Source organism: Rosa chinensis, chromosome 1 (genome assembly GCF_002994745.2).
Source record: "Rosa chinensis cultivar Old Blush chromosome 1, RchiOBHm-V2, whole genome shotgun sequence".
Taxonomy (NCBI): Eukaryota; Viridiplantae; Streptophyta; class Magnoliopsida; order Rosales; family Rosaceae; genus Rosa; species Rosa chinensis.
In genome coordinates this window covers 173,624-317,802 of record NC_037088.1, presented here as the reverse complement: position 1 = coordinate 317,802, position 144,179 = coordinate 173,624, and the positions used below count along the sequence as shown (strand labels likewise).

The following is a 144,179-nucleotide window of genomic DNA, read 5'->3' as shown; positions in this document are numbered from 1 at the left end:
GGTAGTTGGCAGTACCCTCTAACTATCATCTCCTCATATTCCGGTCGGCAGTACCCTCAGATGCGCCCCTGATCGGTAGTACCCTCTAGGTGCAATGAGATGACTAGTCGGTAGTTACCACTAGTCATCACCTATTTTACGATATGAGTAATTTTAATGAGATTTCTGAGATTTCTAAAGTGATTTGAGATATTTCTTTATGAGAGGTTTTGAAACGATTTCGAGATGATTTACAGAGGATTTAAATTCATTTTGAGATATCAGTACTAGAGAATAATTGAGAATATTATATCGATTTTGCACTGCATACTTGGTTTTTAAGAGAATAATTTGGGAAATCATTAAATTTTATTTTTATTTTCCTTCGAAATTATTTATTTTTTGTTCACTCACTCTAACAGTTTTTAAATGCTTTTCCATAGGCTTTTCGGTTTTACGTGCCCAGTCTGCATATAGGTTGAAGTCGAGCGTGCGTAGGCGCTGAGGCATAGTGCCCACCACTTCCGACTTCCTATAGGTTAAACATTTAACCCTTTTTTTTTCTTTCTTTTTTTAAAGAGGATCAAATGATTTCACTCCTACCCCCATGGTGACAGGTTAAACATTTAACCTACTTGTACTTTATTTCAGCTTATTATCTAGATTGCTTTGATGACTAGCTTTCAATTGTATCAGTAGAAATAATGAAATATGAGATTGTGATTAAACTTTCTAGTATTTCACCTGGTGGAAGTTGAATATTTGAGGAGAGCATGTAGGCTCACTAGAGATGGAGTTTTGGTTGGCAATTGTAGAAGTGTTTTATTGTTCACAGGTTTGGGTAATCCACTTCTAGGGGAAGTTCCGCCAATTTTTTATAGAATTTTTTCTAAGGTGGGCTCTGCAGGACTACTTCGGGTTTTAGGGTGAAATCTGAGGCAGGTCCTGTCACTATCCGTATTTACTTTCAACCAATGCTCAAGCGGGGGCCACCAAGTAACTGGCTTGAAGCAATGGGTAGTGCATTGGAGTAGCGACAATTCCAACATTTTAAAAATAGGAATGGTGTGGTCTGATGAAGGATAAGACTTAAAGACTAGCTGAGCAGACTCCTTAACCATGAGAAGAGGGCACAGCTTGAATCTCTCACCTTTCACTTCAGATGTGCCAAATTAAGGTGCAAACAACCACTTTCCAAAGCAACTTGGAGGCTGGGGTTAGACCACATAGCACCTCCATAGAGAAAATAGAGCGCAACTCTGTTATTTGCACAAGCATGATACGAAACGAAGCAAACACCTCCATAGTGCAAGAGAAAAACATATAAAAAAGATAGTCGCGGAAGGAGACTCAAAGTTGGTGATTGATTGCATCAATGGCGCTTGTAATACGCCTTGGAGGCTCAAGACAATTATACAAGATGTTAAGCAAATCTATGGATGCTTTGATACCTGCTCTTTTCAACATGTGTTCAGAGAAGCGAACTTTCTGGCAGATGCTCTTGCAAACCTTAACCGCACAAGAGGCATGAATGCTGACTTGATGGATCTTATCCCCCTCAAATTAAGAGTGCAGTTTTTTTTTTTTTTACTGATTAGGGTCGGGTTGTATTAGAGGTTTTAATTTGTAACTTTTCTTTTCAAAAAAAATAAAGGCCTACACCAAGCTACACGATCTGACAAGATTGAGAGTTCTTGGGAGTCATATGAATCCAATCAACATACACCTAAACTTCATTAGTCCAAATATACAACAAGGAATAACAAATTGCATCACCTCCGCATCGAAGAACTTCCTCCACCGCCAAATGAATCAAAAAAACTTGAAGAAAAGAAAAAGGAAGAAGATTTACAGAGGGATTAAAGTGGCAGTCACCCTGTTGAGAATATATATATCCCACATGGGAAAAATGGGACCTTGCCTATGAGTTTATAAGGGTTTGGGCCACTCCATCCATTGCCAATTGGTTTTGGATGTGAACCCCAGATTACTTTATCATGGTATCAGAGCGGGTAACCCACGTGTGCATGCCTAACGGCCACACGGGCTCCACGTCACCCAAAAATTGTCCACGTGTATGGCTTGAAAATTCGCCACACGTGCGGGGGCGTGTTGAGAATATATATATCCCACATGGGAAAAATGGGACCTTGCCTATGAGTTTATAAGGGTTTGGGCCACTCCATCCATTGCCAATTGGTTTTGGATGTGAACCCCAGATTACTTTATCAAAAGCACGATCAGTCCCTTGTTGCACGATCAGGTGATTATCCATGTGTAAGGCCGTAAGGGCGAGGAAACCCGCTTAACACGAAGCTTGAAGGAGCCCATTTACAAACGACGTCTGAAGACATAGGATAAGGATCACTGTAAACAGAGATGCCCAATGATATACACGGATCCAAAAAAGAAATGAGTGATCGAAATGAAGTCTGGAATCGAGAGGATCGCAAAGACACACATATCAAACGAAAAGAAAAACTAAAAGGGAAAAAGGAAGCAAGAAGGTCCTGATCTAGGTCGAAATCTAGGCAAAGTGCCCATAAGGTCGTCACCGACTCCCAACCCAAGACGAGCGGTTCTTAAATCGAGCATGCATTTTTGTTCACCCCCACTTGACTTTGATGAATGTCGAGTTTGCTGGGTTTGTATTATTGCTGATAGGGCAAAATTGAAAACTCAATTACTCAGGTAAATTGAAGTGTTGGGTACCCTGAGATATTTGTTGTGTTCAAATAAGAAGACCCAATAATAAGGCTCCGGTAGTAAGGGCAAACTTTACCGAAAGTATTCAAAAAAATAATACAAAAATTGACGTGGAATATCACGTATGTTGAACTATTCTGCTTGGAGAAAAGGAAAAGGATAAGTAAAGAAACAAAAATGTAAAACCAGAAGAATAACTTAATTGAATCTAAATATAATGATCAATCCTTTTCTTTTTTCTTCTTTTGAATGAGAATTTCCTTAGCAAAAAAAGTACAGCAAGAAGGTACAGTTGATAATATACCAGCAGAAGAGAGTGAGAAGCCAATGAAAATCGGTAAGAAAAACAAAGTTACTTTCTTTTTTTTTCAAGCAACCTCAGCGGTAATGAGGTATCATTGAGGCCCCTGTTAATGCTTCATGGAGTTTTTGAATTCCATGAACTTCCTCATACAAAGAATTGCAAATTATGTCAGAGAAAGCATTGCTATTCAATCCAGAACTCCACCCACTTGCAGCTCAACAGGTTGGACCAAGAAGCAACATTATTTGGATGTTGTATCAGCAAATGTTTCAGAAGGTGCGATTAGAAGATTGTTTGAGAAGAGGCATTATGGCATCCTTATTTATAGCTAGGAACATAATCCTTGTCCATCTGCACAAAAGAAGAATTCTATTAGAGCTCCTAAATGGTATCTTTTTCAAGAGCAAAATCCAGCCTAATACTTACAGATACAGAAAGCTCTTTTGCTTTCTCATCATCAAAACCAAGGGACACCAAGATCTTGTGACCTGCTGACTCTTTTTCAGACCAAATCCCGAGAAGCAGATGAGTTACTGTTATTTCCCCACTGTCTCCTGCATTAGACAAGAGAATCTAAATAACAAGTCACATAAAAATCACACTACAAGTAAATTATGCATGCAGAGCATAAATGTCTGGAGGAAAAAGTTGGAGCATATCCCTAAACATATGGAGTAAAATAATGGAGATATTACCAAGATTAGAGGTCTATTTCCATTAAATTTAACTAGCAACAAAAAATTATGACAGTTCTTGATAAAAATAAACCACAAAACCACCATCACTAGAGTTTCTGATATAAATTTGCACAACCTGACTTCAGTTTTTGATCCACAGCCCAGTCAAGGGCCCTCTGAGCTGGCTCGGTCAATGGAGGATGCTCGGGGCTGAAAAAGTACATGTCTGACTTTCCAAGTAACTTTACAGTTTCTTCTCGAACCTTGAAAAGCGTGATTCCATTAGCTCTGAGAAACTTCGCAGCTATACTTGTTCCTGAACAGAGAAATAATAAAAAGATTATCCTTGTTTTTGTTTATGTCATGGGTTGGAACAAATACTACAATCCATCTCATAATCAAGTAACATGAACACTGCAAAAGCAAATGGAAGCCATTGCCAGATGAGTTCCTAGCATGAAATAACTCTCGAAGTAAACAATTTATAAATTATAATCCTGTCATCCCAATTAAGTTCTAAAAAGCAACGACATCACAGTAGACATAAGACTTTAAACAGTGTGGAAAAAAAAGAAGACAATTCTCAGTCTATGATTCATGAAATGGGTAAGCAAGTATTCCTGTTTTAGGTTCTACGAAGATAACAAAATCAGAATAAAGATTTACACACATACCGCCTTGCTCTGTGATTTTTACACTATTAATCCAAGTTATGAGATCATCAACTCAGAAACATCAATTAGAAATTCAAAACCAAACATTAGTCAGAATATATACATGCTGTATACAAGAAATAGCATTTCTCGAGTCCTTAAATATATAGTCCCAATCAGCAATTAAAGCAAATTGTTAAGGACGCTTTTGCAGGATAGAAAAATTATGAGGTAGACTTTCTGGTCTCAAATACGAACTAAAACTCTAATCCACTAAAAAAATAAACCTTGAAAGCAGAAATACAAGTGAGAAGCAGGCGGAAATACCCTCGACTAAAATTCCCATTAGAAGGGCTTCCGTGCCAGTATTGGGATACTTGAGCTTCCTTGCTTCCAATTCACCCATAGCAAACGACTTAATCGCTCTGGCCGACCATCTAAAGAAACGGGGAATTCAATCCACAGTATAGCTCTCATAAAACAAGATGAAATGAAAACAAACTGAAAACTCACTGTGAGCTTTTCCCAGAAGAAATCCTCTCTGGTTTCCTGGAAAAAGGAGACAAACAAATTCATTCATTCATTTATATATATGTATAGAAAAGGAACAAATTGGAGGATTTGGAAACCTTACCCTGTTGGGAGGCTGAAGAGAACGGTGGCGACAGCTGTTGGATGTTTTAAAGCCAACTTGTTTGAATGTGGAACTCCAACGGAGAGCTTTCTGCCGAGGAATGAGGTAGATAGGCTGCAGGGTGTTGAATTGCTAGGGTTTCCAAGGGAAGGTGGTTCGGTGGTAGAGAGTGAGACTGAGAGAGCTGACAGTGTTATGGAAACGGAGGTCATGCTTAATTAACACAAACCCGACTGAGATTGAGATTTTGGTGGCGGGGCAGAATTCTTCCGCCGTCTCTGCTTCAGCTTGGAGGGGAAACACCGAACAACAGATTGTGTATTCGATGAGCTCAACACGGCTCCTTTGGACAGCGGCATGTCGTCGCTTGTATAATCACAACGACGCAATTTTATCTTTTTAATATTTTTTATCAGAAAACCACAAAATCAATTCCAAAAAAAAAAAATCAGAAAACCACAAAAATTACAGCTTTTTCATAGCACAATAAATAGAAAATTACATGCAAATATCATTTTAAAACTTTAATTAGTCATAAGAGTAATTCTAACAGCTTCCCTATATTTTAGTTTTTCTCTATTTTAGGGAAAAACGAGCCTCTTTTGCTCCAACAGATTCCCTATAACTTTCTCTATTTTGGGGAAAATGAGGAGAGAGAAAACAAAATTCCCTAAATTTACAGCAATCTCTAAAATTTTAAGGGGAATTTGGATATTTTAGAGATTGCTGTAAACTAGGGAATTTGTTGGATTTGAAGAAGAAAAATTGCTTAAAGGTTTGACTTTTGCTTCCCTATAATACAAAAATTATAGAGAAGCTGTTGGAGTTGCTCTAAGGCCAACAAGTTTTTCTGTACACATAAGGCCACTTATATCTTCAAATTATTTCCTCTATGACGATTTTGTCCTTTAACCGAACAAAACCAATTGCATCTGGCTTTACAATTAAATTGCAGATCTCTCTCCTCTCTCTCTCTCTCTCTTCACTTCTTTCTCTCTCATCGATGATTCAAGAGCCGATGCCTTGGACTCTCACAGGAGCCGGAGCCGGAGCCAGAGCTGGAGCCTTAGCCCGATCTCTCATGTTATCCTCCAGTGGCGGCGGCGAGGCCCCGACTACTCCCACGGTGGTCCGACTAACTTTCCTTCGTCGAAGGCCTTCTTTCAAAACCCTAGGGTCGTTGTGCTCGGCACCAACATGGCTAAGGTCATCAAGAGGCTCAAGGCCAGGTACAACATCGAGATCAAGAACGTGGTGGATCTGAACCAACTCAGTATCTTTCGATTTGCTACTAGTATCTTCTGATTTGGCCAAGCCATTACCAGTATCTTCCGATTTGCCCAAATCTCTGACCTCCACCTCTCAGAACCTTCCAGCAAAGGTACTTCAGAAATGGATTATCCTACTTTTTTTTTTGTTCTGTAATTTGAAATTGGAGCATGAATTGGATAGTTGAGTTTCAAAATTGTTTGATTTGCAAAGTGAGATGATCGATCTGATGAAATTTGTATAGATTGTGGCAATAATCAGGGCATCTATTTCTTTGTTTTCTGAAAACAGAGAAAATTTCAAAGCTGGTAGCTACTTCTTTGACTTTCATTTATATTTTCTTATATTTATCTTATTGAATCATTTGTGTTTGCTTGGTATCTAAAACGTTAAATATTTGTGATTCTCATCAAGCTGTAACATTTTGTCCAAGTAGTTACTGTAATTATATGATTGTTTTGCTCAAAATTTGAGATTGACATTCATGAGTTTCATTTGTATATTGATTTTGAGATACTAACTCTCTGAAAATAGTTTTGAAAGGCTACTATTGTAAAACAAACCTCTAGTTAGTTTTTCTGTTTTTTCTAAATAACTGATATACTGCAAAAGAAAGAAGCTACTAATACTGTTTCCAAATGCTATTAGCATGCTTTTGAAAAACTACTATTAATGCGAAACAAACATACTGTGCATTTTTGTCAGTTACTCTGTGTTTTCATTCATGTCAAAACTAGAAGCTAATAATCTAGTTGATCGAGTTTTAGATTCATATGTTTTCATTCATGCCTGTTTGTTGATCTTTGTCATGTCTCTGTTCTTCCAAAAATTGTTTCATTTTTTGTTGCAGTTGTTATATAACGTCCCGAACCTGAATTTACCGATTTACTAGTCATTTGGACTGTAAACTATTTTTACTTTTACTGTCGTTTCGGTACTTTTGGGGGGCCCTAAAATATGATTTTTTATTCGGGTCAAAATTTGAGAAAATTTCCTTCATGAAAGTTGTAGAGGACATTAAACCGAGTGCGTGCATATGTGATAAGTAAAAATCGGAGTTCATATACGAAAGTTATGGCTAAAATACCAAAGTTACTGTTTATGGTAATTTGTCTATAAATAGCCGAGTTACTATGGTAAGTTTCTATTTTTCTAGAAACTTACCGAGCTCTCTCTCTTCTCTCTCCCCGATTCTCTCTTCCTCTCCGACCTCTTCACCTTCTTCCGGCCATAACTTCTTCATCCGGCGACGGATTTTGACGCATAAGCTATCATTGGAAAGCTCTCTTCCTTCTCTTCATTTCTGGGTTCGTTTGGTAGCTTAATTTGAACTGTGGAAGGTGCAGCAATGAGAAGAAGAGGACAGTCACTGTAGCAGTTTTGAGTCAACGCCGATATCTCCCGATTCCGGCCACCTATGGCGGTAAACCTTAGTCCATTGGAAGTGCCTTGAGACTTAGATGATGCTCCATGAACCTTTTACAGCGATTTGAAGTGAGAGGGAAGAATCGAGGGTTTGAAATTCTGGGTCACTATTCACAAATCTCAAACTTCTCCTTAATTGTTGAGGTACTTCTACTCATTTTCTGACTTTGACACAGTTGAGAAAGTTTTTGGGTTTGTTGAGTAGGTGCTGCTGCCAAAATTTGGTGGCCATTGGAGACGGTGGCGGCGTGTAGGGCAGTTTTCTGGCTTTGATTTTTTTAGCCTATTAAATCCTATATTTGATATAGAGCTCGTAAATGTGAATTTGGTTAGAATTGAAGAAAAATTGTGTTGATTATGAAATTTCCAAAATTTAGAATTCCATTATCGATTTACGAGAATCCGACCGTCGGATATCTCTTGGTTCTGCCTCAAAACCTTTAAATTATCAAATTGGTATTAGTAGTATAATTTGGGTTGAATTAGAGAAGAAGTGGAGATGTGATTATGAGGATTTGATTTTAGGAATCGTATTAAATTGTTGAATAGTTATTCACGGAATATAATTGTGTACAGGGCGATGTACATAGCTCGACAAAGGAACTCGTATGCGTGATCGCCTGTATAGTACTGTGAGTGGACGTTTGATTTTGAATATTGATGCATGCATTTATTTCTCTAAAGTAATGCTTTATTTAATTATCATCTTTTATATTTTAAGCATATGATGATTTGCTATCGGTAGTGATTTCGATTCATCTCGTGGATTTACCTTCAATGATGATTTTCATGAAGTGATTATGAATTATTCCAGTTGTGATTTTTGGATATTAATTTTGTTATGCTCGGATTCGAATTTATAATTTATGTTGATTTTTCGACGAATATATTTCCGGAATTGCATATTATATTTTCATTCATCGATTTGAGATTTTTAAAGGATTTTCGAAATGGGATTTCGATGGAGTTATATTTCTTATTTATTTATCGACTTTCGGTTTTGGCATTGAGAATGCCTTGATGATGATCTTGGAATTGGTTTTGTTTTCGGATTTCTTTTGCCATACTTTGGGTGATTATTTATCATGCTAGCATTAATGTCCGCCTTTGTGGCGAGGTGATGGGATCACCGAAGCCCGTCCGCCTTTGTGGCGCTGGTTACTGTTTTTGTGACAGTAATGCTGAAGCCCAGTATCCTAATCGCTACATTTAGTGGCGTGTGGGTATATAATGGGAGTATATGGGAGTACTTTAGCCGGGGAGGCTATCACCCGAGCCTGGGAGGCTCATTCGTATGGCTATCTTCTTCCCCTACTTTTATGTTATTTTGACTAGCGGGGCTAGTCCGATTTTCCCTTAACCAGCGGGTCTGGCTTGTCTTTACGAGGTTCTCGTTTTTAAAGTCAAATGTTTTACAATTGTTGCATGCATCGAGTTTTTAAAGGAATAAATGTGGGAAAGTATAAAATCCTTTATCTTTTCAATTAATTATTTTTGTTCACTCACGCTAACGTTTTTTATTTACTTTCCCCTAGGCCCTTCGGTTTCACATGCCCAATGTGCAAGCGAAATTAGTTGAGGTCGGGCGTACATGGAGTTGAGGCATAGTCAACAGCATGGCTTCCACGTTTTCCTTTGAATTAAGTTTTCCTTGTTTACCTTTTTTATTAGAATTGCTCTGATTACCTGTGGAATTAATGTTATTAAGTTGAGATTTGTGTAATGTGAATTGGAAGATGTTCTGATTTGGGGAGCAGCGTGGCTCCAGGAGAATAAGGATAGGTGATTTAGAAGTGTAAATTTCATTTCTCCAAGTTTTGGGTAATCCATTTTAAGGGAGGTTCTGCAAAATTTTTGGAATAATATCTTCTAAGGTGGACCCCGCAGGGCCACTTCGGATTTTAGGGTGAAATCCGGGGGCGGGTCCTGTCAGGGTAGCTTTCTATAAAGGGTTTTTGTCCATTTACCCCATTTCTAGATATTTTTTTCCCACTTACCCCATTAAATTTTTTTAATTCCCTCTTACCCCAAACACTCTAAGGGAGTCTTCCCTAATACCCCATAAAGTTTTTTTTTTAATACCATTTTACCCTCACCCATGTGTTACTTAGAGAGAGAGAGAGAGAGAAACTATAGGAGACTTCGCCAGAGCCCCGTCACCGGTCGCTGGATTCCGGCCAACTTTCGCAGGATTCCGGTCGCCAGTCGCCTGATTCAGGCCACCAGTTGCTGGATTCCGGTCATCTGCCGCCGCCCACCGGATTTTTAGAAAAACCTCAATTGCCCCCAATAGACGTCTATTGCCCCCAATAGAAGGGCAGTAGTCGTCTATTGCCCCCCCAATAGACGTTTTGATTACCGAAATGAGAACTAATCTCCCTAAATTTAGACAAATAAATTTTGATTAAAGAAAAAAATGAGAAGATTACGTCAATTTAAAACGTCTATTGCCCCCCAATAGACGTTTCGATCACCGAAATAAGAATTAATCTCCCTAAATTTAGACAAATAAACTTTGATTAAAGAAAAAAAGAGAAAATTACGTCAATTTAAAAAGTCTATTGCCCCCTAATAGACGTCTATTCCCCCCCCCCCCAATAGACCTTTATTCTCTCCCCTATAAAACTTTTTGCTTGCATAATTTATCGAGTACCAATAGTAACATATTACCAAGTCTAAGGATGATGATCAAGTTAATATTTCCATATATTTTTTTTTAATGCATACTTCCAAAAATAGTTGCAGACCATCAATAATAGTATAATTAAAACCTTGAAGACATTCATTTACAAACCATATCAAGAATTTGGTCGATCTGAAAGCAAAGGACACATTTGGGCCCACCACTAGTTTATTAGAAAACTGGTATGTTATCCCGTTCAAACTTACAGTCAGATGCTTCCAAAGTCGGAAACTCCATACCCCACTCCTCTGGACCTCTTCCAAGTTCAGGAGAAGCCATGTGGGACTCCGTTGAGTAGCTCAATCTGGTACGAGCTGGCATACGTAGCTCGATCTGGTAGGAGCCATGGCAGAGAGAGTAGCTCGATCTGGTACGAGCTGGCATACTGGGAGGTGAAGGGCCGGGTCGGGCGAGACGAGGAGAGGCGATCAAATTCGTCTTCCGGTTTTGGAGCTTCCATGGCGGGGAGAGAGAGAGAGAGAGAGAGAGAGAGAGAGAGAGAGAGATTGCAGATCGGAGAATTGGAGAATGAAAGAGAGAGAGCAACTTGGAGGGATGAGTGAGAGAGAAAATGGCAGGATAGTAGTTATTTAATTAGGTTGAGGGCAGAATAGTCATTTTACTGTAACTTGGGTTAGTGGGAATAATTATCTATTACTGGGGTAAGTGGGAAAATTTTTTGTTATTTTGGTGCTTTGGGTCAAGGACCCTTCTATAAATGTTGTAGTGACTTTTCAACACAGTATTAGTAGCTTTCTATCCCTATGTTAGTATTTTTTTCAACTAGATGTCAGTAGCTTTTCTGTTTTCATTTTGATTCATTTCAAGTGGTTTTTGGTCACTAGCTTATTAAATTGTATAAGCATGATTCTGAATGAAATTCAATTTTCTTCTTGTAATGATTTCGTATCTCTATCATTTCTTGGTTGGAGTTTGTATTACACTATCAACATGTATAATCAGTTGGTTTTGTGCAATCAGTATCTATGTCAGTAGCTTTTTATTACTAGTCCAGTAGCTTTGTACATGTGTTGTAGTAGTTTTCTATACCTATGTCAGTATCTTTTTATCACTGGTGCAGTAGCTTTGTAAATGTTTTATAGTAGTTGATAAAGACTGTCAAGTTTGGGGTGCAGCGGTACATCGCTGTTTTTAGTTTTTATTTCAAATATTAATATTTTGTTGTATCTTTATTCTTGCAGTATTCTTTCCCTTTGCATTTGTAGTAGTAAATTTCGAAAATCATGTGAATTTGGATTTTGAAGCCTCCATTGACCAAGAGATGATTCAGCCAACCAAGAAGTGTTGAAATGAAGTCTCGTGTTGAAGGTGGCAGAATTATGTCTATGAGTTTAGAGCGTCACCATTGAAAAATGACAGTAGCATTACAACAATGACAGTAGCTTTATGTAACTATTGTACGAGATTTTCACAGCTATGGTAGTGGCTTTTTACAATTATGGAAGTAGTTTTTTACATAGTTATATCATTGTTGAATCCTGCGTATTTTGTGTATCATTGAATATGTTTTATGTCCTCTATTACAACAACATTTTTCAATCCGCAAGACATGCGGTAAAGAGATCGCCTAGCAAGGGCATTAAGTGGCAGACGATTGTTGGAATCTCAAATCCAACGTAGTTGCCCATTCATCTGTAAGGACCAGTCATACTACGCTGTGCAGAGCAATTGGCACATAAATGGCACACTCAAATTTCCGTAAGTATGAGATGGTACCCAGTCACTAGCTGTAACGCAAACGTAGATTGAGTGGCGGTGGGTCGTAGATAAATTAGCATAGTTGCATGCGATATTACATCACCCCAAGCGGATATAAGGAGATTGATGCGCATTACCAATATCTGGGCTACCATCGTAGTTGTTTTCGCGAGAGTATTTGGGTGTGTACATGAGAATATGATGTCCAACATCAGTCCCAATGATATGCAATAACCATCGAAAGTCTTCGATATAAACTCTCTAGCAATGTTAAATCCAATTGACTAAATAGGATGATCCGGGGAGTGAGCCCGTTGTCATATGATATTTGCTAGAAGTGTAGCATAAGCAGCATTTACGGCTGGACAATGGCATAACACATGACTAGCGTGTTTGCGTATCAACCAACATCATGAAATATTTAAGCGTCCACAAGTTGATTGAATCAGTCCACAGAATCCTATGGATTCTATGTAAGAACAGAATGAGTATTTTCATATCCTTTGCATAGGACGGTCTCAGTCCTAATTTCCCTAAGGAACAGGCACTGTAAAACAAACGAGAGGCTTTAGAAGCAACCAATGAGGATTTTGGTTGGGCCTGAGCGTTTGAAACACTATTTGAAGCAAAATTGGTGATTGCAGCATCACCTAGGGCGCCATCACCATGATGGATGCCATCCATGGTGTCATTGATATGTACTGTGTCAGCCCTAGGCTAGTGGTGGACAGAGGCTACACCAGAGGCAGCGGCAATGGTCACACATAGTCCAGGAATCAACTTTTGATTCATGCTTCGTTTTGCTCGAGAGAATGGATATCAGTGTGAAGTCTTTAGTAGACGGATCATCATATCATGACCAGGATAACCTATCATGTCGTGACAAATCCAATATGTATCTAAATCCAAGAGATATTCTCTCATAACTTTATCGGATTTAATAGCTCAAATGGTGACATAGAGTCCACTAGATAGACACATAAACTTCTCTAAGACGCGCCTTTGTTCGCAATCATTAGAGGCATTGAAAAGGAACTCATTTCAGTTATCTACATGCGTTTTCGCATGGAATCCGTTGGCTTGAATAGCTCAATAGGGTGTGTTTGGCCGTAGGAGCGTAGAGAGCTTTTGCGACATTAATCAAGGTGCCATTTGACAAAGGGAACTTGGGCTATTCCATGTCCTTGAACTAATACTGATGGCTCAGCCATCATAGTCACAAAGTAATATGCTCAGAATCAAAATGGAGTCATAAAAAGAACTCAAAATTTTATTCATAAGCCAATGGAGTATATCATTGTTTATTAACTATTAAGAGAATCTAATCCAAATGCTAGCTAATACAAAACAAAGGTAGTTGTTTGACTTCTTTCGGTAACTCTAAAATAAATATGACCAGGTGAGTAAAGAGATGTCGGTGGAGCAAGGCTCGCTTAAGTACCACTTATCTCAAAACCTTCCTAAACATCACTCTCATTTTGGATGAGCGTATGTGAAGAAAACTAAACCAATGACATTTACTACAAAGTATATAGCAATTACCTATTACATCTCTTGAAAAAATAAAGACTTAAACAGAATTAGCGATTTATTGATCCTAGCCAGATTTGTAGTCTTCAACCCTTCACTCTAGATCATCTTCTTGATCTTCTTGTTCCACATAGTGAGCTTCTCTTGCTTCACAATATGCTTTGTAGGCGGTGACAATTTCTTCACGAGCTCTACAAATGTGTGCCTAATGATCGGATACTCCACATCGAGAACAAACATCTATTTGCTCAGACTCCATTGATTGAGGCGCTTTGAAAGCGTCATTTAGATGGCTCTTAGTGTTGGTAGCGCCACCAACATGGCCAGAGGCGTTGCCGCCCTCTCTCTTTCCACGTTGACCTCTTCGATTCTGTGTTCCCCTATTTTGGCGGTTACCTTCCTTAGTAGAGCGATTATATGGACCGGAATGTCCAGAAGTATCCCTAAGATTAGGGTTTCGCTCTTGGCGCCCTCTCTTAGGGGCGCGACTATAATTGAACTCCGGAATATGCTTTGTTTCCACTGATCTCGAATTATAGTTCTTCACAAGGATGTTGTCATGTTTTTCAGCGACATTCATAGCTCCAATAAGCTTATGAAACCTTGTGAACCATCCTGCAGTAACATCGATTCCATAGTTCTTAGCAACCATCAATGCAGAGACAGGGAAGGTAGAGAGAGTCTTCTCAATCAACATCCTATCTGTGATCTCTTTACCACAGAATTCCATTAAGGATTTAATGCGAAGTGCTTCCGAGTTGTAGTCAAGAACTGAATTGAAATCATCAAAGCGGAGGCTATGCCATCTCACTTCTAGTTAGGAAGCAGGGAGTCACGAACGTTGCCAGGTCTTTCGTCGAGTGAGACCCACAGCCTTCTGGGGTCTTCTTCATTCATACTGTAACTTCTCGACCCGAATTAATAGATGAGAAAAAATAATAATAATAAGACAACACCATCTACCAGATCGATACTTGGATCAATATTGATTGTATCCATTATAATCTAGAAAATCGAAACCTTTGATTCACCGATCATGGTCACAACATGACCAATCTCTTTTCTGATGTTCAAACCATTCCCGCCGATGGCGACTTGGGAGGAAGGAAAGTAAAGAGATAGAAGCAAAGGTGGTTCGAGAGAGAGAGAGAGAGCGAGTCTTTCTCTGTCAAAGGGAGTATTCCCCCGGGTTCTAGAGAGATCCCCTCTTTCTTTCTTTTCCCCCTGGTTTTTCCTACCTTCTTGATCCTTCCTCATCCACTTTATTTATTTCTTTGTTTCTGTAATTTACTAATGTCGGCAAACAATGTCAGCAAACAAACCAATGGCTCGTAATTTACCACATATATTTCTTTAACACCATGTTTGGATGGACAATCACATGATAAAATCCTTATTTGCTAAGGAAATGATGGATGGCAAGGAAAAAGAAAACTTTTAGATTATTTCAACCTCAAAATGACTTTCAAAATCCATTGAGATATTGAGAAAATATTAATTACGTTTTCTCATGGTTTCATGATCTTTCTTTTGCAAGGACTTGTCACTAATAATTTACGAGCATTTTAATATATATATATATATATATAATTCATTTTTAAAATGTCTCGGATATTACAAACCCACCCGCTTAAAAAAAATTTCGTCCTCGAAATTCAGAACAGTATAGCATAATCCGAACTCTATAGTAGATAGCTCTTGATCTGTCAGTCTGTTCATTGGACTACTCATCCAACACTACAATTTTACTTGCATAAACTCACATTCTGGTTTCCAATTACTACTATTATTGAAAACACTCGGGCAAATCTTACCTGTCCAATAATTTAGGGAATCTATGTTTCCAATGATAACACAGTCTTATGATGCCATACATATTGCATCACCTATATTACTTCAAGTGGTTTTAGTCTAAAGTAAACTGGATTCTCTCTATTGCCTCTGTATACATTAGTGTGATAGGAAAGCATGTAAAGCGTGTTCCGGTAATTCTTCTCTATGTGATCAGTCTTGCAGGCTTGCATTTGAATGTAAATATCATGCTTTCTAATCCCTCCTTGGTTCTTAGGACGCTAAATCTATTTCATTGTATGCTATATCGTATTCTCTGTAGTTCATGTGGTACAGAGCATGTGCCACAATAATATCACCTAAGCATAGCTTCTATTGCAATTTATTCACACTAGTGGCGAAAGGAGCAAACTCTGAATCATAATGCAAAGAGCAATTGGATTTTGTTCGTTTGAAACCAAGGAACTCCAGGTTGCAATAAGCAACCCTTTTTTTTTTCTTTTTCTCACAGTTCAATTGACTGCCAAATATATTCACCAATATATATATTCACCCAGAATTACTAAGAATTATGGATCATCTTCAGCTACTTCAGCCAAAGCCTTAGAACACAGTCAGAAGCTATAGAACTGCTCAAGGAGCCAACTCAAATGATTAACATCTTGAATCATACTTATTCTTGTGATACTAACCATATCTGGCCTTGCAATATTCATTAAACTATATATATATATATATATATATATATATATATATAATCATACTGGTCTTTTCTGTAACTGTAGCAAACCTTTACATACCACGCAAATTTGTCTAACCGAACAAGATCATGTTAAATAACCTTGTCATTCCTTTCCAAAGTTTTATTTTATTTTATTTTATTTTCTTTTTGTTTTCTCTTTGTCACCGGTTAGGCCCAATACCTCTCAAATTAAGGTCATCGATAACACCCTGAACAAGCGGACAACCTCGGATTAAGGCCACCGAGGACACCCCGTACTAAGCGGAATTCCCGATTAGGTTTTGGGTCTTTCACCCTAGGGAGGCACAATCCCTACTTAATTATCCGCTCGAATCCACGAGGCCCAATCGGGATTAGGGTCTTTCACCTAAGGGAACTCGATCCCTCCTTAATTATATCCCGGGCCTAACCGGATTATATCATTCAACAATTTAATTTTCTCCTCACTTTCATATCATCATAATAATTTGAAATTTTTAAACTCATTTGAGACAATGATCACATTGCATGTACAAATTAGAAAATATGGTAAGAAATGATAATATAATCTGTCTCAGCAAGAGTAACATACCTGAGCTTACCGTAGCAGTTTAGCAGTTATTGTGTCCCTCACCTGAGTTGGCTTATGGCAAATCTGGATCCTCTCCAACTATTCCTCCCAATGCCACACCTCAATTTAATGTGGCTTAACTCATAACTCATTACATCATACATATTCACTCATTAAATAATACATATACACCCAGAGATGCAGGAAGACTAAAGACAATAAATAACTTGAATACAAAAGTAATAGGAAATGCTTTGCACACCCAGAAGCAACTAACCAAGGCTTCATTGCGGCACCAAAACCAAAATAGCAGCAAAATGACTCGATAACAGACCTCATATAATCTCTGTTCACAATGCTTCTAGATTGTAGGCATAACAGTCCGACACCAATATTGTACAAAAAAGAGAGAGTTCACAAACCGCCAAATTAAATTTAATCCACACATTTTTTTTCCCTTCAAAACTGAGTTACTCCTGCACAACATCTCAATAAAAGAGTCAGTGATCAAACTAAGTTCAGGAACATTCATACAATTTATTGCATTCATTTACAAGTCCTTCTATCAAACTGAGTTGATCAGACAGCAATCTGCATATCCATCGAACTTTTCACTATTCATGATGCCTCATATATGTATACTACCAGAAAGCACCAAATTGTCCTTTCACTAAGACCATGTGTTAATTAAGGATCTCAAACTCTTCTTGGCCATAGTTAGGATACTTGTACAATGTGTAGTCATAGGAAACAGGTTGTTGCATACAACCAACTTATACAGACACAAACAATGAAGCCCCAACACAGCAACTATGAATGCAAACAGAAAAACATCAACTAAATTATTTGTAACAGCAACTAAATTGATTGACTAAGAAGAATAGTTTACCTGGAATAATACCAGTCAGCAAACTAGATGTTGTTGTGCCAAATAGACACCAAGAAGACAAACCAGTAGCAGAAAATTCACAAAATAACACCAACAAATAGATACAGAACAACCCAACCACAATCCAATGTAGTATCAGATAAACTAAAATGCAAGAATGGAGAAAATAAGACAGCAAAGTGTTTACCCAGTTCAGCAATTTGCCTACATCTGGGGAGCAGATGGAACCACTCAATTTCACTATCAAAGAGAAGGATTTTTGTACAATTTCTCTCACACAATTTCAACAGAGAAGAACACACGTTTTTCTCTCAACTCTCTCTATTTTCTCACACACTAAACTGCTGCAGTTTTGCAGTTTTTTATTCTATTACAGATGGTAGTTTTTACCCAAATCAAATAACCTCTACATACAGTTATCTCATATCTATCCATTTAAAGACAGCAACCAACTACTTTGACTCAGACATACGTTGAGCCAAAAACAACAGATGTTACCACCCCTCTATGGCTCTCAGTGACCACAATATAATTAAATGTATTCATGAGTAAAATGCAAAAGGATAGTAAGTGATACCAGATTGAATATCACCTTACATTTACCAACTCACACCAAAATTATAGAACTTGAATTTTCTTCACATCCAGCTAAGGAACCGAATTCACCTGAAGCCCATACGTTATTACGTCCCTCACAACATTTCGATATCAAAGTACACAAATAAATACCCAAAAATGAAAAACAACACACATATATACATAATAGGTAGACATAAACTTTTTATGTCAGAAGTCATGAGCATAAATAAGCTGAGAATAATAGTTATGGAGTTAAAGAGTATGAACAATAATCTGAAGTACTGGCATATATACGTCCTATAAGCTGCCCCTTCATCGCACTTTCATTCCCTCTTTGAACTTCTTGCATATGATCCAACCACTCGGACCAAGAAACCTATTCTCATTCAGAATCACCAATCCGTTTGCAAATAGCAAGCAAATTACATTACTCACTCAATCCCACAGAGTAAAGGATTGTCCTCAAAACCCAACCACAAGCGGAGTACCAATTCAAAATACGAACAAACAAAAGAAAAGCCCGAAATGCACCAAAAGAAAAGGAAAACGGGCTAGAAGGAACACCCATCACCAAAAGATAAGGAGTACGCAGAACACCCAAAATAGCAAACAAAACCAGAAAATCATCATCATCATCTCAAGTATCATATGCAACTACAAAACATCAAACAGAATAAAACCCACATAAAGCCAAGACCTTGACGGAATCATTGACAGAAGTATTTGAGGATGCCAGCTGTTATTAGTTGAAGAATTTTGAGAAGCCAGCAGAGGAATGGGTTGCTGTGTTGAAGTAGAAGATCAGCAACGGTGAGACTCTCGGTTTAGAAGACAAGACCAGAGAGAATTAGAAAAACTGGGCACTGTGTTATGGTCTCAAGGGATGTGATTAGCATTGCATCTTCTTTAGGTCCCCTTAAGATAACGTTAACAACATCAGTGTTATAGACTGGTCCACCAATTGTAGTATTTGGCCAGACAGTGCCTTGGCCTCTTAAAGGTACTCAAAAACAGTGCAGGTCCCACAACAGAGCTCTTTCATTTGACAATGAAGATTGGCAGTTTTTGAAGTAATTGTTGGATGATTGACTAGATAGCTGCTGAAGTTTGGCATCAAACCACGGAAGCTAGTGTAGCTTATGTTCAAGTGCTGAGAGAATGCTGACCAGATTCTTGTCAGTGCAAAGAAAAATCTCATAATTGGGAGAAGATAGGCCTAATGGATACAGCATCCACAAACTGATACAGCTTTTGGCTAATAAGAGACATCTTGACTTGATGTGAGATCAGTAGTGGAAGTTATCACAATTCAGCTTCACTGAGACAAGATAAATTATGTGAGGCACACAAAAGACATCAACTGCCGGACAAGAAGATAATTTATCAAATATGGACCCTATCAATGGCTGCTAGATCTGAGAGGCGGCCCAATCTGGGTTAATGAAAGCGGAATGTTCTGGGATGAGAGATCTTGGTGGTGGGGGTGCTGTTTTGGTGTGACGGCATAAAGAAAATCTTAGAAGGAAGTTCTATTGGCAACTGTACTTGAAAATTGTAAGATTTTTTAACCCCAAGACTTTTGGCTGCAGTGTCGGCAAACAATGTCGGCAAACAAATCAAGGGCTCGTAATTTGCCACATATATTTCTTTAACACCATGTTTGGATGGACAAAATCCTTATTTGCTAAGGAAATGATGGATGACAAGGAAAAAGAAAACATTTAGACTATTTCAACCTCAAAATGACTTTCAAAATCCATTGAGATAATGAGAAAATATTCATTACATTTTCTTATGGTCTCATGATCTTTCTTTTGCAAGAAGGACTTTTCACTAATAATTTACGAGCATTTTAATATATATATATATATATATATATAATTTGTTTTTAAAATGTCTCGGGTATTACACATACACTCGTACTGGAGCAAATCACCCATATGACGAGTCATTAGGATGATGGTTTTCACTTTATTTGCCTCTAAAGCTGCACTCTATTTGCTTCCAAAGCTTGAAATTGCTCAACAGTTAGCACGTCCTAGCTAGGCTTGAGAATCATATCCAAGATTCCATCGGCCTTGAGATGCTAGCGGATATCACGAACCCACCTATGATATCCAGAGCTAGTTGTTCCCAATGGAGTGAAGTTCAATTTGTTCAGGTTAATCATCCTGAAAGAGAACAAGAAAATGAGTTAGTTTCAGAGCAGAAAAAGCTACCACGAAAACATATAAAATTTCTAAGCGCAATCGCTCCCAAGAAATTAGGAATTTCTGAGCGTAATCACTTCCAAGAAATTCAATTCCAAAAGGTATTGGATTAGATCGAAATAACGACGAAAGTGGTAGATCATAAATTCTCTACAAACTCTAAGTTTGGAGATCTCAACAAGCTCCAAGCTTAGAGTGAGCACGAACTCCAACAGTTCGGCTTAATTAGGTCTCCCATATGATGAAGAGAGGGGGGGGGGGGGGGGGGGGGGGGGTAGAAGAAGAGAGTTTACAAGTCCCCGAGAAAATAAGAGAAATTGAAAAAACTCAAAAACGGGAACTTTTAGTAAAACATACCTCTTTGGGTTGCAGTGTGCCTTTAATCCTTGTTGTAGGATTGCAGATGAGCTTTCGATCCTTCGTCGAGATTGCAAAAGCTACTTTAATCCTGATTACGTGCAGTATAACTTCAATCCTGGTTATGTGCAATCGAACTTTAATCCTGGTTACGAGATTGTAGAGGCTGCTTCAGTCCTGGTTACGTGCAGTCGAACTTCAATCCTGGTTACGAGATTGCAGAAGTTGCTTCAATCCTGGTTGCAACAAATGGCGAAGCAAATTGCGTGTGGAGCTGCTGCCTAGGGTTGAGAAGCCGAGGAGGGGTCCTTAATGCGCAGGGGCAGCGAGGGTGCACGGGCTACTGGCAATGGAGGCGTCGGCGGTGGCTAGGATTTTTGGCATTTCAGGGTTAGGTCTTCGTGATGAAAACATGTTTAAGGAAAACTGAAATTTGGGAGAGAATTGAGCCGTACTTTCATTGATAATAGGGACCCTCTTTATATAGAGGATTACAAGACATAGAATCAAAGTTGTACAAGAAAAAATAATCGTACAATTAATCAGATATCTATGAATATCTCCGAGAATATATCTAATTCAAAACCTTATTACAACTAGGTCAGTAACCTAGAGTTTGAGCCAGACACATATTCTGGATTTACTTGAACACAAAGTAATTTTGAATGCATTTTCTGTTTATTTTTTCTTCTTCAATAGCTTTTATAAACAAAGAAAATGAGAAATATGAAATGAGAACTAAAATGGAAATGAATAATTAAAGTGGTAAATGTGTTTCCATTATTATAAATCTATGCAGAGAGAAAAAATATTTTTCTTATTAATTTGTTGTCTGTAACAGTCTTTTTGTATAATGATACATATGTCATTGAATAATTAAAAAATGAGGGAGGTCCCAATAGAAACTGTATTTTTTTTTAGTTGATTAAAAATTCTCAAATATTTCCTTTTTTGAAAGGAAATGTGGATTTCATTAACGTATGTCAAGATGACCATTACATATCATTCTGCTGCATTCAACTAGACAGATCAATAAATTGTAGTAAAATACTGTGATACATAGAAACATACCATCTATATTCGAACTAACTGCTCACTTATTTAAAGTGAGTGTATAAACTATGGATAAAATGGAAGACATAGAATATAGACACCTACTCAAATATTTCTTTTGTTTGTGTGGATCACTAAGTTAGACATACACGGCCGGATCTAAAAACAAAAAAGATACACATACACATACAGATACACATAAAGTATCTCTTTTTATCATATATATGAAATACTCTGAGATTGATTTCTGAGCTGATTATTAGATGCATTAGAAATAGAGTTAAACAGCTAAATGTTCTAGAGAACTTGTACTAAACCTTCTGACACTCCACCCATGAAATTGCATGATGATTTGTTAAAGAACCAAAGTAGGCGATTTTTTGATAAAAGTGGATCCATGATGTCATGAATACGCTGAATGATGATATGATGTCGTCAATTCCATTGAAGAAATGGAACCGACCGTATCATCATTAATTGTTAATGGTGTTGCCCTTGGTGGAAGTGGAAGTGGCACTGGGTTGGTGAAGTTAAGCCAGCTCTTGCATTGTTTACCCGTGTCGTTGGTCCGCGTGCATAATCATCATCATGATCCATCTTCCACTTATTTCGTCCGAGCTAACCGGCCAGTACCACCTCGATCAAGCTCTGTATCTTAATTATAAATAGGCACAAGTATATCGTAGGTTTGAATTGATCCAACTCCTCTTATTGAAATGGCCGCGTTGGGGTTTGAGAACTACAAAGCCGTGAGATCACAGAGGTCAGTAGTAGTAGTTGTACTGGTGTTAATGTTAACAACAACAACAACAGTTAAAGTAGTCGACGGAGGAGCGGTCGACGAATGTGCGCAGCAGCTAGCAGGGATGGCCACTTGTCTGCCTTACGTTCAGGGTGAAGCCATGGCTCCAACACCGGACTGTTGCAGTGGTCTGAAACAAGTCCTGAGCACAAATAAAACGTGCCTCTGCGTTATCATTCAAGATCGCAACGACCCTGATTTGGGCCTGCAGATCAATGTCACTCTTGCTTTGGGCCTGCCTTCCGTCTGCCACGTCGCCGCCAATATCTCCAAGTGTCCCGGTAATGCCCATGCCCTGGCCTCCATCATGGATTTAGTGTGTGTCTGAGATTGATTTCTGAGCTGATTATTAGATCGGTGCATATGCAGAACTTCTACACTTGGATCCCAAATCACCAGAAGCTCAAGTGTTCTATCAGTTACAGAACAACTCTACGCAAACCGCCGCCAATGGTCCTGCTCCAGGTCCAAGTAGTATGTACAATAAATATATCATTGAGATTGCAGATAATTTGGGGCTGTGCCCAAGATTGAAAGTGATCGTTATTCGTTAACTACTTAATTAGACCTAGCTACTATTTCATTCGTAATAAAATTATTTTGTCTCGCTAGGTACAGCAGCAGCTGGAGGTCCCGTGAGTGGCATAAGTTCTAACAGCGGGGCAGCTCGACAGAATGGCGGCATGTTTTTGGTTGGATACTCCTGGGGCTTCACCTTCATGTTATATACAGTTTTTGCTCATGTTCATCTAGATGCTTGAAATGGATTGTACTCTCCTAATAGAGAAATAAAGAAAAAAAAAATTATATCATGACCAGTTGATGCTAGGTCATATGAATCCATCGCCTCTCTTGTATATATTATCCGACGCATCGTCCTTACTTGGATACTAAAACTAAAAGGAGTAAAATTATATGTTAAATGAATGAAAGGGATGTGCAATTTTCTATATATACTAGCAACGTGCCCGCATTTCCTCGCGGGTGATATTATGATATTAATGGAAAATAGATCAACTAAACAGAATAGATGTTATTTATTTTTTAGATGTTTGGCTAATTACACTTTTATACTTTTATCTATTTATATTCTATTAACTTAATTTGATAATTATGTTATCGAAGGGTATTATAGGTACTTCAAAATTTGGTGAAGCATTTTGACACCAAAAGATGGTCTCCATTTATAGTAGTAAAGATATATTCTTTTTTTAGCAAATTACCACTACCTACACTTTTAGCCCATAAATTACCATCAGCAAACCTGTTTTTTTTAATTCCCATGTGCTAGTGTGCAAGGCCCATATGCAAGGTATTATCCTTTGCGGTCAGATTCTTTCCATTTTTTAATTATTTTTACTGACAAGTAAATTATGAAACTGCCATTGTGATTTGAATAATGTGAATTAACACTGCTAAATGTCAGTAACATTATGAAAAAAGAATATCTCTACATTCCATCTTTGTTTTTCTTAGAAACAACTCTTTATTTTTCTTAGAAACAACTCATTTATTTAATAATTCCAAAAACTATTTGTACATATTACAATATGAAACTTGGACACTATCATTTATCTCTGGCTTTGCTACTTCCGCATACAAGCAGTAGTGTACTGAGGATTAGTAGTATGTCACCCCCAGCAGTATACTGACCGGCAGTAGTGTACTGATCCGCAGTAGTGTACTAGCCTCCAGCAGTATACTAGCCTGGCCTTCTCGCGTTTGCTCACTTCAGCATTGCTTTCATTAGCTCCATCCTAATCCAATAAGAAAGGACCATAAACACAAAACTAAAGCTACTGACCCTCAATACAAAACTGAGAATCCACCAAATACAGAGAAAAAAAATTGAAATTCAATTTTATTCAGCACCAATTATTTGGTCATACTTTCAGATCAAAAACCAGTGAAATAGCTTACCCATGCCAAAACCTGTGACAACATGAGGCTAAAGGTACTGACCCTCAGAATTTCTCAACCAAATCCGGATTCGCAGCCTTGCTTCGCCGGATCGCAGCCTCCCTTCGCCGGTTGCTTAGCCGGATTCGCAGCCTCCCTTCGCCGACTTCGCAGCTTTGTTCGCTGGTTGCTTTGCAGCCTTGGTTCGTCGGATTCGCCGCCTCACTTCGCCGGATTCGCAGCCTCAGTTCACCGGTTGCTTTGCAGCCTCGGTTCGCCGGATTCGTAGCCTCCCTTCGCCGCCTCGATCCGCCGGCTGCTTCGTCCCTTACCTTCATCGGAGCCCTAGATCGATTTAGGGAGGATTTGGATTTTGGGATGGTTTCGATTTTGGAACCGATCTGATTTTGGGAGAAATGGGTCATGTTTCGTAATTTTCTTAATATTTGAGTGTTTTTTCTATAAAATGGCTGACAGTCTGTTTCAATTATTGGCCGCATGGACTATTAGTTTTGGAGTCTGCTATTGGTAAATAGTAGTGTCATTTTGTAGTTATTGGTAAAAAGCTCCTTTTTTTTTTTTTTTTTTTTGTAAAAGAAACCAAATTAATATTTACAAGAAAAAAGAATAGTAAACTACATATACCCCCCTATTAAGAGTTCAAAACACAAATAACTCCTCAACATTTGATTTTACACATTTAAGAACAAAAGTTTACACTTAAGGATATTTTGTCTTTAGTGAGCCTTTTACTTTCCTTTAGCATTTATCTATTCCTTCAGTAAAAATAAAATTGACGGAGCGTAGTGGGCCCATGATTTTGAATTTGTTTGTTTTACATGTTACAGGTATAAATCCATCCTCTATACTCGAAGGTAAACAGTTAGTTTTACTATTCATAATTTCAATCGTTGGCAGACTTGAGTTGAATGTTATTTGTAAAAATACTAGCAAGGAATTAAAGAAAGAAAGAGAAAAGTTGAGAAAATTGAAAGCACTAGTACAAAAAGTTAATCACACAACACTAATCACACAACGGAACACAAATCATCTGTTGTGTGTTGAAGTCAGTTTAATCATACAACGGTGCTGGTTGAATTCTGTTGTGTGAATGCCAACAAAGTGATAACTTTTTTATAGGAACTACATTGCACAACGGAAATTAAGCATGGTCCGTCGTCTGAGCCTTAAAAATTTAGCTGCAGATTTCCCTCCACTCTCGAGTCTTGGTTGCCTCTTGAAATCTGAAATTTGGGTTACTTGATACAACGGTGCTTGAGGTTTCCGTTGTGTGATTGAAAACTGGATGCCAAATTTTGAGGAAGCTTGCTTGAATGTCTTCCACAAGGTAAACCTAGTGCAAGTTGTAGAAATTAGACAACAGAAGTTATACTTTTCTGTTGTGTGAAGTTGGAATATAAGCGGCAACATTTTAAGCCAAAATGCTATGCGCGGTATATTTCCCTCCATGTGTTTGGCATTTTGATTTTTGTAGTGCACTCTTACAACAGTTTGTTAGGTTTGTGTTGTGTGAGTCACTTTAGATTTTATTTGAAGTTTAATTATACCTCCCACACTGAAACTCTCTCGACAAAACGAAATGAAACTCAGTCCTCTCAGACACACCCTAAATCTCGGTCCGCTCTCAGTCTCAATCCCGCTCTCACAAACCCTAAGTCTATTTGGATCTCAATCTCAATCTCAATCCCGCAGCTCGGGATTTCACTCTCTCTCGCCTCACCGACCTGTCACTCAAGCCCCGCCACCCACAATCACCACCGCTCTCTCGGTCTGCAACGAAGCACGCCATGTCTTCAGAGAGCTCTCCTCCTCTGATTGCAGCTCAGCTCAATCACCTCGCTCTTCACTTCCCTCTGCTCACTAAGGTAATGCATAAGCTTCTTCAACCCTAAACTCTTTTGCTTCATTTCTACTAAACCAAAATTCGAATTGCCAGAAACTTGGAAATACCAAAGTTAAATCTCTTTTTTTTGGTTTCCGATTTCAACCCGGCGTTATTGGAATGTTGATTCTTGCTCTGCTTTTGTTCTTCTGGGTCTGAATTTTAACTGCTAAGAATTGTTGAATGAGCCTTAATTGTGGTGTGTATGATATGCTCCAATTTTAGGTTAGAACAATCAGGACATGGCTGACACCGGTGACAAGAAGCCTAATGCCAATGCCAAGGTGAAAGTCAAGCATGGAGGTGGTGGTGAGTTTGCCTTGCTTTTCCGTTTCTCGGTTTTCGGGTTTTTACTTTGATTTCGTTTTGCTGTGAGCTTAGCTCGGAATTTGTTACTGATTATTAGGGGGGAAGACGAAGGAGGTGAAGAAAGAAACCGGCCTCGGTTTGACCAAGAAGAAGGATGAGAATTTTGGGGAGTGGTATTCGGAGGTATGATGTTTCTTTGAACTAGGTTGTGTTCGGCAATTTATTTGAACAAGTGTAAGCGAGATTTTTGGGTGTTGTTTTTGTTACGTGCAGGTTGTTGTTTTCGGTGAGATGATTGAATACTATGACATATCTGGTTGTTATATTTTGAGGCCATGGACAATGGCAATATGGGAGACCATGCAAGTAAGTATACTTTTGATGTTTAGTGATGCAGTTTCATCTGTTAATTGTGTTCTTCTTTCGCTTGTAGAGCTAGTAAAAAACTATCTGGTGTCTGCATTGTGATATGCGTTTGTCTAGTGTTTAGGGGGTCGCCGGATGACTCTTTTTCCCTAGTTTTATTTCTAGCTGTCTTACCAAGTGCTACTTTTTAGTGGCATCCTTATGTAAACCCCTGATCTTGGACTACCACACATTGCACTTGTATAATTTAGTATTGCTGCCGAACTTGTGATATGTCCATCCCCAGTTTCAAAGTTATGAACTTTATCCAGTAGCTTCTAATTGAGTATTTTAATAGCTTTTGCTTGCTAATTTATCTATTCATTTGACAATTTGCCATCGTAATGTAATTCCAGCACAGCTGCTTACCTCACAGTTCTGTTGATGTGTAGGCATTCTTCGATGCAGAAATAAAGAAAATGAAGATTAAAAATTGCTACTTTCCTTTGTTCGTCTCCCCTGCTGTTCTGGAAAAAGAGAAGGATCATATAGAGGGTTTGAAACTTTGAAGGATCATATAACGGGTTTGCTGATGAGAATGTGATTGGTGAAGGTGGATATGGGATTGTGTACAGAGAGAAATGGCTGATGATTTAGTTGGGTTTTGCTATAAATGGCTGCTACGTTGAGAAAGCTTGATGATTTAGTTGGGTTTTGCTGCAGGGGACAAGCTGAGAAGGAGTTCAAGGTTGAAGTGGAAGCAATTGGTCGTGTTCGCATAAGAATTTAGTGAGGTTGCTTGGCTACTGTGCTGAAGGTGCTCACAGGTATGTTGGTCTTCGGTTCTGATATGTTGGTTTTGTACCAGTTATATTCTTCTTCTGTCTATATTAGAATATTTCTGAAATTAGTTATATGTACACCATGTGGAGTTCTGTAGATGAATATGTAGAAAATATCATTCCTAACAAACTTCTTAATATGCATCACAGATATACACCAGTTCGTTCAGATTCAGTGGTTGGTGAACTGAGGTTGTCTGAGCCAACTGACATTATTCTTCCAGGTAAAAAGTTGACCATACCAGTGCTTCTGATCATTGATATATAATGTACGCATTCAACTTCATGGGCTTGAAAATTATTTTTGGTGTTTGGAGTTTTCGGACACGCACTTGGAAAGGAAGAATAAGTTTTAGATAGATTTCATTTGTTATTTATCTTGCATGGTAAAGCTCAAAAAACACTTTCTGAATTTGGTTGTGGTATTATTGCCCTCCAGAGCTTCCGAGACTAGAGATGCTTGCTCTCACTGGAAAAGCAATCGAAGGTGATGTTCTTACCGTTGTTGAAGTGATCCCAGAGAGTTTGACTCAACAGCTTGTTTGGCACAAGTACAAGCAAGATGTCAGATATCAATGGTATAGTGTTATATTTTAGTAATCTGTGACATGTTTGAACGACATGATTGCATTCAAATGTTCGTTCAGTACTATCACTGTTAGAGGCTCCATATTCCGTTTCTTTCATTTGTAATGAATTTTTAGAAATTTCATAAAAAAATATAGGCTTTATAAACTTACACTGTTTTGGCTTTCCACCGGACCCATGATTCTCTGTTGCTTTGTGAGGACGGAAATTCAATTTTACAACAAAGTTGGTTCTAGTATTATGTAACATTTTGTTGGGATATTCCAGTGCTACCGTGCTAGTTTTGAATATTTCCATTGGCAAGTGGTGTGCAGATTTTATTTTCAAATTGGATGTCTAGAATCATTGAATTAAATACGAAGTATGGTCACTATTGAAATTTTCTTGATTCTTGTTGCAAGTTGATTAGCTTTTACTATTTCATAATATTCATTAGATGACACGAGTGGTTGGTACAGGTTCTTTTCTTCAGCAGTGGGAGATAATAAGACCTTTGAACCATTACCTGCTCAGCGTTCTTGCTCCTACAAGATGCGATTAGAGGACGTCGGGCGCTGTCTAAAATGTGAGTGCATTGTGACTGATGTGTTTGGAAGGTCAGCTGAGCCTGCATATGCTGAAACTGGACCAATACTACCAGGTAATTCCATTCCAAAGTACAGTAACATGACTGAAGGACCACCCCCTTACTTTTGAACAACGTTGTTTCTTTAATCCATTAGTCCTTAGGTACTTGGGGATGTTTGGTGTGGTCAGCGTCACCCAATAATAAAAGTTTTCTCTTTTCCTATCCAGAAAAGTGATGATTGAAATGAAAGAATGCTATGAAATCTCTGTAAAAGAAACATTGTTTCACATCTCCTTTAGATGATTAAGAGTCCTGGGTGATTTTCCATTACAAAAGAAAGGCTTGAAACCAATCTATTGTTCAATTGATATGAAGTGTGGAGAAGTCGAAAAATTTATTTGAACTCAATATTGTTGCTTCTGGGTTTTATACAGTTTCTGAATGATTGGTTGTAATAATATTGTTATTTCCTGAATTAGGGATCCCCATTTTCTTTCGGCCTTAATTATTTTCCCCCTTTATTCCGTAGGAATTCCTAGAATTGATAAGCTGGAGATCGAAGGGAGGGGTTTCCACACCAACTTATATGCTGTACGTGGCATTTATAGTGGAGGGAAGGAAGGCAAAAGTAGAATACAGTGGCTCAGATCAATGGTTGGGAGTCCTGATCTTATCTCTATACCCGGTATGTAGTTATATTTTTGGATATATTAGTCCTTCATAGGAATATCCATTCTGCAATATTTAAATGGAAATTTTTATGTGCAGGGGAGGTAGGGAGAATGTATGAATCCAATGTGGATGATGTAGGATATAGGCTTGTAGCCATTTACACTCCTGTAAGAGAGGATGGAGTGGAGGGGTCACCTGTTTCAGCATCGACAAAGCCGATTGCAGTCGGTAATAAAGAATCTCATCTTTTATTGAATTTTAGTTTTAATAAATTGCACATTATTTTGATCTAGTCTGAAATAGTTGGTACAAAATTTCATGTTCAAATCTGAAAGAACCCATATCATAAATTTCCATTGATTTACATGCAGAGCCTGATGTTCTTAAAGAAGTGAAGCAGAAGCTTGATCTCGGATCAGTGAAATTTGAGGTATGACTATTAGTGAACTGTTGATTGTCTTTGGATTATACATTGTAAGAAGTTGGCTGAAGTACAGAAATTTACTTTTACATCTTTGTAAACATTCTAACAACTCTTTAACATATTTCCTACAGGCATTGTGTGACAAGGATCAATCTACAAAAAAGGTTCTCATTTGATAATTATCTGTCCATGTATTATAATTAATGACTTAACTGTAAAATTATATAAAGTTAATGTTTTTGGCTTTTCTTTATGCTTATTCTTATTGCAGACTACTGCAGTAGGAACTCTTGAGAGAAGAGCCCTTGAAGTCAATAGAAAAAGAGTGAAGGTTATAAAGCCTGGTTCCAAGACTTCTTTCCCGACTACTGAAATTCGTGGAAACTATGCACCTCCGTTTCATGTAAGATTGGTGTTACTATACAATTATACAGGCTCCTAGTCCAAAGTTCAAAACTAATTATACATGCTCAGAACGTTATAACATATCTATAAAATCTGAAATCTAACAAGGGGATGACTGTCTGAATTCTTCACTCATAGTCATATGAGAAAGTTCAAATTATATATATCTATAAACTAGAAATTTAAAGTAGACGAATGTGCAGGTGGAGCTGTTCCAAAATGACCAGCATCGTCTGAGAATTGTAGTCGACAGTGAGAGTGAAGTAGACCTGATGGTGCAGTCCAGGCACCTTAGAGATGTTATTATGCTTGTGATCAGAGGCTTTGCTCAGAGATTCAATAGTACATCACTCAATACTCTTCTCAAGATAGAACATAATATGTAAGGAACCTGTATCAATTTGTTCATATATGTCAGTCTCCATGTTTTTGAGTGAGCCAGTAATCAGTCCCCACCCCGTATTTATCTATCCCCTATTTCCTTTATCTTTCTGTGTATGTAACCAAAAAAGAAAAAGAAAGAGCAGTTGAGGCATTGCAGTGTCAGAGTGATTGTACATCATTATTGTATCAATGAGAATATCATTAGTTGTGATTGTGTATCCACTTATATATACCATTTTCCTAGCAGTTTGATTCTCGCATAACTATAAGCTAGGCAGTGAGAACCAATGTTGTGAGAACCAAGCTCAGACAACAAACCTAATGTTGATCACACAATGGATGATAAAAAGAAATTGTTGTGTGAACTAACAACCAACAACAAAAGAAAATAAACTTCTGTTGTGTGAGATTCATAACACACAACGGAAATAAAATCATCTGTTGTGTGAGATTCATAACACACAACGGAAATAAAATCATCTCTGTTGTCTGAGTAATCAACAGACAAGGGAGATAATTTCACTTCGGTTGTGTGTTACTTACCTCAGACAACAAAGAATGAGTTACATCTGTTGTCTGTTATTAGTCTCAGACAACAAAGAATAAGTTATACCCGTTGTGTCTTATGAATCTCACACAACAAAGAATAAGTTATACCCGTTGTGTGTTATGAATCTCACACAACAAAGAATAAGTTATACCCGTTGTGTGTTTTGAATCTCACACAACGGCAAAATTTCTTTTTCTGTTGTCTGAATGACCGAGGCATCCCTGCGCATGCCATGGCAGGCACCTGCTGCGCAGAATTCACACAACAGAAAAATAACTTTTCTGTTGAGCAAACTAATGTCAGACAACGGTGGAATTACCGTTGTGTGATTTTTCAATCACACAACACTCGCTTAGACCACGGTGAGCTTGGTCATCACACAACAGAATCCACCGTCGTCTGATGGCCTTTTTGTAGTAGTGAAGACTTTAGAAATAGTCTTAAAAGAGAAACTCCTGGCTATTGGGATATCATATTCCATACCCAAACAAGAATTTATAAAGTTGAGCAAGATATTGAAAATCTCTTGTATATGCTTACAGAGGAACAAAAACCTCTTGATTATTTGAGCATTGGTTAGATCCGCAAATCACTGGTATCAGAGCTTGTAAAATAGCTCAAAAGGGGAATCCCCTAATGGGGATAATGTCTGATTTAATATTAGAGAAGTTGAATTCTCTACTGAAATCCTCTTATGAGAAACATCAGATCCTACTGAAGGAATTATCTAGATGTCAAGATCATCTAGAAACATTACCTGCTATAATCCACCAATTAGAAAAATTGGAAAACAAATTAGATTATATCAAGGAACTTCCAAAAACGGAAGAAGAAAAGCTAACAAGTGTTAGTAGAAAAATCAATGAACAACAAAAAACGCTAGATTCTATGAAAAATATACTGAATGACAAGAAAGTGCCTACAGTAAAATCAAAGAAAGCTAATGGATTTAAACCATTAGAAAAACCTAGGGTTGTCACTCGGTCGGTTCGAATCGGTTATAGGTATTACCAACTTCAAAACCAAAGCTTTCGGTTTCAAAACTGAGCTACCAATTACCAACCAAAATTTTCGGTTTTTAATTATATCTACCAAATTCGATATTTCGGTTTTCGGTATTACCAACTTTAGAATAACTAATTCTTTATAATATAAATTAGAATGAACAAAACTAGGTTTTTGAATTTTATAGTCATAAACGTTGTATTCATCTACTAATTATAGCTTTCTTTTGTATATATGACATCAAGTTCTAGCAATTTTCAATAAAACTAGGTTATTTAACTATCTTTGACTAGGTTACTTAAAATACATTTACTATTAATGTAGTAATGTTCATACTATTATAAAAGTTTTTATGTTTATTTCTTAATATACATGTATGTGTATTGAAAATTATATTATATAAATCTAATATTTAAATAATCGATAGATTCGGTATTTACCAAAACCAAACCAACTTTTTCAGTAATTTTCGATTTCGGTTTTATCAGTCTCGGTTATCAAAAAGTCGGTTTACCAAACCTAAAACATCGGTTGGTATTCAGTCGGTTTGGTAATTACCAAACCAAGTGGCAACCCTAGAAAAACCAGATAAGAATCTTGTTCCTAACATGATTTTTCTGGAACCATCTACTAGTCAAACTAGTATTCGGTATGAAAATCCGAAAGATACAAGAGATGTCAAAATGATGAACATCTTTGGAAAAAAGAAAGGAGTACAACTCCTCAATGTTGAAGAATTCGAATTCAACGAAATTGAACAGGAGGTAAAAAACTCCTCAATTCCAAAGTTAGATTTCAAACAAATCTACAAAAGGGGAACTTTTGATCTGGTGGATAGCCATCACTTCAAATTATTGGAATTTACAACCCCTTCAACAACAGGAGAAACCGATCTACTGATGATCACTCCTGCAGAAGTTGCCCAAGCAAGAACAAAAAATTATCAATTTATGCATATTGGAGCAGTCCAAGTAGGTATAAAACTTCTTGCCCGAGAAGGCATAAACTGTTCAGTTCTATGTATTCTCCAAGACAATAGACTAACAGATTTTCAAGCTAGTCTGTTGGGAACCCTTGAGGCATCTTTATGTAATCAAGTGGCTTATTTCAATTGCTTCCCAAATTTCTCAACCAGCTTGAAAGATGTAGCTCACTGTCTAAGACTGAGAGTTAAGACAGATGACATATCCATGAAAAAAGATATGCAAGAACTGACAATAGTATATAGAATATACTATAAACTGATGAGTACCACGGTAGAACCAAAGACAAGGATATCAAATATCCCAGGTCTTACTACTGGTTTCCTCACCAGCCAGAAGAACCATTCACAACAGATTCACAAGGTTACTTGGAATGAAGTAACTTTTCCTATTGAATGGAAATTGTCTGGTCCGAAAAAACCAGCAGAAAATGCCAAAGCGGCAATTTATGAAAGCAGAAAGACTGGAAATATCAGTCTAAAATTCGACGATCACAGAAAAAGTGACGTCTGTCCTGAGAATGTCAGGATAAACAATGTTAATGCTCAGAATACCGCCGTAGGGAGTCGGCTTCCGATAACGTGGACAGGAGTCCAATCTTTCGATATGTGTATGTATCTGAAACTCTCACTAATATGTCAAGAGAAATACAATGACGTCAAGAGGGGAGACCGCGGTTGGCGGTCTTCGCTCCTCCGATGCTAAAGTTAAGCAATGGACTTGTATTGACAAATGTAACGGTGAATAGATGTTGGAAATGTACCTTTTATGAAGGGAGAGAAGTGGACCCTTTATAGGTGAAAGAGTGAGTTACCTCACTCTTGTTTTCGATGTGGGACTTACATACCTCAGTTTGCTGAGTTTTGGTTCTTTCTGCAGAGCCAACTTTGGGTGGCGCGTGTCGGAGCGTCGAGGAGTGTTCCGGCCTGGAGTTGACTTGTCGGTGGAGGTTGTCATGCTGTGTTTCCGGGGGTTACACTATATAAGTCATTCCGACAGTGTGACATGGTCAAGTCTTGAATGCTGATTATGGCCGGCAGATGCTATGCATGTACAAACAACAATCTTCTCAGAAGAAGCTACAGTACTAGAGAAGCTAGTGTTAGTGGTACCAAATACTCTGAAGAACCATCAGAGACCATCACTGAAAAAGAATTAGAAGCTGATCTGAACAGACCAGTAAATATGCTTAGAGCACAAAAGCTCTATGATCTCTATGATGAAGCAGAAACCTACGAAAATCCTGAACGATTAGAAAAACTAATCGAAGAAATGAAAAATTTCAAACCAGGAAAGGAAAGAAACCTCCTTCGCTATCAAGATGTTGAAATGGAAGAAGGAGATAGCTCCAAAACTTTCATCACAAGAGAAAAGGGAAAAGTAAAGCTCCTTTTACAGAAGGCCCCTACGGGCAAAAATGGAGAAAGAAATTCTCAAAGATTTGTCCCAGAGGACAATATACCCAGAATGCCAATTTCCACTCATTGTATCTGCTTAAATCTAGACAAAGCTCTAGACAAGAGAAAAACTCTTGACCAATGGGTTGATAGCCTGATGATGGCTTCTGCTCTAACCCTTGGAAATTGGCAGCCTCAGGTGTTCGCGACTCGCAATGAGTGGAAATTGGCCTGAGGTGAAGCTGTTCCAAAATGACCAGCATCGTCTGAGAATTGTAGTCGACAGTGAGAGTGAAGTAGACCTGATGGTGCAGTCCAGGCACCTTAGAGATGTTATTATGCTTGTGATCAGAGGCTTTGCTCAGAGATTCAATAGTACATCACTCAATACTCTTCTCAAGATAGAACATAATATGTAAGGAACCTGTATCAATTTGTTCATATATGTCAGTCTCCATGTTTTTGAGTGAGCCAGTAATCAGTCCCCACCCCGTATTTATCTATCCCCTATTTCCTTTATCTTTCTGTGTATGTAACCAAAAAAGAAAAAGAAAGAGCAGTTGAGGCATTGCAGTGTCAGAGTGATTGTACATCATTATTGTATCAATGAGAATATCATTAGTTGTGATTGTGTATCCACTTATATATACCATTTTCCTAGCAGTTTGATTCTCGCATAACTATAAGCTAGGCAGTGAGAACCAATGTTGTGAGAACCAAGCTCAGACAACAAACCTAATGTTGATCACACAATGGATGATAAAAAGAAATTGTTGTGTGAACTAACAACCAACAACAAAAGAAAATAAACTTCTGTTGTGTGAGATTCATAACACACAACGGAAATAAAATCATCTGTTGTGTGAGATTCATAACACACAACGGAAATAAAATCATCTCTGTTGTCTGAGTAATCAACAGACAAGGGAGATAATTTCACTTCGGTTGTGTGTTACTTACCTCAGACAACAAAGAATGAGTTACATCTGTTGTCTGTTATTAGTCTCAGACAACAAAGAATAAGTTATACCCGTTGTGTCTTATGAATCTCACACAACAAAGAATAAGTTATACCCGTTGTGTGTTATGAATCTCACACAACAAAGAATAAGTTATACCCGTTGTGTGTTTTGAATCTCACACAACGGCAAAATTTCTTTTTCTGTTGTCTGAATGACCGAGGCATCCCTGCGCATGCCATGGCAGGCACCTGCTGCGCAGAATTCACACAACAGAAAAATAACTTTTCTGTTGAGCAAACTAATGTCAGACAACGGTGGAATTACCGTTGTGTGATTTTTCAATCACACAACACTCGCTTAGACCACGGTGAGCTTGGTCATCACACAACAGAATCCACCGTCGTCTGATGGCCTTTTTGTAGTAGTGAAGACTTTAGAAATAGTCTTAAAAGAGAAACTCCTGGCTATTGGGATATCATATTCCATACCCAAACAAGAATTTATAAAGTTGAGCAAGATATTGAAAATCTCTTGTATATGCTTACAGAGGAACAAAAACCTCTTGATTATTTGAGCATTGGTTAGATCCGCAAATCACTGGTATCAGAGCTTGTAAAATAGCTCAAAAGGGGAATCCCCTAATGGGGATAATGTCTGATTTAATATTAGAGAAGTTGAATTCTCTACTGAAATCCTCTTATGAGAAACATCAGATCCTACTGAAGGAATTATCTAGATGTCAAGATCATCTAGAAACATTACCTGCTATAATCCACCAATTAGAAAAATTGGAAAACAAATTAGATTATATCAAGGAACTTCCAAAAACGGAAGAAGAAAAGCTAACAAGTGTTAGTAGAAAAATCAATGAACAACAAAAAACGCTAGATTCTATGAAAAATATACTGAATGACAAGAAAGTGCCTACAGTAAAATCAAAGAAAGCTAATGGATTTAAACCATTAGAAAAACCTAGGGTTGTCACTCGGTCGGTTCGAATCGGTTATAGGTATTACCAACTTCAAAACCAAAGCTTTCGGTTTCAAAACTGAGCTACCAATTACCAACCAAAATTTTCGGTTTTTAATTATATCTACCAAATTCGATATTTCGGTTTTCGGTATTACCAACTTTAGAATAACTAATTCTTTATAATATAAATTAGAATGAACAAAACTAGGTTTTTGAATTTTATAGTCATAAACGTTGTATTCATCTACTAATTATAGCTTTCTTTTGTATATATGACATCAAGTTCTAGCAATTTTCAATAAAACTAGGTTATTTAACTATCTTTGACTAGGTTACTTAAAATACATTTACTATTAATGTAGTAATGTTCATACTATTATAAAAGTTTTTATGTTTATTTCTTAATATACATGTATGTGTATTGAAAATTATATTATATAAATCTAATATTTAAATAATCGATAGATTCGGTATTTACCAAAACCAAACCAACTTTTTCAGTAATTTTCGATTTCGGTTTTATCAGTCTCGGTTATCAAAAAGTCGGTTTACCAAACCTAAAACATCGGTTGGTATTCAGTCGGTTTGGTAATTACCAAACCAAGTGGCAACCCTAGAAAAACCAGATAAGAATCTTGTTCCTAACATGATTTTTCTGGAACCATCTACTAGTCAAACTAGTATTCGGTATGAAAATCCGAAAGATACAAGAGATGTCAAAATGATGAACATCTTTGGAAAAAAGAAAGGAGTACAACTCCTCAATGTTGAAGAATTCGAATTCAACGAAATTGAACAGGAGGTAAAAAACTCCTCAATTCCAAAGTTAGATTTCAAACAAATCTACAAAAGGGGAACTTTTGATCTGGTGGATAGCCATCACTTCAAATTATTGGAATTTACAACCCCTTCAACAACAGGAGAAACCGATCTACTGATGATCACTCCTGCAGAAGTTGCCCAAGCAAGAACAAAAAATTATCAATTTATGCATATTGGAGCAGTCCAAGTAGGTATAAAACTTCTTGCCCGAGAAGGCATAAACTGTTCAGTTCTATGTATTCTCCAAGACAATAGACTAACAGATTTTCAAGCTAGTCTGTTGGGAACCCTTGAGGCATCTTTATGTAATCAAGTGGCTTATTTCAATTGCTTCCCAAATTTCTCAACCAGCTTGAAAGATGTAGCTCACTGTCTAAGACTGAGAGTTAAGACAGATGACATATCCATGAAAAAAGATATGCAAGAACTGACAATAGTATATAGAATATACTATAAACTGATGAGTACCACGGTAGAACCAAAGACAAGGATATCAAATATCCCAGGTCTTACTACTGGTTTCCTCACCAGCCAGAAGAACCATTCACAACAGATTCACAAGGTTACTTGGAATGAAGTAACTTTTCCTATTGAATGGAAATTGTCTGGTCCGAAAAAACCAGCAGAAAATGCCAAAGCGGCAATTTATGAAAGCAGAAAGACTGGAAATATCAGTCTAAAATTCGACGATCACAGAAAAAGTGACGTCTGTCCTGAGAATGTCAGGATAAACAATGTTAATGCTCAGAATACCGCCGTAGGGAGTCGGCTTCCGATAACGTGGACAGGAGTCCAATCTTTCGATATGTGTATGTATCTGAAACTCTCACTAATATGTCAAGAGAAATACAATGACGTCAAGAGGGGAGACCGCGGTTGGCGGTCTTCGCTCCTCCGATGCTAAAGTTAAGCAATGGACTTGTATTGACAAATGTAACGGTGAATAGATGTTGGAAATGTACCTTTTATGAAGGGAGAGAAGTGGACCCTTTATAGGTGAAAGAGTGAGTTACCTCACTCTTGTTTTCGATGTGGGACTTACATACCTCAGTTTGCTGAGTTTTGGTTCTTTCTGCAGAGCCAACTTTGGGTGGCGCGTGTCGGAGCGTCGAGGAGTGTTCCGGCCTGGAGTTGACTTGTCGGTGGAGGTTGTCATGCTGTGTTTCCGGGGGTTACACTATATAAGTCATTCCGACAGTGTGACATGGTCAAGTCTTGAATGCTGATTATGGCCGGCAGATGCTATGCATGTACAAACAACAATCTTCTCAGAAGAAGCTACAGTACTAGAGAAGCTAGTGTTAGTGGTACCAAATACTCTGAAGAACCATCAGAGACCATCACTGAAAAAGAATTAGAAGCTGATCTGAACAGACCAGTAAATATGCTTAGAGCACAAAAGCTCTATGATCTCTATGATGAAGCAGAAACCTACGAAAATCCTGAACGATTAGAAAAACTAATCGAAGAAATGAAAAATTTCAAACCAGGAAAGGAAAGAAACCTCCTTCGCTATCAAGATGTTGAAATGGAAGAAGGAGATAGCTCCAAAACTTTCATCACAAGAGAAAAGGGAAAAGTAAAGCTCCTTTTACAGAAGGCCCCTACGGGCAAAAATGGAGAAAGAAATTCTCAAAGATTTGTCCCAGAGGACAATATACCCAGAATGCCAATTTCCACTCATTGTATCTGCTTAAATCTAGACAAAGCTCTAGACAAGAGAAAAACTCTTGACCAATGGGTTGATAGCCTGATGATGGCTTCTGCTCTAACCCTTGGAAAATTTGAAGCACCAGATCTTCAAGTGTACTATGAAACTACTCTCACTGGAGTAGCAAAGAAATATTATTTCTCTTTCAAAGAAACTGTTAGAGGGAAAGACTGGCTTGAAGAAATAAAAAATTCAAAATCTCCTTACAATTTTGCAGTACCCCTGTATGATCAGTTCTGTGGAGATCTCTCAAATCTGAGTGAGAAGGCTAAATAAACGGCCAAATCAAATATCTATGCTCTCAAAATTTGTGACATGAGATATTTTGAAGAATACATGAATGAATTTCAAGAATATTACTGTACAATTGGTGAACTAGAAAATACTGATCTAGTCAACCTGTTGCACAGGAAACTCCCTGAACCATGAAGAACAGCTGTGAGAGAAAGCATAGCTGAGAAACCAATTGAAAAATTTTCATTTGGAGGAATTGCCGATAGAATTAGGCAATTACTGAAAGAACAATGCAAAGCCCATCTTAGAGCAAAGATGGCTAAGAAACAACTCAAAGGAGTTGAAAATTTCTGTTATGAAATATTGGATATGCCAACCAACTGGGGATGCCATGAATCCAAGTTCCACAGAAAAAGAAAAGAAAAATATTACTCGAAAAAATTCAAAAGGAGTAATAAGAAAAGCGATTGGAAATTTAAGAAAAGTTCCAACTACAAGAAACAACAGGATGAAGATCCTAAAAAGAAATTCTTCAAGAAAAAGAAGAATCACCGAGCCAATCCTCAGAATACTCAACTAGGCAAAAAAGCTTGCAGATGCTGGTTATGTAAAGCTGAAGGGCACTATGCCAATGAATGCCCAGAAAAGGGTAAAAGATCTACTAAAGCTCTATTTGAAGAATATGAGCCTATAGTAGAAATAGCAAACATGAAGGGCTACGAAATAGCCTATTCTGATGATGAAGATGATGACAGGTCAGTATACTCTACCTGGTCTGAAGAAGAAGAATCATCTGATTTTGAAATAGATTCTGAAGTAAAGTACTTGGAATCTAGACAGATGAACGTTCTACACGTCAAAAACTGGGAAGAAAGTAAGATGGAAGCAATAACGTCTTCTTATCAGGTGAACCCTGGTACATTCGTTTGTGACTACTGCTTATGTCACGAAAAGAATGGACTTCCTATGTTCTGTGAAAAGTCTAAAAAGACTTATCACAAAGAATGCTTCATAGCTGAAGCAAGAAGAAAAACCAAGAACGGCCTTGTCAACCAATTGGTCGAACAAGAGTATGAAGAATATTTCTCTGAGAAAAAAGAAAAAGAATTAGAAACTCAGTTCCAAGAAATTATGTAACCATCTTCCTCAAAAATAAAGGAAGAAAAAATCGAGGAAGAAAAACTCGATATAAAGGAAGAAAAAATCGATGACAATATTGAACTGGTTGAACCACCAGAAATTGTTCCAGAAGAATGTAAACCATTCATTACACAGGAACAAACTTAAGAAGATGAGCTTCACCCATCGAAAGTCGTCTCTACTAGTAGATACAGCAACTACATAGAGATCGGACTTAAATTCCCTGATCATAAAAAATATCATCTACATGCATTTGTAGACAATGGATCAGGATTTACTGTTGCAAAGAGATTTGCAATTCCAGAAGAACTCTAGAAAGAAGATAAGAAAAGAACAGCTACTGGCGTTACGTTTGATGGAAGCCATCTTACAATGTATAAAGTAGCAAAAAATGTTCATATCACCATTGGTGGAGGAACATTTATCATCCATAATGTTTGGCAATCTGAAGGCCAAGGATCAGATTTCTTGTTGGGAAATGATTTTATTCTCCAACAGAGATTTATCCAGGATAAAGAAGCGATAGGCTTTAGAAAAGGAGAAAGGGTGTACTGGGCAGACAGGCTTATCCAGGCCAAAAGTGTAGTAGGTTCGAACTTTGCTACACAATATCAGATATCGCGACAGAATAGTGGTGATCTTACCCCCTACAAACCCAAATTTGAAACCATCCTTCAAATCAAACAACAAGAAGAACTACTTGTTGAAGAATCATCTTCTGAAGATGAAGAAGAAGAAGAAGAAACAACTAGCACAGATGAAGAAGCTAGGTTCATTCACGAACATAACCTCAAGCACTTTCAGAATAAGCTCAGAAAATTCCCACTCTTGACAAAATCAAGAAACTACTCGAGCAAAACATCGATGTAGACCCTCAGAAGTTTTGGGAAAAAGACCCAGTGGTCTGTGAATTGAGATTACATGATATGAACGCCATCTGTCATGTCAAAGCTATTCCTCAGTACAAAGAGAATTCAGAAAAGATATTGAAGATCTCCTGAACAAGAGATTAATTCAACCTTCCACCAGCCCTCATCATGCTCCAGCATTCTACGTGAGAAATCATGCAGAAAACCTTAGAGGAAAAGCTAGAATGGTGATTGACTACAGAGATATCAACAAAAAGACTGTCAAAGACGATTATCAAATTGCTCAAGTACGAGTACTAATCAACCAGCTCAGAGGAGCTAAAGTATTTTCAAAATTCGATGCAAAGTCGGGGTTTTGGCAGGTTAAAATGCATCTTGAGAGTGTTCCTCTCACTGCATTTGGAACACCACAAGGCCATTACGAATGGTTAGTAATGACTTTTGGTCTAAAGCAAGCTCCCTCAATCTTCCAAAGAAAGATGGACAACATCTTCAAACATGTTGCGGAGTTATGCGTCGTCTATATTGATGACATCCTCGTCTTCTCCAAAAACAAAGAAGAACATATGAAATACCTCCATAAGGTTGTAAAGCTGATAGTTCAGCATGGAATCATCCTAGGTGAAAAGAAAATCTTCTTTATCCTCGATGAAGTTGATTTCCTGGGAATAAATATCAAGAATGGAGTAATAAAACTCCAACCTCACATCCTTGAGAAGATCTGGAAATTCCCAGATAGAATCCCTGATGCCAAGAGTCTAGAGAGATTCTTAGGGGTCATAAATTATGGGAGAGATTTCATTCCCAAAATCTCAGGACTAACAGCAATGTTATCTCCTTAGACAAGTTCCAAGAGTAAATGGAACTTCAATGCAGATGATGAAAAAATTGTGAAGCAGATAAAAAATCTCTGAAAGAATCTCCCTTCTCTACAACAACCAGAGGAAGATGATGAAATTATCCTCCAAACAGATGCGAGTGATAATTACTGGTTCGGTGTTGTTCTGGCAAAAACGCCAGGAACTAACATTGAAAAGATCTGTAAATTTTGTAGTAGCAAGTTCAGCCTTGCAGAACTGAATTATCCCACAGGGGAAAAAGAAATTTTGGCTGTCAAAAAAACGATTTTAAATTCTCCAGCTTTTCTTGGAAAACATTTTACTGTCTGCACCGATTGTGCTAGAGTAAAGAATTTCAAAAATTTTAAATTTGATAAAGCTGCTGATAGAGGAAGACTAGCAAATTAGCAATTATTTCTTAACCAATATGATTATTATGTTGAATTAATTGCAGGAAACAAGAAATATCTTCCAGACGCCTTAACCAGAGAACTAGCCATGTTCAGTCGAAAAGATGACGACGAAGGTCGAAATCCCAGAAGCAAAAGACCTGGGAAAGAACATGAACCTGCTGAGGATCCTAAAGAAAAAATCCTCAAAAAATTCCTGCTGGGTCCAAAAGGACTAGCTTCAACTTATCAATCCCAGGGTAAAGATTGGCTAGCCTGTCTCAAACGGCAGACGGTAAAGGCTCATCAAGACCATTGACGACTGTTGCTTTGCCAAAAGGCAAACCTACTCCATTTGGAGTAATAAATGTTTTTAACTATGAACTTCAAGTGTTTGATACTCCTGTGTTCAGAATTGGCAGGAGACTTGCTTACCACCAGAAGGCAATCTTAGATAACCTTATTTGCCTTTCAAGAAAGAAACAGTGGCATCATGTTTCCAGCTCTGTTTGCATTAGCAGAAGAGCTCCATGAAAATGGTAGACCACAGTTTGAAGAAGTTCGTATACAGCAGAGTGCTGTTCGAAATGAAAAAATTCACTTCCTTGAAGATCCAGAAAGTGCTAGAGTTCCTATCATAGCACTAAAAGAATCAGATTGGCACAAATTCCATAATTTGATAGGAAGACACAATTCTAAAGCTTGCATTCCTCCAACTCTCTTCATTATTGCTGGATCATATGTTGGAAGATACTTAGTTACTGTTCAGAGTGAACATCCTTAAGAACACAAGGTTTGGCTTGTTAAAAATGGTTTTGTCCATAATCTATGGACTAAAACAAATGATGATCTCAAGGGACTGCCCCCTATAATTGTCAACACAGTCAAGAATGTCAGAAAAAAATGACTGTATGCTGAGACTGAAGTTCAGATCCACCCCACCAGAATGGATTCAGAAAACAAACGGTGAAGTTGAATACATTTCTCTGTATCATTATGTGAGGATCATTCAAAGAAGATATCTTCAGCCCGCCTGTGTTGCTTACAATCACCAGCCAAACTCAAGTATTCCATGGATGAAGGCCATGTCACTGGAATATATCAAGAAGATCATCTCTGAAGATACCAAGAATACTTTCCTAGCAACAGGAGAAAAGACAATTATCACTGCGTACGATCATCCTGACGTAGTCAGCAGTGACCTCTTCCTATATCTCACAAGAAAGGAGATAGACTCGACACTGGCATGCTTACAGTGGGTTGAAAAGCTAGAAACAGACAACCACTACAAGATGTATGTTGATACAGATGTCGAAGACAATACAACAACTGCTCGTATGGCCCAAGCAGATAACGACTCGTTTGTTCTTGGTCACAATTCAGAAACAGACGAGAACATGTGAAGCAACAGGTGTAGAAAACACCGAAAATACTTTTGGACTTTTCCCAAAAGTTGCTTTTGCTTTTCAAAAGACAGGTGAAAAACATTTCACCTAAAGGAATCTGCTTTTCCCCGTCCGACCTCCACCAACATGAGCACTCAAGAAAGCAGGAACTCACTGAGTCGTTCTGTACATTTTGTTGTTTTAAATTCTAATTTGAGTTCCGCTCCCTATATAAGGAGCGTTAGCTTCATTAGGAAGGCATTCGAAAACTTCGAGATCAGTTCTAGAAAAGAAAAAGAGAGCAGAATCATATTCTCTCAATAAGAAAGCCATAGTAGCAGCAGTAGCAGGTTTTCTATAAGTCTTTTGATGCAGTGTGCATCTTATTCCAAGTAAGTATTTATGATTACTTATGAGTAGGTGTTTGCCCAAGAATGAGGCTCTGAGTTATGTATCTATATTTATGTTTGAATAAATAAATTCAGTTTGTGCCCATTACTCTGTCACAAAAATATTTTGTTATTTCAGCATTTGAAAGTAGCAGTAGCAGTTGTTATGTTTTTGGTTTAAAAGCTGAACCCTTAATCATATTAAGGCAGCAGTGATTCCGCCCTGTTAGTAGCTGCTTAGACAAGAAGTCGTTAGGTGAAATTGTGGCATGTTGAAGGCTAGTCCTTAAACTGATACTGTGTGAAGCCTTTTTAGCAGAAAAAATTAGCTGATACTGTGAAAAGGTAAAAATGAATAGGGTGTGTCCTTAATTGTATAAGGGGAAAGGTTGTGGACTTTTGTGTTAAAGGAAATATTGTCTGGAAGTCATTTGTAGTTGTCTAAAAAAAAAACGAGACTGGGTAGTTTTCATTAATTAACTGTAGATGTCATTGCGGGGCAGTTGCAATTTGCAACTTGCATATCCGCCCTTCAAATCCAGGGAAGGATAGACTGTTAGGTCCCAAACAGACAACCACTACAAGATGTATGTTGATATAGATGTCGAAGACAATACAACAACTGCTCGTATGGCCCAGGCAGATAACGACTCGTTTGTCCTTGGTCACAATTCAGAAACAGACGAGAACATGTGAAGCAACAGGTGCAGAAAGCACCGAAAGTACTTTTGGACTTTTTCCAAAAGTTGCTTTTGCTTTTCAAAAGATAGGTGAAAAACATTTCACCTTAAGGAATCTGCTTTTCCCCATCCGACCTCCACCAACATGAGCACTCAGGAAAGCAGGAACTCACGGAGTCATTCTGTACATTTTGTTGTTTTAAATTCTAATTTGAGTTCCCCTCCCTATATAAGGAGCTTTAGCTTCATTAGGAAGACATTCGAAAACTTCTAGATCAATTCTAGAAAAGAAAAAGATAGCAGAATCATATTCTCTCAATAAGAAAGCCATAGTAGCAGTAGTAGCAGGTTTTTCTATAAGTCTTTTGATGCAATGTGCATCTTATTCCAAGTAAGTATTTATGATTAGTTATGAGTAGCTGTTTGCCCAAGAGTGAGGCTATGAGTTCTGTATCTGTATTTATGTTTGAATAAATAAATTCAGTTTGTGCCCATTACTCTGTCACAAAAATATTTTGTTATTTCAGCATTTGAAAGTAGCAGTAGCAGTTTATAGCAGTAGCAGTTGTTATGTTTTTGGTTTAAAAGCTGAACCCTTTATCATATTAAGGCAGCAGTGATTCCGCCCTGTTAGTAGCCGTTTAGACAGGAAGTCATTAGGTGAAATTGTGGCATGTTGAAGGCTAGTCCTTAAGCTGATACTGTGTGAAGCCTTTTAGCAGAAAAAATTGGCTGATACTGTGAAAAAATTGTGAAAAGGTAAAAATGAATAGAGTGTGTCCTTAATTGTATAAGGGAAAAGGTTGTGGACTTTTGCGTTAAAGGAAATATTGTCTGGAAGTCATTTGTAGTTGTCTTAAAAAAAAAACGAGACTTGGTAGTTTTCATTAATTAACTGTAGATGTCATTGCAGGGCAGTTGCAATTTGCAACTAGCATATCCGCCCTTCAAATCCGGGGAAGGATAGACTGTTAGGTCCCAAACAGACAACCACTGCAAGATGTATGTTGATACAGATGTCGAAGACAATACAACAACTGCTCGTATGGCCCAGGCAGATAACAACTCGTTTGTCTTTGGTCACAATTCAGAAACAGACGAGAACATGTGAAGCAACAGGTGCAGAAAGCACCGAAAGTACTTTTGGACTTTTCCCAAAAGTTGCTTTTGCTTTTCAAAAGACAGGTGAAAAACATTTCACCTAAATGAATATGTTTTTCCCCGTCCGACCTCCACCAACATGAGCACTCAGGAAAGCTGGAACTCACGGAGTCATTCTGTACATTTTGTTGTTTTAAATTCTAATTTGAGTTCCGCTCCATATATAAGGAGCTTTAGATTCATTAGGAAGGCATTCGAAAACTTCTAGATCAATTCTAGAAAAGAAAAAGATAGCAGAATCATATTCTCTCAATAAGAAAGCCATAGTAGCAACAGTAGCAGGTTTTTCTATAAGTCTTTTGATGCAGTGTGCATCTTATTCAAAGTAAGTATTTATGATTAGTTATGAGTAGCTGTTTGCCCAAGAGTGAGGCTATGGGTTCTGTATCTGTATTTATGTTTGAATAAATAAATTCAGTTTGTGCCCATTACTCTGTCACAAAAATATTTTGTTATTTCAGCATTTGAAAGTAGCAGTAACAATTTATAGCAGTAGCAGTTGTTATGTTTTTGGTTTAAAAGCTGAACCCTTTATCATATTAAAGCAGCAGTGATTCCGCCCTATTAGTAGCCGCTTAGACAGGAAGTCGTTAGGTGAAATTGTGGCATGTTGAAGGCTAGTCCTTAAGCTGATACTATGTGAAGCCTTTTTAGCAGAAAAAATTGGCTGATACTGTGAAAAAATTGTGAAAAGGTAAAAATGAATAGGATGTGTCCTTAATTGTATAAGGGGAAAGGTTGTGGATTTTTGTGTTAAAGGAGATGTTGTCAGGAAGTCATTTGTAGTTGTCTAAAAAATAAAAACGAGACTGGGTAGTTTTCATTAATTAACTGTAGACGTCATTGCGTGGCTGTTGCAATTTGCAACTTGCATATCCGCCCTTCAAATCCGGGAAAGGATAGACTGTTAGGTCCCCAACCCCCGCCGACTTGACTTGCTAATTGTGAAATTGTGAGCGTTGATAATATATGTGAAGACAAACAGTACAGGGTAGCGGGAGCATTCAGCAAGCAAGAGCAAGAGCATGGCGAAAAGACAAGGCTATCCCTGGGGCTGAGCCGGAGCCTGTCTATTACAATATTAATTTTCGATTCTACCGCTTGAAAGTTGAAATTCCAAGATGAAATGAGTTATGGGCAGAGAGTGGCGAAGCAGGGACTTGGTTGGTTGGTTGGCCGGTTCAATCTCTTCCTCTCTTCCTTCCTTTGCTTCAGAATATTACCATAAAGTACTCTAGACATATTATCTACAGACTAGAATATCTATCAGGACAACGACCCTATATGTTCCCTCTTCCTCCTCTCTTCTTCGGCGAATCAACAACGGTGGTTTCAGGTTCTTCATTCTTTCTACCTATTTGCTCCGTTTTTCTCTTATTCCCCATGTTGAATACCAAGCAGGACACTCAGTTTCTTCTAGCTAAACTTGATAGTTTGTTTCACTTTAGGGTCAGTAAAATTCCGTCAGTTATGATTTTCAACTTATTGGAGTGGTATCATAAGTCGTAACAATTAGCAAGCAAGGAATGTTCATATCATTCATTGCCTGTCAAAACTGGTGAAGATCATTTTTCAATTTTCATCACAAACTCTTGGATTCTTTGCTTTCCTGTCTTAGCTATGCCTCTTGAGGATTACAGATACACAAAGGACTGTACCTCAGATTACACCTCTGACAAAGATTGCTCTGCACATATTTCACTGGATGTTATTCTGCACATTGCTTTCCAGATAGTATGGAAACGACAACTATTTGCTTTCTGTCAAGATCTTGTTGTCCACATTGTTCTGTGTTTGTTTCAAATATTTGTATAATCCTATTATTGTGAAGATCTGATTCTCTGTTTTTTATAGATTAACTGCTAATTTCTCTGCTAAACCAAGGACAATTCAGTGACTTAGTTGAGAAATATCACAACCATGATCTGCCAAAAATAAAGGAAATAAATAGAAATAAAGAAAGAATTGTTTGCTCTGTTAACCTTTCCAATTTCCATATTAACAAGTTTTACAGTTGTAGGTACATAACTCTCAGCTGTTTAATGCATATTTTTCAGGTTGTCTTTACTTTTAAACTCCCATAATGCATAATGTTACTGAAGATGATGATGATGATTCAGTCACAAAGCCCCTTGGAAGGTGTTCTGTCATGTATTATGGCGTGGGCCATATGCTCAATGATATCACTGCTTCCTGTTGGTTTACATATCTCTTGTTATTCTTGACAGATATTGGACTATCCCCCAGGTACATATTACGTACTTGCATGTTCCTTCTTCAATCTACCTTGAGTTGATCCACTATGCCTATGATTGTGCACATACATTGGCATGTGCACTCTTGTTTATGTTGAATTGCAAGAACAAAGGTTACACAAAGCATCCTTTTCAATATAAAAAAGAAGAAGAAGAATAAAAGAAAAGAAAAAGATGAGGAGGGCTTACATATATGCAAACATGCATACGTTCAGATCATTGTAAATGAGCTTCGATGTCTCTGAAGCTTTCAATAACTAAAAATTTGTACTAGAAAATGTCCATCTTAATACAGAGTTTGATGTATTAGTGTATGTTGGGTAGGGAAGCATTATGGAACAAGATTGGCGATTAAAAGCTGATTTTAAATCAAGTTTCAGTAAGGAAGTTGATTAAGAGAAATGCCAATGATGGTTTGGGGTTGTCTGCAATTGTCAGATGAATAGTAGACAGAGGAACCTTGTCAGTATGATTTAGAATATCTGAATCATTTTCCAGGGATTATACACAAAAACCATGTCAATCAAATGCAAAACTTTGCTAGCTGTTGTTTTCTAGTCTGAGGCAGTACAATAACAAAATACATTGAAAAATTAGGTGTTTGAAAATGATTGATTTATGTTACCAAATTGTTATGGTACAATGATGGGATAGTTTCTGTGTTCAACGGTTGAGCTTCACATAACTGCTTTCTAGTGGAGTATTCCATATTTTTTATTTATTTGTCTTTTGAAACTAATTTGTATTGTTTATTCAGGGATGCTGCCACTGTAATGCTATCTGGTCAAATAGCTGATGGATTTGCAACCATATTTGCTGGCGAGCTGGTATTTTCACACTTAAATATATCATGTGATGATGAATTTTGGTTCACCATAAAAATCTAATGTCTCTTATATGGTCCTTTGCTTCTTCAAAATACATACTGACACTTGCTCCAATTTTAGTATTCTTCAAAATTTAGTATTGTTGAAAGAGTGTTGGTTATGATTCAAAAATATGAAATTAGTGTCATTGTTGCTTGAATTCTGAAAAGTCTGGAAAATACGAAATAGCACCCCATACACGTATGCTTCACACGGATTTTTTCTTGCAGATTTGCAGTCATTTATGTGGCTTTGATTCTATGTTTTTGCTTCTTTTATTAGTTGTTTGGTTTATGATATACAACAAGTAATACTGTAAGAGTAAAATGAGCTTAATTAGGTGGTTTTACACACTCCCTTGTCCAATGATCTAGGAAAGACAATATTTGACCAAAGAAGTTGGATACTCTGTCTAGAGAGACCCTTGGTGAAGTCATTAGCGACCTAGCTTATCCTTAGATGGAAGTATGGAACGAACTGGACTTGAAGAGAACTAGAAAGGATACAATATATATTTGTAGTGAAGTTCAATTTGTTTGCTACAAGAATGAAAGACCAGATTATTCACCATATAAGTGATATTGTGATTATCACAAGACTTGCTAATTGGTTGAAATGGAGAAAACTGTAGATTGTGAGAAGAAGATAAGAAACTCAGATAGTATCAGCAGCATATACATGAGCACAAAATTGCTACTCAGTTTTATTAGAAGAACAAGACTCTGAGGATTGTTTCTTTTTGCTCTAGGAGATGAAATAGGAGCCTAGAACACATTTGTCTGGGCAGCTAGTCCATCATCATCAGAATAGGCACCAAGCCACCAAGAGTGAGTGAACTTGAAATGGGATGAAAGGACAAGCCAACTTCAGAGCAGAACATTTTAAGTCGGGATTTGGAAAGTAGTTCAAATAAATCTAGGCTTTTATTATTAGGATTATTTCTTTAGGATTCTTTTAAGCATAGGGATATTCCTAGTTATTCTAGAATAATCTTAGCCTCCTTATATATAGAGGCCTTTGTAGTCTTTTATTTTCGGATTTGAGTTAATAAAAATTGAAAGCTTTTGCTTCTCTCCAGTCTGTGTGGTCGTGATGCAACCTAACCTTAGGTGTGATGCCTAGAAACCCTACTGGTGTTTTGACCAAAAAAAAAAAAAAAACCCTACTGGTGTGATGCTAGTAGCCCTATCTCTTTCTTAATTTCTTGACTCTAAATCCCTTTTTTTTTTTTTTTTTTTTTTTTTTCTAACAATCGAGACTGTTGCAAATAAGCCCTAGTTCTAGAGTTTTGCTTTATTGGTCCTGCATCATTCAGGTTTGATGCAGTGAAGAAAGTGTTTAGCAGCAATTATGTGAGGGACAAGGGAGGCACTCATAAATTGATTAACATGGTGAAAACAACATTTGCAGCCAAGTGAAAGTGATATGAAGAGAAGCCACAAGTTATTGATACTCAATTGATCAGGTAATAGATCACCACCACTCAATGAGGAGAGTTGATTGGTGCCACAAGCTGGTGTGTGCTATGTTTCAAGGCTTGAAGTCAGTCATAATGTGTCATTTATTTCATAAAAATTTAAGAAAGACAGTATGAATTCTGGTCTTATAATTTACTTTCTAATTGACACAATCTTATTAGATGGATGACCTAACTTGATATACCGTAAGGACAACGACTTAAGAGAAGCAGATATAGCTTGAAGACAGCAGATTGAAACACAAGCAACTTATAGAGACCATTCTCACATAGGCCTTGGAAAATAAGAACAACCATTAGACCAATAAAAAGAGTTGTTCTTCCAAAAGGACCAATGGAGTGGTCCTATAATTCGTTCTTTTACTTTGATTAATGTTTTCAAAGTGAAATATTTTACCCACAAATCAAGTGCGTGCAAAAAGTCATACCTTGTTGGTTCATGTGGGTAGTGAAGTAAAAGGAGTCAATGGTGAATGTTCAGTACAATACTTAATTCCCAATTGGTGATCTAAGTTTTGGCAATTACAACAGTGGTTGGATTAGCCACCTTGGAACATTGTTGGAACCATTTTCATGGTGATTATGAGATATTAGATTGTCATTCTGGTTGTTCTGATGAGTTCCAAAATTTTGAGGCTACCAGTTTTTATAGGAGGAGTATGAGAACGCAGCATAGCAATAGTTTGTGGTGTTGAAGTAGAAGTCAACAAATTTTGAGGATGCCAGCTGTTATTAGTTGAAGAATTTTGAGAAGGCAGCACAGGAATGGGTCGCTGTGTCGAAGTAGAAGATAAGCAACGGTGAGACTCTCGGTTTAGAATTAGAAAAACTGGGCACTGTGTTATGGTCTCAAGGGCTGTGATTAGCATTGCATCTTCTTTAGGTCTCCTTAAGATAACGTTAATGTTGAAATTGTATTTCCTTGATTTGTATATTTACAACGTTTACAATATATAGGAGAAGCAGCATTAGTTTTGCAATGCTGTAATAACTAAATTTATAACAATATCAAAACTGATCCTAGATTGATGCACAGCTACAGCTATCTATATTTATAACAAGATCAAAACTAATCCTAGATTAATGCACAGCATTATAGCCATATCAATGGCTATTGATTGAGGAAGATTGAGTATCTTTTAACAGTTAACAACATCAGTGTTATAGACTGGTCCACCAATTGTAGTATTTGGCCAGACAGTGCCTTGGCCTCTTAAAGGTACTCAAAAAAAGTGCAGGTCCCACAATAGAGCTCTTTCATTTGACAATGAAGATGGGATGAATTGGCAGTTTTTGAAGTAACTGTTGGATGACTGACCAGATAGCTGCTGAAGTTTGGCACCAAACCACGGAAGCTAGTGTAGCTTCTGTTCAAGTGCTGAGAGAATGCTGACCAGATTCTTGTCAGTGCAAAGAAAAATCTCATAATTGGGAGAAGATAGGCCTAATGGATACAGCATCCACAAACTGATACAGCTTTTGGCTAATAAGAGACACCTTGACTTGATGTGAGATCAGTAGTGGAAGTTATCACAATTCCGCATCACTGAGACAAGATAAATGATGTGAGGCACACAAAAGACATCAGCTGCCAGAGAAGAAGATAATTTATCAAATATGGACCCTATCAATGGCTGCTAAATCTGAGAGGCGGCCCAATCTGGGTTAATGAAAGCGGAATGTTCTGGGATGAGAGATCTTGGTGGTGGGGGTGCTGTTTTGGTGTGACGGCATAATGAAAATCTTAGAAGGAAGTTCTATTGGCAACTGTACTTAAAAATTATAAGATTTTTTAATCCCAAGACAAGAAGAGGCTTTTGGCTGCAGTGTCTAGGAAAAAAAGAAAGGATGATGCAGAAACTCTGGAGGATCTCTCCTAATATCATTAAGATTGTCAGTTTCTCTATGAGGCAATATGTATAATACAAGTATTCTCTTCCAAAAGCCTATAAACTTTTGGCTTTTGGCTGCAGTGTCTAACTGTATTCTTTTCTCTATGAGGCAACTTATATAATACAAGTATGGGGCTAGTTCCTAGACTACGAGGGATATAAAACCACAGTTAACGTAGGAAAGCCAAATACAGTGCAAATTAAAGGAGATTGATTGATGGGGTGGTTGAACAATTCATTCCAAGCTGGAAAAAAAAAAAAAAAAAGGTTCATTTCCTGCTGGGATAAGAAGTGATGGAAGGGTTCAGTTCCTAGTTTGCTTTGCTTTATGGTAAGGGTATCCAAGATTCAAGTTTCTAGGCTTTTAAGATCCAACTTATTTATCTTGGAGATGATTGAAACTATCTAATTTAATGAACATTTTTAAATGCCTGTTGTCTATTACTCTTTTTCAATTTAATGAACATTTTTAAATGCCTGTTGTCTATTGCTCTTTTTCTTTTTTTTCTTCCCTTTTCTTTTCCCTCTAATTCTTGTAGAGGGGCGTCAGAAGTTGGGTCTTCATCAAACATTGTAGATGAGAAATACCACTACCTATAGATTGTTGGGTCCTGTTTTCTTTTCAGTTTTGAAAATTGCAACCCAGCTTTTTTGGGAGTAGTATTCTGATTGTTTCTTTACTTGATAGATAGACAGATTTGGACATTTCAAATTGTGGCATGGTGCAGGCTCTATTTTGGTTGCCGTTTCATTTTCTTCTGTTTTTGGTGGTTGTGTACCGTGTAAAATTTTTGGTACCTCTTCACCCGCATTGCGAACTGTTGGTTACAGCATTTTTGCTGCTATCTTTAATGTGGGTTGGGCAGCTACCCAGGTCTCACACATGTAAGTACTTTCTTGAAGTTACAGTAAATGTCTGCAAAATGTATCGCCATTGATAAGAGAATGTTGCTGAAAAACAGAATCTCTTCGCAACTTCTCATTAAAACTTCGAAATTGTTGGGGTGATAAGTGCTAAAATATGAGAGGAAGCATATCAATTGTCTGATTTATTCTTTCTATTAGAGATTACATGGAAATACAATATATTGACTACAGGTATGAAACTAGATCCGATGAGTCAGAGAAAATTGCCTACCATCTACTCTATTATTTTCACAGGATTTTTCAACACCCCCTTCATTCTCTAGTACTCAACTAGTTGTTATGGCAAGAACAGTAGTCATTGACAGGAAACCTGCCCACTGTATTTTTTTATTTTTTTTCTGTTTCAGCTGATAGGCACGAACACTTGCCTCCAATAGATAATTCCAGTTCATATTTACATCTTTTATAATAGTTTTTACTTAAGAGGCTTTATATTTAAGAGTTGATTACATTAATTGGACGGAAGGATTCTGTAAGATGAATTAAAAATGATTTGCCATGTTCTATAGACCTTTTGTAAAATCTAATCACTTAGAAAATTAATTGTCCTATTGAAGGTCTATGCTGAATTGCATTACGCTGAATTCAACAAGCAGAGTGGTGCTCGCTAGCTGTCGGAATGCTTTTACTATGGTTAGCTTCCTTTTTAAGTGACTTCTTCGCCAGTTTCTCTAGTTTGCATGCATTAATCAAATTTTTTGAAACCTACTTAAGGTTGCCAACCTGAGCTTGTATGCGGTTGCTTTTATAATCTTTGCTGTCACGATAGCAAGAACACATGCCGATATTGAAAATCAGGTATTCTAACTTCTAAGCATTGATCTACCCATTAAGAGTCTCTCTTCAAGCATGTTGGTCACTTCACTTTAACAAATGAGCAGTACCGCTGGATTGCATATTTGTCAATCTTCATAGGATGCTGCTTTGTTGGTATCTTTCAACTCGGCACCAAAGAGCCAAGGTTTGCTATTTTTAAATTTATTTATTTATTTATTTTTTTAATTTTAATTTTAATTTTAATTTTTAATTTTATATTTGGCATTCATGATATTCTTCAAAATGTTGATTTTATATACCATTGATATAATTTCAGAAGGATTTGTTATGAGGGATTTGTTGATTTAATTTAATTTACATTGACTCGAATTAGAATGTAGAGGGTTAGTTCTTTGGCATAGAGAGATAGTTTCAGACTTTGAACGTATAAATAATTTTAGGACTAAATTCTGCTTACTACCCTGTACTTTCAAGGGTTTATCAGTTCAGTCCCTGCACTTCTAATTTAATCAGAAAAGTCCTTGCACTCTAATTTCATCAAATCGATCCAATCCGTCACCACTCTGTCAATTTTTGGGAAAAATTTCCAAACTACCCATTTGCATTCACAACACTAACACGTCGGCGAGCTGCCTAACGATGTGTAGTTTAGGAATTTTCCCTGTGAGAAGGTCCCACATCAGTATTTTAACACCGAAAATTGACAGAATAGTGACGAATTGGATCGATTTGATGAAATTGGATAGTGCAAGGAGTTTTCTGATTAAATTAGAAGTGTAGGGAATAAACTGATGAACCCTTGAAAGTACAAGGCAGTAAGCAGAATTTAATCGATAATTTTAATTAAGAATAATTGTTTCAGTTTGTCTAATTTACCCCTCTTTTCTAGTATTGCTTTCGGTTCTTTCCATATTTACATTGATTGGTACCAGAACTCAGAAATTTCTATATGGTGTTATTCATGTCAGCATATCTTTTTTTTATCTTGGGTATATATATTCCTGTATTACATCTTTAATAACCTGAAAAAAAAAAAAAAATTCTTTTATAATTATTTTAAGGGTCTTTTACGCTTAAGGTCATCTTGTTGGATTAACAATCAGTGGGCATGGGTAGACTCACTGATGAGTTGTACCGGTCTGCTGTTGGAAGGTGATCGGACAGTAGATATCTGGCTGGATTGAGTTTGGCCCGAAAGTGACTTTTGGTTTATGGGAGTTGCCTTTTGGTTGGTGGCAGTAGTGTTTTGGTTAGTAGGTAGAAGCTTTTCGGTTTGTTGGTAGTGACTTTTCGGTTTGGGGCAGTACCTTGTTGGAAAATGCCAGTAGCTTTTGCGAAAGGTGGAAGTAATTTTTTTTTTTCTTTGTGAATGACTAGCTTTTCAGGAGAACGGTAGTAGCCTTTTGGTTAGTTAGCTATAGCATTTGGTTTTTAGGCTATACTTTTCAAAAGATTGTACTAGTTTTTCCGGAGAGTGGTAGTAGCTTTTTGGATGAATGAGAGCAGTTTTTCTGAAGAGTGACGCTTAACTTTTTATTTTTTTTAAAAAAATTCTTTTTGAGAATTACAGTAGCTTTTCTGAAGAGTTACAGTAGCTTTTTGGTTAGTTAGCAGTTGTTTTTCAGGTATAGTGGCATTTTTGTCAATTAAAAATGTGGCGGTATTTTTGTAAGTATAGAAGTTATAATATTTTGGTGGCCTTATTGATAGAAAAAAAGTATGGTGGGCTTTATAAGGAATACGGCCTTATATGTAATTTACTCAAAAATGTATTGCAGTGCAGTAATTTACTGTATTGAAAAAAAATTCAGATTTTCAATTTCTTTCTAAATGTATGTCATACAGCTTTTTGCTTGTAACACGAGCCAAAAAAAAAAAAAAAAAATAGTACAAGCAAGTCAATATTATGATATACTGCAATGCCACAATGCATCAATAATTACACTTGCAGCTATACTGCATTGCAGTCAAGTCTGATTGGTAAAAAAATTGCTTGGTCCCCTGGTTAGATGGGAAAAGTTTATGCACACAAATGATCTTATTTATCATTTCCCCATTTGCAAAATAGGCAGTTAGTAAATCTCAGCAATCAGTTTTATTACATATGCAGATTAAAGGTAGGTGTACAAGGAAGTAATTCTTCAAGGATTCCATGGACGTACTGGTTCAAGAGAGTGCTATATTATCAGGTTGCTCTTGTTTATGTGCTGACCAGACTAGTGGTTAATGTTTCACAGGTCAGCAGACTCTTTTCCGTAGTCGCTACCACTTTGTGGTGTTTCTTTTTAATTTCGGACGAGAACATTTTTTTTTCTCTTTTTATACCCAGAAATTTTCCAAACCTGCTTTGTGGACTGGGGCTCGAAATTGGGACCTCTTGTGCTGAGCCCTACAATCTTTAGGAGACGAGAAATTTTAGCAAAGAGCTAGGTAGGTGCTGTGAGGGGATTCAAACTTTAGACCATATAGGAGCAAACCATAGATTCCTACTTACCCCTCGTTGGTAGGAATATTATCCCAGTAAAATATAAGTTGGTTTTGTTTTTCAGTTCTTACATCTACATGGTTTTGTTTTTCTCAGGCATATCTTGCATTCTATGTTATAGATGATCTGCAGATGGCACAATCGGCTAAAGCTCTGGTACATGCAAAGTTCAACATCTTTCTTCTGATCGTAGAAATTATTTATGTTCCAAAAGATGGAAGTCTGATTATCTACTTGTCTAAATGATGGGAGTAGGTTCCTGCGATCATCTACATAAGTAGCTTCCTCGTATCTGTGATATTGCAGGTCCTTAAGAAAACTCGATCAGTGTCCTTTTTATTTATTTTGTTTTATATGCGATTCGTTTGCATTTTAGTCTATTGGTCTAAATTTAACAGATAAGTATTCATATTCTAGGAGATACAATGGACTGGCCGATTCTTGAAGACCTACTACTCAGCTGGAGCTATTATTTGGATATTTTGTGGTGCAGGGATCCTGCTTTTACCTAGAAGCTTGAGTGCTTTCATGTACATTATATCTATATTTATTGGCATAGCAAATGCTTTAATGATGGTATGATATGAATTTGGTGCTATGATCTTCCCATCATCTACCAAAATTTCGAATAATACCTTTTTTACTTGGAAATAAATAATTAAAAAAGTACATTAGATAAGAAAATAATGACTTGCAATAATACCGAGTTTTAAAACCATCTCTCTCTCTCTAATGCTCTAAATTCTGAAATATAATCAGTTAAGTCATTTTATTCTCTGTTCAGCTTTTAATACTTGGAACAACTATAAAAACACAGGCACACACTGCCCATGTTAAGGTTAAATCATATCATATATCTCTGCCAGCTGATTGTCATATTATATTCAAATGTAAAATATGATAGATGTGTCGGTTTTGTTTAGACTCAAAACCTATAGGAACAATGTATTTATACTGAAGTGAACTTTCAGGAATAAAAGTTCACTCTACTTTTATCTACAACCTGAGCCTGAAGCTCAATACTATCATCAAAATTAAGGATTTTTATTTTTGATAGAGATCATTCTAATGGTTTTGATATATTCATTGCTAAGCCATATTTGCTTATGACTGCTGATAATTGAGGTCACATCATGTTTCCATGCAACAGGTGACCGGAGTAAGCATGCAAAGTGTTTTAATTGATACAGATCTCAATGGCTGTGCATTTGTTTGTGGATCATTCAGCTTCTTGGACAAAATCTCATGTGGGCTTGCTTTATTTGTTCTTCAGTCGTATCAAAGTAAGTTACAATTTTCTGGACCGTTTCCTATATTAAATTCAAGTGTTCTCATCTATTTTTGTAGAACTCTCAAGGGCAGTATTGGTTTAGGGTTTTCAGTCACAATCCAGTTGGACCAATTCATGATTGGTTATGAAAATTTACTTTGTCAGATTTGTCACGACTAAAAACTGATTTTAGATTTTTGGACTACTGGTTCTGAATCCTCACGTAGGGTGCTCAAAGAGTATTGAAACTGTGGAAGGGTTCATGAGAAATGTAATTGGATTACATGAGTTGATGTCATGAAGTAGGTGGTGATAAATTGATAATATTGAATGAAAAGATATGACCCATGGGTGTGGTGATAATTTGATAATATTAAACTGTTAATATTGAATGACAAACTACGGAATAGTTCATCAATATTTTTTTTCTTGAAAACAAAAAATAGTGGTAAGTTGAGAGGCAGTGGGAAAGTTATCTGCAGAAAAAATGGGAAGTATTCCATAGAAAAAAGTGGGAGGTTTTTATTTTTATTTTTATTTTTTTATAATTTATATATATATATATATAAATATATATATATATATATTTTTTATATAGATATCTACTATATTACCCTTCAGTTATTGATAAGTACCCAAGTTAAATGGGCATTATGAGAAATTTCGGCCAGATCAGGGAAGAAAAAAAAAAAAAAAAGGACAACTCATAATTGCATATATCTCACTCGCCAGTCCGTGTGAGTTAATCATGACATCTGTCGTTCCAACCACAATGCAGGTGATTCAGTCATACAGAATATCCATTCTAATCATGTCTACATATCAGTTACGAGATTCGGGTTGGGTCTTGTTCCGGCATTTTGTTCACTTGTATCAGTGGCTGTTACATACTCGATGAACCTCCACTCTGCTCGCTGCAAACCTCTAATGGAGCCTCTATTGATATAGATCATGCTAGTGACCCAATTTTATGCAAAGTTCCTTGATACGTATTGGCAATTGTTGTTGAAAGCACATGCTTGACAAAAAGCTTGGAAGGCATCTAATTCTACTGTTAGGCAAAGATTTTTTTTAAGCTATTGGTCATTTCACCAAAGTCATGAAATTCTTTACGCCCCTTTTATTTGTCCTTTTTAATTATTTTGTGAAAGGCATTGTTCGCATAACTGTAGGGACGTTGTCCGTGTACCCTCATTCATCTATCAGCAAAGTTGGTTTAATGAATTCTTAATGACACACTCAAGAGCTCTACATAGAAAGACGATGAAGATGGTGAAAATTTTGTACCTCATACGTCCTCTGTGTTTCTTAGTTATTCGTGTTATTCAATGTGCAATGTATGGTATGCACAAAGAAAGTATAAATTGGTTAATGAAAAAGATGTTTAAAGTAAATTTTAAGAAATTGTCAGTGATTCAATATTTATTATTTCACTTAAAATTACTACAACTTACTATATAATATTGAGAAATTCTTATAATAAGTATCACTAAAATGAGGACTGGTTGAAAATTTTTTAATCAACGGTTTGGGAGACCCCACTTTTAGATTACATTACGGAAAATTAACCATTAGATGTTTATGTATGCATGAGTAGTTCACTTATGAAAATTTTCTTCCAAATTGCTAATTGTTAAAGTATTGAACTAGATGTACATACATGACATCTGTTGGCCATAATCAGCACTCATACTTAACCATGTCACCTTGTCGGAATGACTTCAACGGTGTGACCCCTGGAAACACAGCAAGACAACCTTCACCGGCAAGCCAACTTCAGGCTGAAATATGCCTCGACGCGCCGACACGCGCCACCCAAAGTCGTCTCTGCAGAAAGGACCAAAATTCAGCAAACTGAAGCATATCAGTCCCACATCGAAAACAAGACTGAGGTAACTCACTATTTTACCTATAAAATGTCCACTTCTCTCTCTTCATTCATTACGCATTTAATAGCTATATACCGCTACATTGTCTAACTTAGCATCGGAGGAACGAAGACCACCAACCACGATCTCCCATCTTGATGCCGTTGTATTTCTCTTGACAGATTAGCGGGATTTCACAAACTCTCTACATATCGGAGGATTGGACCCTCGTCCACGTTATCGGAAGCCGACATCATATGGTGGTATTCTGAACATTAACATTGGCGTCGTGTGTGGGAAGCTTTTGAACTAAGAGTCATTCCCTATAATCTACCATGGCTAGCAGAAGTGGCGATGGCGTTGAAAATCAAGCAAGTTGACCCGCCAACCCTCAGCCCAACCCTACCATTCCAGCCATCAACCGTGAATTATTCACCACACCAATCAGCATTGACGGTCAAAACCTCAACACCCTCGAGGTGCTCCCAACACAATCTATCATGGAAAACCAGACCGGCACGAGCTGTCAAGCACAAGGCCGGGATCTTGCTGCCATGTTAGAACTAGCCTTGGCAGACTTGCACAACGCAAACTGAGAGCGAGAAAAGGAACGAAGGGAAAAGGCGGAAGCTCAAAATCAAGTGCCGACACTATTGTCAAAATTTGACGAGCTGAAGAAAGCACTAGGAACAAATGCACGACCAACTCAAAGTGAACACTCCCAAAGCGCAAGGCTCAGTCTGAGCATAGGGACAAGAGCAACACCGATACCAGTAATTCCAATGGGTGTCGCCCTAAACCCAGTTGAACTAGCAGGATTAGGATCGACACCACCGCCACATTTGGCACAAGAGCAAGTAGCGGACTCATAGCCGCAATACGATAATTCATTCAGCGCCGATCAGCAAAAGGGAACCGGAAGCATACCGACACCCCGACATCAGATAGTGGTACCAACACAACACATGCCTAGACCGACTGTTGACGCTACCACCTTGATACTGGAAAAAATGCAGGACCTAGAGGAAAGATTGCTCATAGATGAAGCTGGAACCTTTCCGCCGGCGCAGAATCCACTCTTTGAGGCGCGGCCAGGCCCATTTACCGCCAGAATTGTGCAAACCGTCAAGCCCACATATGCAAAGAACACCCCCCCCCTAATTTGGCGGCTCAATAGATCCATTTGTGCACATGGACACATTCAAAAAAGTAACCAATAATAAGGGATTTGATGACACAACTCTCTGTCACCTATTCAACGAAACGTTGGATGGCGAGGCGATGAGTTGGTTTTTCGAGTTCCCGCTAGGTTCCATGGATTCATTCTCCACTCTGTCAAATGCATTTCTGTCACGATTCATCCTCATGACGAATGGGTACCATAACTCCAGCCAGCTATTCAGCATCAACCAAGGTATTGATGAGTCGTTAAAATCATTTGTCACAAGATGGAGGACCGCCACATCGAGATGTCAGGATCTTGACAAAACAATGGCGCTGGCAGCCTTCAAGTAGGGACTCCTTAAGGCAAGTTTTCTATACCATCTCAATTGTAATTGTCTAAACGCCACATATCACTACGTCATGAATGAGGCCATCCTACATGCCCAAGCTGAATACAACACTTATGGCGCTACACCACCACCACCACAAACTCCACTCAAAACCCCCCAACCTACCACATTCCAACAAGGAAATCCCCCCACCACTCCAAACATCACCACAACGCCCAATGACAAAAAGAGGGAATGCCAGCAAGGCAACTACCAAGACAAGCGACAAAAGGATCAGCAGTATCACAACAAGGGTAACAGATCTTTTCACAATGATCGCCTTGATAATCGCAACAACCGCCACAATAAGTCCGCTACAAATGCCCAAAAGTTTGAGGTCTTTACAGTCTTGACGGCGTCATATGAAAAAATATATGATCAGTGCAAGGACCAAATCCCACCACCACCCCCAAGAAAATACCCCAGAGTCCCACAATTCAATTTCCATTTCTCCACCCAAATAATCCAAAACCCACAACTTTGCTTCTAAAGTTTCCATCTTTTGGTTCTTGCTACTGGAGTTCGGAGATGGTAATGGACGCGAGAGAGAGAGAGAGAGAGAGAGAGAGAGAGAGGTACTGAGACAGAGATTTGAGCTGGTAATTTTTCCTTGGTTTCTTGCCTTCTGCAAAGTCTGAACTTTGAAATGGGGTTGAATCACCTGAATGGTTTAGGGTTTTAATCTGGGTTTTCAGAAATGGGGGAAGAACACGATATCCTTCGGGGCTGAGATGGTTTTGAGAGAGAGGGAGGCTGAGATCGGTTCGGGTTCGGGCTTTCGGTCTCCGTATATTTGAAACCCGAGACCGAACCGATAAAATACATTCGGGTCGGGCTTTGCACCGAACCGATAATTTTCATATCAAAACCGAACCGAATCGGGCTTTTTTGCTCGGTTCGGGTCGGGTCCTCGGTCTTTCGGGTTTGGACGCCCAGCCCTACTACCTCCTGCAGAAGTGGGACGATGCAACAAATCAATAAAACCCCTCTCCGATGAATTAAGCGACGACACGTCCGATTCTTCACTACTTGAGATATTGATAATGGCCGGCATGCCCCACAAACACTCTAAACCTAGAAGTTAGCAGTCACGTTAGATCTAAACCTACCCTATACCATTAACCACAAGAACTCATCCAAGAACAGTCGTTCATACAAAAAACAAAAAACCCCAGAAAACACAAAACCCACCAACATCTCAAAAACCCAGATGTCTTCAGACCCTCAAACACAAAACCACATGCATATCTCTAGGATACATATGAAACGCATGCATTTACAACACGAATAGACCAAAACAAGAACACAATCAAAGAGGCAGCAGGAACATACCTCAAATTCGCTGAAGCAAACACCTAAGAGTGACAAAGCAGACCAACCACGAAATGAGTTCGATTACCTTCGCTCCCCTCTAAATTCTTTTCCTCCTTCTTTCCTCCACTCGATCAACGATATTTCCATATCCTTTCTCTCTGGTTCTCTCTCACTCGGCGAAGAAGACGAATACACAGGGCAAACTGGGGGAAATGAAGTGGCAAACTGGGGGAAACTCGACTTCGTTTCCCCCTTAAATACAAACTCTTGCGACAAATCACGACCGTTGCCGTTAAATGATCACCCCTCAAGATCACGACACGCACCCCCACTAACCGAGACTTCGCCTCAGTAAAACTAACGCGCTCATAAATGCAGCATTTATGATGAAGCGACAATGGCTGGGCAGCGACGTTTCCGCACACACCACCCCTATCAACAATCCCCATGTGTCACCCACTCTGTCAGAAGATCATGCAAAAATCTGATCAAATAACCCCAAATTTCAAAAAAAAAAAAAAAAATCACCGCATTAGTTGATTCTCTCCCGTTAAGTAGCCTTATCCTTAGTTAAGTAACCTCATTTTCCACTACGAATCGCCAAACCGGTATGCCGCCTCCGAGGAGGGCTTTAGCATGGCATAAATAATCAATAACAACACAAAAAGATACACCGGGCACAGTTATCAAATCAAATTTTGTAAATACTCGCTAGATTAAGAATATAAGCATTGATTTGGACAGCACCTTTAAACCAATTAATCAATGAGAAGCATATAAGATGTCCTGTGACATCCACCATAGAATAAGCAAAGAGCTCTAGTTCATTCACTGAGAAAAGTGATATTTCAAGTCTAAGAAGCATAAATGATTGCCATTTAAAGTTATAAATCTCATTATTCCATAATTGACTTTGGGTCAGTCTAACAAACACAAACTCATACTTCTCTGGTCGGATAAGATGGTTCTCGCTACACTAGCTTGAGAACACTACCCTTAAAAGTTTAATCCAGAAAAATAACAGAAAAGTTGTAACAGAAAATGCAAATCAACACCATGAAACCAAGATAACTAAACAGTCTCCTTTCAGCCAATATATGCACTACATGAAATAACTCACATCACATAGCAAAGGAACGATCCGACTAATCCAGCTATGACCATACAATTATAACCATATCAGATAAAGGCAACCAGGAATCTAATATTAGTTTAACTCTCACGCCCATAACAGAATATGTCAACAACAAGGAAACCTTCATTCTGAGGAAAAATTTCAGAACGTTAGTTGTAATAATTATTATTCATGTTTCGGATTTGAATTTGTTATTCAAAATTCGGGGATTGATAGTTTGGTATCAGAGCGTAAGGTACATATTTGGTGATAATCAGTACCCCCCGAGTGATGGCCTGTCTGTAGCAGATCCCCATCATATGCTCTTCGGTACTGGTATAATCATTGGGTATGTCATAGTGTGGGGTCTAGTCAGGGAAGTCCGTAAGACGGTAGAGTTGTCTTGTAGGTTCGTATTAGAATAAGTTTAGTTTCCGCAAGTTGCAATCTTCGAGGAATGGGAACCTCCGGATTTAACTCCGGTGAGTCGGTGAGGATTGTTTATGGAAATGAGTTTCTTTCGTTTGTTGAAGTGTGTGGTTGAAGGAATGGTGTTGACCTATGCACATATCTAATGTGGATATAAGTATTACTCGATAGTAATTTTGCCTTTTTAAGGGGGATTTACATATGTTTTTGGATGGAATGTACGTACCAAGGGTTAGATATCTTGTTTTGTAACGAGATGTCTTAGTGGGGTTTTGGTAATTGGCATGTGATATGTGTTTAAAGTGACTCCGAGGCAGCTATGCTGACCTTGTGTGAGATTGAATTCTTAGTATAGATTAAGAAGGTTGTGTGGTGATTCTATGTACACAGGCGATGAATTTTTAGAAGGAGTTATGAGTAAAAGCATGGGTTCCGTGCAGGAGGAGTTCAATCTTGTGGATGAGGTAGTACAACTTGTTTTGGGTTATTGCTGAAGCAGTTGATATTACTCAACTATCTAGGCTGACAAAGGAGGTCACTAGAGTAGGAACAGTGGACACTTGTATGGTACAAATTACTCGATTGACAATCCATGGATCGAGATTATGGATACCTACCAAGACATGACGGTCTGTACTAACGCGGAGAAGAAGAAGAATATAGTTATGTCCTTTCTTTAGGGCGAAGCATGACGATGATGGGATTTGATACTAAGGATAAGGAATTATCAATAATGATTTGGAAGGATTTTGTGGGACTCTTCTGGAGCATGTACCTTCCTGCCTAGTGAAGGATATATTAGTGAGTGACATCAATTACTCGAGTTCTGAGGATCACAAGTGTAAGAGGTGTTAATCTTGGTACTCATTGGACAGGTGGCACCCTTTAGATGTTTCTGAATGGGAAGTGTTTAGCTTTATTAATCCTTGATTCTAGCGACGCTTTGTTTTTCCACGCAATTTTGTGTGTGTTTGGTTTGGCTCAGCTAGCTAGACCTCTGTGTGACTTGATTTATTGATGCGTTTTGAGAATGATGGTTGGTGATACATCTTTTTGTTAGACGTGTACAGTAGAGTTGGCTAAGGTTTTGAAAGAACAATGGGAGACCAAGGTTCAATCCTTGGTGCCATTGTTGGTTTAAAAAAAAAAAAACTACATTCATTCAGTCTTATTAATTTCAGCCTTTTTTTTTTCAAAAAAAGAAAAAAAAAGAAGAAGACTACACTATACTAAGCCAAGTCAACAGCTCTGGAAGGGTTGAGGCTGAGCTCAAGGGAAATGTGAGAGCCACCGTGGTAGTCGCCCGAGCCACCGGAGTAGTAGCCATAGCCGCTACCTCCCTCGGAAGTAGTCTTTATGTTGTCAGAGAGGTCCTCACCGTGCATGGGAAACAGTGGAAGGGTTTTAATCTCCTGGTGATCTTCACCGCGCTGTTCCATGAAAATAGAACTAGTTGACCCAAATTTTAGATTAATGGATCCACCAACAAGCCCTGATCTTTGCTTGGGCACTTGAACATCCGAAGTGAGCTTCTTCTTCTTCAGCTTCTCCCGAGCCCTTTAGTTCTGGAACCAATCAAAGACGTTCTTGTTCTCGATCTGTCTGTACCATTTCTGCTAGAGAGTGATCCTCCGGACCTGCTCTACAGTTGGGGACTTAACTCCCTTGTTATCGTAAAGCTCCTTGAGGATTCTTATCTGATCTGTAGTAGGAAGCCACCTGGTACTTCTCTGTCTGCAATTCATGTTAGCACTACTCCCAGCTGCTTTGTTGCTTCCTCCATCCTCGGTTGATTGCTGTGTTTGTAGTTCCCTTGGTTGCTGGAGTCGTAGTTCCATTAGTTGCTGGATTTGTAGTTCCCTTGGTTGTTGGAGTTGTAGTTCCATTAGTTGCTGGGTTTGTGGTTCCATTGATTTCTGGGTTTGTGGTTCCATTGGTTGCCGGGTTTGTAGTTCGATTGGTGATGGGTTGAGAGAATACGAGAATTGAAGAACGGTGATGATGAGTGATTAAGAAGATTGCTGTTAGGAAGAATGGAGTTGATGAAATGGTTTTGGGGTTAGAAAATTGGATCTGTAATGGGGAGGAAGATTAGGCATGTGAAGAGTCAAAAGTAAGTGTCAGAAAAGCAGAGTAAATCCCGGAAAAGAACGAGTGGGGAGCGCGTGAGGGAACCAAAGGAATCTCGAGGAGCTGTGACAGACAAGCTCAGCCGAAAGCAAACCTAATCTCCATAAATCACGGAAAAGACAAGTCGTGGCATGTGGACCGTGCAAGGGCATGTCTTGGATCAATGCCCTCAACTGTAGCTGTGGGTGGAGGCCCTTTGTTGAAACAGTTTTGGTGTATTATATGGGTCGGATTGCTGAAATAGTTTTGGGTATTTCTTGGGTCAGATTGTGGAAACAGTTGATATAAATAAAAGATTTGTCTGGATAACAACGAGAACAGCTTGTGCTTGAGTGGTTGAGAGCGAAGCTCTTGTACATGAGGTCTGAGGTTCGAACCTTACCTCCCTTTTATTTTAATTATGTTCACTTATGACATAATAAATATAACATGTGTACATATATTAATGAGAGCAGCTCTACTTCGGTGGTTGGGAGCAAAGCCTTTGTGTTTGAGGTCTGGAGTTCGAACCTTGCCTCATACAAAGTTTTATGGTTTTGTATATACTTCGGTATGTAGACGTATATACGGTCAGTGCGGTATATCGATGGTAGGTAAAACTTCATACTGTAGCCGAGCTGAAGGCAGCCAAACGGTATGGCTGAGCCGAGCCGAAAGTCGGTGGGTTGAGTTTTCGGCCCAAATTGGTTCGGGCCGGTTCGAAATGTGGCTGGATCGGTTTCTTCGGCCCAAATTGCCAGCCCTAGTGCCTAACCCAAGGATTGAGCAAGCCCAAGCCATCATCACTGGGAGTGAACGCGTGCTAGTGGACCCTCCCAGAGCCCACAAGATGGCCCAAGTGGCTCATAATGCATAAGAAGACGTTGTGGAGGTGTTTAACTTCTTTTTTTTTAAATTCTTGTTTTAGTGAAGCATTGTTTTTCTACACATTGCTTTGTGTGTTTGAGTTTTGGCTAATGTTGTAGTTAAACTTTTGCCTGTGATTTCTTGTTCTGGTGTGGTTGTGGGTGGTTGGTTATGTGATGTATGCCTCCTGGCTGAGGAGATTGTGTGGGTTGGTCGAGGCTACACCTTATCGTGATTGTGTCATGAGATGATAAGATGCTTGTTGAGTAGTGATACATGATTCATTACTATTATGATTGAGTTTCTGTGTGGTTTTGATGCATGGAGAACTTGTTGTGATTCTGTGAAATGATGATTGTGAAGGAATGTTGTATTATTGATTTGAGTTGAAATGGCAGGTTTAGTTTCCAAATTTTCATAGTGCTAAAGTTGCATTATCAATGACGTGTTACATATACAGTTGTGATAACAGGATTTTAGACTCTTGTGTAGTCTGTGCATAAGTCATAGTTTTGCAAAATTGTTGCAATTTTGGTAATGGGGGAGATTCAATTGTCAGGTTGGCTGTACCTAATTTCTTTTTGGTAGTGCGTTTAAATTTCGGGACGAAATTTCTTTAAGGAAGGTAGATTGTAATACCCCGAAAAATCCAAATTAAATTCTATGGATTTTTAGTAATGTTTTCGCGGTCTTGCGAGCGAGTACGAAGCTTGGAGAAGTTGTAGAATTAATTCGAACGATTTTATTTCAAAAACGAACGTTGTTTAGGGTTTACAAAAAATCGACTTTTTATACTGGAATTTAGGAAAATTCCCTTCATGAAAGTCGTAGAGCTTGTCGATACGATCTCGTGCATATGTGGAACGCAATATTCGGAGTTCGTATGAATTTATGTCAATTATTTGAAATTGAGATTTTTTTTCTATAAATATGAGAAATTTCTGGAATTTTTCATAAATCCCAAAAATTTCTTTTAATTCTATTTTCTTCCCCGACTTCTCTCTTCTCTCTCCTCTCCCCCGTGGTTTTTCTTTTCTTTCTGGGCATTCTTCCTCCACCTGCAGCGCCACCGTCCGGCCACGCCAAGTCGCTCCCAAGGGCTCCACAACCTCGCATCGACCTCATCTAGCTGCTGGACGTGACCTTTTCCACCGGACCGGCCTCAAATCCGGTAGATCGGAGCTGCAAACTTTGAAACCAAAAACGGTCAATGCCAGTTTTCTCCTAGCTCCGGACACCAAAACTCAAGATCCTTAGCTCCCTGAACTCGCCTTAACTTCTTGATCAAGCACCAAGAAGGACCTGACCTGGGTAGATTGTTTTCACGTTCGTCGGAGCTTGCCTTTATCTAGATCGAAAACCAACTTTCGATCCCGATACCTCATACTACCGGCCATCATTTCTTGTGTTTCTTGAACTGGTGAACTCAGATTGAGGATCTGAACAAGTTTCACGAAGGGATCGAGCCGAGTGGTGGACCTTTTTACGTCGATCGGAGCACCTACTAGATTCTGGAAAAATTTCGGCCACCCGCGACAGTTTTCGGTAATTTTCAACCTCTTCCCGTTATGTTACGACCTTGAGCTAGTTATGAAAAATGATCAGCATGTTAAGGTGAAGAAGAACAGCCCGGCCTCGACACCATTGGTGGTGGTCGGTGGCGACTTTGCCACTAACTACGGCGGCCCTTTCCGGCCACCTCCGGGGTCAAAAATATAGTTTCTGTGCATTTTTAGATTCTACATTTCAATACGATCTTGTCGATATATTATACGCATTTTTTTGATATCGTATGATTTAGTTATGAATTTTTTACGTTCGATCGATTTCGACCGTTCAATTTGTGATCTGTGAAGTTAGGACCGTCTGATGGACTTGTAGTTTTGATATGTTGATCGTATGACTGTCCCAGTGACTTTGCGTGGTCATGGGCGAAGATCCGACCGTTGGATCTTCGTATAATTGCAAAACAGTGATTCAGGAGGCGATTCGTGAGAATCCGTCCGTCGGATTTTCATATAATTTAGAATCCGACCGTTGAATTTTCGTTTAAGTATGTTTTGGAATTATTGGCTAAATTCAAGTCACATTTGATTAGGTGATTGACGGTTTTTACTTGGGTGAGCAAGTCGGTTGTGAATTGTGTTAAATTGAAGACGCAGCGGGAATATCGAGGTGAGCAAATCGCACATGGTTCATTTACGAACAGAAATTCGGTGATTGTATTTAATTGTGAAATTGTGGAAATTGTTTTATGAAAATAAATATTTGTTTTAAATTATATGGACTTGTTCAACTACGGTCCATAGGTAAGTAAAATGAATTTAATTATAAATTAAATTTTTGTTTTAATGCATGTGAACTATAGTGGGTATCAGTGATCATTCCTGAGGGAATGATTTTGTATATAGATATTTATGTGGAATAAATGTTGGATGGTGTGACATTGGGTGAAGTATGATTCGATTGATTGTTTTATCATTTCGAGCATTACTCTTTCGATGGTATGATTTATCATATATTTAATTATGATATAGAGTAATTGAGTAGAGTACGAGAGTTGAGTCGTATAAAGTGCGAGAGTTGAGTCGTATAGATGAATTAAAAGTTGGAGTTGAGTGTGTTTATCGTGTTGATGATTGAGGCAAGTATTATCGTAAGATTGAACCTTGGCCAAGGTGACAAGTTACGATTCAGTTAGAGCTCTAGTCTGTCTGCCTTTGTACTGCTTGGGGGATAACCTTGAGTTATCGTATGCCCTTGAGTACACTATACTGCTAGGGGGATAACGTGAGTTATCGTATACCCTGGAGTATAATATACTGCATGGGGGATTAAAATAAGAATCGTATGCCCATGAGTATACATTTGTATATTGGAGAGAGAATGTGTAGAGTTGTGTTGTGGTGGTCATTGTGAGATGTGAGTTGATTGATGCTTGAAGTGACGTTGTGCACTTCGATTAATTATGCTAAGAAATACTTGAGTTGAATTTGTTACTTAAATTTGTGCAATCCTTAAATTTACTCATACAAGCTGTCAAAAGCTTACAGGGTTTTGTGTTGTTACAATCCCGGTACACTATTCAAACGGTGTAGCGGACAATCCTGCAGGACAGAAGAACCAGGGTGGTGATCGTGCGGTTTAGAGTGATTTATTTGTTGTACAATATTGTATCGTGAGGTGTGTTATGCTCTTTTGAGCATTGCAATTTAATTTAGTGAGAGTGTGTTGTAATAAGTAACTTGAGGATTTGGGTTTTGTAATATTGAATAGTGTGAGATGTGTTTGTTCTGAGGAAAAATTTCAGAACGTTATTTATAATAATTATTATTCATGTTTCGGATTTGAATTTGTTATTCAAAATTCGGGGCGTGACAAAAACATAATAACTTGCGGTGCATGCAAAATAAATTAGTCAATAACAAGGGCATAGCAAATACACAATCTGAAAGATAGGAGGAGGATATACATAAACTTGAAGATATTAGTGTTTGCAAGCAAAAGACATACCCCAAGCAACTGTACACTTCTTGCTTGTTGCGCTTGCCTGGTTTGCTTGGCACTCAATGCCTAACCACCACAACAAAGGTCCAGTCAATAAACAATAATGAATACCATAAAATGTAAAGTGTATATATTGCAGAGAAAGCAAAGAGTAAAACTCACAAAGATCCATGATATGGTTTCTGCATATAGCACAGTTGTCCATAACAATATCTGCATACAACAACCCAAAAACAACATCACTAAACCATTTATTAACAAAATTCATCGAAATGTCACACTCAAGAGAAACCAGAGAAATTAGGTTGAGGGTTCCTATTAGTTACCCCAAGCCCAGAGAGCCACAACATTCCACTTCTTGATCTCGAAACGCTTGGACTTCTTAACTGAAGAAGGGCCAGCATCGTTCGATCCCTCGCCTGCCGGAACCATGGGCACGTCGGAATCCAATGTCGCCATTAAGAAGGTAATTCAATCTGCAAAGCTATAATCCAAAAATAGAAAATCAAAATTCTAGAGTAGAATAACAACAACAACAACAACCAAATAGCAAGAAGTGGAATGCTAGACCCTAACAGCTGCAAAATCAATAGTAGAGGCAAGAATCTCCAAAGGCGGGAGCTTTGGGTTTGCAAGAACCCTAACAGCGAACACGGTAGAGGTTTTGGTTTTGGAAGAAACCGAAAGAAGGGGTTGTTTTCTTCAGATTCTAGGAGAAGTGAACAAGGAAAGAAGGAAGATACAGACCTGAAATTGGAGACGAAGAGGAGATTTGATGACGAAAGCATGACCCGGAACCCGCGAAAAGAGAAAGACGGGAACTGCTGAACGGGAGGCTCTCCGACTCAGAAAAGTTTAGGGCTTAGTTTGGGATTGCTGTGCTGTGAGAGGAAGCACTTCCGAACTTACTGTGAGAAGAAGCAGCTGAGGTGTTTGGTAAACTGGTTTTAAAAGTGCTGTGAAAACGAAAAACAATTTCTAGGTGTTTGGTAAGTTGTAAGGCAAAAGTGCTTTGACTGGGTATAATTACTAAAATGATCATATATGCTAAGATATGCATCAAATGCTACAAAAATGCATAATTTTATTTTTTGATTATGTAACCATACCAAATAAAAAAATATCTCATGTATTATCCTTGTACCCTTGCTTGGACCGAATAAAAGATTTACTTTAAACCCTTCAATACGCATAATTTTTGAATTAATTTCCCGACTATAGTTCAACGGGAACTATTACACAATATGTTAAAGTCACTTGAAATTTGCAACTAAATGCTAAGTGGATAAAAGTGCTGTGACTAGGTATAATCACTAAAATGGTCATAAATGCTAAAAATACTAATTTGGGAAATTTTGCTTGGACCAAAGCAATTATGGGTAACAAACAAGAAATTTGCGAATCAGAGATGCACATCCATTTGAAAACTTGCTTGAGAAATAAGTCGATGAATTTGAAAGGGGTTTAACATTAACATTGTGTTAAAGTACAATGATTTTGTCTTACAACAGTAGTGATCAAGTCTCTTTGGAGATCACTTACAAATTGGTAATATAATAATAGTCAAAGTTTAATGAACGTTTCAATTTTGTAATCTGTAGATGAAGCCTGTGACTGCACATGTCTTATTTTCCCTTTCCATGCTATACCTCCTATGATGCGGAAATAGCAGCAACCTCTTGAAATAGAACATATGTTATATTGTATGTGAGTTCAATCCAAAATGGGGTACTTCAAAATCCTTGCCTTCTTTTGCTCTTCCAAGTTTGCTTTTATCAAGGAGTAAATGACAACACCAGCAATTGCTATTGCTGTACCAATCGCAGTTTGTATAGAGATCTTGCTGGCTGCCAAATATGGATTTCATATATGAAGAGTTAATTAACTTGTCTATCATGTAAAAATTCTGAAAGCACAATATTTCTTACAATGACTAGTCTCTTATAATATCACTATAACTAATACAATCTGGATTACAGAAACCAATCCAATCACATGACCCAAGTTTGTTAAGTGTCTATTTATAAACCAGACATCAGCCTCAAGTTTATAAGAAGAAACAAAAAGAGCTCAATTACTGCACTTAATCATATTTTTCAAAGACAGCAATAACTGCAGATTCTAACACCAGTTCTTAGAGGAGGTTCCTCTCCCTTTTCTTCCAATTCGAGAGAGAGTTGAGCCTACTTCCCTTAGTTCCTCTTCTCTCCTAGTGGAAAGGCTGTGACTCCATAACTACAGTCCTAGATCCTCTTCTTCTTTCCGGATTCGAAACCAGTTGAGATTCCGACGGCATACCCAAAGTCATTCATCTAAGTATTTTTGTTGATAAATTCATTCTTCTTCGACCTCCTCCAGAAACTAACTCAAAAATTAAGCAAGACAACTATACTTCACAAAAATTAAAACTTCCAGCTTTGTATCACAAATTAAGCAAGACACAAGCTTCAATCTATCTTAAAAGCACAAACCAAACTCACAGAAGAATACCAATTACATGGGTACGAATAAAAAAAAGACTGAATCTGAAAGAGTAAAGTAAAGAGAGTAAGATTGAACCTTTCAATGACAGCAGAGAGAGAAGGAGGAGAACTTCGATGAGGATCAAATTATTCAATGTTGAGATGTACAAGAATTCTCTTATATAACAATTCAATGACATCTGATCAATTTCTCGAAATAAAAAGTAAAGAGAAGCAGTCAAGCAAACTTTCGGTTCTGGAAATCTGACTGAGTAAAGCTCACATACCTTACTCCTTTTTGTGCAGCTATGGAGGAATCAGAGGAATTGGGTTCCGTTTGATTCTATCTTCAGAGAAGAAGCATAACCCATAAGACCCAAAGTCTACGCAAAGGAAGGAGGCGAGGCCGACAAGAATCCATGAATTGAAGAAGAGGAAGGAGGAGATGTGGAATGATAATGATAATGACGGCAAAGAAGATCTGCCTCGCGATGAAGAAAAGATAGGGTCTCGTTGTTTCGATGTAATTTTTAGAAAAGGAGGAGGATAGAATTGGCAGGAAGTCCAAATTTCATTAAACTGTGCACTGTTGTTCCTTAGTGTTTTCCCAAAGCAGCTTTTGAAAGCTACAGTCCAAATTCAGCTTTACGGAGAAGCCATTTCAACCAAAAGCAGGTTTCAAATATTTTACCAAACACCATGCTTTTGGCCCAAAAGCAGAAGCAGCCCCAAAAGCACCCTAGGAAGCAATGCCAAACTAAGCCTAGGTAAGAGGGAGGCTTCCCTACACTACCAGAGTCAGGGCAAACCTACGACCTCAACCCAATCAGGGTTATGGCAAACCTACGACCTTAACCCAACAGGACTTATGAAACTGGCCAGTGTCCTAGCCCAGCTCATTGGTATTGAATTATGCAGGACATTTTCTAGATTGCCCACCAAATGAGAGATTGTTGGTAGCGGGAATCGAATTTGTGTGAGTTTACACCTCAAGTCCGGCCTTGCCAACTGAACCAACTCTCATTGGCTGGTTCTTTATGTTATTTCGAGTGATGAGAGATGAGGGATAAATTGGATTGAAACTAGGAAGAGGTTAGTGGTTTGATCGTAGAAGTGTTTTTACCCACTAGCGCTTTCGCTGTAATTTTTTTTTTTTTTTTAGAGCAAAAAGAAAAATTCATTAATTCAAGATATTACAGCAATGAGAATGAAAAAGCGCATGAACAGAAACCACGTCAACTAATTATGTCAAATGTTTCTTAGTAATATTGTTTCATATATTACATGAGTTGGAATTCGCGACGTCAAATGACTAAAGCTCAGTTGCCCGGTTTCCTGTTCATCACTGTGCACAGAGTGGAGTGACTCTTTTGCCCTTATGTTTCTCTGATACACGTAGATTTCGTTCGTGGTTTCTAGAGGAAGTACAGTCGAAACAGAGAGAGCGCGAAAGAGACCGAGAGAGAGAAAGAAATCGAGAGAGAAAGAGACCGAGAGAGAGTGGTGATTTCATTTTTCTGTGAGGGGAAAGAAGATCGGTGGAGAGAAAGCGTTTTGTATCGAAGGTATTGTTTCCCAGATTTGTATGTTTTTTTCGTTTTTGTTGGGGTTTTTGTTTTCTCTTTTGATTCATGTTATTGACTCTGGGTTTCGGAAATTGGGAATTGAGTTTTATTGTGTTGAGTTTGATTAGCTTTTACGGTTAGGGTTACTGAATTGTGGTTTTTTTTGGGTGATTGAATTTGATTCTGTAATTTCAGAGTTTTGATTCTGAGTTTGTTCTGTTTATGCTTAATTGAAGAGTTGGCTAAGATTTAGTATCTGCCGAGGCCTTTAAGTATTGTAATCGCAATATAATTTTTTTCCAAATGTGGTTCAGTGGTGTGTTCAAATGGTAGAGGAAGAAGAGGAGTAATAGATATGAGTTTGGTTTGGAGAGTAGGGATTGCAGGTTCGGAAATTTGTGTTTTTTGCTGTTGTGTTCTTCTTCTTTTAGTTTTGTTTGTGCTGGGGTTAGAGATATAGGTATTTGAGTGGAATGGTTTTATCAATTTTGGTAACTTAAGAACTTTGTATCAACTTTGGTGTTATATGACGATCATAATGAGAACGTATAGGGATGTGATGGTGGGATTATATATATATATATATATATATATATATATATATATATATATTTGGTAATATGATATTATAAGCAGCAGCAGCATATTAATCATTACTACTGTAAGAAGCAAAGATTTTCACTATCTGCAATCTACAGTGTGTCAAAAATTTTATTAGGAATGTGTTTCCAAAGAGGCAATCTTTGTCAAGTTTAGTCATGTTATTCATTCAAGTCACGTCTTCTAAGTTAAATTTGAGTTTAGGTTTTGGTTTCTCCAATTTTGGTTATAGTTTTGAGTTTAGGATCATGTTCTGGACTTTGCCTTTTGACTGATACAGATTGTGATCTTTTGAGTACTTTGTTTGGCCTGCACTTTGCGATTTTGATGGTTGATTGAAAAAATTAGAAGATAGAGATTTCAGTTTTTTTTTTTGGTTTAAAAATTTTCGATTCCTTTTATGTTCTTTTTTTTTTCTTTCTGGTTGGTCGGTTTGAATATATACTGTATATACGTGAGCGCTAGAAACAGAGTATTAGAAATTTCAAAGAAAATTACGGATTTGGAAAAAAAGATCTCATTAACTTTCATTAAACAAAATAATCTGACACGATTGGATGGCTGTATAGAAATCTAATTAACGAAATAAATAGAAGTTATTTGGCTGTTCTTGGACATTGTTTGTTAATGTTTAGAGATATTGTGCAGTTTTGTTCAAAGTCTACAAATGGCTATGTAACAATGTGATGACTAAATGATGATCTCTTGGTTGTGTTTTTTGGCAGCTTAAGGATTAATTTTCAAATTTGACTTAGTGTGAAAATGTTCAAATGGATAAACCTAGGAAAGGATAGGATGCTGTATAGAGTTGGATGATCTCATTGACTGATCATGTGATACTAATCTTAAAACAATTGGATCGGTCTTGTTAATCTGTGATTAAAGATTGACTTTCAAATAGGTGAAGGTTTACCTTAACTATCAGGCTAGAATAGCAGCTGAAGCAATTATTCTGAGGTGCTCAATTTTGAGTTGTACACTTACACTGTAAATACACATCTAAGAATATTGAGAGGGGAAAACTAAGAACACTAACTTAATGGTTGTAAAGTTCAGAGGCATGATCACCACCTGTGAAGGTAACTGGTGCATACATAATTAATTCTTTACATTTTTCAGTCAACAATAATGTACTTCAGTTTATTTTTGTTTGTTTAGTTTCGATATAATGTATGTATAGCATACCATTACAAACAGAGTATTGGAAACTTCAGAGAAACTTATGGATCAGGAAAGAAACATCTCATTAACTTCCATTAAATAAAAGAATCTGATATTTAAACAAAATTAAATAAAAAGTGGACCAACTCGATGCTATTCTTCTCATCAAAATTGGATTGATACAAGATGATGCTGGATATGGCAAATGTTTAAAATCACCACAGGAAATTCAGTATATATTGTTATTACGTCCCTGAAGTTTATTTAACTTTTCAAACATAGTCGTTTAAGTGGATTTACATATACGGGAAGAGAGCAGAGCATCAAGTAATTTACTCTTCTAAACTTCTAACTTGATTACTGTTGGTATTAAAGTGTGAAAAAGTGAAGAACAATACTCAACCTGCATTCCTTTTTTATTTTGGTTTCGTTTCTTTTCAATTTGTTTTGAATTGGTTTCGCTATTTGGATTCTTACTGTTTTGAAACTGTGAACTTCATTTGATTTTTGTTGTTTGTTCAATTAGAAATAAAGCAATTTGATTTTTGTTGTTTGTTCAATTAGAAATAAAGCAATTGATAATTATTAAATGACTAAAAAGTAGTTACACTACCCGCAGCAAAGCGCGGGATCAGTAACTAGTTACTAATATACTAAAGCCCGGTTACTGTTACTACTGTTCATAAGGGACGGAAAAGATGGCTTCGTCCCTATTTTTTTTGTAATCACATCGTTGCCATTTGTGTCAGGGTTTACCTTTTTTCCTTCTCTCGCCGCTCTCCATTCTCTCAATCTCAAATTCAACTGTTTTCGCGATCCAAAAGAAAGAAAGAAAGAAAGAAAATCCAATTCCAAACAACTCCGATTGTCTTCTTCAGTTTACAAGGTGCGCCGATATGTTTCTCTCTCTTATCTATCTCTGATTGTCTTTGGAAAGCTTTGCTTTTTGATGTGATTAGAAAGAGAAGAAGAAAGATCCACGATCCAGAAAGAAAGAGAATGATCTTTTTTCACTTTGATCTCTTATCTTATCTATCTTTCTCTCATGTGCCTGTATATGTTTGTGTCTATATGTTATATCTGTGGTTTTTTTTTTTTTTTTTTTTGAGAGGTTTTCTGTGTGGGCGTGTTTGCTGTGTTCGGTTTTTGTTGATTTTTCGAGCCTATCTGAGATTCCATATCTGTGGTGAATCATGTGGCTTTTCTTTGGGTATGATTTGAAGGAAGATTTGAAGATTAAGAAATAGCCATGTGATCCTCTTTTCTTTCTTTAATTTTTTGTTTTCGAATTTTGATATTAAATCTGAGTTAGAGGAGGAATGAATATCAGTACAGATCACCAGATTAGTTCAGACAGATTGGTGAGTCATTATTCCTATAGACTCTGTACAAGCTTTTATTGCAATAGTTGAGCCTATTGTTTCGTTGGAAGGAGATTTATCTTATTTGGCTGTTTAAACCTTCTTTAAGTGAACTAAAGTGGAACCTTTACATTGTTTATAACATGTTGATGGAGAATTTCCTGTGCTGTTCACAATTGAGATGGCATGTTAATAAAATAAATTGTTGGTTAAAAACTGAGAATTCAATTGAATGGAAATGGGAATTCCGGAATTTAGATAATTTTGATACTTTCCAAAATAATATGACTAACTGACCCTTAGGCTACTTTTCCCTTTGATATCTGTTTCAGTCAACCCTTAGGCTACATATAGCTATAGGGTTTTGCGTCGGCTAGAGAAAAGTGGCTGGAAGAAAGGTTCCTCTAAACAAATTCTTGAAAGAAGCAATTTGTACCAATCTTCTCCAAAACCAACTGGTGAGACAAATATAAAAAAGCAGAAGTACAAGACTATTATCCCGCGGCATCGCGTGTCCGGAATTTTGGTGCTGAAGCCATGTCGGTTTTGGTGCTGTGTCTTTACTCTTTTGGCAATAGAAGACGTTTAGAAAAAAGGGGAGAAGAAGAGCGATTGGTGTTGGTTTGGAAGTTTTTTTTGCTGAGTTCTTTCTTTGGTTTGATTAAGGTATGTGGAGATTTTCCTTTGGTTTCTGGTTAGATTAACCTTTGTGGTTTGGCCATTTTCTTCTGCTTTTGCTTTTTGTTAGCTGGGTTGTTGGTCTTGAATTGTTATGGGTTTTTACGTTTTAGGGCTTTTGTTTATCTTTGGATTTGGGATTTCGGTGATTGATTGGAAAGGTTTCAAGGTTTCTTTCTGATGTTTGGTAATTTGACAATTTTCATTAGATGGTGGCTTGCTTGATTTCATAGATATATATTTTGTCATGTTCTGTTCAATCAGATTGGTTGGTATTGATTGGTTTGTTTCTGATAGGTTTTCGATTTGACTGAGAGCACCTGTTACTCCAAAATCTCTATTTGTTTTAGAATTGAACTATCTGTTTGTATTTGATGTTTGCTTTGATGTTTGATTTTGGGTTCAAATGGATTATAAAAAAATAAGGTTCAATTATTTGGGATCCTTCTTTTCTTCTGGTTTCAATTGATATGATCATCGCTTTTCTTAAAAAGATTGTGGGAACTGATCATCGGCAAATCACATGGCAGAGCTAATAGTTTTTTTTTGCTTCTATGGTTATCGTTTCAGAACCATATTTAGCAGAGGATTCTGAGTAAGTGGGGATTAGGAACAAAAGGGTGTGCCCTTGACCCTTTATATTCTAGGTAAAAATGGGTAGCAGAGGATAAAAAAACAAAAACAAAAAAATCGTGTAACTCCCTTTGGTAGGGAGGTTAATTTAGTTTTGTGTCACAAACACACGTTTTGGTTAATCCAGCGAAACAATAGTAATTTCTTATCTTAAAAAGGGGATGTCAATCAGTTTAAACAGTACTACTGAAAATTACTACAGCTAACGTGCAAAGTTATCCATTCAGTGATCATATGTGAATATAATTTGTAGCGATCAATTGATAGAAAATTGAAATTTGATTGTCAGATTTTATTTTAAACTCCTCATGGAACAATTTAAGATTGTGAGGTGTTCTGTTTTCAAGAATGAGTACTTAACATTGTATTTCTAAATCATTATATTACTGATTGTTCTATTCTGTTCCATCGATGATTATAGACTTTAGTTTCAAAGAGTTTAATCATTTCTATTCTTCATGGATAACCAGCTGTTATTCCTTCTGTTTTTCCTATAGAATAGAAACTAAAGAGTTTATTTGTTTGGATAATAATAATAATAATTGTGCTAGCAGACTCTAAAGGAAAAACTAAATGATAAAAGAAATTAATAACTTTCTGAGTTAGTTTGTCGACTTGATTGTTGCCCTATTCGAAATCAGACGTGCACAGCTTATGGCCATCTTTGTAGCATCATGGAAATGCTCTGTCTCCTACTTGGCTTTCAGTCTTTCGCTATTCTGTTTTTAATGGGGGTTTTGGCGTTATGCTTTACTACATCAGCCACAAATATAGAATAAAATTATATAGGGTTTAGAATCTTGGGTTTTTGAAGTTACTACAACCAAGATTATACACAATTTCAACATTTTTCACAGTTAACTACTGTTCTTTCTCTTTTTTTTTTTGGATATAAATTTCAGTCACGAGGACATAAATGATATTCAAATTTGGTTCGACATAGATATGACTTGGACTTTGATTCAGTTGGCTTCCCTTGTTTTGTTTTCCAATTTGGACTTTTTCAAAGCAATACTCAATTATCTGAAATGGTTGGGACAACAGGGTAGTTAATTAGTTAAAGATAGGTCATGAAATGGGGTTAAAGGGTGTATGTCGAAAGAATGATAAAGGTATAGCTGTACTAAAGTATATTGTACTAAGAAAAGATTGATTAAAGACCGTGGACTTTACTTTCAATTTTCTTTTGTACTTCTGCTTTTTTATAGTTGCTACTAGCATAGTTGCTGCTATAACTGATGCATGTATAGAAACCACAATACATCATAAAATATATAGCTCCTCCAAAGTTGATATTTCTTATGCTGGTGTTGCTGAGGTTCAACCAAGTAACTGCCTTTTGTTCTAAGCTAATTCTCATAGCTTTTCTGCTCATAGAGAGCGATCCAGGGAGATATCAAAGAACGATCCATAGAGAGATCGGGTGTGTGTTTTTTGCTTTGTAGGAAGTCTTAGTGTACTGTTACAAAGCATCATTAGTGTTTTTTTTTTTTGTCTATAATGTTATTTTCGTACAATTAGTAATAAAATTCTTCAATAAGTGTTTCGTTTTATAAAGTGGAAATCCTTCCTTTAATTTGTAAAACTTTCCTCCTACCTTTACTTGGTTTCTGATTCATGTTTTTCCTTACATTGCTTTTGCAGCAAACGTCTGAGGATCTGAAAAGCAAAGGTTGTCAATTTCTGGGTATGGTTTTTATAGGTATGGATTGGTTGCCAAGACCATTTGCTATTTTCTGTATTGTTAATGGCTCTGAAAAATCAATGTTTCCTCAACATTCCTGGTTTGATTTTCACGATTCTTTCTGGCTTTTTCATCACAGAGTATAAATATTTTGTGTCTTTTGCTTCTCAGTTACATTTTTTTTTTCAAGAAAATTCTGTGGGTAATATCAGAGAAACATTGTAATGATTATATACTCTTTGACTGAATCTTCAAGTTCTCCTAAGCTGTTCATCTAAAACAAAATATAAATTAGATTATGTCCTATCTTTGAGATCTTATCAAAGTTTCCACTATCAATAGCAGCTGCCAACAAATAGGCTATCTTAGTTTATATTCTCTGTCCTTCTAAGATTAGTTCTATACTAACAATTAAAGGGGATCAACAAGAGGGACTAGGAAAAGGCACTATGTAGTAGATGAAAGCCTTCAATTCAAAGACAGACCTGCCTAAACTTTAAGTACGTTTCGTGGTTGCAATTCACATCCCGCGCAAAGCGCGGGCACCGCTGCTAGTGTTGGGCTAGTTTTTCGACTTTTGCCTTTAAAATGAAAATTGTCTATAAATCCAAAAAAATCGTTTGATGGAAAGGCCTAGGCTTGAGGTGAAAACTAGTTGAAACGCGGTAAAAAATCGTTATTTACCAAGAAGAAAATGGAAGTAGGGTTTTACCTTTAACTCTAAACCCTTGTCTTATTGGTCAGTGTCGTCCTCTTTGCGTTAAACCCTAGTCCCAAAACCCATATCTGAGCTTGTACATCTGCTGTCTCTTACCATCAGGTAAAAACTTTTCCTTTGCTGAATTGATCGATATTGTTTTCTCTATGTTGTACAATTTCGAATTGGGTTCTATTCCTTATCACTTTTCATTTGCTCATCAGATTTGTTAGATTTCATGTCGTCTTTCTTTAATCCTTGTTTAATTGGCTTCAGTTCTGTGGTGCTTCAAATAGTGAGCTTGAGGAATTCATACCCATCTGCAATGGCTTTTGCACTGTCTTGTCTATACAGAAGAATATATAAGTGTCAAACTTGAAATTAGAGATATATGGTTTCTAATTTCAGTTTTGAATTGAACACAATCTGTACTGATTGAGATGGGTTCACGATATAGAGAAATGGGTTTCCAGGTTTAGTGGAGATGAGTGTATAGTTATGAGTATAGATTTTATACTTGTTAGATGATGATCATGTGATGTAATCTTAAGACTACATTGCAGTAAAGCTTAGCTTTTGGTCTTGTGTTATATCTGTGCAGGATCAAATACTACTTGTGGTTGTTGACCAGAGTGTTGTTTTATCGCCAAGTTAGCTGTAGGAGTTGTTTGTTTTGCGTTGAGTTGATATTTGATTTAGTAATGGATGATACAGCACTGCAAGAGTGCTCTGTACCCGAAGATGTTCTCCAGACACTTTTAAGTGTGTCAAACTCATCTACACTTGTAAAATCCTTGGAAGATTTGATACAAGCTTGTAAAACGGCTGATGGTCGCGAAGACCTTGCCACTAAGAATGTTCTCCCCACAGTCCTCCAGCTCATTCAATCTCTCTCGTACCCTTCTGATCAACACCTTCTGACATTGTCTTTAAGGCTTTTAAGAAATCTGTGTGCGGGGGAGGAAGCAAATCAGAACTCATTTGTTGAGCAAAATGGAGTTGCAATCATATCGAATGTTTTGAGTTCTGCAAACCTTTCTCTGGAGCCAGATTTTGGGATTATTTGTGTGGGCTTGCAAGTTCTGGCTAATGCTGCATTGGCTGGAGAACGACAGCAGCATGCAATTTGGCAGCAACTCTTCTCAGAAAAATTTGTTGCTCTTGCAAGAGTTCGTAGCCAGAAGACTTGTGGTCCTCTGTGTATGATTATCTACACTTGTTGTGATGGAACCCCTGAACTGGTTGCACCACTTTGTGGTGAATTTGGAATAACTATTGTGAAGGAGATTGTAAAGACTGCTGCTGCAGGTAATTATGGATATATTCTTTTTATTGCTTCTTACATTTAGCTTCAATTAAGTTTCTCTGCTGAAACCTTGTATTCATGTATGAGGCTAATTTGTATCTTCTTATGTTTTGTCTGTCTAACCAGTTGGTTTTGGAGAAGATTGGTACAAATTGCTTCTTTCAAGAATTTGTTTAGAGGAACCTTTCTTCCGGCCACTTTTCTCTAGTTTACAATGTGTTGGTGGAAATGAGAATGGTGAAGATACAGAACGTGGGGAAGAGCCTTTCTCGAAAGAGCAAGAATTTTTGTTGGAAAACGTATCAGAGATCTTGAATGAGCGTCTCAATGAGATAACTGTTCCCAATGATTTTGCTTTGTGCGTTTATGGAATATTCAAGAACTCCATCAGAGTTCTTAGTTATGCAACAAGAGGCAGGTCTGGACTTCCAACAGGCTCTATTGAGATAGATGTCCTAGGATACTCGCTCACAATCTTGAGAGATATATGTGCCCAAGGAACACTAAGAGGATCAACAGAGAATACGATGGATGTTGTGGATATTCTGCTCTCCTCTGGTCTCATTGAATTACTTTTGTGTTTGCTTCGTGAACTTGAGCCGCCAGCAATAATTAGGAAATCTATCAACCAAGCTGAGGACCAAGATGGATCAAATTCTTCTACATCAAAACTATGTCCATACAAAGGTTTTCGGAGAGACATAGTTGGAGTCATTGGCAATTGTTTATATGGAAGGAAGCTTGTGCAAGATAAGATTAGGAGAAAGGACGGGCTTCTTCTGCTGTTGCAACAGTGTGTAACAGATGATGACAACCCGTACTTAAGGGAGTGGGGCATTTGGTGTGTGAGGAACTTGTTGGAGCGGAACCAAGAAAATCAGCAGGCGGTGGCTGAATTGGAACTTCAAGGGTCTGTCGATGTGCCTGACCTTGCTCGACTTGGTCTTCGAGTAGAGATGAATCCAGAAACTGGACGTCCGAAGCTTGTTAATATCTCATGAGATTTATTACTGTTCTTGATAGCGCATTTCACATGTAAAGAATGAGCAACCAGTGTAGTCTAGTGTAGTACAAGACCCTCACTCTTTATCTGATCAAGTTCATTGTTGCCTATACTTATACAGCAAGATTAACATTGTTTTTGCATTATTTAAACACAGTGCTTCAAATTAGCCACACATAAGCAAAGATGCATAATCGGACATGTTATTCTGCAAAGCAGGAGATATCAATAGTGTAATGTGCCAAATTGGCAGAGTTGTACAATGGGTTGTTGAACAACAAAAGAGAACCAAACTGTACAAGTATATTTTATTGGAATTCTTTTCTGAACAATCTGGATGTGATGACAGGCAGACCAAATGGTCAGGGTTCCTTGAATGCCAAGGAAGCGAGTTGGTCTACCAAAGAATGAAATTGAAAAAATAGGGAAAAATCCTAAAAGCACTTATATTTCCTGTCGAATTTTTAAGGATGGTGTCTAATGCTATGGGTATGCTAAACGAAGCAAAAAAGTTTCAAAACCGTACTAACTGAGCTGTTCTAAATCAAAGTGAACTGGTGATCAAATTGTCTAATTTTCTTGAATGCCAAGGAAAGAACCAGTTATATTTCCTCCTACGTCGGGGAAACTCTCACATCCAGGAAGGGATGTCACTTTGCCTTTTCGATCAATTTCAACTGGATACTTCAATAGATGGCCCGTCATCTCTGTTGCATCCTCAGCAGCAAATTGTTTCCAGTTCATCCCACCCATTGCTCTAACTCTCCTAACACATTCAAGACTCTCTGGTTCTCTAAAACAGTCCTCAATGGTTCCTGTGTGCTCTGCCCATAGTGACATTCTATATCCATATATCTATTGACCAAAACATTCGCAACTTCAGGCCATATAAGTGAAAAAGCATACAAACAGTTATAACTATGTCCCTTTACAGACTCTAATAACTCAAAACCAGCATATAATCTGGATACTGTGATTACCTCTCCAAAAGGACTAGAATGATTTCTTGCCCATGTATGATGAGGTTGGTAGGCCCCCATTGCTATTTCAGTGTCTCTTGTCCCTTCCATAGAGCGCTGATTTATGTTTGCAGACCCCACTATTACATACTCGTCATCGACTATCATACCTTTCGAGTGAACATAAATCATAAATCGCCTGCTTCTTTGACTAAATGCCTGGAAACAGGAGATGCAGTAGATATATAAGTATATTTATGCTAAACAGATGCAAGGAAACTTGGGAATTAACAACAGTAAAATATTAGAAATATTGCAACCTTCCTCTCATTCCAAATCACGCCCAGAAAATTAATAGGACATATCCGGTGTGCTGCTAATCTGCTATTAGGTACAGGCACCTTCTGCCTAGAAGAGTAAACGGGCCCTTGCTTGTACCATGACTGGCAGTTTTAGGGGTAAAAGATTTACCTGTGGAGTGTTTGCTGCAGCAGGACTTCCAGAAACAGATGTATCATTTCCATCTATAGCCTCACGATTTCCAAGACAAAAGAAGTTTAAATAGTCTTGGGGGCAGAATGCACCCTCCAACCCCTTTTCCACTAACGCCTTGTAAATTGTCTCATACATCATTTGCATTGTCTTGTGCTGCAACAATCAATAAAAGATCCTCAGAGTAAATAAAGTAAGCCACACTGCTTTAGATTTTATTAGTACACTGGGTTTTCTATCGTACAATTCACTCATATGATCGAATTTTATAATTTCTTTTCTTAACAATCTCTCCTTTCTCACCCTTCCCTTTAAACAACAGTTCTACACAATGATATAAACCAAAACAATGTAACCCATTCAGTTCCTCTATAGGTTCTACAATTGATATTTGGATTCAAGTGGATGTTGGAACTTAGGGTTATCATAATCTTCTTGCAGCCCTAATGTCCTTGCCACGAGAGGAGTTGCACACCTAACAATGAGTGAGCATTTCCAATTTGGAAAACAACCATTTAATCTACCCCTGTTTCCAGTTACTCAGTTCCTCAACAGGTACAAATTTCACTAACTAAAGAAATACTATAGGTGCATTAAAAATTTGGAATTCCTAATATAGATATCAACTACCAAGTAAACAAATGAAGCCCACCTACCAAAATAGAATTCTTTGTGTTGCTGCACCTGTCGGAACACCTTCTGGCCACATTGGAATAACAATATACGCAGCGAATCTCTCGTGTGCTCTGATTTTCTCAGCAATCTTAAGGGCAATTTCCATGGGAACAAATTATTAGCACCTGCATAAACATTAACAGATAGTTTAACCATAGGAGCATGATTGCAGATTCAAATATACAGCTTACAATGAACTGGCTCTTAACCATAGGTTCAACTTAAAGATGATTTCTTTCATGGTCCTAATGTTTTAAAGACAGTTGTGTACTTTCACGCTAACCCATGCACTGTAAAACTCATACTCATCTACTATGAATTCAATCTTAAAAAGTATGGGCATAAGCTATCAATATGGTCTCGTCAAACCAAAATGTTCCTCTTTACATTGACAGAGATGATGACTATTTTCAATCTTGAAAAGCAGGCAGTTTTACCTATTTAGCTATGAATACGGGCTCTCCAAATGAAAATATTCCTCACCTAAGTCTTTGTATTGATTCCAATTGTATGAAGACCCAATAAAATATTGATTCTCTATATATATGAAATGCTAGGCAGCACGGATGTGTTAGGGAAATTAATCCCTCCGCCACGCAAGTACTAGAAGTAGAGATAGAAAGAAGAAATAACCAAGCCAAGAAGACAACAAGATTTAACGAGGTTCGGCCAATATCCTTGCCTACGTCCTCGGAGAGTTTCACCTTCACTAATGAGAGAATTACACAAGTACAAGATTACACCGCTCAAGTTTATGCCCAACCCAAGCCCTTGTATCCAATAGGATACCCCTTGTACACCCTCTCTCAACCTAGAAGATCACTCTACCCCAAGAGCTATTCACACTCTTGAACACAACTCACTTTGCTTCTATACACAAAGACCCTTAGAGTTGCTCTAGACCTCTCCTCTACTTGCCTCCACACAAGCTTCATATATTTATACCATTGATAGAAGTCTCTAGACTCACTTCATCAATGCTCCTTCATGAATCAACCACCTATCTCCCACATTAACTCCCTAGGAAGACTAAAAAAGGTCAATACATGAATTTAACCATGCATGTATTCCCAATGCATCAACTTGACCATGCATTTATACCCAATCCATGCACTTGACCATGCACCAATTTTCCATGCATAAGTTGTCACCTTGAATGCACAAACAATTAATATCATGCATTCATGCCATGCAAAATATCTCCACCAAGGAGGGATAGGCACCAAACCCAACAGGATGGCCTTCACATATGCTGTTTGTATGCTCATGTCGATCAGCACATTCTTTCCGCATACCAGATTCTGTACATTAATCACCAGTTCAAACTCAACTTCCAAAAGGTCACAGTAAAGAGAAAATTATCGGTAAATGTTTTTCACCTTGCTTTTTGCTTCTTTTGGATCCTTTGGGAAACCTTTAACAGAGTTTGAATCAATTGAACGAAAGATCTGCATTGGTGAAACACCCGGAAAAGATTAGTTTTAATAGTTTGCTGTTCTTATTTTTTATTTTTGGTTTGGATATAGGATTTACTTGGTCTCACCCATTTACTAGTCAAGCAAAGTTCCAGGGGCAACTTCAATAATCAGTTATAATCATTACCTGAACATGCCAAGTTTCAGGATCGTTGTCACTAGTGGAAGCAGCATGGGCTGCTCCAATTATGTCTGGAATCCTTTCCAACTTGAGCAAAGAATCATTGTAGGTTCTTTTCAGTTTCTTCATCCCTTGTGGTTTTGAAGCCTTTAACCAGCGCTCCTCAAAGTTGGTCAGAACATCATACGCTGCTGGACCATCAAGCCTAGAGTGCAAATCATGCCATGGCTCTCTTGGACAACCAGCGGTGCTACGGTGCTACCCTTTTATGTGATAAAATATATATCAGAGGAAAAATTGCGTTGGTTACTTAAATAATAACAGTATCATATAATATACCAATTTCTTGGCCAGAATTTACAATTTCTTGGTCTATAGACAGGAAGAATGACAAAATTTGTTGTATATACTGGTGTTCTAACTGTATGTCTGCCTCTAAATACTGAATGACTACATAAGAGGTAGAATAGTGGCATAATATTACGGGAGTGAAATTCACACTCTCCATTTTACAATCCACACTCCATTTTTCTTTTCTTAGTAACTTAAATTTCGGCTTTTTATAAAAAATTCAACCAAAAAAGGAAATGAGTGTAGATTACAAATTACGAAGCGTGAATTTCCATTCTCCTAAAATTATTCTATAACCTTCTATTGTGATTTGATGTTTTTCGCCTAGCCCATGTCTTAATGCATTTTCAATTTGTTTCTTCTGTATATCCTCAGTTTAATTCACAAAGGGACATCATTATTTCACATGATATAAATCGGTAGCTGCCTCTGGCCATTTATAGCTTTTTCAGAAAAGTTAAACCCTTGGCCTTAAATAATATTGGATTTGAATTCTCACCCATTATCTTAATTTTGCCTTACCTATTCTTTTATATGTTTGATAAATCTTGTTTAATTTTTTACTTGACGCATGGAATCATTGTTGCTATTCTTTACTCTTATGGACTAACAATTTATTTCTATTTAAGTATCCCGTAAATGATTGTTTTTCCTTCCTGCACTCGGAGCTTGTACGGAAAGGAAAAATGGGGCATTGTGGAGGTGTAAAATTTTGGCTTTGGGCTCCCACTCATTAAACAAAGCCCATTATCTTAATTTTGCCTTACCTATTCTTTTATATGTTTGATAAATCTTGTTTAATTTTGTACTTGACGCATGGAATCATTGTTGCTATTCTTTACTCTTATGGACTAACAATTTATTTCTATTTAAGTATCCCGTAAATGATTGTTTTTCCTTCCTGCACTCGGAGCTTGTATGGAAAGGAAAAATGGGGCATTGTGGAGGTGTAAAATTTTGGCTTTGGGCTCCCACTCATTAAACAAAGCCCACAAATTAAAGCCCAAAAGTGACTAACAACTTGCTAAAGTGAAATACAGTAAAAGATGATCGGGTAGTGGAGAACATGCAAACACTACTCCTCCCACTACAACATAGAGTATGGGCCAAGAAAAAGCAATCAATGACTATAAATCTTCAAGCTTATGGAGGAATTAAGGGAGGAGGAGAATGGATAACAACAGTAACAAGTATCAGTCTAATTTCTTTAATTTTATATTATTCTCAAATTGATATTTAATTGGGCGTCGGAGTGTTTTTCTGTTTTGCAAGTCCCTTCTCCCCATGATCAATTGCAATATGGATGCGTCTAGGGTTTCTCAAAGATTGAATGTGGGAGATTATATGTTGGGTAATCTCTCTCTCGAAATTTTTTGCACCAACAATCTAGTGTGTTAATCTAAGCGAAGCAACTCAACCACAAAAACTGAAAATCAGAGTAGCACCACCAAACCCACCACCTCCTAAACTAACAGGTATATATGCTCTATCTCTCTCTCTTTCTCTCTCTCTCTCTCTCTCTCTCTCTCTCCCCCTCCCTCCCTCCCTCCCCCCACCCCCCCCCCCCCCCCCCCCCCCCGGGGCAATCTCGGATCTTCGGCAAATTCAACTTCCATTTTCAATTCAAGAACCATAAAGGAAATGAAAACGAAGACCCAAATGCTAACTGTGGATGGTGGCGCCTCCACCAATCAGTTTTTGGATGTTCGTCGGTTGATGGGTGGCCGCTGATGCAACCAATTAATCAAATCAGAATATTTATGCCTCCATTTAATAATTTGAAAGACAATGAGAGAGGTACTGACTCTCTTGGTCGACCAATTCAATGGCTTTGAAATTGGCTCCCATTTGAGAGAAAATCTTCTTCATCGTCATGCAGTAGGGACAATAAGACTTGCTGAAACCAAATTCACACAGATCCATCAGACCGAAGAAAACACCAACAGACCAAGAACGTTCATTGTCCTCCTGACACCCAAGCACGACGGCGGACGATGACTCCTCCTCCTCTGTGCTCCAAGCATAATAATACTGTGTGAAAGTAAAATGATCTCACCAGAACGAAGAGTGTAGGGATCGACCTTGTAACTAAGGTCTCCTTTGAGCTTCTGGAGGCCCCTCTGCTACTGCTACTTCACCAGTCCCTAACCCCAAACCCCATCAGGATGATGGGCTCACTGAAAAGCCAAGTTTACCCTTGTAAATATGCTAGTTGACTTCCCTGTAATAGAAAAGTTAACGTCATGTATTTAAATGTAGTCAGGTTTATAGTCCAGGTACCAAAATGTAATTAGTGTAAAGTGAGGAACGTTAATTCACAATTACCTTTAGTTCATGTACTGTTCGAAAAATTTAGTCTTTCTTAAAATATTAAGGTTTCAGAAGATATACGAAAGAAAAAAGCAAGTTGTTAGATAGAAAGAGCCTGAAAAAGAAGGAAGCAAGAAGTCCAACGGGAAGATTCTGAAGAAAGATATTCCATCAAGGTTAATTGGGGAAAACGAGCATTAATCAAAGGAGCATAATAAATGAGGAAGTGAAAAGACGGCTAGATACAACAATCACTTCTGCCTCAGAATATGCCGCCAAGTTAGGTTTAATACAACCACACCATGCGACACATGCGCTGCATGCTGTAGTTGGGGGGAAATTGTGGGGACATGGATTTTCACCATGTGTATCCCTTAAGGTTGTAGACCAATGACAAATATGATGCGGTAGTTGGCTATGTGTCCGCTAGCCTTTATGATGAGCATGTCATCGACATATACCTCAATAATTTTTCCCAGATGTTCTGCAAACATTGCTTTCATCAAGTGTTGGTACATAACCCTTGCATTCTTGAGGCCAAAAAGCATGACATTATAGTCATATAGTTCTTTGTCGGTTGTGAAGGTTGTACACTCTTGGTCTCCATGGTGAATCTTGAGTTTTTTGTAGCCGGACTAAGCATCATCATGCTGAGTAAGTCGTGACCTGCCCCGGCGTCAACCAGTTTGTCAATGTGTGGTAGCGGGAACTGTCCTTGTGGCATGTCCGGTTGAAATTCTTGAAATCTACACACATCCACCACTTCCTATTGTCTTGATGACCATAACCATGTTGGAGATCCATTGTGGGTAGTTGACTTGGCAGATAAATCACATGCCCTGCAGCTTTGTTCCCTGATGGCTCGATATTTTTCTTCATCAAAACCCCATCGTTTTTGCATGACAGGGTAGAAGGATGGTTTGATGCTGAGTTTGTGCTTTATGATGTCGGGAGAAATTCCAAGCATGTCGGCATATGACCAAGCAAATATTGCAGCATTTCCCTTCAGAATTGGGTGAGTTCTTCCTTTATCTCAGGGGAGAGTTGGGCGCCAATGCGCACCATTCGCTTTGGGTGCTCATCGGAGATGCTGATGACACAGAGTGATATTTGGGTTGATAGGTTCCTTCTTAATGTATTTCTTTTCACCGTCCCTAGGGTCATCGTTTTTATCCATTAGCTCTGGAGCACTACCACCGTTAAGATCTTATGGCGACTCTTTGACCTTGCCATTGTTGTTGAGTAGCATTCCTTTTCGATTTGTTGACTTCCCTGACGCAGCCAGTGCCGTTAGGGGTGGGGAATTTCATAGACAACATGTACGGGCGATGATGTACTTGAGTTTGTTGAGGGCAGCGCAGCTGATGATGGCATTGTATGGACTAAAACAGTCCACCTTAATGAACTCAGTATGAACCTCAGTCATGCATTGGTTGGTTCCAATTGACAAATACATGTAGTCAGATCCCAAGGGTTGGTTATGTCACCAGAGAAACTGAGAAGGGGCTCGTGATCTTGCAGGAATTTCATGTTGCGTTCAAGCTATTTGTAGTAGCCGTTAAAGATGACATTAATGATAGATCCGCTATCCACCAACACTCGACCCACTGACCACTTGTTGAGGATTGTATCAATCAAAAATGGGTAGTTGTTGGGCAAATGGACCCCTCGTTCCTCCTCTTCGCAGAAAGTGATTGGCTCCCAGCTAGCTTTGGTCATTTTGGCGGAGCGGTCGTAGCGGATGTTGAAGACTTCTTTTGGGGGGTTGGTGGGCTCATAACGCTTTCTTGCCCTATGTGACATGCTACTGATGGGGACACCACCATCAATTGTGTTGATATGATGCATGGGATCGATGTTGGTGACAACTGGTGCTAGTTGGCGGACCTTGTATTGTTCTAAGCTTCCGTCACGGTAGAGTGACTCAATTGCGGTTTTTAGGGCGCTGCAATCATTCGTGTTGTGGCCACTGTCTTTGTGGTAATTGCATAGTACGCCTGAATTAAGCGCACAAAATTACTCTGCAGAAGACAATTGTTAGTATAGGATAAACATGGATCGTTTAGTCCGGGATTGAGGGTACTTTCACGAATTACGTTAATTGATAAGACTATCAAAAAATAAAGAAAGAAAAGAGAAAATAAAATTGACTCAAAAACTAAATGAAAGGGGGTTAGGATTTTAAGAACGCATATAATAATAAAAGAAAGAAAACGTTGCAATTTTTTGGAATTCTAAATCAGATGTATGGACGTTGAGAACTTTGTAATCCACCTCTAGTTATGATAAGAGAAAGACAATTTAACCTAATCTTCAATTACTAAGGCATGTGAATAAAACCAATCAAGAACTTTAGGATCGCCGCTAAAGCCTTATTTTTCCCAAAATTACTTAGAACCGTGAACGCACTGCATCCTAAGCTTGCTTATATGCAATCAAGGTGTAGAACGCTACCCTATCAAATTAACTCATTAAGCACACATAAACACATTAAGCTCTTTGGAAAGATTGATTTTAGAGTACAAAACTAGTGAGCAACGCCATCCTAGCATGTATTCTATTTGTTTGATTTCACCTAACATGTAGGCTTTACTACTTTAGTGTTTTAAGACCGTGAATGCACTGCACCTTAAAACTAGCTCCAATTACATGCTCATATTTTAGGTGATCAATCTAAGACATAAACATATAAAAGATTTTATAAAACAAAACCAAACAAAGCATTCACAAAACCTTGCGATCGAAAAAGAGATTCAAAAGCTAAAAATCCATCACATAACTAGGATTTCATACTAGTTCTCAACAAAGAAAATTACTCACTCATAGTTTGGAAATCCAAAAACATATACATATTGAAATTGAAAAGTACATAAGGAATAAACCGTAGAGGGTAGTAGATATCACGATCTCACTTTGATTATTCTTCAAGAAAGCTTGAGGCGTCTTCAAAGCAGGAGTACGACAGGATGCTGGAAGATGATTTGATGGAAGATGGAGGCTACGGCTTCTCCTTAGAGTAGGGATCTCATAAGCTACGATGAGCGAAGAGTATGGAGGTGTGGTTTCTGATTTAGGGCAGTGGATGGTGTGTATATGTGATGGAAGAGATGTGAGAGAGAATGAGAAGAGAGGAAGTGATAACTAAGGAAATGGTGAGACAAGGAGATGAAATGGATCAAGGAATGTATTCTTGAGAGTGAGAGGAGAAGGTGTTTATATAGGGAAGAGAAAGAAGAGTGAAATGATGAATGGAAGAAAAAGAGAGAAACCAAGTATTATAGAAAATATGAATAGTGGTAATGGATCCCTAAAACAAGGGAAAAAGTTATGGAAAAGATAGAGTAAATTAGGGTAAGTAATGATGGAGAAAACATGATGATTACACCCTAAAAGATGGAATTAGGTTTTTGGGTGATGATGATGGTGGATTTTCTGCTACTTCAATTGATCTCCATCAAAACTTCTGATTTTGCCCTTGACCTCTTCATAACAAATGGTTCTCCATGAATGTAAATCATCCTGGTAAAATTTCAGAGCTTTTGGAATAGTAGTTTGGCCGGAAATCCTTCCAGAATGCATTCAGGTCCGATTTGCAGTTTTTGTCTTTTAGTCAGAAACTTGGACCGATCTTTTAAAGGCCTTCCACTCCTATCTAGCTCTTGTACTCTTCATAAGAAATGTTCTTTAGGATGTCTAGAATGGATCTGGAAAGTTTCATCTTATTTATAGTTCATTTGGTCAGGTTTTTCTTCATAGTTCCACCCAAAGATTCTTCAAAATAGCTCGCCAAAGCAGAAGAAAATAAGGCAGCTTCTAGTATTCTGTTTTCTGCTTCTCCGCAACCGTTTTGCACGAATTTTTCCACAAGCTTTCCTTCTTGTTTCTGACTGCATAAATGGTCATCTTTCATCCTTTTCATCACTATTATACATCCGAGCCTTAACTTGCCTTAATTGAGCTCCTATTTCTCCATGGTTGCTCCACAAACCTCCTAAGAAAATAACAAAGTTAGTTTGATCTTTTTAATGAAATAACTAAGCAAAAGTGTAAGGGGTTAAACTATAAATTCGTCGCATTTTATGCTCCTATCATTGCACCGCTGCTTGTATTCCATGGCTTGGCTACTCTGAGGTACTTTCTTGGAGATGGTGGGAGAATCGGATCCTTGCATTGATCATAAATTTCCTCATAGGAGGCTGTCATAACCGTGATAACCTCATACCTTGGTAGATTTGAGGCTGGCTTGCCATTGCGGTTATACCGGCGGTCATTATGGAATGAACAATTGGCTTTGTTGCCCTGGTATTGCTCGTCTTTCTGAGCTTATCTCAGTAGTTGCCCCGTTGCCACTCCTGTTTCTTGTCATTTGATTGTGTGGTGTTGGTGAGAGGATTGATGTTGGTGGCCTGTTGGGTTGAGTGTTTTTAGTGGGAGTTTATGGTGGAGGTGGGGTGACGCCATAAGTACTGTATTCTGCCTGGGCATGGAGAACTACTTCTCCCATGACATGATCACACTACTACAATAATCAAAACACACAACACTCATCACACAACATAACAGAAATCTGCTGTTGTGTGTTAACACTAACTCTATTAGACAACGGTACAATTCTATTTCTGTTGTGTGAATGTAAGCAAATTGAAAAAAAAAAATTAGAAAGATATTTCACAACTGAGTCAAGATGTTTCTGTTGTGTAAATGGGAAGCTGATTTCCCTCTATTCCGAGCTCATAATGCCCTCTCAGAACAAGCTCACCAATATGGAATTTGAACTCTACACACAACAGTCTTTTCTTATCCGTTGTATGATTAAATGTTGTATGAAGTTTGAAAAATCCTACTAGGTGTACCTTGAGCAAGATGTACAACTTTGTACAACAGATTGTTATAGATCTGTTGTCTCATCATGGAACTTGGTTCAGAGCGCGGCAAAGTTTCACCCAAATCAAACATATGTAGGCATAGGCGGCAATTTCCCTCCCCTTGTTTGTCCAAATTTTTACCTATATACACATTCATACAACAGATTCTTAAGTTTACGTTGTCTGACAGACTTAAAAAAAAAAAAATGTGTAAAGTCACTAGCTTGCCCACAACCACGTTTCAATAAACACTTTGTCTTCCCTGACTCTCTCTCAATACTCTCTTATCTCTTCCACTCTATCCTTTCCCTCAAACCTTCGCCACCTTCCTCTCCAAGAAGATGTCGTCTCTTTCCAAGCCTTCTCTCACCGCCTCCTCCGCTCCTAGGTCCGCCTACCCCAACTTCCTTGCTAACCTGCCCGCAATTACGCGCACCCCATCCCTCACCCTAGTGTCGAAGCAGACCATCACCTCTCATGAGAGCATATGTCGAAGCCCCGCAAGCTGTTACTGGGGATGGAGGTCCTTGTCGGTGTGGGTAAGTGAGAGAGAGCGGCGAAAGAAGAACAACGACTAAAGAACACAACCCTCGTCTTCATGCGGAAGTAGGACACCATCACCGCTAGCCAATTCCACCAACCGCCTAGCCCCCGCCTAAAACCATTCCAATTTCCATCACTCCCAAAACCTAGGGTTTCGATTTTTTGAATCTCCCAAATTTTCAAATTAGGGCTCTTAATTTTTCATCTGAAATGCATAAATGGCAGCTTCAGCAGAATCTATCTCGCAACTTGTGCTTCAGATTCCAATTTATCAAGGCTTTAATCCAACCCTATGCGATTATCAATGCTTATTTCAATTTGGCAGTGGATCTAATATTGGAATCGATTCTATTTGATATGTGGTTTCTGTGTTTTAATATGATGTTTTCGATGTGATGTTGTTGTTGTTGAGCTAAGATTTGTGTTTGTTCCATTTTGATCTAGGCCCTGCAAAGTAGACTTTGGGATTTTGGGGTTTTCAACAAGACGATGCAATCTCTCACTAGCTCTCTCTCTCTCTCTCTCTCTCTCTCTCTAACTTTACAATTGTGCATATATGGCATGACTGCTCAGACCCAAGAATAGCTCCTTGTTGCCCATCTCAAATAGCAAACCATCGATGTAAGCTTTAACTCTCTGTCAAGGTGCTTTTCAGTGTAGAAATCGAGTAATTGTTAATCAAAGTTTTAAGATTTGTAGGTGGGTATTGTAAATGTTAACATGTGCTAAGATTGAAAAGATTGCAATCTTAACATTTACTCGAAGCTTTTGATATATCAAAGTTTGATAAACAATTATTCGATGGGTATCGAAGATTGCAATGATTGCAAATATAAAGAATTATTCTTTTGAATTGAGCAGGTATGTCTTGTTTCAATTCAGATATGTGAGCTGCTGCTGCCACGGTGCTACCTAATTTGCATTGTCTAGCAATGGCATTTGGTTCTGGCAACAACACCATAAATTAGGTTTGTTTGCATTTGCTTCTTGTTTTGGTTTTCTCAGCAAATTCAGTTCTTTATGTTTATGGTACATTGGTCAAGTTTGTTTTGGGGTTCGATGGCAATCTTCCTTTTGAGTTCTACACTGGGTATGTGTATTTTCATAAGACTCAATCTCTTGGTTGTAAGTAATTTAATCAGCTAAAGATTCATGTTTAAATAAATTCTATGATTCTCGTGTCGTCCATATCACATATAGTATATTTGAAATTTGGAAGTGACTCCTAGTGTATATTTTGTAGGTCCTCTGGTTTATAATTATACAACTTATGAAGGAGGGTTTCCATCTACATATTACTACCCATACTCATGGACAAGGGTTAGTACTTCCTGACATTCCTATTTGTTTATGGTTACAGATCCGATTGATTTTTTGGGTGTTGTGATTTTATAATGGGGAGATTCCTTCAGACTGCAAGTGTATTGTTTGTGGATGCACCTGTTGGTGGTTTCTCCTATGCAACTATTACAGATGAATACCCTTCTTCAGATTTGTGGATGTAAAGCGAGCTTGATTGCATAGCCTAATCTTGATTACTTATACGCAATTGGAGCCGGTGGGTTGGGTTTGTCCTTGGTTCTAATTCATATTTATGTGACTGAGATTAAGCACACTTTGTAAGCATTTTGGGGGCTTGGTGTTGTTAGGTCTTTGGCTGCATATATATGCTTGGCTCAACCAGCTGGAGAGGATTGGTTCAGTATGTTGATGATAACCCAATTGCTGTTTGGTTTGTTGGTCCTTTGTTTGCAGCGCTCATAGGACTGGTTTTCAAGGTAGGTAATTTTGAATGAATCAAAATGAGAGCTATGTAGAAGTAGAATATTGCATTGTTATCAGAGTAATCTTTAAATTGGGTATTGAACTTATCTCAAGTCTTTGCTATGGAAAGTTTGAAGCTGGACTACTTACATTCGTTATACCCATTGTTCTTCTTGGGCACCTGGTATACTGCTATTGCACATGTCTTGTTCAAATTGATCACTTAAAATGTGGAATAGGTAGTGAACTTTAGAAATTGGGTCATCGATCTTCCATATACATTCACTTGAGATAATACAATGATACGGAGAACAAATTTAAAGGCCCGAGGCAACTGCCTTCTCTTATGTCGTGTTTAATTGAAGTTTGCAGATTTTGGATTTGATCAAAGTTTCTATATAGTCATTATTGCACTTACTGTTGATTAGTATATATTTGTCTGATTTGATCATCTGCTACAAGCTTGGCCAGATATTGGAGACTTTCTATGAATATGGGGACAACATCATTGCTGGTAATAAGGTGCAAGTATGGGGCATGAGTTCTTCTTCTTGTTATCGAGGATTAGTGAGTTCACTCTATCTTTTGAAGGAGAGGTTTATGTGTTTTTTGCTATTACGCCCCAGAAGGTCACTCTTTGTTTCTTTGTTGCTTTGAGCTCAATTTTTATTTACTTTTCTTATACAGTAACGCTCACAGGTCTAATGCTCATCTTGTGCATACTTTGTAGAAAGTACTCCTTAAGACGAGAAGAGGATTTGTTCGCATAGCCATGGAGAATGGCTATCCCCTGGTTTCAATTTTCTGCTTTGGTCAGGTATCACCTTCTTATTATCTAATTTTTCATGGTATACGTACCTAGAGAGTTATTGGTTCCAATTCTTGCTGCAGTTGTATTATAGCTGTTTTGCATTCCTGCCTTTGCATTGCTGGTCTAACATGTATGGATGTCAATAGTTACATAACTATTAAGAGCAGTTTGTTGCAATTTTTGCTTAGCCACTTGTATTCATTAAAGGGGTGCCATCATGTTTATTAGTTCTTCAGTGGTTGAGTTATACTTTCCTTGTATAATTTCGTATCTCAGGTGAAGAAGTTGACAGCCGGAGGTGAATCAGACGATGCCTCTCAGACGACGCATTGTAGTTTTCCGTCGTCTGATTGATTTTTAGTTTTTTGGACGACGTTTTTATAAAATCCGTCGTCTGATATGGAATTATTAATTAGTTCAGAAGACATTTAAGGACAAAACCGTTGTATGACCCTAAAAAAATTGAACCGTAAGTTTCCCACCATATCTATGGTGCCAAAACCCATCTCAAACCCTAAATTTTTCCTCAACATGTATTAATCATATGACAATAAACAATAAAACTGTGGTCTAATTAATATGTTTGGTAGAAAGGAGGGAGATTTCCCACCGTGATTTTTCTTCAACTCCCCAAAGAGGGAAGTCATATTGTCAATTTAGATAGAGCTTGTCCAAATTGATATGGGTCGGGCATGAAATCCCAACACTTAAAAAAAAAAAAAAAAAACCCAAAGCTTATTCCTCACTCTGTCGGCAGTGCCTTACTCACTCTCGACAGAGACCCAAGACCAAAACCCAAAGCTCCTTACTCTCGCGACAGTGTCTCGCCAAAATCAAAACTTCACTCTCCCAAACCCTCACTCTTCGCTCGCACCTCACCTTCAAACCAAAACCAGTCTCTCTAACCAACTGACGGCTACGATGGCGGAGGCTATTCTCCCTCACCATCTCCGATAACTGTCCCTCAAGGCCATCACCGACCATAATCCAAGCGATTGTCATCCTCTCTGTCAATCTGAGGGCATGCCCGGCAACCACTACTACACCGCCGTGTTCCAGCCCCACGGCCGCATCATGGGCTCCCCTCCGGCGGTCACTTGACCCATGGTTACTACACCGCCGATGGGAAGAAGATCTTGGCTACCTTGATCTATTTTGAGAGTCTACCCCACAAGGTGAATTCCTCCACTGGGTCATTAATTATGACAAGCTGGAGGAGAAGGCCTTGGATTTCAGGCCAAGATTGACACCTAGGTTTTGTGACATTTTTTGAATCGGGGGAATTAAATTGGAGAATCGATGAGTAACCAGAAGAAGAGGAATTTCCAGATAGAGGCATTCAAGCACATAGTGGTGGTGGATCTGAAATACGCCGACAAGACGTGGAAGGTTTTGGAGCATGCTAGTGGCCTCAGCTTTGAAGAGCTTTACAGGTTATTCAATCTCCGGCCACTGCCCACTGGCATGACGATATCAAATGACGAGAGCTTGGCTCAATTCCTCGAAACGGAGGTGCTCTCCGACCAGGTATCTACTTCATCTTTCTCTCAATTTTCGATTTCCCATAATCTGTTCAGTTTCAAAATCTGATTTATAGGGTTTGGTTTTCTTCAATTCATCTTGAATTTGCGTTTTGGATTTTGTGGGGATTGATTGGTTTCAGGGAGGTTGTGATCGGAATCTGCGGAAATTAAAAGAGAAATTCGTCACTATCTTTCGGCAATGATCTCTTTCAGGGAGGTAGTGTGAATGAAGGTTTCGCCCATTGCGAATAAGTTTTGTTCTTAAATTTTCAGGTGGACAACAGAAATTCATCAGCAGCCAAGCGTGCTAGAACCAACGGTATGCTTTTTTTTTTATTTATTTTTTATTTTTTTATTATTCTATTCGAATGGAGTAGAAGGGAGGATGATTGGATGTTGTGTGTGTTGTGATTGGAGGTGCTTTTTTATGTTGTGGGTGTGTGTGTGTGTTTTTTTTTTTTTTTTTTGTGAGAAAAGGGTGTTCTGTGTTTATTTACATTTGTGTCTTGCAATTTGTTAAGCTTGTAAGAACTTGTGGGTGATAGCGAAAAACTCCACCACATAACTAAGATTGAGGGAAGATAGCGCACAAACTTCATCTATAGAGAAATTAATGACCAGTCTTGAGCCCATGAGAGTGAGAGTTTATGGAGTTGATGAACCCAATGTGAGTTCTGCAATCAAAGATATTTCATGGGATAATCTTCCTGGATATGATCTACAAAAGCAGTAAGTGAAGATATTTAGAAAAATCTATGATGTTTTGATTTGAGTTTTATTTTATATCACTGATCTATGTGTGGTGATATCCAATATATTAAAATGAGTTCATTTCTTACCTGCTTTCTGTCTTGAACTCTTACTTGCTTATGTTTGAGTGTACTCATCTGGGTGCATGAGGTCTTAAGAATACATAATTACCTATATTGAACTACCACTGCTCATTGTGTAGATAGATATAAGAAACGACACTATTGGCTTTGCTTAGTCCTGAAACATATGATGATATTGCCCATGGAACTCGTCGCAAATTTGAGTCAAATAGACCTCGAGCTGTACTCTTCTAAGACCGACCAGGTGCACCCAATTAAACATCGTTGATTCAATATATTTGATATGATTCCTTTTCTAAACCGAGTTACTGACGTAGAGATTCATGTATTTTTAATTCTTGTTTGTGATTGTGTTAAGAGCATGTAATGATTCATTAGTGTGTCAAGAAACATGTAGTTCTTTTGGTGATTTAAAAAACTGTACTTGGAGCAGATATGTTCCAGGAGTATATATATTTTGTACTTGATTCAATATATTTGAGATGATTCCTTGGATATTTTTCATTATGTATTTATATTAGTTTAGTCCTTCTATTTAAGGTGAACAGTTAAAATTGTCATCAAAAGTTGGGTGTGCTGAGCAATCTTTATTTTAATTTTTTTTAATACATGAATGTGTTGTTAATAGATAGTATTAAAAATATTCAGCATTTTTACCAAATATACATCTATTGTACACGTGTCCGGAACTATATATCATGCTGCTGATGTAACTTTTCATTCGATTCAATCAATACAGTAGCATTGCCTCTCTATTTCTTCTGCATTTTTCTTTTTCTTCAAGGTTTTCTTCTTCAAGTTTTCATGGTATCAAAGCCAGGTTGCGATCGGTGACCTTGGAGCACTTGAAGATCAAGATTCATATTCAAAACTACTAAATCAGTCATATACTCGATTCGATTGAAGTTTGGTGTTGTTTTCAGATAAGTTTTCATCTTGAAGAAAGTTCTATGATTTGAATCTCTGGTTTTGACACTACTATCTTGCATCGAAGTTTTGGTTGTGTGTTGTGATACTAATTGAAGAGATTGATCGATATCGAAACTGCTGTTCTCAATTTCATTCGATTTCTATTGATGTTTTTCCCCAATTTCAAACCCTAATCCCAATTCGTAGATCACTCCAATTTTCTCTGCTTCTGAGATTAAGCTTCAGTTGTTTGATGTTACTTGTTGATGTCAATCATCCATGGAATCGGATAACTATTCAGGCTTATGTTGGATTTGGGTAAAAGAAAATTTGGCAGGAAGTGTAGTTTGCGATAATCAAGGACTGTCGCTTTTGTATTGTATTTCTGGAATTTCAACATAAATTTGGAATTTGATTGATAGTTTGACAACTTGGGAGAACGCTTTTGAACTCTTGAAGTTTTGGGGATAATTGAAGCATTTCATTTTCAGTTGATTTTGGCCTCCTATTGAAGAATACTACTCAGTTGTTAGAATTTCTTGGTTACTGAGTATTTGAAGAATTATGGCTTTGGCTACTGTGATCATTTGAAGTTTTTTTTTTTTTTTTTTTTGCATAATTTGAAGCTTTATTTGATTGGATAAGATAATTGAAGACCATTGGTGGCATTTGGGGTTTGTCTGGGTCATTTGTTTTTCAGTGAAGATAATAATGGGAAATCTCTTCTTGTGTGGTTGATGGTTGATGAAGGATGAAGTTTGCTCCCTCTTATTGATTGTGTGCTAATCACTTGAAGTAGAAGCATTGGTATTTTGTTACCTACTAGTCATGAACAACAACAACCAGCCACTCTTCTATATGCTTTCAAGCATTTACAACTTACTGCCCGTGAAGTTGGATAATAGCAATTACCTTACATGGTCATTTCAAATGCACAATATGCTCAAAAGCCTTGGTTTAGAGGGATACATTGATGGTTCATATTCTTGTCCGCCTCAATTCTTGGTAACTGATGGTAGCGTAGATGCTGGAGTTACAAGGGAGTTTCAGGAATGGGAAAAGAATGATAAAGCATTGATGACTCTTATCACTGCCACTTTGTCTAGTGAAGCATTATCATTTGTGGTTGGAAGCCATAATTCATGTGAAGTTTGGAAACATTTGAGGGTGAGATATGGTGTCCATTCTACATCAGCCGCTATGCAGCTCCAAACAAACCTGTACACAATTTAGAAAGGTGATGACACTATAGACAGGTATTTTCAGCGTATCAAGGACATCACTGATCAATTAGCTTCTGTTGGCATTCATATTCCTGATGAAGAGATTATTATCATTGCTGTCAATGACCTTCCCTCTGAGTACATGACTATCAAAATCGTGATTAAAGCTCAGATCACAACTTTGTCAATGAACAAACTGCGTTCTCTTTTACTTGATGAGGAGTCTGCTATCGATCAATATCTACAAAGTCTATGCAGGTTTCTCACTCAACTGCAATTGTTAAAAGGAATGATTATTGTCACAATAACAATGCTGCCATGCCTATACAGGTTCCTTACACAGTTGCAATGGTTCCTATAACTCCATACTTGGCATCTGGTATAACACAACAACATGGTGGTCTTCTGTCACAAGTCAATACTGAACTTGTCAACTCTAATGGTGAAGTGCAGTACAGTAAGTGGTTCTCTCAACCCAACAATGGCTTTCATTCTGACCTTAGAAATGGTTTACCTCAGAGGGGTGGACAGAGAGATAAGTTCAATTTAGGTGATGGCAGGTACTATCATAGAAGTTCTCTAGGTTTTGGTACCTATGGTAACGTTGCTGTTTCTGCTCCATATCAGTATTATCATAACTACACGTATAGGAAATCGAATACTGGTTTTGTGAAATCTAGAGGATTTAGTAATCGGCGTGGAAACTTACACAATTTTGTGATTGATGGTGGATTTCAACGCAACAACAATACTCGAGACAATTCTAGAACTGGTGAATTTTGTGGCTTCAATAACAGATTCACTCAAAGTGTTTCCTCTTCATGTGAAGTTTGCCAAATATGCTCACAACTTGGACATTTTGCTAAAAATTGTCCCCAGAGGTCTGCTCCTAGGCAAGTTGTTGCAATTGGCTTTGCTTTACAATGTCAGATTTGCTTTAAGAGGGGACACAGTGCAGCAGAATGTTTCCATAGGCATCACTATGTTTTTCAACCACAAATTTCTGCAAAACATCAATTTATGGCTACTTCTTTCTCCTCTCAACCCAAGTCAGTAACCATTGCAGCTCGACCAAGTCTTTCTACATCCACGCCGCTCATTCCTCCTGGTTGAGGCATCTGGTTTGATATCCTCACCAAAGGTCCTGTGTTCTTCGCATCATACTTCTTTTCAGTAGCTTGATGCTCCAAATCTCCCATCAAGCTGAGGAGGGGTGTTAATAGATAGTATTAAAAATATTCAGCATTTTTACCAAATACACATCTATTGTACACATGTCCGGAACTATATATCATGCTGCTGATGTAACTTTTCATTCGATTCAATCAATACAGTAGCATTGCCTCTCTATTTCCTCTACATTTTTCTTCTTCTTCAAGGTTTTCTTCTTCAAGTTTTCATGTGTGAGCTTTGTCCCACTTTTGTGCTTGCTTTTGAAATATGTCAGGAACATATAATTGCATTAGTTTTGATATCTATCAACGCCTGTCAAATTTCAGGTACAGGGAAAACTTCTTCTGCTCGTGTCATTGCTAATCAAGTGGTGAGTTGCTATGCATTTCCTTTTTTCATCCAATACTTTACCTTACATCCATCTTGATCTCACCATCTTTTTTCTATCAAAGACTTCCCATATTACTCGTAACTTGTGATCTTATGTTAAAGAAGCTTTCTTTGGTCTATTATGCTATCATAACTGACTATATACTATCATAATTGTTCTAGAAACATGGTTTCCACTTGTATTTTCTAGACGAGCCTAAATGTTCCAGTACTCAAATATGACTATTTACAGCTATGTTCCATGTTATGTCTTTTTTTCTTATTGTTGTCCGGATACTCTATGTTATGACAGAAGCTGTTACAGTACTGAGTGCATCCTTGAGGAATTGGCCTTTTCTGTTATCTTTTATGAATGATGTGTTATCCTTAGATTCATGATTTCAATGTTTTAATTAAGATGCATAATTGTAAATGCCTAAATGCTAGTAAGTTCATGAAATAAACATTCCATACCAGTAGCATAATCTTTGCTTCTTGTGTACACCTGATTTGACTTGCAAATGGTTAAGGGCTTGCTTAGTTTGATGATCTTTCTGGTAAATACTTGGATTACATGCAAGATAAGTAGCTGATCTTCAGGACCTTCAGACCTTCCAATACCAAAGTTTTTAGTCATTTTGTCAGCATGGGATTTTCTCAAAAAATGGTTGCCAAAGCTATTTAGGAACATTATTCTAAGTGATATGTTTTAAGTACTATGATGTTATCCGGCACATTAGATTCTGAAATGACCTTCCTTTGTAGGGTTATTAGTGTTTTTGTCCACTTTGCTTAGTTGAAACTAGATCTCCTGACCACTGAACACTGGTCATATGCTTACTGATGTTGAAATTAAAACTAGAGCCCTTAATTATATACTTGAGACTCTGTCCATCATGAATTCTCATTTTTCTCGTTTTTTTCTCTCTTGCCCCTTACAGGCTTTGGATAAATCGAAGTATATGGATGACCTTCTAGCAGTAAGGAAGCACATTCAGAAGCTGGAACAGGACCTTCAGTTGCTTAAAGCACATGCTAAAAGAAAAGTTGAATTTAGTTCTGATGCTATTGAAGAAACTCCAGAAGATAGAGAGTGTAGAGTGTGGGAGCTCCTTAAACTTCAAGCTCCTCAGGCCCCAATGTGGCCATGAGAACAGCAAAGCTAGGCACTTAAGTAAATTTCTGGATGTATTTTGCTAGGAGAGTACTATTAGATGTACTCCTTTTGTGGATAAAAGATTATCTTTGCACAATCCATTTTGGTGCATGATGTGGATTATAACAAATTCTTCTATATATATTGATCAATTATTGTTAATTTGGTCATTTTTGATTCCACATCCAGCAAATATAATGCATTGAATCATTCTATTAGGACAACAGTAACGACAAAAAAAACTGTCATATGTACACAATATTTAAAACAATCTCAAAATAAAAAATGTCGTCTGAACTCAAAACAGATGATGGAAGCTATGAAAAAACAGTTGTGTGAATAAAACTCACACAATGGCCATAAAATAAAGCGCCATCTGAATCGCAATCACACAACAGTTTCTAAAGTCTTCCATTGTCTGAAGAACAGTCATATAATAGCTAATGCTGTCGACGGGCTGCTGGCATGCTGCCGACCCCTTCACACGACGGTTCCCTACAATCAACCTTCATCAAACGGCGCCTCGATATACGACGATTAGCCACCATATCAGACGACGGTTTTTAGCCATCGTCTGATTCAATTTTTATAGTAGTGAGTGGTGGAAGCCAAGTGGGGAGTTATTCCTGAAGTTTGCTAGAGCTATCAGGTTTGCTATGTCATTTAAGCTGCTTAGTCTCATTGGTGGATTATTATTTGCTTCTTTGTCTCGTTAATTAAATATTTGTGTAATGTTCAAATGGACGTCTCTGTCTTAGCTTATACAATCATCAGTCTGGCTTATCTATGTTTGTGGACATGGAATTATTATGACTTGTATTGGTAATTCAGTACCTGATAAGTGATGGGAAACCTTATGCAGGACTTTGAAAGTGATGGGAAACCTTATGCAGGACTTTGAATGGTGAAGATGTAGATATATAGGAAACGGTTCTTCACACACTAATATCCAAATCCTAGAAGCACCATTAAGATTTGTTCTACTCAACAACACAAACAAATGGGAACATTCATTCTTTTGCTCCAGTATGTGCTAACTTGTGAAGCTTCACAACAAGTTTGGAGGTGATGCAAATAAGAATATAGTGCACAAGATGCTTGATAAAATGGCATATGAAGGTTTTGTTGAAGTGAAAAGATATTATATCAGCTCATGATTCATGTGTAGCTAGCTAGGAATGCTTTCTTGTTTAGTACATTATCTAGTTACTTGAATGTATGGATGTTTGAAAAATGGTAATTGAATGATATGAATTACAATACTGTCTATGTGGTAATACTGTCTAATATTCAGTCATACAACACAATACAAAACAATTCGTTGTATGATTGTAAAAGAGTTTAAAATTAAGTCTGGATATTGCATATGAAAACACCGAGTACGAGAAATGAGAGTCCAGTCACTAACGGGTAGGCTTACAGCCCTTTCTCATTTCATTACTCGACTCACAGACAAGTGTGCACCATTCTTTAGGTTGTTAAAAACCCAACACCTGAAACATATCACTTGGGGTCCGGAGCATGAAGGAACTTTTGTCGCTATCAAGAATTACCTAGCCTCAGTACCACTGCTCTCTAAATCTACCCCGGGAGAAATCTTATAACTATACTTGGCGATATCGAGTACAGCAATCAGCTTCGCCCTCTTGCGAAAGGAAAACAGTAATGAGCTACCAATATTCTACACATGTAAGCGATTCACTAATGCCGAGACCGGATACCCAGATATAGAGAAATTATCTCTCGTATTGGCTAACTCAGCAAGAAAGCCTATGACAATGTCAGGACCCACCCCGGAATTACCCTCCTAACTCCTAGGTGGACCTGCGGGACCCACTTTTTGAGAAAATTCGACAGAACCTCCCCTAAAAATGGGCAACCCCAAACCTGCTGAAAACACTCCTCAATATAGTTTAAGTTCTACGCTTGAAGCCGCCCTGCTTCCTAGCAACAATCCAAAAATTCTCCAAATAAAAACATCGAACTTCACAACCAAAACATCTTAAACAAATACAACCCAGCAACTCAATCGTTCAACAACCTCCCAAAATAAACCACTCTCTTACACACATAATTATACAAATGTATAAATCCACTCTCAACAAGTATTCAGAGCAATCTAAGGAACAGGCTCGGAATATAATACAATAAGTAGGTTAATCAATAACCTACTGAGAATGGATGACAAAGGTGGTACTAGCCTCCGCTCCTATGCCGGTCCGCAACACTGTGATCTGGGCAATTTAAACCAAAGGGCCCAGGGGGAAAGTACATAAAAACGTTAGAGTGAGTGGACAAAATAAATAAGTATAAAGGAAGATAAATTTATACTTTCCCTCAAGTTTACAATATAAAGTCTCGATGCATGCAACGTTTATAAAACGTATTCCTTAAAGTTCACAACTCGTGCAAAACATTCCAGCCCCGCTGGATAAACTAAACCGGACTAGCCCCGCTGGTCAAATCATAATAAAAGATGGGGAAAGACGTTCACCATACGAAAGAAGGGAGCCTTATTGGCTCGGGTCGGAGTGTCCCACACTCTTGAGCATCCCATGCTCTCCTCTACTCACCTACGAACACATAGTAAGTAGGGAGGAGTACTAATAGGCTAGCTAGCAATATAATATATATATAACGACCCTGGGTATGGTGGTTAAAAACTGACAAATTTCAAATAAATCCTTAAGGCTTCCCCATGTCCCACGTATAAAGAAAACACAGGTACGATTCCCAACCGTACCCGAAAATACTTATAAAATCGTATAGATTAACAGCGTGTCCCACACGCTAAAGAAATAAATAGATCGTCAATGAGGCATTCCCAATGCCAAAATCGTAATCAATAAATAATCATAGAGGTTTATTCCAACCAAACTCAATTTATAAATAAAGTCTTAAATCGACGAGTATAAATATAGTATAAATCCTGAAATCACCTCGAAGACCATTCGTCGAAAATCAACCTCAAAAATAAATTCGAATCCGAGCATAACAACTTTATATCCAAAACTCACAACCGTTATAAATCATAAATACTTCATGAGAAACAATATTTAAAGGTAATTCCATAAGATAATTCACAATTATCTTTATATGCTCGGTAAATACGTTAATAAAATAAAACAAGCTTTAATAAATAAATGCATGCATCACTTATTTAAAACAAACGTCCACTCACAAAGTACGGCTAAGCCTGCCGTCGATCCAAACCCTCCTCGAGGAAATCCTCCTCACGTCCTGTACAATAGAACGTTCGTAACTTTAATTTCGGGTTGGAAAATTAAATTGGATTAATTAAAATCAACCCTAATCTCAACTTAATTTGTCCAATTTCTTCCAATCTTCCTCAAAAATAATATTCCGTTAAAATATGGCTCAAAGGCCAAACCGAGGAAATCCAATCGATGGATTCCTCGTAATTCGATTTACAATTTCACCAATTTTCTTGATCAACCAACAAAATTTATATTCAATTCAACTCCAAATCCATTTCCAAGCTTCGATTAATTAACTATGCGTAAAATTGATCCAATACATGTTCAACAGTCAAAATTCCCGGCCAAAACCCTGTCTCACGCGCCACCTACAGTGGCGGTGCGTGGGTTTCACGCGCCGGTGGCCAACCTCCACCTCCGGCCACCAAATTTCAGGTGCAACACCTACTCAACACACTGATTCCACTTCATAACTACAACATTTACAAATAACAACTACAAACAGTCGAAATCGATCCAAGAACACAAACCCAGAAAATTCAAGAACCCTAATTCGATCCGGCCTCTACACTTCAAATCGTGTTACAAGACCATAGGGGAAATAATCAGTGGTAAAAACCAAACCTTCGACAGAAAGATGGGGACCGGAGGTGGCCGGAATCGTCGGGAATCGGCAAAAGTCCCAAACTGCAGCCGGAGGAGGTTTTGCTTCGATCCGTGGTTTTCCGGCCAAATCGTGGAAAACCAAGGCTGCTGGGGTGCTCGGAGGGAGGAGGCGCTCCTCTGGTGATCGGTGGCACGCCCTGTGGTGGCCGGAATCGCCGGAATTTGATGGAAGAAGAAAAATGGCCGAACCGGAGGAAGAGAGAGCTCGGGGGGGGAGGAGAGAGAAAGAGCTGGGGTGGTTTCCGGAAATGGAAACCTACCCGGGTAACTTTCCATTTTTATCAAAAGTTACCATGAACAGTAACTTTACAATTTTGGCCATAACTCTCCCATACGAAGTCCGATTTTTACGAACCGCATATGCACGCGCTCGGTTTAACGTCCCCTACAACTTTCATGAAGAACATTTTCTCAAATTTTGACCCGAATAAAAAGTCAACTTTTAGGGCCACTAAAACATCCAAAAAGGTTCAAAATTGAGAATATTTAACAATTCACCGTCCAACACGAAAGTAACTCGTAAATTCTAGGTTCGGGACGTAACAATCTCCCCCCCTTAAAAGAATTTCGACCTCGAAATTACATACCTGCTAGCCAAAAAGGTGAGGATACTGCTTCCTCATTTGCTCCTCTGGTTCCCAAGTAGCTTCCTCCACCATGTGATTACTCCAAAGCACCTTAACCAAGGGTATTGTTTTGTTTCTGAGTATCTGCTCCCTCCTATCAAGTATTTGAACCGGTTGTTCTTCATATGTCAAATTTTCCCTCAACCGGATAGGTTGTTCTTGGAGAACATGAGAGGAATCAGCAATATACTTGCGTAGCATAGAGACATGGAAGACATCATGTACTCTAGATAGTCTCGGAGGTAGTGCCAAACGATAAGCAACTGCACCAATCCGCTCCGTGATCTCATATGGCCCGATATATCGAGGGCTAAGTTTCCCTCGTTTCCCAAATCTTATAATACCCTTCCAAGGAGACAGCTTCAAGAATACCCAGTCACCCACTTGAAACTCTAAATCTTTTCTTCTGTTATCAGCATAACTCTTCTGTCTACTCTGAGCTGTTATAAGTTTCTCCTTGATCAGGTTGACCTTTTCAGTCGTAACTCGTACCAATTCTGGACCAATGAGTTTCCTCTCTCCTGCCTCATTCCAACATAAAGGGGTACGACACTGTTTGCCATAAAGGGCTTCATAAGGAGCCATGCCAATGCTGGAGTGATAACTGTTATTATAAGCAAACTCTATCAATGCGACATGATTATCCCAATTCCCTTTGAATTGTAAAACACAAGCTCTCAACATGTCTTCCAGTGTCTGAATGGTCCTTTCCGTCTGTCCATCTGTTTGCGGATGAAATGCAGTACTAAACTGAGACTGAGTGCCCAAAGCCTCTATCAGCTCACTCCAAAACTTTGAAGTGAAGCGAGGATCACGATCAGAAGTAATAGAAACGGGTGTGCCATGAAGTCTCACTATCTCATTCAAGTATAGCTCTGCATCTTTATCCATTTTATAAGTCTTGCTGACAGGTAGGAAATGTGCGGACTTAGTAAGTCGGTCCACAATTACCCAAATGCTATCATGACCATTCCGACTACGTGGTAGTCCTGATACCAAGTCCATAGTAATGTGTTCCCACTTCCACTCTGGTATAGGTAAGGGCTGTAATAAACCTGAGGGCTTTTGTCTTTCTGCCTTCACTTGTTGACACACTAGACATCTTCGTACATAATCTGCAATTTCCCTCTTCATATTAGACCACCAGTAGTATTCCTTGAGAGTTCGGTACATTTTAGTTCCACCAGGATGCATGGCATAAGGAGAACTATGAGCCTCCTCTAGTATCTCCTGTTTAAGATCATCCTGTTTGGGTACACAAATTCTATTCCCAAACATCAAAGCTCCATCCCCTCTAACAATAAAGTCTTCTCTAGCTCCATTCTCCACTGCCTCTCTTACTTCTTGTAGAGCTTCATCATGTAGCTGTGCCTTTCGTACTTTGTCAATAAGGATTGGCCTCACATGGAAGCTGGCTATTAAGGCTGTAAATTCATCAGTCCCTTCCAAACTAACTCCTGTAGCTCGCAATTCATAAAGGAGTGGAACCCGAACTGTTCTCATATGCGACAAGGAAGGGGAGGGCAACAGGGAAGGATATGTCTTCCTACTAAGAGCGTCAGCTACTACATTAGCCCTTCCTGGATGATACTCGATCGTGCAATCATAATCCTTAATCAACTCCAACCATCTTCTTTGCCTCAAATTAATCTCTTTTTGTGTGAGCAAATATTGAAGACTCTTATGATCCGTAAAGATTTGACACCGAGCTCCATATAAATAGTGCCTCCAAAGTTTAAGTGCAAGTACTACCGCAGCTAATTCAAGGTCATGTGTCGGATAATTCAACTCATGCGGCTTCAATTGTCTAGAGGCGTAGGCAATCACATTTCCATGTTGCATTAGAACACAACCCAAGCCTTGCCTTGAGGCGTCACTGTATACCACATACTCCCCACTATCATCAGGCAAAGCTAGGACCGGAGCACTAGTTAAACGCCCCTTGAGTTCTTGAAAACTTTGCTCACACTCTTCTGACCAAACAAACTTCACACCCTTCCTAGTCAACCTAGTAAGAGGAGTTGCAATCTTTGAGAAATCTTGCACAAATCGCCGGTAGTAACCTGCCAAACCCAAGAAACTGCGTATCTCTGTCACTGTGGTAGGTCTTTCCCAATTTAGCACCGCCACTACCTTCCGAGGGTCTACACTAATACCTTCTGCAGATACTACATGACCCAAAAATCCAATACTATTCAGCCAAAATTCACATTTATTGAATTTCACATATAACTGGGCCTCCCTCAAAGTCCGCAATACAATTCTTAGATGTTTGGCATGTTGACTATTGTCCTTAGAATACACCAAGATATCATCAATGAACACAATCACAAAACGATCAAGGTACGGGCGGAACACTCTATTCATGAGGTCCATAAAAGCTGCAGGGGCATTAGTCAATCCAAACGGCATTACTCTAAATTCATAGTGCCCATAACGTGATCGAAATGCAGTCTTGGGTACATCAGACTCCCTTATCCTCAACTGATGGTAACCAGACCTCAAATCGATTTTGGAGAAGACCTTGGCTCCCCTCAACTGATCAAAGAGGTCGTCAATACGAGGCAAAGGGTATTTATTCTTCACAGTACCCCTATTCAACTTCCTATAATCAATGCACAACCGTAAAGAGCCATCCTTCTTCTTAACAAATAAAACCGGGGCACCCCAAGGAGACACACTAGATTGGATGAACCCCTTATCCACTAGTTCTTGCAACTGAATCTTCAACTCTCTTAATTCAGCTGGGGCCATTCTGTATGGTGCCAAAGATATGGGTGTGGTGCCAGGGAGTAAATCAATAGTGAAATCTATCTCCCTAGCAGGAGGTAAACCAGGTAATTCGTCAGGAAATACATCCTGAAATTTCCTAACCACTGGTATCTCTCTAATACTCAACTCTTCCCTGTTAGTGTCCACCACATGTGCCAAATAAGCCTGACTTCCCTTATTCAACAGCTTCTCAGCGGTCAAAGCGGAAATCATACAGGAAGCTAGAACATTACGTTCTCCCTGAAAGGTAATCATTGGCTTCCCTGGACTTTGAAAGACCACAATCTTACGAAAGCAATCAATATTGGCCCGATGAGTCGCCAAGAACTCCATCCCCAAGATTACATCAAATTCAACAAGCTCTAATGGAATTAAATCAACCTCCAAACTAACACCCTCAATCAAAACATCACAACCTCTAAAAACCCATTCTATCTTAAGTGATGCTCCAGCAGGTAATAATACGTTCCATTCACCAATAAGGAGAGATGATGGTACATTCGCAAAACATGCAAATTTACTCGACATAAAAGAATGCGAAGCACCAGGATCAATTAAAGTATAAGCAGGCTGACCAAAAACAGACAACGTACCAATGATAACATCTGGTGAGTCGTGGCCCTCCTGTTGTGTCATGGCATGCAACCGAGCCTGAGTGGTAGGACGTCCTCTCTGACCCCTACCCCGCTGCGGGCTGCCACGAGCTGCTGAACTATGATGGGTACCGCTAGTAGAAGCCACGGTACCACTAGTAGACGTACCGGCAGAAGACTGACCCGCGGTCTGATAAGGAGTAAATGCAGCTCTCTGAGTCAATAGAGGACAATCCCTCCTAAAGTGGCCCTGCTGTCCACACTCAAAGCATCCGACTGACTGATATTGCCCAAACGGGGCTGGCTGCCTAGCTGGAGCCCTGTGCTGACCACCAAAACCAACTCTGCTCTGCCCAAACGGGCATCCACTAAACTGCCCCCTAGGAAATCTCCTGTCACGCCCCCGCGTCTATAATGAGATCCAGCACCAGACCCACTGCTCTGTCCGCTGCCAGCTGAAGATCCTGACCCAGAAGTAGAAGCAGCCTTCTTGGGTGGGCCCTAACTGGGGCCACCCAAATCTCGGGGTCGGGTACCAGACATATACATAGTCTCAAGTCGTAAAGCAGCATTAACGACATCAGCATAATCACTAAATGGCACTCATGTCAGCTGCTCAGAATACTTACCCCCCAAAGCATCCACAAACCTATAAATCCGCTCCCTCTCAGTGCTAACCATATCAGGCACAAACTGGGCTAGCTGGGTGAACCGCTGCTCAAACTCTGTTACGGTCATGTCCCCTTTCTGTAGATGCATGAACTCATATTTCATCCTATCCCGAATGGCTGTGCCAAAATATCTCTCACTAAAGTGCTCTTTGAACTGTTCCCAAGTGATTGGGCCATCGATCTCTAAATCCCTGCTCATATAAGACCACCAATCATAAGCCACACCATCCAGAAAATCCACCGCTAAACTCACTTTTCGATCCTCTGGGCAATGGATTTGAGTGAAGACTCTCTCCATTTTATTCAACCAATTCTTGGCATCCATAGCCTCAGGAGCATGAGAGAAGCTATAAGCTCCATGCCTCTTCGCTCGCTCCATGGTAAAGTCAGTTCTGGAGCCTGGAAGCGCTGCAGTCAACTGCTGCACAATACGTCCCAACGCTTCCGCTATTCCTCCAGGAGTATTCTCATCTCCTGGAATGGGAGGGGTCTCCCCACGAGTCCGGCGTCTAGGAGGCATAGCACCTGAGACTAAGAGAGAATTAGATGACTCACAACGAAGACACTAGGACAACTACCTTATACACTTGAAAAACACAATAGCATCGAAAAGCATACGATGGGGATCCGCCGCGGTCGGGCCATCACTCGGAAGATACTAGATGTCCTCAATTGTATAAAGTAGTATAAATGACAGGAAACGGGAAACCTAATGCTCTGATACCAACTGTCAGGACCCACCCCGGAATTACCCTCCTAACTCCTAGGTGGACCTGCGGGACCCACTTTTTGAGAAAATTCGACAGAACCTCCCCTAAAAATGGGCAACCCTAAACCTGCTGAAAACACTCCTCAATATAGTTTAAGTTCTACGCTTGAAGCCGCCCTGCTTCCTAGCAACAATCCAAAAATTCTCCAAATAAAAACATCGAACTTCACAACCAAAACATCTTAAACAAATACAACCCAGCAACTCAATCGTTCAACAACCTCCCAAAATAAACCACTCTCTTACACACATAATTATACAAATGTATAAATCCACTCTCAACAAGTATTCAGAGCAATCTAAGGAACAGGCTCGGAATATAATACAATAAGTAGGTTAATCAATAACCTACTGAGAATGGATGACAAAGGTGGTACTAGCCTCCGCTCCTATGCCGGTCCGCAACACTGTGATCTGGGCAATTTAAACCAAAGGGCCCAGGGGGAAAGTACATAAAAACGTTAGAGTGAGTGGACAAAATAAATAAGTATAAAGGAAGATAAATTTATACTTTCCCTCAAGTTTACAATATAAAGTCTCGATGCATGCAACGTTTATAAAACGTATTCCTTAAAGTTCACAACTCGTGCAAAACATTCCAGCCCCGCTGGATAAACTAAACCGGACTAGCCCCGCTGGTCAAATCATAATAAAAGATGGGGAAAGACGTTCACCATACGAAAGAAGGGAGCCTTATTGGCTCGGGTCGGAGTGTCCCACACTCTTGAGCATCCCATGCTCTCCTATACTCACCTACGAACACATAGTAAGTAGGGAGGAGTACTAATAGGCTAGCTAGCAATATAATATATATATAACGACCCTGGGTATGGTGGTTAAAAACTGACAAATTTCAAATAAATCCTTAAGGCTTCCCCATGTCCCACGTATAAAGAAAACACAGGTACGATTCCCAACCGTACCCGAAAATACTTATAAAATCGTATAGATTAACAGCGTGTCCCACACGCTAAAGAAATAAATAGATCGTCAATGAGGCATTCCCAATGCCAAAATCGTAATCAATAAATAATCATAGAGGTTTATTCCAACCAAACTCAATTTATAAATAAAGTCTTAAATCGACGAGTATAAATATAGTATAAATCCTGAAATCACCTCGAAGACCATTCGTCGAAAATCAACCTCAAAAATAAATTCGAATCCGAGCATAACAACTTTATATCCAAAACTCACAACCGTTATAAATCATAAATACTTCATGAGAAACAATATTTAAAGGTAATTCCATAAGATAATTCACAATTATCTTTATATGCTCGGTAAATACGTTAATAAAATAAAACAAGCTTTAATAAATAAATGCATGCATCACTTATTTAAAACAAACGTCCACTCACAAAGTACGGCTAAGCCTGCCGTCGATCCAAACCCTCCTCGAGGAAATCCTCCTCACGTCCTGTACAATAGAACGTTCGTAACTTTAATTTCGGGTTGGAAAATTAAATTGGATTAATTAAAATCAACCCTAATCTCAACTTAATTTGTCCAATTTCTTCCAATCTTCCTCAAAAATAATATTCCGTTAAAATATGGCTCAAAGGCCAAACCGAGGAAATCCAATCGATGGATTCCTCGTAATTCGATTTACAATTTCACCAATTTTCTTGATCAACCAACAAAATTTATATTCAATTCAACTCCAAATCCATTTCCAAGCTTCGATTAATTAACTATGCGTAAAATTGATCCAATACATGTTCAACAGTCAAAATTCCCGGCCAAAACCCTGTCTCACGCGCCACCTACAGTGGCGGTGCGTGGGTTTCACGCGCCGGTGGCCAACCTCCACCTCCGGCCACCAAATTTCAGGTGCAACACCTACTCAACACACTGATTCCACTTCATAACTACAACATTTACAAATAACAACTACAAACAGTCGAAATCGATCCAAGAACACAAACCCAGAAAATTCAAGAACCCTAATTCGATCCGGCCTCTACACTTCAAATCGTGTTACAAGACCATAGGGGAAATAATCAGTGGTAAAAACCAAACCTTCGACAGAAAGATGGGGACCGGAGGTGGCCGGAATCGTCGGGAATCGGCAAAAGTCCCAAACTGCAGCCGGAGGAGGTTTTGCTTCGATCCGTGGTTTTCCGGCCAAATCGTGGAAAACCAAGGCTGCTGGGGTGCTCGGAGGGAGGAGGCGCTCCTCTGGTGATCGGTGGCACGCCCTGTGGTGGCCGGAATCGCCGGAATTTGATGGAAGAAGAAAAATGGCCGAACCGGAGGAAGAGAGAGCTCGGGGGGGAGGAGAGAGAAAGAGCTGGGGTGGTTTCCGGAAATGGAAACCTACCCGGGTAACTTTCCATTTTTATCAAAAGTTACCATGAACAGTAATTTTACAATTTTGGCCATAACTCTCGCATACGAAGTCCGATTTTTACGAACCGCATATGCACGCGCTCGGTTTAACGTCCCCTACAACTTTCATGAAGAACATTTTCTCAAATTTTGACCCGAATAAAAAGTCAACTTTTAGGGCCACTAAAACATCCAAAAAGGTTCAAAATTGAGAATATTTAACAATTCACCGTCCAACACGAAAGTAACTCGTAAATTCTAGGTTCGGGACGTAACAGACAATGCCTCCAAGCCCATACTATACACATTCTCACTGACCAACCCCTTAAACAGATATTACAAAAGGTAGAGAAGTTAGAGCGATTGGTTAAGTAGGCAATAGAGTTAGGAGAGTTTGACATCCATTACAAACCAAGGATAACTATCAAGGGTGCTGCAGCAGATTTCATTGCTGAATTCATCCTACTAGAGCATAGCAAGACTCAGCCAGTTGATACTCCGATAACGGTACCAGATTCGGTCTGGGAACTCCATGTTGATGGTTCCTCTAACAACAAACTCAGTGGTGCTGGTATCATCATTACTAATCCAGAGGGCTTCACATATGAATTCAAGTTGAGCTTCAGTTTCAAAGCTTCAACAATACAATAGAATATGAAGCCATGGTAACAAGCGTATAGCTAGCGAGAGAGCTCGGAGCCACCAACCTCTACATATTCTGTGTCTCTCAACTTGTGGTTTACTAGGTTAGTGATGATTTGCAAATCAAAGACTCCCATCTAGGCCACTATCAAAGCCTAGCAAGGGATTTACTGCAATGTTTCAAGTCCTTCAAAATAACTCAGACACCGAGATCAAGAATACTAGAGCAAACTCCTTGGCAAGGCTCACCACAACACCCCTTAATACCGGCAGTAGTAGCACCAAAGTTGAGTACTACATCAACCAAGTATTTCCAAACCATTCTAGGAAATATTTGTGGTGGAACCACCGGCTTCTCCATCTTGGATGACACCATTCATTGACTATCCTGCATCTGAAACTTTACCTAAGGATGCGATTGAAGCAAAACGCCTAAGGTGAATGGCATCTTTGTACATGTTGAAAGATGGCAAGCTATATCGCAAAGAATAGTCCTTCCCTTGCTTAAAATGAATCACCTTGGAGGAAGGTTATCAAGTGTTACTCTTGTTTCATAGTGGAATATGTGGCAACCATTCAGGCTCTAGATCTTTAGCCTACAAAGCTTTACATACCAGGTACTATTGGTCAACAATGGGGGGAGATGTTGAAATTGTAGTCAAGTCTTGCATGAAGTGCCACCAATTTGCCAATCTCCCTCATGCACCATCTATCCCAATATCCATGATCATCGCTCCTTACCCATTTGTCCAGTAGGGACAGGATTTCATAGGAAAATTCCCTACTACCCATGGACAGTACAAATTTTCCATAATCGCATTAGACTACCACACTAAGTGGGTTAAGGCAGAACTGCTAGCTACCATTACGATAGCAAAAGTAATTAGTTTCCTTTGGCGAAATATATACTATTGCTTTGGCATCCCTGAACAATAGCCACAGATAACGATGCTTAGTTTGACAACGACACGCTCAGGGAATTTGTGGGCAAGTACTGGACAAAGATACTCTACGCCTCACCGATACATCCCTAAATAAGTGAACACATTGAGGTAGTCAAAAAAATCATCAATCATAACTTGAAGAAGATATTGGATAGCGCCAAAGGGTTATACGCTTCCAAACTGGATGGCCATTAGATCCTAATTCCCATAGCCAAGTTCCAAAATATAATCAGAGCTTTCCAATTTCCTTGCAATTGGATGGCCATCACAAAACGGACCTTTGAAGCAAAAAGGAGTGAAGGATAGAGTCTGGGATTAGAGAGAGAGGAAAGTACGAAAGTACCCTTCAAGACAACTACCTAAAGTCCTTTTGAGCAAGTTCACCCGTTGAGCTTGACTGGTCAAGACTATTCACTGCTTTTTTGCCTTGTATTTCCACTATTGAGCTTCTGACACACTCAAAGTAAGCACGCAATTTAACCCTGTAAAATGTTATCGTTAGTATATGATAAATAGGGATCGTTCTATCCGGGGATTGAGGGTACACTTGTAATTGTGTAAACAAATAAAGAATTAAAATTGTTTGGACCCAAAATAAACATTTTGGCCTGACAAGGCACGTCTTGGATAAATTGAGCCAATATCAGTGGCTCAAGCTATATATTGTCGACAAGTTCGAAATATATATTTAGAGGCTAAATAAAGCCTACTATGGAAGCATGAAAAGTCAAGCACATTTTCCTACTTTGACTAGGAGAAACCGAGCTAAACAAGGAAGGAGGGGTGGAAGACTAAACAAATGAACTCCAACTGAGTTGAAACTTTCCAGATTCACTCTAGACATCCTAAGAATCATTTCTTATGAAGAGTGCAAGAGCTAGTTTTGAGTGGAAGGCCTTCAAATAATCACTCCTATTTTCTACAGAAGCAAAACTGGAAAACTGGACCTGTAAGAGGTCCAGCAGCATTTCCGGCCCAACCACATGGAAGAAAGCTCTGAAAATTTGTCACAATGATCTACACTCATTTTGGATCATTTGATATGAAGAAGTCGAAAGCCCATTTTGAGTTCTTGGTGGAGATATAGCTGCAGCAAAAAAGGAGCAGAAAGTGCTTAAACCTAACATTCCATTAGTGTTTTAAGTGCTTAAACCTAACAATTCCATAATCTCATAAGTGCTCCATAATCTCATAAGTGCTCCATCATGATCCCATTAAGTGCTCCATTATGATTTATTTTAAGGCCAAATAGTGTTGCTTGGAAGCCTATAAATAGAGGCTAAGAGAACAAAGGAAAACACCAATTCACAACATCATAACAACATCTCTAAGATGATCTAAGTTCTCTCTAGAGCAACCTCTCTAAGAGCAACTCCTCTCCTTCTCTTTCTCTTACCGGTGATCACACTCCTAGTCCTAGTCTTCCCAGAAGCCGACTATTAGTGCCACCAAACCCTCTGTCAACGTACTTCGGTCCTAGTCTCCTCGGGAGCCGACGGTAGTGCCGCGACCACAACGGTTACAGAACCAGCTAAGCAAGGGTAACGCCCTAGCAACCCAGCCAAGCTAAAGTCACGCTTTAGCAAGTTCTCCTCACTTCCCGGTGGTTCTCGCTCTGCTCGATCTACAACATCGAGTATCGATTGTGATTTACAAGAAGAAACTTCACCAAAGTCCTCGCCACGAGGCACAAAGAATCCAGCGACGAGGTTGGTGCTCTCCTCGTCAACAATCACTTGAAAGAAGTCAGGTCAAGGGACACCCCCCGACGACCGCACCCGAACGGTGCTGGCACGCCCGCGCAGAAAAGAGACTGTTGACCAGCTGCAACAAAACTGGAGCCAAACATTTTGGCACGCCCAGTGGGACCAGGTTAGAATTTTTTTTCTTGAAGAACATTCAACCACCGGCCTTCAAAACAAACATTTTGGCACGCCCAGTGGGACCAGGTTAGAATTTTTTCTCTTGAAGACATTCAACCACCGGCCTTCAAAACAAACATTTTGGCACGCCCAGTGGGACTACATAAGAAGCTTTTCTCTTGAAGCACATTCAACCACCGGGCTTCAAAACAAACATTTTGGCACGCCCAGTGGGACTACATTAGAGTCTTTTCTCTTGAAGCACATTCAACCACCGGGCTTCAAAACAAACATTTTGGCACGCCCAGTGGGACTACACCAGAGTCTCTTTATGTTCACCATCATTGGGATGCCAGAGGAAAATCTTTACCAAAAGAAATTCCTGAAGTCATGGCGACGATAGAAGGCTATGTGCCCATTCCCATTCCAGAGAATGCGAGCATAGAAGAGCGGCTTGATATCCTTCAAAAGAATTCCACCGCATACCATGAGAATCTGAGAAAGGCTCTTGCGGAGGACCGTCGACGGCTCGATGAGTTCATGATTTCGTTCGAGAGGCTCGAGTTGGGGGCACAACAAGCAAAGGGCGAATTGGAACGTCAAGAACCTACTCGCGAAGAGGTCGTTTTTGAGACTAACTTGCCTATAAGTGGCAATCAACCTAAGGGTCTCACTGGTGAGTCACAACCTTACACAGAGGTTGTGCATGGAGAAGACGGTCCACAAGAATGTTCTTCTGACAATATAATTGTCTCGGAACAATTAGCTAATTTCTCTACTGATCAAGCCAAATACGTGGCTACTGATCAGATGCATGGGGGGCAAGATATGGCCCATGATCATCCTTTTGATCAACAGAAGCAAGTTCATGATCAATTTAATTGTGACTCTGCGGCTGGACGTGATCATGATCATGATCATGCAGAGGACCAATTAAAGCATGGCCAACTTAATTATAAATTAAGTTGTGATCTTGAGAAGCCAATTTGTGGCTTTATTAATCAATTCAACTTGAAGTTCTTCATGTATGCTTCAAGGCCAGGCGGTGGCTTTGATATATGTGGAGGGCACATCTACAACCCACGTTCAAGTGAAGCTCTTGATGTGGAGAATTCAGACCAGCAAGTGGTCGTCTATAATGGCCAATCTGTGGCTAATCCTGAAGACACCATGTTCTATGACATGGTAGTTGGCGACAAAGCCGATCTTGGAACATCTTCATCTCCCAAATTACAATTGAAGATCATGTCTCGTCAACCAACAAAGATACTTGGGGGGCAAGAATACCCCTCTCACGAGCCAAATTCTTCCAAATTCTTCAACGAGAAGTATCTTTGTTCTTTTCCTACAAGCTCTCACAGGAGGGATTTTTACCCTACAAATTTTGATACATCGGAGCTTGGAATGAAGCATAGATGGCCTCCCCCATGGTCTTCTAGAGGTTAGCCAAGCGTGTCGCTGCTAGCTCCTTGCTTTTTTTTTTTTTTTTTTGTTAATTTCCTGTCAGTTTTCAGTTTTTTACCTTTATTTTCATAGTTTTAAAAAAAAAAATTTTGAATTTGGTAAGGGGTTGTGAATCATAACGGAATAGGTGAAGTCTCTTTTGTTAATATTAGTCTAAACTCCTTATTGGTGCCTAGTTCAGGTCCCTTAAGGTTAAGGGCGGCTTTTATTAACACTTGTTGAACTGTCCTAACACTTATAACCTTTCTCATCTTAGTAAGTATAGCCTATGTGAAATGGTGTCTAGAAAGGGGACAACGTTCATGACAGGTTCTTGAATCCAGAAGTGCGTGCAAATGGGCCTAAACCACTATGTGGGAGTAGCTCATGCCAAAATGGATTCTGCCTCTCTTGTTCGCCCTCCCCCACCTGGCCATTTTAGTAAGGTTGCCCAAAGGATTTGAAAGAAAATTTGTGTCTAGGCGACTATACTTGGGCCGCATGTCTAAACCTTGATTCACATTGTCTTATTGAATTTAGCTACTTATAAAAAATAAAAATAAAAAGTCATAAATACAACTCTTAGGGGACAATTCTTGTGTTCCTACACTAGCGAAGCCCATTCATGAAGGCCTGTTTTTGAGGCCCATAATCATTTCTTCGCTATGCCTAGCAACACTAGGGGGGCAACACTATACAATACTAAGCCTATTTAGCCTAAAAAAAAAAAAAAAGTCATAAATACAACTCTTCGGGGGCAATTCTAAGTGTCCCGACAACTCGCGAAGCTACTAAGCCGAGTCAGCGGCTCCGGAAACTTTTTTCAGCTTTGCCCTCGCAGGAAAGGCTGAGCTCAAGGGAAGTGTGAGAGCCACCACCGTGACCGCCACCTCCATCGGAAGTAGTCCTCATGTTGCCAAAGATGTCCTCACTGTGCATGGGAAACAGTGGAAGGGTTTTAATCTCCTGGTGATCTTCTCCTCGTTGTTCCATGATGGATCCACCAACATCAGCAGAACTAGTTGACCCAAAATTGAGATTAATGGATCCACCAACAAGCCCTGATCTTTGCTTGGGCACTTGAACATCCGAAGTGAGATTCTTCTTTTTCAGCTTCTCCCGAGCCCTTTGATTCTGGAACCAATAAAAGACGTTCTTGTTCTCGATCTGTCCGTACCATTTTAGCTGGAGAGTGATCCTCTGAACCTGCTCTACAGTGGGGGACTTAACTCCCTTGTCATCGTAAAGCTCCTTGAGGATTCTTATCTGATCTATAGTAGGAAGCCACCTGGTATTACTCTGCTTGCAATGCATGTTAGGACTACTCTCGGCTGCTTTGTTGCTTCCTCCATCCTCGGTTGGATGCTGGTTTTGTGGTTCCATTGATGATGGATTGAGAGAATGTGAGAATGGAAGAATGATGATGATAAGTAATTAAGAAAGATTGCTGTTGATGAAACGATTTTGGGATTGGAAATTTGGGTTTATAATGTGGAGGAAGATATAGGCATGCAAATGTCCACCCGTGGATAGACGGTCAAAGAGAAGAGTCAAGTGTCAGTAAAGCGTGATTAAAGTTGCCCTAAATTTAGGAAAAGAAGGAATTATTGGCGCGTGAGGGAACCGAACGGTTATCGAGGAGGTAACTGTTTCATTTTCAATATTATCTTCTCACGGTGGAGTTTTCCAAGAATTTTGAGTTGGGGCCTATATTTGGGGCCTTGCGAGACACAATTATTGGCTCCTCACGGATATTTGAATATCAGGATAAGAAAACAGCATTATATTCATAAAGTGGCTTTGCGGCCAAAAGCAGTACATTCATTACAAAGCCAAAAGTGGCTAGAATACAAAACAGGAATCTGGGATATCTTTTGAATCTTTGCTCTAGTGGAAGCAGCTATGGAATCCAACGTCGGGTTGAGCCGCGCCATTATCTCGATAAGAGGCAGAGAGTGAAGGAACCGAATATCAGCTTGAGTCTCGGAACCCCCTCTAGCCTTGGTAACCACCATTAGCTGGACGTGAAGTACAGGAACAGCCATTCTATAGCTTGAACCCATTCCTTCAAAGAGTCCATCCCTTCTCATCCCTCCAAAATTCTATCAAGAAGAGAAAGGGGGAGAAGGAGGTGAGAACCAAAGCCTCTTCCATCTGGAGGGCACAACACGGGCCGGGTCCAGAAGGAAGGAAACAGAGGAGGAAAGACGAACCTCAATTTGGCTTTCCTCCCTTCCCCGATTTGCTCCAAGTGGGGGATCCTAATAAAGATGATCTCGCATGATCGTGGATCTCACACTCGGAGCCCCCTCGTGTTTCTAAACCAATCTGAAGCCTGGCATTGTTGTTGCAAGATTCCAGAAAGGCGAAACAAGGGGTTGCCTAAGATTACGCCATAAGGCCTAACCCAGGCTTAAGATTACGCCATAAAGCCTAAAATTTAGAGGCTAAAGGTCATTTCATGAGGGGAAGATTTGTGCAGAAGGATAAAGAGAAGCAAGGACTGAAAGGCCATTTCTTGAATGTTTCAGAAAATTTGTTGTGAGTATTCCTTGCCCAAAATACAACTATTTAAAGGGACTTCAAGAAAATCCCCACCCTTGGATGGATGGTTAAAGAGTCAAACCGATGTCAGTAAATCGAGATTAGTGATTCCAAATCTCGGGAAAAAAAGAGTCTAGTAGCATGTGAGGAGCGGTTTTTGAGGAGTTAGCTATTAAAAGAAGAGATTATTGGCATTTGAGGAGACCGACAGGTTTATGAGGGGGCGTACAAAGATTGGCCCGCAAAGCTCAATTTCAAACAAAGTTCCTCCACGTGGCGTTTCGCTGCGATGGCACCAGCTTCGGCCTGAGTGGCCCGATCTCTGATATGGGCCAGGTTGCGGCCCATTTCTTCAGAAGCAGCCAAAGGCTCATCGAGTTGAGCTTCTTCTGCAACAATCGCCTTCTCAACAAAGGCTAAACGGGCTTGGAGAGTCTGGATCCGAAGTTTGAAGTCGGACCTTTGGATTTGTAGTTCCCGCAGACGGATGGCTCGCTCATTTAAAATACCGCGGGGGATGTCCATTTCTTGGGAAAGGTTATTGAAAGCCTCTCGAGCGTCGTGAGCCTGGGTGTTCGCGGCTGATTGATGGCGGCGAGCCCTATCAAGTTCATTCAGTAGATCGTCAATAGCACTAAATTGCTGCAGGGTCAATACCTTCTCCTGGCGAAGATACCTTAGAGCTTCCAAGACTCGCGGGAGGATGTCAGTCTCCAATACCCGAGGACCCAGATGTTCGTAAAGCACCATCTTAGCCTCATCCACAGCAGAAGGAGGAGTTACCTCCAATACCCTCATCAATCTCTCGAATCTGGTAGGAGGAGGAGGCGGCAGAGGCGCCACAGGATCACGAACCACCAATGCAAAAGGGTGGACAGCTTCCTCAGTTTCTTCATCGTCAATAGGTTGGTCTATCCCTTCAGCCGCAGGAGAATCTGGAAACTCAACTCGCGGCTCACCATGGGCAAGTGGAGTAGATTCAAGCACAGCGCCCTCAGCTTCGACAGTTGTCTCATTTGTTCGCGAAACTTGGGGGGCACCACCACAGTTAGTATCATTTTCCATCTCTGGGGCGACCATCCCGCCGATAAGACCAGTAGCTTTTGCAGCCACCTCCTCGATACAAACAGAATCCTGGTCAGGTTCAGAAATGTCAGAGAGCAGGGTTGGATCTAAAGGGAAATGGAAAGTATTGGCCAAACAGTGGCTTACCTCTCGAGCTGTCGGGTCAATATCTGGTACGTGGTCAAGAGGAAGAGGCACCGCCTCATTCACCTCTTGAACCTCTAGTGCCGCGAGAATCTCTGTCGTCATCAGTTCCTCATAAGCGGCAGAAGTCTCAGAATGGCTTTCCACGCTTTCATCCTCCGAGGAGTCGTCATCAGAGATCGTTATTAGAATGGTAGGACCTTGCAGATGCTCTGTAGTGAGAGATGGGAGAGTTGCCACAGGGTTAGTTGATGCTTGAACTAGCGAGAGAATTGGCTCTTCTGCAGTCGCTGAGGGTCCAGCCTCGCTCAGGCGAGAGGGATCAGTGGTCCTTTGACGGACCTGTCAAAAGATACATAGTGAAAATCCTGCCCAGATTTTAAATTTAAATAGGATAAGACGGGGCCAGAGTTTACCAGTCGCATTCCCAGAGGTTCATCATCTTCAAAACTTTCTTCGACGAATTGAGCTCGATCGCGTTTGCAAGCAAAGACAGCAGTGGCCTGTACGAGAAAAGAGTCATAACTCAAAAGGGGGGAAGCACCAAATATACAAGTTTTGGATCGTTCTTAACCAAATTACCTCAGCGGGATCTTCATCATGCGAAGACTTTCCCCCAGAAGTCTCCTCTGCTATTGCCTTTTGTTTCCCGGCCTGAACAGAGGCCGTCCTGCTCCGGTTAGTTTGCTGCAAAACACACACAGGAATAAGAGCGGGAAAATCAAATACAAGGAAATGGAATGGTGAAGAAAGACAAAAACTTACTGTTGCCCTAGGCTCGTGGATTTGTATCCCTGGACGCAATGAGCGAGAAGGTAGAATAGGTCGCGGGGGTTGTGCTACAGGTTTGGAGAAGCGCTCAAGAATCTCACGGTCCTCCGGACCAGGGCTACTCATGCCATGAAAGATCAGGACGAAGAGTTCGTCATGTGGCGGGTCCCAACAGTTCACTGACACTTCTTTCCACCAATCAGCATAGTCATCATCGACATCGTTGAGGGGGTATAGCGCTCTGACCCAAGGGGGAATCACTATCAAAATAAACTGACTCTGAAAGGGGGCAGACCCAGGCGGGGCTAATCTCCGCCAAGAGGTGTAGTAATTGGCAGAATCAACCAGAGGCCAGGGTACCAACTGGGCCAACCCAAATTGGCGAGCAAAGTGGTTAGGGGCGTAGAGCTCGTAACTTACACGATCAGTGGAAAGACGAATATCCAAGCAGGAGATGGCGCGACGAAAGGCCAGGAGGGCTCTTTCACTATGATCCCGTCCACTGGGTAGAAATCCATCATCAAGGGGAGGAGGGAATCGCCTAGAAAGGACTATTTTTGGGTCCGGCATCTCTCCCAGCAAGTACAAGTAAATAAAACACTCGGAGTAGGGTGGAGCTCGATACCTTACGTTGCGGCAAATCCAGTTCCCCAAAAGGGAATCAACTGGAGGTTCTTTTGGAATATCACCGCGACGGAAGCGAGGGAAATAAATCTGCAGCCAAAAGGCAAGAATCCAAAAAGGGCCACTAATGTCGGTATCAAAGGGGCGCATTACGGCCCTATAAAGAGAGCGATATAACGCACCCAATACAGGTTGCCCAAGGCCAACACAAATACCATTGTAGAGAGCAGTGGCCAGAGAATTCCAGGGCCCAGTAGGTTTGTTGGAAGAAGTGCAAAAGATAAATTTGCAAAGCCAGAATTCTAGGAATGCGATACCTCCTGTATGGTCACGCTGGGTGCAGTAATAGGCGCGCCAGAATGGGTAGGATTTGCTGTAATGCCCTCGACCAACCATATCCATTCTCAAAGAAAATTGAATGCCATCAAACTGACCATGCACATAAGGGTCAAAGTCAATGGGCAACCCCGTGATGGTAAGAACATCCAGCAGAGTTATGCTCATCTGCCCAAACCGGAAATCGAATGTATTGCTGGAGGTGTTCCAGAAGCAAAGAGCGGCGGCTAGCGGTGCAGGGCTAGTATTATGGGGAAGACAGAAGCATAGATCGATGGTTTGGGTGATACCCACCGCATCCCATCGGGCCAAATCTCTCGCTCGGACCTCCTGATACCAAACCTTTTCCTCGGGAGTGACGGTAGGCCAGAAGCCCACTTTCCTCCTTGGTCCCCAACTGCTAAAATCACCAGGCACCTGCCGAAGAGCCGCTATGGGACGGCGGATGGGAAGCCCATAATAGGCCATAGCATCATCTGGCAAACGATCGCGAGGTGTGGGACCCAGACTCGCTTGACTATCACCGCCACCAAAGCCCATCAGTCGGCTTCTCTCCTCTCCGGTCTGACGTCTACATCGAATACTCATGTTAGTCCGCCAGTTGAATGCGGCTTTCTCAGTGATTTCATCTGCCTGATCGATAACGAATGGTTTCTTGGATGCCATTTCTAGGTCGCAAGGATTACTTCTCCATTACACCTCGATTTATAGCTCAGATATTTTGGAGATTAATTTATTAGTTGGGCCAGTGAGTGGCCCTGGTTGATAATTAATGAATCATTATTCCATCTTGAGGATCGCATCTAAGGCGACAGTGAAGATATTCCACCTTTTCTTACCACCGCAGAGCCAGCATAGTGGCCTGATGTTTTTTAATTAAAACATGATTAAAACCGATGCGGTTTTAGATGCTAAAGTTGCAGCAAGTATGGTGGTTTCACTTGGTCACACGTCATGATGTCGATAGCCATGATCCAATCATCCTCTTCGGCATAAGACTCGCGAAGGATTAAATGACAGCAAACAATTTGCTATTTTGCATCTTATGTCGCCAAGTACTATAGGCTTTGATCAAGCCAGGAAAGCAGCTACAACCCCTACATTTGAGAAAATCAACAGAGAGCCAGCGAACAAGGCAGATACTTGTTGCTATACACATGGCGAAGCAACCACCAAGGAAGAGAAGGATCCTCATTCGCGATCAAAAGCAGTCTCCTTCGCATGAGGGGCACGCTAAAGTTCTGATCTTCGACAACCTGTCCAAGTTTCATCAATTTACTGCATACCAGACATCAGATCCATGGGGGGGCAATAAAGTTGGCAAAGGAAGCGTCAGTTCATGACAAAGGCAATTCAGTAGTGGCATTCAAGCTTTATGGCCTATTTAGAGGCCTATATGGAATCAGTCAAGCAATTTCAAGCCAATAAAAGTGGCTTTGGAACAACGACTTTGAAGCAACAATATTATAAGAGTGGTACTGATTCAAGACCTCTTCAGTCAAGACGGAGACCTTTGACTTCGAGGTCTGGGGGGCAATGTTTGGACCCAAAATAAACATTTTGGCCTGACAAGGCACGTCTTGGATAAATTGAGCCAATATCAGTGGCTCAAGCTATATATTGTCGACAAGTTCGAAATATATATTTAGAGGCTAAATAAAGCCTACTATGGAAGCATGAAAAGTCAAGCACATTTTCCTACTTTGACTAGGAGAAACCGAGCTAAACAAGGAAGGAGGGGTGGAAGACTAAACAAATGAACTCCAACTGAGTTGAAACTTTCCAGATTCACTCTAGACATCCTAAGAATCATTTCTTATGAAGAGTGCAAGAGCTAGTTTTGAGTGGAAGGCCTTCAAATAATCACTCCTATTTTCTACAGAAGCAAAACTGGAAAACTGGACCTGTAAGAGGTCCAGCAGCATTTCCGGCCCAACCACATGGAAGAAAGCTCTGAAAATTTGTCACAATGATCTACACTCATTTTGGATCATTTGATATGAAGAAGTCGAAAGCCCATTTTGAGTTCTTGGTGGAGATATAGCTGCAGCAAAAAAGGAGCAGAAAGTGCTTAAACCTAACATTCCATTAGTGTTTTAAGTGCTTAAACCTAACAATTCCATAATCTCATAAGTGCTCCATAATCTCATAAGTGCTCCATCATGATCCCATTAAGTGCTCCATTATGATTTATTTTAAGGCCAAATAGTGTTGCTTGGAAGCCTATAAATAGAGGCTAAGAGAACAAAGGAAAACACCAATTCACAACATCATAACAACATCTCTAAGATGATCTAAGTTCTCTCTAGAGCAACCTCTCTAAGAGCAACTCCTCTCCTTCTCTTTCTCTTACCGGTGATCACACTCCTAGTCCTAGTCTTCCCAGAAGCCGACTATTAGTGCCACCAAACCCTCTGTCAACGTACTTCGGTCCTAGTCTCCTCGGGAGCCGACGGTAGTGCCGCGACCACAACGGTTACAGAACCAGCTAAGCAAGGGTAACGCCCTAGCAACCCAGCCAAGCTAAAGTCACGCTTTAGCAAGTTCTCCTCACTTCCCGGTGGTTCTCGCTCTGCTCGATCTACAACATCGAGTATCGATTGTGATTTACAAGAAGAAACTTCACCAAAGTCCTCGCCACGAGGCACAAAGAATCCAGCGACGAGGTTGGTGCTCTCCTCGTCAACAATCACTTGAAAGAAGTCAGGTCAAGGGACACCCCCCGACGACCGCACCCGAACGGTGCTGGCACGCCCGCGCAGAAAAGAGACTGTTGACCAGCTGCAACAAAACTGGAGCCAAACAAAAATAATAAAGTATTATTTACAAAAAGAATATAAAGAATAGAAATATATACAAATAACGAAATAAAATGGGGGTTTAAGAACTATGGTTGAAAAAAAATAAATAAAATAAAGAAAATGTAAAAACACATTTACAAGGGTGGAACATAAGGAACAAAGATCAAAACTACATCCATATGCAAGAAATCTGGTTACAATTCTAATAGTTGGTTATCTATGATACGAGAATATATCAACCAAGAAACAAAGATCAAAGCAACCAACGTCCCTTATTTTACTTCCCTTTACACAATTGATCAAGCAAAGCACCTAACCAATATATTTTGAAAACAGGTTTCACACAATCAAAGCAACCATGCAAACTCAAGTTTCAAATCATTAAGAGCAAGTGAAAGTTTGGTCAATAATTGTATTAATCCTAGTACACAAAGCATGTCTATTCAATAACACAAACCAATTGATTTCAACTTTGGTCCAAAGCCTGTATTGCTTATTTGAATTAGGGTCACAAAGCATGAACCTAATTAGTAGCTCCAATTATATGCAATCATTCTAAGTTGCGCACCAAAGAACAAAAACATATAAAAGCTTTCCATAAAACAAAATCAATTGATCATCTCACATAAGCAACATAGAAAACAACCATAAAGAAATCACAACTTTTATTCAAACATAGAGACGGGCTTTAAACTTTGCCCTTAACATTATTTGTTAACTAGAATTCATAGTCTTACAAAATCAAACACAGAAAACAAGAGAAAGGATATAATACACCTTGAAATGGATGAAGGAAGATGAGAGGAGATGGAGAGACAAAGAAGATGAAATGGATAAAGGAATGTAACTAAGAACTAGAGAATGGAAAGGAAAATGGAGAGGAAATGGAGAGACAAAGAAGATGAAATGGATGAAGGAATGTGTACTAAAAACTAGAGAATGGAGAGGAAATGGAGAGACAAAGAAGATGAAATGGATGGAGGAACTGTGAGTAAGAGTGAGAGGAGAAGGTGTTTATATAGGGAAGAAAAAGAAGAGTGAAATGATGAATGGAAGAAAAAAAATAATGAAAGTGGTTTGTAAAATATGGAAAAGATGGAGTAATGATGAAATGAAAGCAAAGCATGAAGGTGCAAAAACATGGAAGTGATAATGATCAATTAAAGAGATTGGAGTAGAAAAATATATCCAAGGAAAAAGAGAAAAGCATCTAGCTTTCTTCATGTGGGTAGGAAACATGAACATGTGGTGTTGAGCTATTTTTAGGTCAGTTTCTGCCCTTTTATTCCTTCAATTATTTCTCCACCAAGAATTCATATTTTTCTCGTGACTTATTCATAATAAATGTTCATTTATGAATATAGATCATCCTGGTAGAATTTCAGAGCTTTTGGTATAGTGGTTGGGCCGGAAACGCTGCTGGACTCCTTACAGGTCCAGTTTTCCAGTTTTGCTTCTGCAGAAAATTGGACTGATTGTTTGAAGGCCTTCCACTTCTATCTGGCTCTTGTACTCTTCATAAGAAATGTTTCTTAGGATGTCTAGAATGGATCTGGAGAGTTTCAGCTCATTTGGAGTTTATTTGGTCAGGCGGCCGCTCCTTCTTCCTTGCTTGGCTTGGTTTCTCCTAGCCGGAGTAGGAAAATGTCTAGCTCACTTTCTCTTCTGCATTATTTCCTTAGTCATTTCTGAACTTTGAGACTCCATTTAGCTCTTAAAGTATCATCACGAACACAATGTACCTATAGAACACCTAATAAGTTAAATTGATCAAGTTAAAGGAAATAACTTAGCGAAATATACGGTTTTAATATTATAAATGTCGCATTTTATGCTCCTATCAAATTCCCCCACACTTTGCTTTTGCTAGTCCCTTAGCAAAATCAACATAACAAAACAAAACTAAAACCACAGAAAACTAAGTATAGAAAATACAAAACACAAAAGCAAATCGTAAAACACAAAGAAGACTAAAGAGAACACGCAAAAGTTGAAGACAGCAAGACTTAAAAATGTCGACTCACAAAAAGACTACTACACCTTTTAGTATATTTTCTCAAAAATCTCATACTTTCAAGGCACAAAGATTAGCACTCAACCAAGAATCAAAATATTCAAGAGCTAATTCAAACATATAATCCACATAAACATTAGTAGGACTTGGTTGTAACAATGGTGAAGGGATGGAGCTCAGCATGTTTTAGACAAGTATGATTCATATTTTCACAAGGTATATCCACTCTCTCTTCTCTCAGATCAAGGCAATGCTTAAAAGCTTATAATCACTCAATTATATGTGAGAGAAAATATTTTAAGGCAATCAAATAGCTCACATATATTAGAAACGAAAGGCTCTTTGTGAATATAATTTTTTTTCAAAAGATCTCATGAAAGATATCAACTACTTGCACGAATGGACCCAAGCCATATGTTAAATTCTTATAACTCATCTCCACAGATCAAAGGCTGTCCCATCTTAAGGATCAAAAAGGCCTTATAAAGGATTGTGATGGGGCCAAGGTTCAAGGTTTTAAGAAACAAAGGGATAAGGATTTTCACAAAGTGTCCTAAAAACCTAGCAGAGCATTTACAATTCACCTTATGTCTCTATTTTAAGGGCCAGATGTCATTTTGTTAGGCCCAACCATCATTTTCAACTGCTTGCATCATTGTGAAAAAGAACAAAGGCCTCATGTTATGATTTTGGGCCTTCAACATACACAAACTCCTAATTCACAAACAAATGATCACGTCCAACACTTTTTTTTTTCTTTTTTTGGACAAATCCACCCCCACACTTATTTCTCATCATCCCTTCACATAATACATCACAAAATTAAGCTCTACTAGGCCCTAAGGACATGGGTAGAGTCAAAACTATACTAAGGTTCACATGGTGAAGATTATGTGGGTGATGAAAGAAAGGTTCTTCCTTCTTGGTTTTGTTTCCTTTTTTCTTTGTTTATGTTTCTCTTCTAATGTTACTATCATAAAAAACAAAACAAAAAAGAAAAACAAAATCATTGCAGTGGACAAGAGGCTGCACTGAGGCACCCGTGTGCGGCGCACCGTTTCCTTCTCGATTTCTGTGGATATTTCTTTTTCCTACCAATTTTGTGAATTCTTATACGGGTCTTTGACCCAAAGCACCAAAATTAGTCAAAACTCTCCCACTTACACCAACAACAGATTTTTATTCCCACTAACCCAATTTGAAATGAAATGACAATTTTGCCCATAATCTAATTAAGAAACTACACCATGCCACTCTCTCTCTCTCTCTCTCTCTCTCTCTCTCTCTCTCTCTCTCTCTCTCTCTCTCTCTCTCTCTCTCTCTCTCTCTCTCTCTCTCTTTCTCATATCACCTTAAGCCAATTCTGGATATTCTTCAGTCACGCCGTCGACGGAGGACGAAGTCGGAAAATCCATGGCTCGCTTCAGTTGCTGTGTGACGTGGACCACCGTCACCGTCTTCCACATTACTCAACACGTTGATAAAGAGGTGGTCAAGCTCCAGCTGAGAGCGTAGAAGCTCGGGTCGCTTCGTCGATGGCAACCACCACCCTCGTCTTCGTTCTTCTCAGTCCCTCATCGTTGCATTGTGGTACCGGTGAAGACATGGGTGCCCAGAGCATTCTGGGTGCCGAAATCAGTTTTTTTTTTTTTTTTTAAGTAATGGGACAGAAGGAAAGGAAAAAGAAAGTTTTGAATATCTATTGGGGGCCAATATATATCTATTGAAAGGCAATAGACGTTTTGAATTGATATAATCTCTATTTTTTTCTTTAATCAGAGTTTTATTTGTCTAATTTTAGGAAAATTAGTTCCCATTTCGGCGACCGAAAATTCTATTGAGGGGCAATAGACATTTATTAGCCCTCTATTGGGGGCAATAGACGTCTATTAGGGGGTAATAGATGTTTTGAATTTATGTAATCTCCTCGTTTATTTTTGTAATCAAAGTTTTATTTGCTTAATTCAAGGAAGATTAGTTCCCATTCTGGCGACCGAAAGGTTCATTGGGGGGCAATAGACGTCTATTAGGAGGCAATATATAGTTGATAGACGTCTATAGGGGTTTCAGTCCATTGGGGGGCAATAGACATCTATTGGGGGGCAATACATGGTTGATTGACGTTTATAGAGGGACAATAGACCTCCATTGCCCCTCTATTAGGGGGCAATAGATGTCTATTGGGGGCAAAAAAACTTTCCGGTGAGATTTCAACAAATTCCGACGGCGGCAGCCGGTGACCGAAATCCAGCGGCCAGTGATCGGGCTCCGGTAAAGTCTCCCATGGTTTCTCTCTCTTCCATTTTTTTTTTCTCTCTCTCTCTCTAAGTAACAAAGGGGTGAGGGTAAAATGGTATTAAAAAAAATTAAAAAACAAAAAGAAAATCTTAATGGGGTATTAGGGAAGATCTCCTTAGAGTGTTTTGAGTAAGAGAAAATTAAAAAAACTTAATGGGGTAAGTGGGAAAAAAATCTCTAAAAATGGGGTAAATTGACAAAATTGTTTGGGGAACATCTCAAGAGACTTTAATAAAAATACTTAATAATATTATTTTTTTTGGGTACATATGGGGCCATCAGCCCAGAAAGAAAACAAAAGAGAAACAACTAGCCAGCATAGCTGGCCATAAAACCTCTAGCTCTAGGAGCCCCAACAATATTGTCCAACAAATATTCAGTAATCAAGGCAGGAGGGTCATGCAAAATGCAGATTCCTTTAGCATGAAGGACACTGTTCTTAGCCAGAATGTCTGCATCCAGATTACGCTCACGATGAATGTGCTTAAGCTGGATGAACTCAAACTCTTGCATCAGACTTCTGTACTTCATGATCAAGGTCCCCAAGGGGTGAAGATCAATATTGTCACTGTGGATAAGATTGATAAGCACAGAGGAATCAGACTTAACTTCCAATTTAGTGATCCTTAAACTCAAGGCCAGCTGCAGGCCATGAAAAAGACCCCAAGATTCAGCTTGTAAAACCTCCCCAGCACCAACATTGACCATAAATCCACCACACCAGGACCTCGAGTCATCCCTTATAACACCACCTACACCAATAGCACCCGTGCTGACTCTTGAGCCATCAACATTGAGCTTATGATTACCAGCAGCAGGTTTAAGCCAAGAGAGCATTTCAACATTTCTAGCCAAACTAACATTAGCCTTGGCAGTAGCTTTAGACCATTCAGTGGCATAGCTATATATAACATCAGGGGGGTTATAAGGATAATGAAAACCAACATCAAACAGATTCTTGCATCTCCATTTCCAGATGAACTAGCAACAGAAAATGAAAAAGATATTCCAGCTCAGGTTGTTCATATGGTACCCTTTTTGTAATAAGTTGGCAAATATCCAATCCTCCCAATTTAAATTGAAAGTCACTAGCATGTTAGCAGGGATATCAAAGGATTGCCAAACCTGTTTAGCCATGGGGCAATCACAAAAAAGATGTAACATAGTTTCCTGAGCACTTGTGCAGACCTGGCAAGAAGGATTAGGGGTGAGCCGTCGTTTAAACCGCTGTTCATTAGTTAAAAGCTTACCTGAAACAAAGGACTATAGAAAGATCTTGAGCTTGGGAGGGATAGGGAGAGACCAATTTTTCAACCAACAATAATCATGAAATCCCTGCTCATCATAGAGAATTCGGTAGGCAGATTTGACAGAAAACAACCCAGAGGAAGTATTTCCCCATATAACTTGATCAGGAAGATCACAGTCAGCAATAGGGATAGAAATGATTTTGTCCACAATCCCAATAGGAAGATTGTCCATTAACATAGGCAGGTTCCATCTCCTCTCAATCCAGAAGTTTTGAACAGAGGAATTTAAGTCAATGGTATCATGATTAAGAGCATAATTCTTAAGAATACCACAAGGAGACCACTTATCAGTCCAAAACTTGGACTTAACACCATTTCCAATTCTCCAGCTTAAACCTTTCCTCAAGAGATCAGCTCCATAGACAATACTAGACCACGTACTAGAGCAGTTCAAGGGCTTTTTATAATTATTCTGCAACAGTGAACTAGAATGAAGATACTTTTTCATATAAATTTTGCTCCATAAGCCTTGGTCTTTTTGCACTAATCTCCAACTAGCCTTAGCCAGCATGGCCTTATTCATATCAGCTATCTTTTTGATTCCTAAACCACCAAAACACTTAGGCCTGCACACCATATCCCAATTAGTGAGGTGAACTTTCCTCTTCTACTCAGTGTCTCCCCACAGAAAATCCCTATTGAGCTTATCCAATTTATCACAAATTTGGGTCGGAAGATTTGTAGTCTGCATTGCATAGACATGAATTGAAGAATTAACTGATTGAATAAGAGTTAAGCGCCCAACCATATTCAAAGTCTTGCTCTTCCAAGTAGCCAATCTAGACTGAACTTTGTCAACAATACCTGCATAAGTGTTTCTTGTGACCCTAGTATGAAGCATAGACATACCCAAGTACATGCCAATATCATTGGTAAGGGGAGAGCCACATATTCTACTAATGGCAGTAGCAGTTGCCTTATTAATGTTAGGAGAGCAGTAGACCATAGACTTCTCAAAGTTGACTGTTTGACCAGAGAGGCCACAGAAAAGATCCATGCATTGCTTTAACACTTTAACCTGGCTAGTACTGGCTTCAGAGAATAGAATTAAGTCATCAGCAAAGAAAAGATGGGACACAAAGGGTCTAGATTGAGAAGATTGGATCGGTTTCCACAAGTTGACTTCGATAGAAGATCTAATGAGATGGGAAAGTTTCTCCATGCAGAGCACAAACAAGTAAGGAGAGAGAGGGTCACCTTGTCTAATACCTCTACCACCATTAAAGGACTCAGAAAGTTCACCATTGACAATGATCTGGTAGCTCGCAGTCTTAACACAGCTCATAATAAGCTTGACAAGATTATCAGGGATTCTAACTTCATACAAGACTTGCTCAATAAAGTTCCAACTGAGTTTATCATAGGCCTTAGATAAATCCACTTTCCAGGCCATAAATCCTTTGGCACCCTTAGAACTTTTGCACTTATGCAATATTTCTTGAGCAATCATGATATTGTCAGAAATATGCCTTCCAGGGACAAAGCTTACTTGATTTGGACTAATCCATTTCCCAAGCATAGGTCTAATTCTATCAACAACAATCTTAGAAATTATTTTGTAGACAGTACAGCACAGGCTAATAGGTCTAAAAAGGTGCATATGTTGTGGAGCAGTAACTTTTGGGACTAAAGTAATAAGAGTGTGATTAAGGCCAGGAGGGATTGTACTAGTCTGAAACGCAGAATTAGCAACCTTGATAATCTCAGAGGAGCAAAGGGGCCAATGTTGTTGATAGAAAAAGGCAGGAAATCCATCAACACCAGGGGCTTTAAGTCTTCCAATTCTAAAAAGAGCATTGTGAATCTCAGTATCCGAGACAGGCCTGCCCATCAAATTGAGATCAGTGACATTAACATCTGGAAAAAGTATCGGAATGTGAAATATGAGATCCGGACTAATCTCAGCAGATAAGAGATTACTAAAAAATCTCACAGCAATTTGTTGCATGGCAGTAGGGTCATCAGTCCAAATACCATTAGAATCAAAAAGACGATCAATCTTATTTCTTCTTCTTCTAATTACAGTAGTTAAGTGGAAAAATTTGGTGTTTCTGTCACCCTCACTTAACCATTTATCTCTTGACTTTTGCTTCCAAAAAAGAGCCTCAGCATCTCTAATCTTTTCGTATTTAGCAATCAGTTCCTTCTCCAAATCCTGCAGAAAAGGATTCTCATTCCTTCCCAAACTCTTTTGGATACCACAAATTCTAGCAAGGAGAGCCCTCTTTTATCTGAAAATATTTCCAAACACCTCCTTATTCCAGTTATTAAGAGAAGTAGCCAAAGCTGTGGTCTTGTGCATGAGATCCCCAGAGCACTTATTCCAGGTTTCATTGATCATCTCTGTATAGCTTTCATGTTGCATCCACATACCCTGAAATCTAAAAAGAGGGTTTTTCCTCGAATGTCTAGTATCAGGACACAGCTTAACTAGAATGGGGCAATGATCAGACTTCATCCTAGCTAGGTGGATGACACAAGCATCAGGAAATAAAATCCTCCAATCACTATTGCTAAAGCATCTGTCTAACCTTTCTTTTACTGTATTATTTGTCCATGTGAAATCAGCACCTCGGTAACCCATGTCTATAAGGCCATTCCTGCAAACCCAATCTTGCATCCCCCCAAACCTATAATGCTTAACAATTTTGAGATTTGAAGAATTACTCACTAAAAGCTTTAAGGATTCAACAAAGGCCTCTACCTCTCATTGACTTGATACACATTTACGCAAGCGTACATATCATTGTCAAGATAGGAAAATATTATGCCTAAAGTTTATCGTACCACGGGGATTAGTAGCTAACCCACAATCCTTGGGTAATCGGAAATAAAGACACTTAGCAAACAAAGAAAAGAAAACGAAAATAAATAAAAATGTTAATCTAAGGCACCAAGCCCTAGCAATGCTCGGCTTTGGTTCTCACCAAAGCCTAATCAAAACTGAGAGCTTAGTGGTGGATATGCACAAATGAGTGGAAGAGTTCAATATTTTGAGAGAGGATTTTAGATTAACAAAACGTAATGACATGTAAAAAAATAAAAATAAAAATGAAATCTAAACAATGGAAATGAGAATGTCGGATGCTAGGGAGGTTCCTTCACCCAAATTCTATGTGTCGGAAGCTAATCTAATGTAGATGCAAATTCCTACTTTGGCGGTAGTCGTTTCCAAGGCGGTTCAAGGCTCAAGGATCAAAATTCCCTTTCATGGTATTCCTACTCCGGTTCAAGGGCCGTAGGAACTCACTTGGCATGAATTAGAGCAGGTTCAAGGGTCACTAATTCACATCAAGAAGCGTAGAGATTGAGGAATTAGACTACTAAGCGACCCGTCCGCGCAATCATGCAACGGGTGTAAATCACCATGCTTATAACCACTCGAATATGAAATTGAAGGTTTTTAGCTTAGGAATTAGAGGGGGTCAAGCCTCTAACTCCGTCCTAGGCATGCTCAAAATACACACCTTAGAGTTGACTAGGCTCCTAGACATGCATTTTAACCCAACAAAAATAGATATAAGCATCCATCATATGAAAATTGCATCATTACATTAAATTAAACATCTTTTACACAAAATTTGGGCTAGGGCACACAACCCTAACCTCCAACAAGGAAATTACTCACAACCCATAAGTATAGACATCAAGATTACAAAATTCAAATAGCAAAAAGTAGAGAAGTGTGAGAGAAAACAAGGATTATCACAAATAGCTAAAAAACTAGCATGACTAAGCCTTGAATTACAACTCCCACAAAATACCCAAATATTGAATCTTGTAGAGGTTGAGCCATTTGATAGATCCTTGAAGCTTTGTGTGAATAGTCCTTCAAATCTCAAAATAAAATAGAAAGAAAAGAGGAAAAATGGAGGAGAAGGAGGAGAGAGAGTAGCCCAAAGGGGCTGCCTCTGTTTTGGTGGTTTCTGGTGCGGCTACTGTTGCTGCTGGTTCTCTCCCTCTCGAATGAATGGAAAGGATGATTATATATGGTGCTGCGGTCTGAAGGCTAAAGAATGGGCACGTGAAAGCATGTGAGGTGAGAGTCATCTGTGCAAAGAAAAGAGTAGCTAGGGTTGCTACGTGTCAATAATGGGGTGGTTACACCCATTGATTGATTGAACCATAATTAAGTTGCTGGATTGCTGCACGTGCATGGCTAGTGCATTGTTAGCTTGATTAATTAAGTAATTAATCACTTGCTTAATTAACTAAGCAAACATTTTTTTTCTTTTTTTTTTTTTCTTTGTTTTCTTTTTGACGTCCCACAATCTCAAGACACTTCTGTTCATATCTTCTATGTGCCTATTTGATTATGCTGGATTGATTTGACAAATGGATATCACGTGCATATACTTGAGCATTTCTCACATGTGCATCTTAATTGCCTTACAAATTCATAAATCTTATGTTGTGCTTTGTCAACCTCACGGTCATATACATAATTAGTTCTCCAAGGGTTATGGTTGTAAAGGCTAATACCGCATTTTACTTATGTTTGTGAGTTAGTAGATTTTCGGATTAGATTTCATTTAGTTTGTTTGAGGACAAGCAAAATTCAAGTGTGAGGGTGTGATTACACGTATTTCTATGCATGCAATTGTATTTAAAACGCTATAAATAAGCTAATCCTCAAGTCAATTATATTATAATTAATTCGTTCAGTGAGAGTCATCTATGCAAAAAAAAGAGTAGCTAGGGTTGCTACGTGTCAATAATGGGCTGGCTACATCCATTGATTGATTGAACCACAATTAAGTTGCTGCATTGCTGCACGTGCATGGCTAGTGCATTGTTAGCTTGATTAATTAAGTAATTAATCACTTGATTAATTAACTTAATTAACTAAGCAAACATTTCTTTTCCTCATTTCTATATTTTTTTTGTTTTCTTTTTGACGTCCCACAATCTCAAGACACTTCTGTTCATATCTTCTAGAGGTAGTCGGGTTCAGTTGACCGCAGCACCATATATAATCCTTTCCATCCATTCGAGAGGGAGAGAACCAGCAGCAACAGTAGCCGTACCAGAAACCACCAAAACAGAGGCAGCCCCTTTGGGCTGCTCTCTCTCCTCCTTCTCCTCCATTTTTCCTCTTTTCTTTCTATTTTATTTTGAGATTTGAAGGACTACTCACACAAAGCTTCAAGGATCTATCAAATGGCTCAACCTTTACAAGATTCAATATTTGGGTATTTTGTGGGAGTTGTAATTCAAGGTTAGTCAAGCTAGCTTTTTAGCTATTTGTGATTATCCTTGTTTTCTCCCACACTTCTCTACTCTTTGCTATTTGAATTTTGTAATCTTGATGTCTATGCTTATGAGTTGTGAGTAATTTCCTTGTTGGGGGTTAGGGTTGTGTGCCCTAGCCCAAATTTTGTGTAAAAGATGTTTAATTTAATGTAATGATACAATTTTCATATGATTGATGCTTATATCTATTTTTGTTGGGTTAAAATGCATGTCTAGGAGCATAGTCAACTCTAGGGTGTGTATTCTGAACATGCCTAGGACGAAGTTAGAGGCTTGACCCCCTCTAATTCCTAAGCTAGAAACCTTCAATTTCGTATTCGAGTGATTATAAGCATGGTGATTTACACCCGTTGCATGATTGCGCGGGCAGGTCGCTTAGTAGTCTAATTCCTCGATCTCTACGCCTCTTAATGTGAATTAGTAACCCTTGAACCGGCTCTAATTCATGCCAAGTGAGTTCTTACGGCCCTTGAACCGGAGTAGGAATACCATGAAAGGGAATTTCAATCCTTGAGCCTTGAACCGCCTTGGATACGACTACCGCCAAAGTAGGAATTTGCATCTACATTAGATTAGCTTCCGACACATAGAATTTGGGTGAAGGAACCTCCCTAGCACACGACATTCTCATTTCCATTGTTTACATTTCATTTTCATTTTTATTTCTTTACATTTCATTACGTTTTGTTAATCTAAAATCCTCTCTCAAAATATTGAACTCTTCCACTCATTTGTGCATATCCACCACTAGGCTCTCAGTTTTGATTAGGCTTTGGTTCTCACCAAAGCCGAGCATTGCTAGGACTTGGTGCCTTAGATTAACATTTTTATTTATTTTCTTTTGCTTTTCTTTGTTTGCTAAGTGTCTTTATTTCCGATTACCCAAGAATTGTAGGTTAGCCACTAATCCCTGTGGTACGATAAACTTTAGACATAATATTTCCCTATGTTGACAATGATAAGTACGCTTGCGTAAATGTGCATCAAGTCAATGAATGGACAAAATTGTTTGGGGAACATGTCAAGAGACTTTAATAAAAATACTTAATAATATGACGATACATTTATACAAAACAAGACGGGTCAAAGAAAATATAAATAAAGATAGGCAAAAGACAATGTACCGGAATCTGGCAGCATGCTTAGATGTGGTATCATCAAGATTCAAAACCAAAACCTTAGTACATTTATCATCAAGATGTAAGATCTTCACAGTAAATGCAATCACCTATTGACTGGTCATGCTAATGCTCACAGTAGTAACCACCGTTCCTTGCACAATCATCATCAGAATTATGATAGTAACAATTATAACTTGACGATAAAAATGATAAATATAAAGTTTATAATGATAATACGACAAAATAAAAGTATTTACAAGTGGTCACCACTGATCCCATCCATTCATAAAGTGATCCCACATTTCTGCTGAAATTGATTCTCTCATTGAAAACGCAACCTGCTCTTGTACCGAAGAAACCAACCCAATATCAGGATGTTCATCAACATCAGGTAGGTCATCCACTGTTGACCCTTCCACGCTGGAAAACAGCCAATCATTTTTCAACTCACGTCGGATGTAATTATGTAGAACGCAAGCAGCTATAACTATATCTCTTTGAGTATGAAAAGCATACTGAGGAGCAAGTTTGAGAATAGGAAACCTAGTTTTCAACACATGGAAAGACCTCTGGATGACATTACTAAGAGACGAGTGTCTGTGGTTAAAGAGCTCCCTTGCATTTCTAGGTAACTGATTAGCACCTCTATACTCATGGACATGATACCTGACCCCTTGGAATGGCGCAATAAATCCTTTCATATTTGCATATCCAGTGTCAACAAGGAAATATTTCCCTGCAGCATAAAATCATGACATTACCTCTGTCACAAGTGACATTTATGATTAAATAATATATCTAGTTATCTACACAGCATATCTGAGCCAACCTTCAGGAATATGTGGGAAATTCTGATGTGGATCGTCAAGGACTGCTCTCAATACACGTGAACCTGCAGCAGAGCCTTCCCAACCAGGATAAACGAATATAAACTGAAGATCAAACGTGCAAGCTGCCAACACATTTTGTGAAAGAACACCTTTCTTATTACGAAAGCGGGATTGATCTTTGGCTGGCACCTGGGCAGGAATGTGCATTCCACCAATGACTCCGATACAATCCTAATTAGGTAGCAAGTAAAAGTGAATGGAAAAAAAAAAATAGCCAAGCGACAAGTGAATTGATAGAATTACGCAACAAAATACAAACCTGGAAATAAGGATAAAATCTGTTATTTCCAAGGATTTCTGGAGGAGTGCTGGGGCTTGGAGTTTGTAAAAATTCACGTGAAAGCGACTTGACAGCCTTCAACACATTGTTGAAATGACGGCTGATGGTTTCACCTGAGTGATGAAACCGCTCTTGTATTACTCTATTCCGCTCATTATGGCCAATAATATTCAAAAATATTCCAAGCTGCTCCTCTATCATAACACCAGCAGTATCACGCAACATGCCTCTGCGCCGAAGAATGTCACACAATTTGTGAAATACATTTTTATCCATCCGAAACATTTCCTGGAACACAACATCATGACCATTTAGCACCTCTGTCATAAATCCACATCCTTTACTTGGTGACAAACTATGACAAGGTTGCTTGGTAATACTGCTATAATAATGGTACCCA

The 144,179-nt window shown here is 38.8% G+C and overlaps 7 protein-coding genes, 1 long non-coding RNA gene and 1 pseudogene across 27 annotated transcripts in view; 5 read left to right on the top strand and 4 right to left on the bottom strand.

Moving 5' to 3' along the window:
* Nucleotides 1-2,865: 2,865 nt before the first annotated feature.
* On the bottom strand, nucleotides 2,866-5,313 carry LOC112182823 (ATP-dependent Clp protease ATP-binding subunit CLPT1, chloroplastic). The gene is made up of 6 exons (XM_024321370.2): nucleotides 4,954-5,313; nucleotides 4,833-4,868; nucleotides 4,647-4,756; nucleotides 3,803-3,982; nucleotides 3,416-3,543; nucleotides 2,866-3,340 (listed from the first exon to the last, which is right to left on the bottom strand). Exons 1-6 carry the CDS (start codon nucleotides 5,163-5,165, stop codon nucleotides 3,308-3,310), a joined length of 699 nt encoding a protein of 232 aa, XP_024177138.1. The 5' UTR covers nucleotides 5,166-5,313; the 3' UTR covers nucleotides 2,866-3,307.
* A 16,948-nt stretch (nucleotides 5,314-22,261) lies between these two features.
* On the top strand, nucleotides 22,262-23,504 carry LOC112180421 (non-specific lipid transfer protein GPI-anchored 14). Of its 2 annotated transcripts, none has more exons than XM_024318982.2 (3): nucleotides 22,262-22,833; nucleotides 22,922-23,017; nucleotides 23,165-23,504. In XM_024318982.2, the coding sequence occupies exons 1-3, from the start codon at nucleotides 22,467-22,469 to the stop codon at nucleotides 23,311-23,313; spliced, it is 612 nt and encodes a 203-aa protein (XP_024174750.1). In that variant the 5' UTR covers nucleotides 22,262-22,466; the 3' UTR covers nucleotides 23,314-23,504. The 2 variants fall into 2 exon arrangements, with proteins under 2 accessions (XP_024174750.1, XP_024174743.1); XM_024318975.2 differs by having other exon boundaries at nucleotides 22,266-22,833; nucleotides 22,922-23,026.
* Nucleotides 23,505-26,022: 2,518 nt separating this feature from the next.
* Nucleotides 26,023-31,111, top strand: LOC112188088 (187-kDa microtubule-associated protein AIR9). The gene is made up of 15 exons (XM_024327111.2): nucleotides 26,023-26,337; nucleotides 26,580-26,663; nucleotides 26,761-26,846; nucleotides 26,937-27,029; nucleotides 27,461-27,621; nucleotides 27,732-27,835; nucleotides 28,001-28,074; nucleotides 28,290-28,428; nucleotides 28,897-29,078; nucleotides 29,536-29,691; nucleotides 29,775-29,906; nucleotides 30,050-30,108; nucleotides 30,234-30,266; nucleotides 30,374-30,505; nucleotides 30,711-31,111. The coding sequence occupies exons 8-15, from the start codon at nucleotides 28,307-28,309 to the stop codon at nucleotides 30,891-30,893; spliced, it is 999 nt and encodes a 332-aa protein (XP_024182879.1). The 5' UTR covers nucleotides 26,023-26,337; nucleotides 26,580-26,663; nucleotides 26,761-26,846; nucleotides 26,937-27,029; nucleotides 27,461-27,621; nucleotides 27,732-27,835; nucleotides 28,001-28,074; nucleotides 28,290-28,306; the 3' UTR covers nucleotides 30,894-31,111.
* Nucleotides 31,112-47,326: 16,215 nt separating this feature from the next.
* Nucleotides 47,327-59,566, top strand: LOC112182444 (major facilitator superfamily domain-containing protein 12). Its single transcript, XM_024320937.2, has 13 exons — nucleotides 47,327-47,715; nucleotides 48,437-48,626; nucleotides 49,392-49,461; nucleotides 53,558-53,754; nucleotides 54,354-54,429; nucleotides 54,511-54,594; nucleotides 54,678-54,757; nucleotides 56,684-56,810; nucleotides 57,155-57,214; nucleotides 57,314-57,364; nucleotides 57,476-57,634; nucleotides 58,209-58,341; nucleotides 59,107-59,566. The coding sequence occupies exons 2-13, from the start codon at nucleotides 48,463-48,465 to the stop codon at nucleotides 59,274-59,276; spliced, it is 1,371 nt and encodes a 456-aa protein (XP_024176705.1). The 5' UTR covers nucleotides 47,327-47,715; nucleotides 48,437-48,462; the 3' UTR covers nucleotides 59,277-59,566.
* Nucleotides 59,567-68,554: 8,988 nt separating this feature from the next.
* On the top strand, nucleotides 68,555-70,934 carry LOC112174215. The gene is made up of 3 exons (XR_002925904.2): nucleotides 68,555-69,127; nucleotides 69,681-69,757; nucleotides 70,681-70,934. It is a non-coding gene; the product is annotated as an uncharacterized LOC112174215 (long non-coding RNA).
* A 34-nt stretch (nucleotides 70,935-70,968) lies between these two features.
* LOC112174210 (RING-box protein 1a) lies at nucleotides 70,969-71,548 on the bottom strand. The gene is made up of 3 exons (XM_024311950.2): nucleotides 71,416-71,548; nucleotides 71,252-71,302; nucleotides 70,969-71,155 (listed from the first exon to the last, which is right to left on the bottom strand). The coding sequence occupies exons 1-3, from the start codon at nucleotides 71,546-71,548 to the stop codon at nucleotides 71,070-71,072; spliced, it is 270 nt and encodes an 89-aa protein (XP_024167718.1). The 3' UTR covers nucleotides 70,969-71,069.
* Nucleotides 71,549-74,916: 3,368 nt separating this feature from the next.
* LOC112189687 (ataxin-10) lies at nucleotides 74,917-84,351 on the top strand. 10 transcript variants are annotated; one of them, XM_024329054.2, is made up of 6 exons: nucleotides 74,917-75,116; nucleotides 77,627-77,763; nucleotides 78,571-78,904; nucleotides 81,194-81,236; nucleotides 82,532-83,238; nucleotides 83,363-84,351. In XM_024329054.2, exons 5-6 carry the CDS (start codon nucleotides 82,632-82,634, stop codon nucleotides 84,235-84,237), a joined length of 1,482 nt encoding a protein of 493 aa, XP_024184822.1. In that variant the 5' UTR covers nucleotides 74,917-75,116; nucleotides 77,627-77,763; nucleotides 78,571-78,904; nucleotides 81,194-81,236; nucleotides 82,532-82,631; the 3' UTR covers nucleotides 84,238-84,351. The 10 variants fall into 10 exon arrangements, with proteins under 10 accessions (XP_024184822.1, XP_040372390.1, XP_040372394.1 ...); XM_024329039.2 differs by having other exon boundaries at nucleotides 74,918-75,116; nucleotides 81,194-81,251; XM_040516446.1 differs by having other exon boundaries at nucleotides 74,918-75,116; nucleotides 78,542-78,904; nucleotides 81,194-81,251.
* Nucleotides 84,352-84,452: 101 nt separating this feature from the next.
* On the bottom strand, nucleotides 84,453-91,426 carry LOC112190544 (annotated as a pseudogene).
* Nucleotides 91,427-142,654: 51,228 nt separating this feature from the next.
* Nucleotides 142,655-144,179, bottom strand: part of LOC112181503 — a 3,590-nt gene continuing 2,065 nt past the window's right edge. For 7 of the 10 annotated variants that reach the window (XM_040512782.1, XM_040512781.1, XM_040512780.1 and 4 more), the window contains 3 exons: nucleotides 143,759-144,179; nucleotides 143,439-143,670; nucleotides 142,655-143,345 (listed from right to left, as the gene is read on the bottom strand). The exon at nucleotides 143,759-144,179 is cut by the window's right edge and continues 67 nt beyond it. In XM_040512782.1, coding sequence (XP_040368716.1) covers nucleotides 142,873-143,345; nucleotides 143,439-143,670; nucleotides 143,759-144,179 — 1,126 coding nt within the window. In that variant the 3' untranslated portion in view covers nucleotides 142,655-142,872. The remainder of the gene's footprint in view (nucleotides 143,346-143,438; nucleotides 143,671-143,758) is intronic. The other 3 variants (XM_040512787.1, XM_024319862.2, XM_040512786.1) reach the window with 2 other exon arrangements.

Bases quoted from the DNA above. Each gene is read 5' to 3' on its own strand.
- LOC112189687 (XM_040516460.1), top strand. From the start codon at position 82,632: ATGGATGATACAGCACTGCAAGAGTGCTCTGTACCCGAAGATGTTCTC. The intron at 83,239-83,362 runs GTAATTATGGAT...CTGTCTAACCAG, and splicing joins TGTAAAGACTGCTGCTGCAG to TTGGTTTTGGAGAAGATTGG.
- LOC112180421 (XM_024318975.2), top strand. From the start codon at position 22,467: ATGGCCGCGTTGGGGTTTGAGAACTACAAAGCCGTGAGATCACAGAGG. The intron at 22,834-22,921 runs GTAATGCCCATG...GTGCATATGCAG, and splicing joins CAATATCTCCAAGTGTCCCG to AACTTCTACACTTGGATCCC. The intron at 23,027-23,164 runs GTATGTACAATA...TTGTCTCGCTAG, and splicing joins TCCTGCTCCAGGTCCAAGTA to GTACAGCAGCAGCTGGAGGT.
- LOC112188088 (XM_024327111.2), top strand. From the start codon at position 28,307: ATGCTTGCTCTCACTGGAAAAGCAATCGAAGGTGATGTTCTTACCGTT. The intron at 29,079-29,535 runs GTAATTCCATTC...TTTATTCCGTAG, and splicing joins AACTGGACCAATACTACCAG to GAATTCCTAGAATTGATAAG. The intron at 30,267-30,373 runs GTTCTCATTTGA...TTCTTATTGCAG, and splicing joins AGGATCAATCTACAAAAAAG to ACTACTGCAGTAGGAACTCT.
- LOC112182444 (XM_024320937.2), top strand. From the start codon at position 48,463: ATGCATAATGTTACTGAAGATGATGATGATGATTCAGTCACAAAGCCC. The intron at 54,595-54,677 runs GTATTCTAACTT...ACAAATGAGCAG, and splicing joins ATGCCGATATTGAAAATCAG to TACCGCTGGATTGCATATTT. The intron at 57,215-57,313 runs GTACATGCAAAG...TGATGGGAGTAG, and splicing joins CACAATCGGCTAAAGCTCTG to GTTCCTGCGATCATCTACAT.
- LOC112174210 (XM_024311950.2), bottom strand. From the start codon at position 71,548: ATGGCGACATTGGATTCCGACGTGCCCATGGTTCCGGCAGGCGAGGGA. The intron at 71,303-71,415 runs GTAACTAATAGG...TGTTGTATGCAG, and splicing joins TGTGGCTCTCTGGGCTTGGG to ATATTGTTATGGACAACTGT. The intron at 71,156-71,251 runs GTGAGTTTTACT...TGTGGTGGTTAG, and splicing joins AAACCATATCATGGATCTTT to GCATTGAGTGCCAAGCAAAC.
- LOC112182823 (XM_024321370.2), bottom strand. From the start codon at position 5,165: ATGACCTCCGTTTCCATAACACTGTCAGCTCTCTCAGTCTCACTCTCT. The intron at 4,869-4,953 runs GTAAGGTTTCCA...TCCTTTTTCCAG, and splicing joins CTCTTCAGCCTCCCAACAGG to GAAACCAGAGAGGATTTCTT. The intron at 4,757-4,832 runs GTGAGTTTTCAG...CCGTTTCTTTAG, and splicing joins TCTTCTGGGAAAAGCTCACA to ATGGTCGGCCAGAGCGATTA.